Source organism: Marmota monax, unplaced genomic scaffold (genome assembly GCF_021218885.2).
Source record: "Marmota monax isolate L192 unplaced genomic scaffold, Marmota_monax_Labrador192_F-V1.1 WCK01_AAM20220418_F8-fsc00310, whole genome shotgun sequence".
NCBI classification, from domain to species: Eukaryota; Metazoa; Chordata; class Mammalia; order Rodentia; family Sciuridae; genus Marmota; species Marmota monax.
This window is the reverse complement of record NW_026692085.1, coordinates 822,618-965,821: the sequence shown is the minus strand read 5'-3', so window position 1 is coordinate 965,821 and position 143,204 is coordinate 822,618. Positions and strand designations below refer to the sequence as shown.

General features: G+C 46.4%; 2 protein-coding genes and 1 pseudogene across 5 annotated transcripts; 1 reads left to right on the top strand and 2 right to left on the bottom strand.

Moving 5' to 3' along the window:
* Window positions 1-15,096: 15,096 nt before the first annotated feature.
* On the top strand, window positions 15,097-36,497 carry Xkr5 (XK related 5). Its single transcript, XM_058584856.1, has 7 exons — window positions 15,097-15,154; window positions 17,295-17,478; window positions 22,885-23,069; window positions 23,959-24,168; window positions 25,626-25,795; window positions 28,834-28,945; window positions 32,103-36,497. Exons 1-7 carry the CDS (start codon window positions 15,097-15,099, stop codon window positions 33,248-33,250), a joined length of 2,067 nt encoding a protein of 688 aa, XP_058440839.1. The 3' UTR covers window positions 33,251-36,497.
* Window positions 36,498-77,963: 41,466 nt separating this feature from the next.
* On the bottom strand, window positions 77,964-142,879 carry Agpat5 (1-acylglycerol-3-phosphate O-acyltransferase 5). 4 transcript variants are annotated; one of them, XM_058584854.1, is made up of 9 exons: window positions 142,564-142,872; window positions 125,095-125,164; window positions 120,097-120,212; window positions 118,898-118,987; window positions 100,845-100,935; window positions 96,094-96,174; window positions 84,704-84,862; window positions 82,301-82,424; window positions 77,964-80,490 (listed from the first exon to the last, which is right to left on the bottom strand). In XM_058584854.1, exons 1-9 carry the CDS (start codon window positions 142,780-142,782, stop codon window positions 80,265-80,267), a joined length of 1,176 nt encoding a protein of 391 aa, XP_058440837.1. In that variant the 5' UTR covers window positions 142,783-142,872; the 3' UTR covers window positions 77,964-80,264. The 4 variants fall into 4 exon arrangements, with proteins under 4 accessions (XP_058440837.1, XP_046316504.1, XP_046316509.1 ...); XM_046460548.2 differs by lacking the exon at window positions 96,094-96,174 and having other exon boundaries at window positions 142,564-142,870; XM_046460553.2 differs by lacking the exons at window positions 84,704-84,862; window positions 96,094-96,174 and having other exon boundaries at window positions 142,564-142,867.
* LOC124103885 (cardiolipin synthase (CMP-forming)-like) lies at window positions 84,869-96,160 on the bottom strand (annotated as a pseudogene).
* Window positions 142,880-143,204: the final 325 nt, after the last annotated feature.

Here is a 143,204-nt window from a genome sequence, read left to right as displayed (position 1 = left end):
AGTCCCTACCCCACCACCCACCTGTGGGGCTTGTTGGACAAGAGCTTACAACTCTCAGCCCTTTGTTTTCCTCTCTTAAAGTCATGGCGAACACAATCATTAAACCAAGTATCTCTGAGGCTTCCCTCAGCAAACTGGTATAACTGATTTGACTGAAGCAATTCATTAGGTAACAAACAGGAGCCTGTTTCTTCTTCTGAAAACTGGTCATGGCATCTCAATCCAATTCTCTAGTTTTCTAGTAACTCTCAGTTGTTAAAGCGCCCCCTCCTGGTGCTCCAGCGGTAGGACTGTTGATTTATAAACTGCATTCTAGCTCCACATTCAAAGCCCTCCCCGTTCCCCTGGGTAGGCTAGGCTAAGTCACGGGATGTCAGTGCCTACCTTATTCCTCCTTCTGCCTCAAACTAGTCCTTTGGGATGGGGTATTCCTAAAATCTTATGGGTCCCATCCACCAGGCTAGCATAGCGGAGGCTCGGCTGGGCTGCTGACACCGAGGGCCCACCCTGGTGTCTCCAGCTCCCCATGAACTGCATTGCTGATCCTTCAGAGGGCCACACAGAATCTCCCCATCTCCCTTACTAACAGGGGACATTGGCTCAGCCTTAGCCTCTCTCCCCATCACCCCCATCAGAGGCAAAACACCCAACTAGAGAGCAGAGATGGGGTGGGGGGGGTGCAGGCACCACTCCAGACCCAGCATTATAAACTGATCCCACAAAGGAGCTACCTGGCTCCTGTTCTGGTGGGGGTACCCCACTCACCATTCTCAAAAGCCTGTGCAGGTGACCCTGGTAGCAAACCCCTGGCTTTGGTACACTGTTTGCAAGACAATGCAGATGGGCAGTCCCAGGGCCCAGACCCCACACTGCCTCTCCTGCACTTTTGCTGAGCTCTTGCTTTTCACTTCCCTAACACAGAAACTACTAGTTCGGGGCCCAACACTTTAAAGCAAGGCCAGAGGAGGAAGACCTGCTTCCTGCAAGGTCCAGGTCTTTGCTTTCTTGGGTCCCCACCTGGCCAATAAGCCATCATGGGTTCTACCTGCCAATGCCATCATCCTGGGTCTGGGTGTTTCCTCAATCACTCATAGACAGATCTCTGAATAACCGATTTCCCATTACCTGATTTCCCAAAGCCAATTCACTGAACATGTTTCCCAGTGACCAACTGTCCCATGACTTTAAACTGTGTCTGGGACAATTCAACACAGCTTTTAATCCCCAGGCAAAGGCGAGCTCCAGGGTGTGGTGACAGGGTCAGACAGTGACTCTCAGTTGTTAAACGCCCCCTCCTGGAGCTGCAGCTATAGGACTGTCCATTTATAAATGTGTCTAACTTGGGGTGGGGCCATGGTGGACCAGGGGACATGGTCAGGTTCTAGGAAGACCAGAGACAGGGACTGTTCCGGGGAGGACAAGCCTGAGCCTGCAGTAAAACACTTTCAGCTACAGAACTGAGCATTTTCAAAGTGCCTGCACATAAAAACAGACATTTGTGACAGATTGCAGCAGCAAAATCAACATAAGGACTCAGCACAACTGAAAGTGTCTAAAATCCCTGTGTTCAGATGATTGGTCATCTGAGGTGACCACTATAGGAAATGCACCATTTCGCCCAAGATCTGCTCTCAGCGAGGGGTTGGGGGAGCTGACTGCTTCCTGACACTCTGGCTTCAAGACTCACCAGTCTCACAGCAGCAATCACAGGAACCCACTCACTAAAGCCACTTCACAGGACTTCTTAGCACCGAGCACTCATAAAGTGAGTGCAAATCATGTGACACTCTCTCTCTCTCTCTCTCTCTCTCTCTCTCACTCTCTCTCTCTCTCTCTCTCTCTCTCTCTCCCTCTCTCTCTCAGTTATAGATCCTTTTGTAGATTTTTTTTATTGTCGTGTGAATGCTAGCATCTGTGGACTACATGTTTGAGAATATTTTCCCCTCCATTTTGAACTGACTTTCACCTTCATTGTGATGTTTTTTGGATAAAAGAAAATTCTTAACATTAACTTAGTAGAACTTATTAGCCTTTTTCTCTATGATTTATACTCATACCTTAAGAAAAACCCTTCCCTACCTTGAGATAATCAAATTATACCTTGCTTTATTCAAATGAACCTAAAGTTGTGTCTTGACTTATACATCCTTAATCCATTTAGACTTGATTTTCTCTGTCACTTGAACTTCGTTTTCATATGTTCCTAATTTGTCCACAATTAAAAATGGATTGTTATTGTAATTGACAATGAACAAATTCAGACAGGTTAATCATCCCACAATACACATGCCTCCCTCGTAGTTAGGCAAAATAATGTAAAGTTGTTTTAAAGGTTTTGAATTCTAGTTGAGGTTTGAAAAGGTGAGAAGTGCATCTTTGGTCATCTTCCTGTTAGGAAGGTAAGACCTCACTGGCTCTCCACAAACACTGGGGGTCTAGTGGGTCCCAGGAACTGAGCTGCACTAAGTGTCAAGTGTCAAGGAGTAAACAATTTTAAAAAATGAAATTTGCTTTTCTTGGAAAATTCACCTGATGTGAGATACTGAGTAGGAAATGTACTTTCAGGTTGTCACACGGAAGGCAGATGGATGGGGACATGGCCAGGGTTTTCTGCAAACAGTGGGAGTGGTTTGCTGCAGACCAAGAAGACGTGGGGGTTGGAGAAAGCCTCAGGAGCAAGGCAGACAGAGGGGGGATCTGGGGACCAGCCACAGCTCGGGGCAACGGGAACATCAGAACAGTCTGCCCTGGCTGCACGGAGTGTCTGTAGGAGGGTCCACGGCTGAGTCACGCTCCACTGGAATGGTTCACCAGCGATTCGGCACCTTTCTCAAAAGGCCGGCACATGTCAGATGCTCTGACCAATGTCCTCCTCCTGCAAAGGAGGGCAGCAAGAGCCCAGCTGCTGGCACCCCACAGAGGGAAGCAAACCCACACAGGAAAGCCAGGACCGTCTCTTGATGTCTGTGAACATGTCTCCTTCCCACCCTGTGCCGTCCTCCTGCGTGTCATGACTACTTTTTATGAATCTGGGAGAAGAGGTGACACCCTGGGGAGACAGTTTCAATAGCTCCAGCAGACAGATTGGATGCTTTGGTGGGAAGAGGGCCAGAGAGGTGACAAGGCCTGGAAGGATTTCAATCAGAGAGGTGACACGCTCGGGTGCGAATCTCACAGGGGTTATGACATAGGATGAACTGTGCTCCTCAAAAGAGACATGTTCTAGTCCCAACTCCAGTTTCTCATGTGAAGACAGTCTTCACAGAGTCCACTTAAAATGAGGTCATTTGGGCACTCCCTGAGGCAATATGACAGATGCCCTTATAGGAAGGGGAAATTTGGACACAGAGACAGACACAGGCAGAGGCAAGAAGACGGGAAGACTTGCAGGGCCACGTGGTTGGAGAAGTGTACCTACAAGCCCAGGAAGACCAAGATGGTGGCAAAGACCTGAAGCTGGAAGAGGACCCTCTCCCAGAGCTCAGAGAGCGCATGGCCTTGATCACACCTTCATTTCAGACATCTGGCCTCTGGAACAGTAAGACCACACGTTTCTGTCATTTTAGGTCACCTAAGTTGGGGTCGGCGTTACCGGTGGTGTTACCCTAACCCTAGGATACAAATCCCAGGGCCAGGCAGAAAGCAGGAGATTCCAGAGTGGCAAAGGCAGGTGGGGGCCAGTTTGGGGGAGCAAATGACAGGTTAATCATCCACCAGGGATACGAACGGAGAGGTGGAAACTATGAGGAAAAGTAAAAGGAGGGCCTTGGTGAGTTGTGCAGTGGAGGAAAGGAAGGCGGAAAGCTGAAGATCTGCAGGCCTCCTGGGGCAGGAGGAGCCCAATCAGCTCCCGGACCTGCTCATGCGTCTCAGACTCCAGGTCTCTGTGCTGGTCACCTTTTGCTGTGACAACAAACACCCCGAAATCTCTGGGTCTCGGAACAACAGACAATCGTTCCTCACCTGGAGGTGTGCACGTTGGCTGTGTCACCTCTGCTCCAGGCACTGAGCAGGGTGCAGGACTGGTGCAGGACACGTGCTTGGGGACAGCGGCCGCCCCTGGTGTGTTCTTCTCGTGGACACTGAGGGCTGCAGGGCCGAGCTGACCCTCATAACGTCCCCCCTGGGACAGGCCCAGTGCTTCCTCCTGCTGATCAACACCCTAAGCAAGCAGGTCAGTCACACTTCACCCAGGAGAGTCCCTGCAGGGAAGGGGAGTCAGAGGAATGATATTTTCTGTATTCCCCTGCTTGGACCTCTGGGCCCTCTCTGACCCTCTCTGATCCTGCAGGGACTGCTTCTCACAGGATTCGCCAGTAGACTCACCAGGAGCACACTTTTCAAATGCAAACCAGCCAGTGGGAGTCCTTACCTCAACCACCCCTACCAGCCCGATTCACGATTCACGCCAGGGCAGGTACCCAACAAGTAGGGGCAACCCCTGCTCCTGAGTGCAATGGAATCATTCAGACCAGCCAGTCCTGAGCCTGCTCACCCTGGCTCACCTGTCCACCCCACAGAACCAGACTCAGGCCCACAGTTCCTCTCTCCCTTTGCCTCCTGACTGACTGATCCAGTGGCCCCCATGTATGGTGCACCCCCTCTTCCTGGAAATTCTTAGTAACAAACTCTTTCCAATGGCAATTGTCTCCTGATCTGTTGGACTTGCCCGTCTGCTGTGTCTATAGTGCACTGTACTTTAAATAAGAAAACTAAGTCTACAATGGCATCCCCAGAATCTCAGTCTTTGGACACACTGGATGACTTTTGGTCATCTAGGGATGGCCAAAGCTTCGTCTGGAACTGAAAATTGAGCAGAAGAAGCTTCAGCTAGTGCTGCCCCTGGGAAGAGCGTGGGGCTGTTCTGAAGGCAGCTGTCCTGCTGGGTTAGAGGAGACCAAGATCAGAGATCAGATAACCCCTAGGAAACACAGCATTTCCCTTAGGCTGGCCGTGCCCAAGAACCTGGCAGGGGATGAGAGTGGGAAAGTGGGGCAGTCATGGGGAAGCAGAAAACACCCACAGATATAAGAGAGTCACACCTGGAGCTCCAGTGGCGCAATCGGTTAGCGCGCGGTACTTATAAGAGAGTCACACCTGCTGCTGGTGCAGCCAGAAGCCACCGTGCTGCCCTGGGACAGCAGTGAGTCTTGGCCCCTGCAGGCCACTCTGTCCCACCACAAATCTTCATGGGTTCTGGGAAGAACAGAGTCACATGCCAAGTGGTTAATATTTAACAGCTATAAATCAAACTGTTAAACCACTAAATTAAATACGTTCTATCCTCCTACCTTGAGCAAATATACTTCCAAAACAACTTGGGAGGCCAGGTAAAATTTAGGATCCTTGGACTCCTGAAAGCATCTTGTCAGAATAAGCCAGTAAGCGGGGCGGGGGGGCGGGGGTTGGCCTTGGCCTGCTCCCCTCTCTCTTTCTACCCCCAAGGCTGTCCCCACTGCCCAGGGTCTCACGTGCTCCCACAGGAGACAGGTAGCTTGCACCTCTACACTCCACCCACCCTCCCACGGGCAGCACCCGTGGCCCTAGGACACACACCCTGGCAGCAGGCCTCTCCTTGGGGATCAGACCCAGGAGAGACACTTCTGAAGGCCCAGGAAGAGGGAAGAAATTCTGAAGTCACAGGAACCCAGAGAAGAACCTAGAAGGGGAGAAGCGACAGGGTGTGGCCGGAGGGGAGGCCTCTCTAAGCCAGGCCCTAGCAGGACCCCTCTAGCCCAGTCTGCAGCTGCTACGAAAACTGCAACGCCCAAAGGAGTTTCCAGCCAGCCCCAAAAGGTGAACCCAGAACACTCCCAGGTTAAGAGAAGAAGTCCAGGAAGTGGATTAAGCCTAACCCAGTTAGGGTGAAATCAGATCCCTGTAAGAAGTGCCGAGATGCCCACCACAGCCCTCCCACTTGTTATCAAGACTGTGAACTCGGGGATGGGGATATAGCTCAGTTAGTAGAGTACTTGTCTTGCATGCACAAGGCCCTGGGTTCAATCCCCAGCACCACAAAAAAAAAAAAAAAAAATTGTGAACTCGGGGTGTGTGTGGGTGTGCATGGCTGTATTTGTAGGCATGTGCATACACTCATTGTATACACACATACATACATACATGTGTGTGAGCATGCATCAATGTGTAGATATGTGCACACACATATGAATGTATGTGCATGAATATGCATGTGTGTAGATACACGTGTGCACACACTAGCATGTATGATTGTGTGTGAACATGGGTGAGAGTGGGTGTGTGTGCGAGTGTGTGCACATGTACCTGTGTGGGTATGGAGTATGTATCTACTGTGCAGTAGGTCAGGGTGCCATTTCCCTTCCAGGAACTTGCCTGGTCCCGTGGTCCCAGCTGCCCCTTGCTGAGCTGTCTGTCAGCAGTTGTCTTTAAAGCTGAGCTTTGTGGTTCGGTGGGTGCTCTGCTGACTGCCCCTGGGCTATGATGGACGCCACTACAAATGCTTCACACTCGAGATGGACCAACATTTCCCATCAGTCTTCAGCCCCTGCTGTGTGTGTTCTCTGCAGCAAGCTGAAAGCTGGCTAGACTGGAGCCAAGGTCCAGCCTCAGGCTTGCCCTCTAAGCTGTCCCTGGCCCTGGTCTGTGCTGACCTGCTGCACCACGGGACACACACTGCCCTCTTTAACTTCCTCTCCCCTTTCCCGCCCAGGTGTGTGTTTTCCTAAGACACTTCTTGCTAGGCGGTGCCGCTGCTGACATACTCTGAAGTTTCAACCCTAATTTCTGAGATTTCACTAAGGACGATTCTGGCTAGACATATGATCTCATTTTTCCGATTTGGGGAAAAATGGTATACTTTATGTATAATCAATTCGATTCTATGTAGGGCTAACTCAAGGTCACTAATCTTCTATAAAACTCGCTGTTTCCCTATTCACTGCTCACAACGACAGTGGTGGAGACGCATGGCAGAGACCTCTGACCATGCTGGCACTCTAGTTGGTCCTCCTGTGTTTCTGGGTTTGTGGTCACTGTATTTTGTCACCGTGGTCCTTACCACTTCAGGCCAGCTTGGAGTCCACCCCCGCGCCCTGCCAGCTAGCACACTCACAACTGCAAACACTCAAAAACTCAGTTCACCCAAGATAAAAAAAAAAAAATGGGGGGGGGGGGCAGCTCCAGGACACTCATCAGAAAGGTCATCTGCAGGCTCTGGGGACCCAGGATGGACGCAGTCCCAAGAATCCAGGGAGTTATTGCCAGTGTCTCACTTACTTTCAAACCCGCTCCTTTACATGGTGAGATGCCTGCTAAAATCAAGGGATGTGTTGTTTTTTGATACTTTTACAAAGAAAAAGAACATCTCTTTCTGCAATAATTGCACAGACACGCAGAGCTTTCCATCAGTGGGAGCCGCCTCGTGCTTGGCACCCATTTTGGCCAAGGGAATGTCCTATCTCATCTGTTTGGGACTAGGTTATGGGTCCCTTCTTGTACAATCTGTGGCCAGGTGTGTGGACCATGCATCCATCCCCGGAAGTGCATAGGAGGCAGTTCCCACCTAGAAGGTGCAGCAGACACCACTGGCAGAGGGGTGGGATGGAGCTGTATCAGAACAGGCAATCCTACCTGTAGAGCAAGTGGCCAGAGCCATACAGATAGAGGGGCCTCCAGCCAGCCCCAGTGGGTCTCAGTCACAAGCCACTCCTCCGGTCCTGGCCGGATCCATCTGGCCCTGCGCCTTGAGGACTCTCTAGTGTCTGCTCCTGGCCATCTTCATTCTTTATGCTCCCATTGCCGCAGGTAAGACCTGAAGCCCAGAACCCAGTGGGGTACGGGCATCTCATGCCCAGGGAATGGTGACTGAGCTGTGTTTTGGCAGGGGCTCAGTATCCAGAAATTAATAATAAATCTGAGCATCCAGCAGAACACCAAAGAATGTCACAGAAATTCTTACCTTTTTCTAACTTACTGATCCCTCTCCCCAGAAACTCCTTTGGCTAAGAAGGAAGGGTATTTCCCTGAGCTTGGAGCAGAGGTGGGCAGCATGGATGTGCCAGTGTTCAGGAAAGCAGGTGTGTCCAGCGAGAACGTCAGGAGGGCAGGCCTGCTGGGGTCACTTCCCATGGGGTTTCTTTGCCTGGGCAGAGCACAGGATATAGAAGAGGGCTGGGTTTGGGAATCAGAGCACTCGGATGTCACTGTCAGGCCGTCACTTGCCATGTGTCTCTGTACAAGTGGCTGAGTTGTCCTAACGCTCCCTCCTGTCTTCTGTAAAACGGCATCAGAAGCTAGAGGGGCACCGAGGGTCTCCCAGACAGCCAGTGAGGCTGTGCTGGGGGAGGGCCTCCTGACGCTGCAGAGACAGGGAAGGCTCCCAGGTCCTTGTCCTGCCGATTTTGAGTCTTCTCTGGCTTCTCTCCTTGGGGCCATGGGCTCCCACCCAGCTCCCCTCCCAGCTCCAGGCTGTGGAGCCAGCTCAGTGGCCTCCAAGACCACTGTCTGCTCTTTCTGCCCAGTCTCCCCTGCTCTTTTCTGTCCAGGGCGGTTTTTACCAGACTTATTTATGGTGCAGAAGTCCAGTCATGACCCCACCCCTCCCAGCCTCTTCAGCGGGGATGGGATGATGGGGAGCCAGGAGCCAGTGTCTGGGCAGACACGACAGCACCCAACATGTCCAGAGTGGAGGACTCCTGCAGCCAAGAAGGGGACACGGGAACATTATTAGAGGCAAAGTTCTACAGACGGAGTGCCACTGTATGGCCTGCAACTCACAGCAAATACTATTCTCAACCAAGTACCCAAATGAATTTTCTTCTTCACGGGTTATAGCTACTCTCTTCTGCAAAATGGGAGTCAACATAAGTTTTTCTGAACAATCCACCAGAGAACCGTCAACCGTCAATTGACGTCAACCGTCAATTGGGAGAAATGCTGCAATGGTTTGAAGGACCAGGACAAGGAACCTGGAGAATGAGATCAAATGCTTAACTTTCAATCTAAAAACGCCACTGTATTATATCTCCTGAAAAATAAATGAACAGGTGCTCAATTTAGGAGTGACAATTACTTTGTGTAAAAACGTTTGGGAGAGATGTGTGTCTAGAGGCTGAGAGGGAGTAACAGGTGTGCATGACCAGGCGTACATGTGCAGAGGCTGGGTGTGCCCGAAACGTGAGATGCCTGTGCACAGAAATGCTGGGGTCTTGGTTACAAACAGGACCATGTGCATGAGAAGAGGAGCTTCCACATGCACAACTGTGGGGGAAGGTAGTTTCGTGTTTTACCTACATAGGCGCCTGTGTATGGGGGGGTGGGAAGAGAGGCATGTTAGATTATGAATTCACCTTACTTCGTTTTCTACATAGCGCTGAACTATTTTCTGGACCCTTCAAAAGTTTGTCATTTGGCTAGGTCAGAAGCCACTTCCAATTCTTAGCTTAAAACATCACAGCCTCTTTGGTGGGTGATCCATAGCTTGGCAGGTTGAGCTGGGCTCAGATGAATGGTTCCTCTGGTCTCATCTGGTGCGTGAACCTGTTAGGGCTGCCGTGGCAAAGCCTCTCAGGCTGGGCAGCTTAAACAGCACAAATTCATTTGTTCTCCGTCCTAGAAGCTGGAAGTCTGACACTGGGGCATCAGCAGGGTCAATTTGGCCTATAGATGGCGGTCTTTTCCCTGTGTCTTCATACGGTGGTCTCTCCTCTGTGTGTGTGTGCGTGTGTCCAAACCTCCTTTTCATTTAGGGACAACAGCCATATTGGACCAGGGCCCACTTTAAAGACTGCCTTTTACCTTAACTGCCACTGTAAAGACTATGCAAACGTGGGTACACTCTAAGGCACTGGGGTTAGGACTTCAGCATACACATTTAGGGCACGATTCAGCCCACAACACAGGCTTGCCCCTGCATCTGTAGCAGCCTGACCGCAGCTGGGTGCTGGCCCGTACCCAAGGCAACGTGAATTGTGGAGTCACGGGCCTCTGTCATTGTGGGCTTTCCCAGGATTGTTCTCACAGTAGCATCCAGAGTCCCAATAGAACAGGCAGTAGCACGCACTGTGTCTCCAGGTCCAGGTTGGCAATGTCACCTTCGTTGCCTTTATTGATCAAAGCAAGTCCGCAGGCCAACTTAGACTCCAGAATGGGAGAAACGGAGGCCACCTGTGGATGGGGACACTGCAAGGTCACACTACAGAAAACCCACTCCAGGAAGGGGTGTATGGTGGTACACTGTGTGGGTCCTCTTTGTGGCCCATCTTGCAAATGACCACAAAGAGCACCCAGGGTCCTTCTGCCCTGGGCATGGCTTGTGTTGTGTGAGGACCTTAACTTAGCTCAATGTGCCTCTGAAGACCCCAAACCTGCCTTAGAGGCAGAGGGTTCTCTGGAAAAAGAAAAAAAAACCCATTCTAGTCAAGGCTGCTCTCTTTGTTGAAAAATAAAATGCACAATGAATCATCAAGGGCAAGATCAGAATTTCCTGGACTACTTTATACTTTGCCATTTATATTGTATTGGCTATTACTTAGAGAGGAGGAGATCTAAAGCATTTTCTCTGCAAAAGACCCCTGAAGGTCCCAAAGCAGACCTTGCCCCTTGCTATTGACCTGGGTACTGCTCCAGGTGCCATGTCTCCATGCAGAGGGTGGCAAGACCAAGGAGGAGGGAGGGAGGGCCCTGCACACCCCCATGATCTCCTCCCCATGGCCACCCAAATAAGAATGAGATTACACTAGAAAAACAGTTAGCAGAACAAGGACACCTTCAAAACCATCCCCCAATGCCTTCCGACCTCACCACCCTGTCTGTCTAAATGCTTCCTCCAGGAACATTTTAGAATCACCGGCCTTTACCCACGCCTCTGATCTGAATCTCGCCTAAAAGGGCTACCAGATTTTCCTCTGCATCTTCCACCTGCTTCTGCCTCCCCTTCACCCTCCCCCCATGCCTTAACCCCGCTGACCAGGAAGGGTCATCCCCACTCCCTCACTTGACTTCAAGCGAGCCCCTTTCTCCTAATGAGGGCTTTCTCTGGGCTCCTGGAATATTCATTGCAACAGGGTCATTCCGTCCTAACAGGTAGAGGCCAGGAGAGGGAGAATGCTGTCTCACGGCTATTGCCCAGGGGACAGGATTTCTGCACTAACCATCCCACATCCATGAGCCACCGCTGCCTTCACCCCACAAAGATGCACTCAGTGCTTCCTCTGGGCCAGGGGTGAATGAATCAAATGAAGTCCCTCCTCTCAGATGCTTGCTGGTTAGTGGAGGAAGACTGATTATGAAAACAAATAAACAAATTAGATGATACAAAGCCATGAAGAAAGAGAGGGCAGGCTGAGGGCAGGCCGAAGGTACAGGAGGTGGGTGTGGGCTGCCCACAGAGCCCCCAGGTCAGGATCAGAACGTCCCAGGCTGTGTCTTCCTGGAGTCCTCTCCCTACTCCATGCACACCACCTGCAGGACCTGGGGAAAGCCGCTCAGATGCTGAACACAGCATGCAAGGCAGACAAAGGGGGGTCCCGCTTATTAATGACACCATCCCCAAAGAAAGTGCCCTTCTGTTCTGCTGGTGTCTGCCCAGCCCCAGGAGGAGGTAGGGGAAGCAAGGAAAATGATTCCTGCCACTGCTGTCAAGTGCAGCTCTTCTAACGTCTAAAGACTTTCTTTATCACCCCACGACACCACCGGGAAGCACCTGCTGTGAAACGCCACAGTTTTCTGGAGATGCCTGGCTGCACACCGGGCTCTGCTTCTGCTGGCAGAGCAAACGTCTCTCTGAATCTCAGTGAGCAAGTAAGGTCCAGCCCACTCCAGGGCTTGCAGGCAGGGCCTGTTGAGATCATGTTTCCTAAGCATTTGTAAGTTACCCAAGATTTTCAAGTACAAAGGATTATTTTAATAAAATTAAAATTCATTTACCTGGACATGGTGACACTCACCTATAATCCCAACTACTGTAATCCCAACAGAGGCTGAGGCAGAAGGATCACAAATTCAAGGCCAGCCTGGGCAACTTGGCAAGACCGTCTCAAAGTAAAATAAAAGGGCTGAGGACATAGTTCAGTGATGGAGTGCCCCCAGAGTTTCATCCCCAGTACCAAAAAATAAAACGCAGTTCTTCCCACACTGATTTGTTTTCCAAATATGTTTATAAACAGGTTTTTCCACTTCTCCCTTTAGACGGCCTCAGACGGATTGGAACACATGGTGCAATGGCGCCACCTACCGGACATCTGCCTGCACTGCGTGGCTTTCGTGTTTTGGAGACACCCATCGTGCAGTGCGAATGCGCCTGTATCCTGTCTACACACTCCGCCTGCCCTTGCAAACTGACCACGGTTCTGGTGTGGAGGAGGTTGGACGAGACAAAGGGAGGATTTCTTCCAATAGCTTGGAGTGGGGATGAGAAGAGTCCTGGCAGATAGCACAGGCTCCCTCCCCTGGCACCCGCGGAGATTCTCTGGAAGCCTCGGCCCAGAATGTTTCCCTCACGGGTCATCCGAGGGTCAGCAGCAGCAGTATGAGAAACAACTGCCCTCTCGTCCAAGTCCAGGCCCTCAAGGATTGCTACAAACTACCAAGGGCTACAGGATTCTTTGCACTCTTGGTAAGGAGCATAAAGTCTAATAACCTACACCTGGAAATTTATCTTTTAAAACATATTCCAACAGAAAAGGGAGGGGAGGACTACGTCCAAAAAAAATGGTTATTGTAGCAGTATTGGCATTACAAAAAAAAAAAAGAAACAAACGAACAAACAAGTACATGTTCAACTATAGGGTAAAGAATCAGGGCACGTTGGGCTCGGGGTGCAGCTCAGTAGTAGAGCGCTAGCGACGAGGGTTCCATTCCCAACACAGTGCTCACAAAAAAATCACTGCACCTCAACACAGGAGAATACAAAGCCTAGGCCAATAAGAATCAGATCAAACTATGTGACTGTGAGCCTGATTCACTGAGTTGAAAAAGCAGAATATTAACCTCAAGGCACATTTTTATTCCAATAATGTAAAAAGAAAAGCATGATCAAAGACTCCAAGGCGTGTATCTGAAGTTAAAATGACAACTACCCTAACTGTGGAGCACCGCGTCTGGCTTTGAAGCAGACCATTCGACTTTTCCTCAGGATGGCTCTACACTCCCACCCAGCACGGGGGCCACCTCGTGCTCTAGACGAACCCTGGAGTATCATCCAAGTTCATGATTTTAATCTAACTAAAGCAATAATGTGATTACATTGCGCTTTGCATTTCTCAAAATATTAATGATTTGAGCATTATTTCAATTCTCTTTGGTTTTGGATTATGTTTTCTTTAGTAAATTGGGCCTTTTCAGGTTTTTCTTTTCTATGAATTACCTCTTCCCATTTCTCCAATAAATTGCTTATTGCAATTTTTATCAGGATTAGTACCACATTGTACTGGTCAAAGCAAATCCAAGACCAGCCAGATTCAAGAATTAAGAAGCAGCTCCACTCCTTGGCTGGGAGGTGCACAGAAAGAGGGGAGAAGCAGAGGGGTGGACAGGGGTGGGGACTTACACCCTAGAAACATCCATTTCTCTAGCTTCCAAGAGATTTCCACAAGACACCACCACCTTCTCTCCCTGCCCACTTGCTTAACCTCACGGCTGTGATTTGGGATGGGAGTCACTGTAACCAGAATCCTCGGCTGAAAGCCCTGGCCCCAGGGGTCCCAATAGACCAGCTCAGCCACCAGCCCCAACATGCCAAGGAGACAGCAATGATGAGGAACAGGATCAGTGACCAAAGATCTATCTTCAAGGGGCTGGAGGTATTGCAGAAAAGGGGAACAAAGGCCCGGACTGGGGGCTTGCCTGGCTGCAGGGCTCCCACAGCCTGTGGAGTGGGTGGTCCTGGCCAGGGACTGGTCAGGCTGATCCTTGTCTGGGGACTGGCTCATGAAGCTCTGGGCAGGTCACAGTGGCTTGAGGGGGACATGGTTCCCATGTGAGAAGGCAGGTTTGGGGGGCAGGAAGCAGCCTCGGTGTCCTCGTGGGGTAACTGCTCCCACTTAGGGAGCCACTGCTTGGAAGTAATTTTGGCTCCTGGACCAGGCCTATTGTTCCTGTAATCCAAGGTGACTGCAGAAGAAAGTGGCTCAGGGAAAAAAGCTGAGTCAAGGGCAGTCACAGAGGGAAGTTGGAGGTGGTTAGGTAGCAACTCAGCCCTTTCTCTGTGACTCTTTTTTCTGCTTCTCTTTCCAAAACCCTTCCATTTGCTTCAAGGCCAAAGACAATGATCTTAGCTCTCACTCAAACTGCTGCTGTCCCAAGGCAAAGCCTCACCATCCAGCTTTTAAATCATTAGATTTCTTAACATAGGAAATGTAGGACACATGTGTGTTCCTCCAGTAATACCTAGGATTTGGAGAGAAATTTTTTCTAAAATTGAAATGCTGACAGAGGTACAGAACATCACGCGGATCTCTCACCAACCAAGAAGAGCCTTTATTCCTCATCCTAATTTCTGTACGTGATTTCAACTTTATATTCATATTCTAGTGCATGACAGTACTGCTTCCACGTGCATGCGGCCACATAGTCCCTTTGAGAGGAAAACTGGAAAGGGGTTGAGAGTGAATATAAGGTGGGAGGTAGGCAAGAGCGAACAGGGCAATGAGGTTTTTGAGAGAAGAGAAACTGAAGGACGGAAGGGGAGAGCTTCTGTGAGCAGAGGCTGGGAAGGACTTGGAGGTGAGATGCCACGGAACGCGCCCTGCGTTTTTCTGGCCACATAATTGTAAGATTTCAAAGATCCAATTAACGATTCTAATTCAGTTCCTTCCCGCCCCTCTCCCGGACTTGCTTTCAGCAGCACCCCAGGGCCAGGACCCACGAAAAGGGCACTTCTCCTTACGTCCAGATCAAGGGGCCAGACCTAAACGGGACTTCCCCACTGGGAATCTGTCCTTCCTCCCTCCTTCCCTCCCTCCCCTGCTAGCAACTTGGCATAAACCAGAACCAGCCCCCGTGCGCCCAACTGCTCTGGCCGAAATGCCTCCCGCAGTCGGGCCTCAGGCCGGAAACCTCCCCGACTAGGGGCGTCTGACAGGGGAAGGGGCGGGCGCAGGCGGCGGGGCAGGCTGGAGGATGCACGCGGGGCTCCTGGGGCTCTCCGCCCTGCTGCAGGCGGCGGAGCAGAGCGCGCGTGAGTGCAGCGCAGCCCGCGGCTGGCGCCGGCGGGTGCTCCCTCCACCACCCTCACCCCACCCCCGCGCCGGCGGGGGCGCAGACCCCACTCTGCCCGCTGGGGCAGCCTGCAGAGCGCTGCGCGCGGGTGCTTGCATGCTGGCTCTCCTCCCAGCTTGCGGAGCACGCCCGCCAATCCTTAGTGGGCGCTCAGGGTTGCAAGAGCCCTCGCGGATGCCTAACCCCCCGCCGGTGCTCGAGAGCGCTCAGGAATGCACGGTCCCCCGGCGGTTGCATGAATTTCCACCCCTCCCCCCACCCATGCATGACCCCTTCCGCGGATCCAGGGGTCGCCCACGGATGGGGGATTCCCCCGCCGGAAAAGGCGGACTGGCATCCCGCCCTCCCTCCAGAATTCTTAGTCCACGCGCTTGGCAAAGTGCTGTGGTGCGAGATGCGCCCCGCCTCTCCCCATCGCCCCGGCCGGCCTGAAGCGAGGAGGCCGCTCGGGAGCCGAGGGCTTGGGGGACCCAGGGCCTGAAGGACAGTGGTTCCCACTGGGGTTTGGGGTGGGGCAGACGAGACTGCCGGGGAACCCAACCGCCGAGTGAAGGCAAAGCAAAACGGCCATACTTTTCGCGCCCTTCCCGTTTGAACGTGTAACTCTTTCGGTGCCGGAGAGGAGTGTCTCCGCCCACTTCCGCCACGCCTCCGGTTCTCAGACTTCCGAGCCCGCCTCTGGGGAGCGGGTCGGTGGCCTTAGGGAGGCTCCAGGATCAAGAAGGTTCCGCGCCCGCTACCATCACGCACGCCTTCGGGACCCGCCGGGCGCTGACTCGAAATTTTCTCTCTGATCTGCGCCGCGGTTCCTCGCAGGTCCCCGGGCGCACCCGCAGCGCTTTCTCCAAGTGGCGCTGGAGGAGCCGGGGTGGGGTCCTACCCAAGCACTCCCAATTCCTGCCCTGCGGCAGGGGAGGGCTAAAACCGGACGGGCAGGCCCGGGTTGGCGGTGTGTGGCGGGACGCGCAGGCGGTTAGACCGCTGGACAGAGCCCAGGGCCCAGACGCCTCTGCTGGGGCTGCACGACTCCCAGCTGTTCCTCCGGGCAGTGCATTTGCCACCGAAATTCATGGCTTGTGCTCATAGACCCACTTAAACTTTAATACTGTAAAATCCAAGTAACAGTGATTTAAAAGAGTTACTGGGCATCCCCGTGTCCACCAGCGCTGCTGCCTCCATTACCAGCCTCATAGGATCCTCAGCCGCGGTGGGGAGGTGCTGACGTTTGCACAGGTGGAGGAGGCTGCCTCACCGAATTAGCTGGGAGGATAAAGGCCAGCAGGTGGGCAGCAGTGCAGGGTGACTGAGGACCCTGTGAGGAGGGGAGTGCTGGTCCTCTGCACCATGTCCCAGAGAGGAGGCGGCACACTTAGAGCACATCCTAGCTGCCAGGTACTTGGTACACGTAGCTCCTTGTAACAGGGAGGTGCCCCAGAGAGGCCTGTCACCTTTCTGCCTGCCCCGGTTGCCAGCCAGCTCTGCCAGCTCCCAGGCAGGGTTCTAGTAGAGTCTTGCTGGCGGTGGGGACACCGTGTTGATTGGTTAGGTTGCTTGGTTTTGTCTTTTAATGAGATGGAGTGTCGAGTGTATAGACAAGAGGCTGAGGAAAGCAAGTTCATTGTCCTCACAGGTGCCAGAGGGAGGAGGCTACAGAGGGCCCCTGAGGAAGTACAGTGGTCAGGCGGCAGAAGACAGCAGCCACGGTAGAAAGGCCAGGTTGGGGCCTCCTAGACAAGGACCAAGCACAGCGGGGACAGTCTAGGACAGGCTAACATGGATGATTTGTGTGTGTGTTGGGCTCTTTTGACCCCTGGACGCCTGACTCCTGGCACTGAGATGACTAAGGCAGAGCAGTACTGTCTCCTGGGGTGGGGGCCAGACAGAGGAGGGTGGCTCTGGGTTGGGCAGTCTGCATGTCACAGGCATGCTCTTGGAGGTGCCCTGTGCTACCTCTAAGAGAAGTAGTCTCTTCCCACCCAAGAGACTTTGTAAGATTTCAGAGCATTGTAACATCCAGAAAACTTGAAAATACTTACAGCCCAGTTACCCAGTCCAGCCCTATCCTTCCATAACCCCTCTGGTTTTTCTCGTCCCTCCAGGCCTCTGTACTGTGGTTTACTACTTCACCACAGGACAGCTTCTCTGGGGATGGCTGGCGTTTTCTGTCCTCCTGCCTGGCTTCCTGGTCCAGGGCCTGAGCTATCTGTGGTTCCGAGAAGATGGGCATCTGGGACGTAGCCTGTTGGTGATGCTGCACCTCCTGCAGCTGGGCGTCTGGAAGCGGTAAGAACAGCCAGCCTCCTTCCACCTCCAGAGCCTGACCAGGTGCAAGAAGGGACTCCTCTGACCTCTGTCCATATGTTCTGTCCTTAAGGTCCTGGAAGTTCAGGATCACACCTCTGCTTGAGACTGACATCCCCTCATCCAGCATCTCTAACACCAGGGCCCCCTCCTAGATGCATCTGTAACCTTTAGAAAGCTTTTTCTTCTCTTCAGCCAAATTCTGTCTTCATGTTGTGTCCATCCTTTGGTCAACCTTTGGAGCCACGTAAAGCTGCTCATGGCAGCTCTGTTTGAACACCTATTATCTTAGTCCAGGAAGGTGACATAGTTGAGTTAGCCACAGGCTAGACAGTGAACACCCCCATACCCTCACACCCCACAGCAGCATCTGTTCAAGCTTTTGTGAAAGGAAGAAGTCATCTGGGAGCCAGAACCAGGGTTTTTGCCACAGAAAAGCTGCCAGAGATGTATCTAGTGCTGTGGGCTTACCTGTGGTCCACAGGCCACCTCTGAGGCAAGGTGTGGCTTCTCCCAGGAGCACCTGGAAACAGGGAGTTGTCAGAGAGATGTGGCAGTGAGTTTGCACAAATGTGCACTTCAGCTCTCAGCAGCCTCAATGATCCCATAGGGCTGAAGGGACTTTTTGTAAAGGAGAAGAATTCAGGGATCAGATTGGTGAAGCCTGTAGTTCAGTGTTTATCAAGGCCATGAGAGTTCAAGAGTTCCAAGTGTATTGAAGGAGCCCTTGCCAAGTGTTGCTCTCTGTTCTGAGGGTTTGTGCTGTCACAGTCACTGTCCCTAGGACTTTCTCACAAGGCCCTGAAACAAGTATGTGGCAGGTTCACAGGTGGGAGCCCCATGTCCAGAGAGAACATGGGCATGGCATGCTGCCTGCCCCACCCCGAGGACCTTCAGGCCAGAGTGGAAGGTGCTCCTGAGAAAGACATGGGGCAGCCACCACAACGTCACAGGCCGCAGTCGGCCGTCTGTGTCAGCAGGCACCACAAACACACCCACAGCCACCTCAGAGTCTCCCCAGCTGGGCCTGCATGTGCCAGAGTGCCGGGGAGGACTGGACACCGAGGACTGGGAGGCAGCAGAGAATCTTTTGCCTGAACTTGGGGCCTGCAGCCTCTTCTGAGCACTGCCTAGCATCTCCTACCCTCCCTAATCAGCCTGGCCTCAAAATGAGAGCAGGAGGGCCGCGGGCCTCTTCCTGACCTCAGCCATCATAGTCATCAAGAATGAGACCTCAGGGGCAAGTGACCTATCGAGAAACTGAGCCAGGCTTTCCTAAGCAAATGTTTGATAGCCTGAGAAGTTGACTTGTCCTGTAGTTGCTAAGGAGAAGCCTTCCGAGTAATTGTCAGGTGGATGTGCCTTCTGAGACTCTGGGCAGCCTCAGGCCCACCTCATCTAGAGCCTTCTTCAGAGGTGGGGATGCAAGAGGCCCAGGGCATGTCCAGATTCTTGGTACTGGTATTTGACAGTGGACTCCATCCTCTTTTCTTCCCCTGGGCTCTCAGAACCTCCATAAGCACACTGATATTCTGGTATATACTGAAAATTAGCATGGGTAAGTGAAGAGAGATGCAAAAATTAGGAGCTAGGAAAGACAACTAGTCACGTGTATCTGATCATTATAAAGAAGTGAAGGTAACCAAAGAAATTTACACATAATTTAAAAGAACACAAAAAAATTTTAAAAGGGGGGGTTGAGCGAATAAAAAGAAACAATAAAAGCCAGAAAAGGGGGCAAAATATTAGAACATGATCAAGCCAGAGTGGGCACTTTGTATAACAAGCCAGAAATTTGGTTCTAACTTCATGACAGTATAAGCATAAGAAACTACCCAGCTTACAAGTTTTCTGAGATTACAAATTAGCCAAAACACAGAAATCTACTTCCTTAGTAGGGAGATTTGAAAATAGAAATAAGAATCTTTTCCTTATTCTGAAGCTAGCACTTTCAGCTCTCACAAAGAAAACATGGTAAAAGTAGTCTTTTAAAGCAAATCGTTTTTTTAAAATCACAGTTTGGTAAGTCACCTGTAGGGGGAGCCAAAACAGTGGTATTTTGCACAATCCTGAGTTGGATCCCAGTGGCCCACAGGAAGTGATTCCATAAGGAAATGCAGAGGAGCCTTCAAAAACAGAACAATCAATAAAACACAACCAACTTGAGGAAAGTTGCTTATAAAAATTCAGGGCTTTAAAACAAAATTGCTGAATTTTTTTAACACAAAATGATACAAACTATATTCATGTTAAATCTGACTGTTCAAACCTGACATTAGTAGCAGCTTGTTTAAACAAAGAGCTACTTTTTTTCTATTTGGGCTTTTTGTGTCCCTTCTACTACTATATGTCACCAAGATCTTTTTAACAATTTTTAAAGCCTGTCAATTCAATTGAAACTCAGTGTAAGCTGGTAGAAGAGTCCCTAGCTAATTTCCTCAGCATGCATTCTGTGTTAGCACATTTAGAAGTTAAAAGTACTTTAAAAGAAAGAGGCAAATTTTAAGGGCGTGTAAGATAAGCTCAGTGTAGATGGGTGGAGACTGAATACTTAAAAAGTACGTAAAACACAGCTCTAGTCAAAACCTTGAGCTGCAGGCTGACAGGGCCAATATCCCCAGGAATGTTACATTGGAGAAAAAAATCACTTATTCTCCATGTCTTGGGCCCAAGATAGACTACTCTAGTTGTAGTGGACACATTTTCATGCTTACTTGTTAGTTAGGAAAGACTAGATTGCTGAGAAACTGAATTCTAAAGACAAGTTAGGCTGATGGGTTGTGTTTCCAAGCCTCTGTGTGGAGCCTGTGTTCCTAATGCGACCAGGACCCTGGACCGTCATCCACAGGGCTCGGCACGCTTGGTGGGTGACTGTTCATGGTTAGTGACTTGTGTGAGTGCAGTCTCTGAGGCTGAGTTCGGAACAGAGCTGAGAGAAGGATGTCGGCAGAGCCCCAAGAGTCAGACTTGCCCTCCACACAGAAGGCAGAGCACTGTCCCTACACCCGCTGAGGTCCGGTCCTGGCGCCTCTGCAGGTTCTCACATCGTGGGAGGGGAGGCGGCTCTGACCCAGGAAGCCGCCAGTGTTGCTGCAAAGGCACGGCAGCTGCCAGAAACTTCTGTCTGGGGAGTAGACGTCTGTAGTCAGTATAAGAGGGTGTTCTCTAGAGCAGGGAAAGTACCAGGGTAGAGGGACCTTGGTCGTAGCCTAAGGAGCTTGCAGTTGGAAGCCCTGGGAGAACTGAGACCACCGTGGCAGGCTGTGCCTGGAAGAGCTGCCCTAGCAACAGTCGGCCGAGGCTCTCAGAACCCAGGCCAGAGCAGGTGGGGGCCTGGGTGTGCTGTGGCCGGGACAGATAGGTTGAATCTCAGGACCAGGTAGCCAGATCTCTGCACCTTCCATATCACCCCAGCTTTCCCCAGGGCCCCCAGTGACCTACTGTCACAAAACCTGGGTGGCTGCCCTCCCTCAGGCCGTCCGCATCCTGGAGGGAAGCAGCCTCAGCACACCCGGGAACCTTTCACCATCTGCCCCACCCTCTGTTCCACCAGACTCTTGACAGTTCCCAGACACGGACCCTTCCCACTGCCCCCACATACTCCTTTAGGTTCCCTCCCACCTCAGCTGCCCAACCAGGCCTTGCCATCCTCCCCGCAGAGAGCCCTCCTAGACCTCCTGACCCCCTACCCAGGACTCGGACTCCACCTCCACCCTCACTGCTCATTTTGATGGTTTCTTCCTCAATCCTTTCACGTGTGTTTTCTTTCCAAAACTGAATCATAAGCTTCTAGTGAACATGGTTCATTTTTCTGGTTATATTTTTTGGGGTTTCATATGTTTTTTCTTAACATTAAGTTTGTGTCAGAATCGGAGCTTCAAAGACTCAGTAAGAAATCAGTTCACTCCAGGATTCCAAATCATGAAAAAGGAAAACTGTTTTCCCTAAGCATCTTCCCTAGGCCCTCAGCACTGCAAGTAAAACCCTTTCAAAGGGGACCCCCTACCTTCTGCTTGGACATAGCAGAGCTGGCCAAAGATCAGAGTCTGCCTGTCTGGCAGAGTCTAGGGAGATGCTTGGGAAGCCTTCCCCCGTGGACTTCCAGGGACATTGGCTCTGGCCCAGGGGTTGCTCAACTGTGTCTCTGAACTTGGACAAGACAAGGAGGTTCTGCTCCTAAATGGAGCTGTAGGCACCACTGCCCACACAGCAGGCAAGTGGTCACCTCCCTTGTTGCTGCTATGCATAGAAACCTCATCACCAATGGAAACTCCAAGTCCACTGAACCTCCAAGTGTGACCAGGGAGTGGCATGGTTGTTATATATTCCGTGGGGCCCTTTGGGCAGTTTAGCAGGTGCCCCACACCACATTATAGACAGCTTTCAGAAGATGAGAATATGAGGAAGAGGCTTCTGGGATGGATTTATGGGAAACAGAATGAGAAAAGAGCATTCTAAGTCCTTTCACTGGTGTTTGACCCCCTTCCAGACCCTAGGAAGGTTACCCAGGTGGGCTGAGCTGAAGTGTCCTTGGGGTCCTGCGCAGCCCGGTGCGACAGACATGTGAGGGGGCTCATCCCTTCTGCTGTTTTCTGTGTCCCCCAGGCTGCTAGCAGCTGTCCAGCTGCCTCCAGCTGCCTCTGGTTCCCCATTTGCCTCAGCCTGGTTTCCACGCTCCACCTGACAGCCTGACTCTCCTCCATCCACGTGTGTGTGTGTGTGTGTGTGTGTGTGTGCAAGCACGTGAGCATGTGTGCATGTGGGCGGCTTCTCCTTCTCATCCTGGCCCCTAAGCATGAACAGCCCCCCAGCTTCTTGGGTGTCTTAATTTTAGGGCACAAGGTTCTTGTGTGTCACAGTTTTAGGGCACACAAAGCTTTGCACTCCATGAGTGTGAGGATGAGGGTTTTCTCATCTCTCTGGGCTCTAAAGAGATGAGCACACACAGCACCTTGGAGCAGGCAGCTGCTGAAGGAATTGATTCCCATCCCAAGAGGCTCTGGGGCAGGGGAGTCAGTTGGAGTTGCCTTCAAACCTTGCCAGCCTATCCGTCTGGGTTTCCTTGCCCTGTGGCAGCTCTGCTCAGAGAGACCCTCCTGCACTGGGTCCTGGCTCCTCACCTGCCTTCCCCCTCCCCTCCCAGATGTGGGGAGTCTGTGGCACATAGGCTGGGCCTGGCTGAGCACCAGAACTCAGGGCACACCCATTGGAACTGACATCTCCAGCTTGGAGTCAGCCCAGTGACAGCCTAACTGATGACTTTGGGTGACATTGAGGAGTACCTAGGGTATTTCCCAGAATGCTACCTGTCTCTGAATGAAAGAGGTTGTCCTATTGAGTCCTGCCACAGCCTGGCTCCATGTGACCATGCCCCTTGCTCTTCTTTAGGCACTGGGACACTACATCAATTGCTCTGTCAAAGGCAGAGGAGGCTCCCCACTGGGGACAGCTGTGGCTGCAGGAGGCTGACCTGTCAGCGCTCCGGCTCCTGGAGGCCCTGCTGCAGACGGGGCCCCACCTGCTGCTCCAGACATATGTTTTTCTAGCCTCAGACTTCACAGATGTTGTGCCAGGTGAGTACCTCTTGCTGCAGAGCTCAGACTGTCAACTTCCCAAGGGGGACATGAACATGTGACTGGTTGGCAAAACCCTCCCATCTGAGACTTCCCCTGCCTGGGAGAATGAGGGCATCCTGTGCTCACTAGCCCGTAGGGGACTACATTTGGCTTTGCTTGGGGCAATGCATTCTCAGTGAGCTGGCTCTCCTCGGGGGTTAGGCTGTAAGATCAGACCAGAAGATAGAAATTGTGCACTTAAGATGACCCTGAAAATACCCCAGGAAGAACTGGTTCTCAGCGAGATGAATGCTCCGTCTTCCCTGTGTCCTTAGTCACTAGAATAACTCCTAATGCAGCCAGAGCTGACTCCAGAGCCTCATGGAAACCACAACTCAGATCCCAGCCGATGCACATTTCCATCTCCTGCTTCCACAATCTCTCCTTCCCTCCCTCCCTCCCTTTCTCCTTCCTTCCCTCCTTCCCTCACCCACCTCCTCCCTCCCCCTCCTGTCCATAAACCAAATGCTCAGAAGACAGGACTGTATCATTCTTCCATGCATCTTCATCGAAGGGCCTGATGCCATTTATGTTCTGATTATAGTTTTTTTATTAAATCTCCTTCACATGATCCAGTGATTGAGCAGCAAAACACCTGGGAAGGAACCACATTCATCATCTTCCAGGATCTGCTTTGTTCTAAACAGAACTTAGACCAGAGGATTTGGACCTGGGGCTGGGAAGTCTTTATGTTGTTATGTTTCCACCTTCAAGGGGCTTGGTCAGTGGTGTCCCCTGTAGAGCTGGGTTTTAATGAGAGGTTATATGTCCCATTAAAGCAATGAACCTTCAACAGTGGCTGTTTGGAGCCTGTGGGGAATGTTCTGTCTGTTTGCTTCCCTTTCAGGAGTCAGCGCCCTGCTCTCCTGGTCCTCACTGTCCTGGGCCCTGGTGTCCTACACCCACTTCCTGGGTGTCCTGAAGCCAGGCCACCGCGTCATGCCATGGGCTGCCCTCTTCTGCCAGCAGCTCTGGCGGATGGGCATGCTGGGGACCCGCGTCCTGAGTCTGGCTCTGTTCTGCAGAGCTTACCGCGTTTGGGTCCTGGTGGTTGGAGGTAAGCAGATCTCACGCTCTGGTCATCTACTGCTGTGTAACACCACACCACAGAGCAGTATGTCTTAGAAATACTGTTGATGATCATGAGCCCCAGGTCTGGGGCTGGCTTGGCTGGGCCGGTGGCTCCTGCTTAGAGGTCGCCTGTGGTTGCAGCAGGAGAGCAGGCATCTGGGTTCACAGGGAGGCTGGAGCGGGCTGCGTGCACACATGGCCTTGCTCTTCCACAAAGTAGCCTGGACTCACCCTTGGCAGCTGAGAATTCCAAGACAGGAAGTAGGACCTGCCAGTCCTCTTAAAAGCTAGGCCTAGAACTGGCTCAGTATTGCTTCCGCTGGGCTCTGCTGGTCCGAGCAGCCACAGGCAGCCCAGATCCCCCTGTGTGGAGACGCAGACCCCAGCTCCCAGAGGGCCGTGGAGTGGGAAGGAGGGCATGCAGCTCGCTCTGGAGAGACCTCGCCATAGCTTACATATCCCAGCCTCGAAAGTCCTAGGGACCCCCAGGGCATAGACACCATTCTACATCAGAGACTAAAATCTTTCCCTAGAAAAACTGCCATTCAAACAGGAGGGAGGTCTGGGGTCCCATTGCCCTGACCCAGTTCAAAAATATACAAGTTATGAGAAGCTGCTTATAGTCTCTGAAAGTGCTCTGACATTGTCTCTGTCTGAAACGAGACAGCTCTTCAGAACCCCAGCCCTCTGTCCAGGGCACACAGAGATGCACAGTGATGACAGGGAGTCTCTCTGGCCTTGCACACTCCTGAATGGGGTCTGTGTGTCTCTGCCAAGGACAGCAGTCTCCTCTGGTCATCAGTGAATACACTCTGCAAGAAAGAACAGTGTACTCTTGTTTTAAGGGAACTGGAGACATTGAGAGATATTTGGCTCTTGGGCCCAGAACAAACATTTGATACAGTTATTGGGGGGGGGGGGGACTTGCTCCAAAAGAGAAATTAACGATGTTTTTATTCATCCTTTTAAAAACTCGGCTTTAACTCTAGAAGGATATTACTCATCTTAAAATATAGGCATAAAAACTATAGCTGGACCACATAGAATCCTTCCCTGTGGGTATGGAGGGTTTTGGCTCATGTAGTAACAATTTTAAAATAGTAGAGTCGATTTTGTAACTGCCTCCTTAAAAACTTTCTGGAACCCAAAAGGCAGGGGTACGTAACATCTGACATGTGCCATTGAGGGCAGCAGCTCGTCTTTGTTCCCGAGTCTCCAGACTAGGCCAGTGCCCTTTGGGAGGCTCGAGAGGTGATAGGTGCAGAGCTGGACTGGCCGGTTTGCCACTCCTCCACTCTCTTCTGGATTCTGGTGTCTGTTCTTGGATGCTGGGGCAAGTGCAGCCCAAGCAGAGAGGGAGGTTTCCAGGCCGTGCTTCTGTGTTCTTGCCCCCTCCCCCACCTCCCCCCAGGACCCTGACCACCACCGCTCACCTCTCCCCAGGTGCCCACTGGCTGGTGATGACGTTCTGGCTCGTAGCCCAGCAGAGTGACATCATCGACAGCACCTGCCACTGGCGACTCTTCAACCTGCTGGCGGGGGCCGTGTACATCCTCTGCTACCTCGACTTCTGGGACAGCCCTTCCAGAAGGAGGATGGCCACCTTCTACTCGGCAAGTGCAATGGGGGCACTCTTTCATCCCGGCTCTCCCAGAATGTGTGTGGCCTGTAGTGTGTGTGTGTGTCTGTGTGCACAGGAGCGTGAGTGTGCACACAGCTATGAAAGAAGGACTGGCATGGTTTACAGGAAAATTCTAAAAGGAATTAGTCTTGAATGGAGACGACGGGCTGTGAAAATACTGAGCCGACGTCCAGGTGCCACCAGAGCATCACTGTGGCAAAGGCGTGTTTGGTGTGTTCTCTGCTGTCTGCTGAGGGTCCCTGCAGGTCCTCGTCCCACAAAACAGCCTTGGTCATCACCTCAGTCTTTACCAGGTGTTTATCACCGAGTTCCAGATGCGGTCCTACCTAGGGTGACAATCTCAAAGGTGGCCTGATGTCAGTCTTCAGGTTGCTTCTATTCCAGAAGAAATTTCTACCCATTTTTTAAAAAAATTCATATTGGTAAGTTCACATGATAGTGAGGCAGAATGTGGGCAAGGCAGGAGAGAAAAACCTGGAGGACCTAGCAGCACGGCTTCCCATTGGTGGCCAGAAGGTGAAGGTTGAGCTGCACTGTGAAGAGCAGAGACAATATGGCCCAGGGGGCAGGCCCCAGGTTTCGAAGGCTAACGAGTGACTGAACCCCAGCCCTGCTGGTCACGACCCAGAACTCAGATCCTCGCAGCCTTTTCCACCTGTCCCTCAGTGTTCCTGTGACAAGCAAGACCCATCTACTTTCCAAGGGCCTTATGAAGAGCAAACAACAGGTAGCATAAGTAGCTTGGCACAAAGTAACCGATAAATGGAGGCGAGACACGTGACAGACGTCACAAGCCTTAGCAGGCAAACTCCAGGGGGGTACACATTCGAAAGGAAATACGGTTAAAAAAGATGGTGAGACACCAACAGAGACGGTAACAACTATAAGAAAAATACAGATGATGACCACCCAGCTTCCCAAGGGGGCCTCAGACCTCCAGGAGCCTGAGCCAACTGGGTCCTGGTGAGGGAGTTGGGGCCCTCCCAGAAACTGAGGCAGCACCAAGACCCCCTCTTCAAACCCCAGTTCTTGCAGTTGAGTCAGAAAGATTGCAGACATGTCACCCAGAGTAACAAGAATGTTTAATGAAGGAATAGGAAAGCAGAAGGGGACACTCTCAAGGGAGAGGGTGGGTCCTCTCAGGGAAGACAGGGACTGTGTGCCTCTCCTGAACTCCAGTTTTATTGGGGATCCCAGAGACGTTTCCAGAGAGTCCTGCCCAGGTCCACCTCTTGACTTTCGACTGACAGCAGGACGGTATCAGACTTTCAGGCCTTCCCTGTCATGGCAACTCTAGGTCACCTTGGCTCATGCTGACCAGCTCTAGTTGAATTCTTAACCACACACAGATCGATTTTCTGGTTAGGAAGAACTTTCCTTATCTCCCAGAGTTCTGGGATCTGGTCACAAAAATCTCCCGGGTTCCTCCCATCAGTATTCTCCTGGGCCTGCATTTCCCCTGCAGTGAACAACAGGTAGTCTGCTGAGGAAGGTGACGTATCCTGTCCACTGAGGAAAAGAATGCATATGGGCGTCAGCACGGAGGGGGAGTGGTTACAGAATTACTCTTACCTTGTGATCCCCCATCCTCATCTGTCCCCTAACAGCCGTGAGGCCCCAGGGGCCATATCCACAGGGCCTTTGAGCCTCTGCACTCCACTGTCCCCCTATTCATTTACTTCTCAGGTGTCCCTCAGGCAAGGATGGTGACGGCTCCACTCCTGGAAGCCCATGTCCCATCCCTAAGCCCCTGGAGAGGGAGGCCCAGGTCAGGCCCAGATATCGTAAGGGCCACAGGCAGAGGATCACAGCACTGAGGTGGAAGGCGCCCAGAGGACCAGTCTGCCTTCCACCAGACTTGTGGACCAACCAGACATCTGTCAGGAGTCAGAGTGAAAGACTGCAGGTTTTCACAGGGGCTGCTGAGACCCCGCCCACAACAGCTCCTAAGAGTTTTTAACCCTCGACTTATTTGAGTTTCCTGGATTAAGATGAAGCCAGTGAATCACCAGGGCAAATCTTTGGAAGACTTTCTGAGCATGTCAGTGCTATAACTCAGTTTCCTATGTCTTACGGTCAGCAGTGAAGTGTACAGATGGTCCCAACTTCTATTATTTGATTTGCAGTGCAGCAGAGCTGCACCCATGCTGACATTCTGTCACTTTTAATGCACTATTAAGTTACGTGAGACAGTCCACTCTTCCCTATAAGCGGGCTTGGCGCTACCTGACTTTGCCCAAGTGGGGAAGGTAAGTATTCTAGGCACACTTGGCAGTCTGGGCTGTACTAGGGTATTTGGGAGGTGAGGTACCTCAGACTTATTTCCAACTTAGCAACATTCGATTTACAGTGGGTTTATTGGGTGGTAACCCCATGGTAAATCAAGGACCATCTGTATAATCTTGAATTATGTGCTGTTAATTTACATATTTCAATAAAAATTTACTTTTTATATTTAAAAATTAGAAACAAGTTGATAGGCCAGGCCAGCCTGGAGGCAGGTGCCTTTGGGAGAGCCCACCAGCCACCGGTTTCCAGCCAGGGAGATCCCCTCCCCCACTGCCACTGCGTGGTGCAAAACAAATTAACCCTTAAAGGTGCTCCTGTTTACAGGAAATCTCTAGACTTGTTATGAAAGTCTGTGACTCTAGCTTACTGGAGCTCGGTGACACCCTGAGCTCTGCACATGGCTTTCATTATCGTGTTACGATATGAGTCCCTGCCTACACCCAGCCTGGGCGGGAGACAGAGGTGGGAATAAGAGCAGCCCAGCCTGACTGCCCTAGGGAGCCCCCACAGCCGCTCCAGTGTTTGTGACTCTGACATTTTAATGAGCAATGCTAGGAGGCTCTCCCTTGCAGAGAGGTTTCCCTTGAGGATGAGGGTTCTGCTTCTAGGGGCCATTCGGCCTGGGCACCCTGGAGACAGCAAGGAAGAGCTGCAGATCCAGGAAGGGCGCAGTGGCTCTGCCTTGTTCTGACAGGTGGTGGCTCTGCCTTGGTCCCACAGGTAATGCTGCTGGAAGACATCATTCTTTTGGTGCTGGCCACTGACTTCCTCCAGGGGGCCTCATGGAGCAGCCTGTGGACCATAGCTGGGGTCTTGTCTGGATTTCTGATAGGTAAGACCCACCGTGGCTGCCTTCTCAACTTGGTTGTCTTGTTTTTACGTCGGACTCAGAGGACAGGAAACTGAGTTCAGAGGTGGTGGGCTAGGGACTGAGGACAGAGCCACTGTGCTGTGGCTGGAGGCCATGCTCCAGGGCCAGAGAAACTGAGATCAGGCCTGTTGTCCTGTCTTCACTGCTGGGAACTCAGGTGAGGCTGGGCCCAGCCCCTTGTAGCCAAAATGCCTCCTGTGCCAGCCCCTCTCCAGGCTCCCATGGGGTTCGGGCGATTTCCCTCTCCTCCCTGTCCTGGCCTGGCCACACCATCCACAGCAGAACAGGGAGCTCCTGCTGGCCACACAGGCACTCTGGTGTCTGTCACATGTGCCGCTGGTTGGAGAGAGTTTGCACAGAGGTCTCTAGGAGACTCCACGAGACCAGCAGTTGCTAAGTGGTCTAGCTGCGTCCACCCCAGCTCCATCATGGGCATCAGCACCATGCTTGGGGGCTTCAGGTATCAGTCAGGCTTAGTGAATGGACAACCTGATGTCACTGCTGTGTCCACGTGTTGACCTTGCCTCCCTGATAGGGGTGAGCTCAGCAGGGGCTTCATCCCTGTACTTGAAGGATGATGCCAGCCTGCCCCCCACCGCCGCCCTGCCAGCCGCTCTTGAGCCTGTGGTGGATTGTCCAGGATGGCCACCACACGTGGCAGTGGCCCCTGCCCAGGATCCCCCACTGTTCACTACAAGCCTTGGTCCTGAGGTCCTGCCACGCCCCATCCCTTCCTCTGCCCACTTGTACTCTGAAGGAGGCACATGGAGGCAACAAGACCACCTGACACCTGGGCCCTCCCCAGAGAGGTGGGCAGCAGGGACCTAGGGCCTTTTTCTTGCTCACAGCTCTGGGGGTGGGCTGGCCTACGAGAGCAGCCATGACGGGGAAAGAGCAACCTTGACACAAAGCCTTTGAGGTGAGAGACCATTCACAGCACAGAGGAGATTCCCAGTACGTGAGCCCCAACCACCTGGGCCTTAAGTCTGCCTCCTCTTCCTCAGAGTCCCGAGTCCTGGCTTGGCAGAGTGGGCGGCTGAGCCAATGCTTCTTCTTCAGATGAACTTTTATTTTCAGATAGTTGTAGTTTTAATCATGCAGAGAGTTCCTGTACCCATCACCCAGTTTCTACCCTGCAAGACTATATCACAGTCTCACAACCAGGACAGAATGTGACATAGCCCAGACAGGAAGACCCTCCCACACCAAAGACCCCCACAGTGCCTACTTCCTCTCACCCCACCACACCCCCAGCTCCTGGCCAGCAACCCACCCTCCTCTTCTGCACATGTACCACTTCAAGGATGTTACGTAAATGCCCTTGTGGTACCAGTTCTGGGTGGTCCTCTTCCCTCACCGGCCCTTTGATGGCTGAGCAGCCTTCCACAGCATGGCAGGACCACAGGTGAACCACCTGCCCACTGAAGGGCATCCGTGTAGTCCTTCATAACGCAGCTTAGCTAACGGCACTTTCATTTCTAAGCTGCCCGTGTGCGTAGAATGGCCCATCTCAAGAACAGCAGGCTGCCCAGGCAGGTGAGAACCTGCGGCTCCCAGAGGCTCCCGGCCCTGCCAAGCAATCCCTGGGGGGTGGGGCCACGTGGAAGGTGGGATCACGGGGGAGCCAGCCGTGAGGACTGACCTCTTTGGCTCAGGGGAAGCACAGCGGAGTCCTATAAGCTCGGGGTGGGAAGACACAGGCAGGGCTCAGCCAGAGTGGGCCTGCCCGTCCCTCTCCGCTGAAGGCAGAGCGCGAGCAGGCCTGGCTCACGGGGGGCCTCAGGAATCCTCAGCAGGAAGAGATACAAAAACATGAAAAGGAAAGGAATTTTGTGAGCCAGTTGTTAAATGCAGGCATTATTGAGAATTAACTATATCATGTCTATACTTACAATCAAATACACTATATCAAAACTGATATCACTAAATATGAAACGAAATGGAAAGGAAGAAGGTAGGAAAGGAGGGAGGGAGATTTATAGACCAAAGAGCTAGAGCTCAGGCTGAAAGTAGACAGTCCCAGCTCACGTTTAGCCCCCACCACCTTTCCTTCTTTATTGAGCACCTCCTGCCTGCCAGCCTGGGACTACAACCCAAAACCAGCAAATGGCATGGCCCTTGAAGAGACTTTTCACTGGATCTGTGTGCTAAGGACTTCTGCGACCCCACAGCTTGGTTCGTCTTGGGTCATTCATTGTAAAAGGTGACACTGGGTCCCTCCCAGCAATGTGAGAGTCTGAAGCAGTGTGCAGAAGTTGTGATCAGGGCCTGCTGCAGAGGCCACACCGACCATGTAGGGATTCTGCCCTTTTTGTCCCTGGTTCGAGCCCTGAGCAGTGGCCCTTGGCCTGAGAGACAGAGGGTCTGGGGCAGAGTCCTGGGGCCCCTTGCAGCTGTCACGCTGGCGTGTCCTGGCGCCCTCAGACTCTTCTCCCGAGCACTTCCTCCCGTTTCCTGCGGTTGATAAGGAGCGCCCTGCCCAGTGCTCCTCCAGTGCCGCAGGAAGCTGGGCGCTGTGTGGGAGGCTTACTGGAACGCTCTGTTAAAGAGATTACCCAGCAGTCAACACTCCTGATCAAAATGTACGAAAAAGGCAACAGTGTGACCAAGATGTTTGCACACAGAGGAAGCCCGGCTGCTGCTCCTGGAAATTCCTTGATGTGTCTATTCAGGAGCAGGATGGGCCTGGGCTGCAGCCCTCCGCCAGCACCAGAGCCCTGTGGCCCCTCCACCCAGGGTGTTGACTAAGAGCTCTTCTAGGCATGTTGCACACTCACACACGTGTGCCCACTCCCACATGCTACACATCCCCGTGCTACACACCCGCTATACACATGTACACACATATTCTCACACACAACCCGAGCACTCAGTGGGAGTGTGCTTGAGAAGGAAGACCCAGAATCGGCAGGAGTCAAGCTCTCTTGTTCCAGTTGAAGATGAGCTGCAAATTCTAGAAGCTGCAAACTCCCCCAGAACATGCATTTCTCAGGCTCCAAATAGTCTCACTTTGGATCCCACTGATATTGCTCTACTCAAAATGGCTGGAACCGCAAACCACGAGGCGGCTGCAGGACTTCCAAGAACTTGACCTGGTACTCTCTTTCTGTCTTTTCAGGCAGTGTGTCGCTGGTTATTTATTACAGCCTGCTACACCCCAAATCCACAGACATCTGGCCAGGCTTCGTGAGGACGTGCCGAGGCCCTGCTGGCAGGGACAGCGCAGAGCAGGAGGCCCCACCCCAGACCACGGCTCCAGCAGCCGGAAGGCCTGAGAGCGCAGAGTCCTGCCACAGAGAAAGCTGGGTGCCTGCCAGTGTGGAGAAGGCCCCCAGCCCAGAGCAGGGCCCTCCAGGGGCAGAGACGGGGGACCCAGGCTCCAGGGAAGGGTCCCTCCTGAGCCGCCACCACTGGCTGCTGGTGAAACTTGCCCTAAAAACAGGAAATGTGCCCAAGATCAACGCAGCCCTGGGAGAGGACAGTCCTGGCTGCCCTTGTCCCCCCACATGGGGGTCCAGTCAACACTGCAGTCTGCAGGGGCAGACCCTATGTACCCAGAAAGCCCACCTGTCATCCCCCCATGATGCTTCAACCCTAGAGAAAGGCTCCAAGTTTGAAGGGACCCCAAAAGCAGAGGTGGACGCCTTGGAAACCTCGAGTTACATCTCTTTTGCCAGTGATCATCAGGACAGTGTGCCCACCCAGAAGCCATCAGCCACACGCGGGGAGGACAACCCAAAGGAGAGAGCCAGGGCTGCCCCCAGGGAGCAGGGGAGGACTGCAGGGGGGCAGCTGAGAGGAAGCGAGGGACAGGAGAGCACAACACTGTACTTCAGTGCCACCACGGAAGTGGCCATGTCCTCACCCCAAGAGGGCAGCCCCATGACCCTGCTGATGGCCCGCTCCAGGAGGATGCCGGGAGAGAGCAGCCCTGCCCAGCCTCCCTTGCCCCAGCCCGGTGCCAAGTCCTTCCCCCTCACTGTGGCCAACATCAGCCCCATCCTAGGCGCAGGCCCGTGCAGACACTTCCGCCCCAGCCCAGGCCTCCCTGGACCAGCCCCGGGTGGCTCCGAGGGTGGGGAGTGGCAGGAGCCGGCAGAGGCCCTGAGCCATCCTGCTGTAGTTGGCACCCCGAGGCTGTGGCCACAGATGAGCCTGAGATCCGCTGAAGAGCCCCGCCTCACATCCACCCCCAAGTCCGAGCCCATCCAGAGGGACTGCAGCTGCCCGGACAGGATGAAGCACGAGGCAAGCTTTTACATCTGACCACAGTCACAGTGAGACAACAGGTCACAAATGGGGCCAGCCACTGGGTGCCATGATGAGAGAAACCACCTCCAACGTCTTCGTCCTTGGACGGGCTTTTCCTCCTCTGGCTCGCCATCTGCCCACCTGAAAAATGAGGGAGCAGGACTGGATGCCCCCTGTACCTCCCGCAAGAACGTCTCCCGTGGCACCTGCACAGGGGACATCCTAGCACAGTGTACCCAGGTGAAGAGGCTCCCAGACTGCTCACCTCCTCCAGTGAGCTGAATGGTCCCCATTTCCCATCTTGGTGGCACTAGGAAACAAAGGTAAAACTCAGTTCTGTTTTACCCTGGGTTCTTTTGTAACTAACTTTTCCTGACACTGAGTGCTTATTAATTTTTTTATTAAATGTATTCCAACTGCATTATTTCTTGGAGTCACACAGCTAGACAATGCAAACTCTGGAAGCAGACAAGAACTACAGTGCCTGGAGTCAACAGAACTGAACCCGCAAACGCCGTTCTGAGATTTCCTCCGCTCTTTGGCAGAGTCTGGATGGTATTTTTCAGTGAAATCCCAGCTCTCCTTCCCGCAGGCCAGCCGGCCAGCAGTTCTTTGTCTGCTTTTGATAACTGCCATCCTGACTGGCGTGAGATGAAACCTGAGAGTAGGGTTTTCCTTGATCTCCAAACACTGCTTCCTCCTCCATTCCACGTGAGACTCAAGTGCATCCAGCGAGGGCCGCCAGCCCTCACTCCTCTCTACAGGCTGTCCCTGTGGGTAGGAATTTCCATCGTTTCTCTGCGCCTTCCTTCACCGCTGGCTAAGGAAATCCAATCATAAACCCTCTAGAGAAAGGACATGGGGAGGGCTGTGTGCTGTTAGGGTGGGGAGTTTCTCCTCTCCAAGTGTCTCTGGGTCCAGGGACAGCATCGGAGCCCCAAAGAGGACAAGAAGCCAGCCTCGCTCAGGCCAAGACCACACAAACATCAGCAGTGAGCTCACAGGCATCCTCGTCACCAGCCATGGAAGCCAATCAGACACTTCAATGCCACAGTAAACATTAACTATGGGGAGTTTTAAAAGAATGAGTAAGTCATAGTGACAGTCACTGTGCCTCACATCATCCATTTTTTTTCCTCCTCTGCCTAGGTTCTCACCAGCTGAGTGAGAAGAACATGGGCCCCTCAATTCCTCCCATTCATCCTCTGATTCTCAATTCCAGCACGCCTTTAATTTTTTTGAGTTCTAATTAGTTATACATGATAGTAGAAAGCTCTTCAATTCTTTGTACACAAATGGAGAATTTTTCACTTCTCTGGTCATACATGGAGTAACATCATTCGTGTAGTCATGCATGTACCTAGAGAATGATGTTCGTCTCATTCCACCATCTTTCCTACCCCTTGCCCCCTCCCCAACCAGGAAGGCGGTCACCGTAATAGGAGTTGGCTTGTTCAACTTTTCTTCTCTAATGTAGCTCCCAAGTCAGAGACGGCGATGCGGTAATTATAGCCTTGCCATAACAAGTGTATCAGTGTGGACTTTTCCATGGTATTTTTCCATGGGAGGTTTCCTCCTGTGAGATGTTAACTTAAGATCTGGATTATAGCTTTCACTTCAGAGCAGGCGATGCTGCAGCCTGAAGTCGGTGATGACGCTGGCTCTGGTAGCGTGGATCACAAGGGGGACACTGGTCACATTGATTCTGGAGACACTGATGGTGAGGACTGGTGGTTGCTCAGTGCAGGAGCTGACCCCAGCAAACTGCATCATCTCCCACGTTTTTAACCAGCTCCCCAGAGGTGATGTCAAACCCGCACACTCTGGATGGGGTGTCGCTCTTCTCTGCCTCACAGCTCCTGTGGGGAGGCACTCCTCCTGCCTGCCACATGGTCATCGCTCCTCCCGACAGTGGGCCCCTCACTACCGCCTGCTCCTTTTCCTTACCAGGTGAGCTGCTGGGGGGAAAGGTCCACCTGGTGCTGAGGCCTCTGCTGGACTCATCCTCCACCCCCACCTCTGGTCCCCGCTGGCTTCTCCTTCCCTTACAGCCGCCATGCTGACTGTCCACTGCCCCCCAGTGCCCCTCAACACGGCTCTGCTGCACCTTTGCCCAGACTCCGTGCTGTGGCCACCCATCTGCTTAGACCTGGAGGAGGGCAGAGTCGCTCCTGGGCACCGGAACCTGGCTCGCTGCTCTAATGGGCTGCTGCCTCAGGAGGGGGTCGTCACCCAGGTCTCTGACATGGGGTTTGCTCCCAGGGCACTTATCTGCGGCTACAACCACCTGGGGAGCTGGACGGGCTCTCGTGACCTCGGCTTCTAAGAAGGGTCATGGCCGGCTCTTACTCTCAGGTGTTGCACTTACCTGTGGACCAGGGCAGCCTGTCCACCTCAGATCAGCTCCCACCCTGGGACAGGACTAGCAAACGTTCAGGCTCAGGTGCAGACAGAGAAGGCCTGCTGCTGGCTCTTTGGGGGGCCTGTGGCTTGGGCTGTGATCTGGGACGGGAGAGGGAGCCTGAGGAGACAGAAGAGGCCTCGCCGACATTCTGAGGGACAGCACAGTGCCATCTCCAGTGGCCGGTCTGAGGCCCACTTTCCCTGTGCCACAATGCCTTTTACCACGGGTAGCAGAGCTGCAAGCCCTGACTAAAGTCTCCCCATTTTGCTAATTTTTCCTGGAATGTCACAGGCTCTGTGCTGGCTTTGAAGACCCAGAGCTCCAAGTGGGGATGGGTGTCCAGCCTGGGAGAGGTCAGTGGAGGGCAGAGGACAGGAGGCAGCCAGGGAGAGGTGAGGTGGAGGAGGCCAGCAGGACAAAGTTCCTCCACTTATCTCATGCACACCCCCCCCCATTATGGATTAGCATCCACTTATTGGAGAAAACATTCAGCCTTTAGTTTTTTTGGGATTGGCTTATTTCACTTAGCATGATGTTCTCCAGCTCCATCCATTTACCTGCAAATTCCATGATTTTATTCTTTTAATGCTGAGTAATATTCCCTGCAGGTCCTGGGGGCTGGGTTTCCCTGCCTGAGTAGGAATGGCGGAGAGGAAAACGCATGAAAGCTATGGCCTGCAGCTTGTGGACGGCCAGGTGTCCCCTCTGGGAGAAGAAGTTAGGTTGTTACGGTTTGGATGGGAGGTGTCCCCCGAGAGGTCAAGAGTGAGACAATCAAGAAGGTTTCCAGGTGGAATGATTGGGTAATGAGAGCCTTAACCCAATCAGTGAGTTAGTCCCTGGTGGGATTAACTGGGTGCTGACTGGAGGTAGGTGGGGTGTGGCTGGAGGGGGTGGGGCATTAGGGGCGTGGCCTTGGGGTATATATTTGTATCTGGGGGCACAGAGTCTCTGCTTCCCGATCATTACCGCTTCCCTCTGCCACACTGTTTTGCCACGATGTCCTGCCTCGCCTTGAGCCCCGAGAATGGAGCTGGCTGTCTATGGACTGAGAGCTCTGAACCCTGAGCCCCCAAGTAAGCTTTTCCTCCTCTAAATCGCTCTTTTCGGGTCTCTTAGTCACAGAGGCACAAAAACTGACTAAACAGAGATAGGCTCAAAAAAATAAAGAGGCTCTCTAAAGGCGGGCTGGATTTGTTTATAAGAAGCGTCTGTTCAGTTCCTTGGCCCATGTACTGATTGGGTTGTTTATTTTTTTGGTGTTAAGTTTTTTGAGTTCTTTTTATATCCTGGAGATTAATACTCTACCTGACATGCATGTGGCAAAAATTTGCCTCTCTCTTCACCTCATTGGTTGCTTTTTTTTTCCCTGAGAACAGCGAGCAGTGTCCCCGTCTTGCAGTAACGGGCCAGACACTCAGAAAGATGAAGTCGTTATCTGCAACCTCAGATTTTGCTAGAAGAAGACCCATCTCTCCCACTCGGCTCTTCCCAGTACTGCTCTGCCCGAGGCACAGAGAGCCCAGAGCTCGTTTCTCCAGTGGTAGGCCACGCTTCAGGGATGAGGGGGAAAGGGTAATCCTGGTTCTTTCATTTAATACTTCATTTTAAAAAGAAAACTAAGGACAAAGTGTCATTTCAAACCCCAAATCCAGGAGTGGAGTCGGGTGATATTCTTCATCAGCCTGGTCGGTTGCTTTTTGTGTTCTTCTAGTCTCAGTGGAAAGGACGCCCTAGGAACAGGAATCCCTACTGTTTATTCTGTTCCTAGCCTCATCTTCCCCCTCTTTCCTTTCCCCATCCCCAGCCTTGCCAATGTGTAAACAATTTGGAAAAATCCCCAATGAGCTGAAAACCTGTCCGTGTTACTCCAGCTGGAAAGAATTGTGCTCCACCAAGATTCAGGCCCCACGTAGAATGGAAACCCTGGGGAGGCCAGGACAGCCAGTCATCTGAAGTAGAAATAAGCATATGTAGAAATATGTATATATAAAATACAGTTTAATATATAGGAATAGAATACATATAATGTAGAACTAGGATCAAATTCAACACAGAAAACCAATACTCTCTTAAAGAGAGAAACTAGACTGAGTTTCAAAGGAAAATCCTTTCATGGTGCTTAAAAACCCTAGTGTAGTCAACATGTAGCTGGAGATCACATCCATGAAAAGACTCAGAAGGAACCGTCAGGCCTCGTGCTCAACGTGACAGAATATACGTGGAAAACAGGCGAACGTGTCTGCCTGCGCCTGGGGGGGAGCGGGTCTGCTCCCTCTCCTGAGGCAAAAGCAGAGGAGTCACTGGGGGTGGTGGCGGGGTCCCCTGCTCCACGCCTCCCCCCAGCAGGACCGAGCTTCTTTCTCTATGATGAAAGAGGCAACGGAGGAAAGCTAGGTGGTGCTTTCCTCAAGGGCCCTGCTTTCTGGATTATTCCCCCCCCCCCAGATCTCTGAGCATCCTGTTTGCCTTTCTAGGTTTTGTGGAATTGAAGGCACTTCCCCTACTCTGCAGAGCAGCAAGAGAAAATGTATGTCAGACCTCTTGTTGACACTTGAAAGCAGAACTTTTGGGATATGAGTGTTAAACCTATTTTTTGATTTAGAAATGCTGAACTTGTAGGATATGCATAGAATCCATTTCTGGATTCAGAGCCCTTGGCAGCGGAGCATTAATCCTTTGGGCTGCTATAACTGGAGCACTGTGAACTCCAGGATCACATGATGGACAGACAGGGTTCCGGGGGAGTGAAGGTGCTGCCTGTTCTGCCCACCTCTGCGGAGAGGGTCATCCCCAGCAGGGAACCTGGGCTGGTGGGTCCTACGCCTGTGTGTCCACCCACCCGTCAGGCAATTTCCAACCTTCCTCTCTAGAAGAATGAAGGGCCTGGCCACTGCCCCGTAGCCTGGGGTGTGAGTGGATGGAACCTGGACCACAGCCGAGGAGGGGTCCCTTAGATCCCACAGACCCAACCTGAGTGGTGTGCAGTGCTGGTCCATGTCACTGAGATTTTGTGCTGTTTGTGATGCTGTTTTGTGCTGTTTGTCCTTAAAGGAGGAGGGTGAGCAGTGAGGGGCCACGGCTGTCTTTGCTGGGCCATTCCTGTGTTACCGAGAGCCAGAGAGGTCCTCAAATGTCTCCCTCCAGGATTTCTTCTGTCGTGTAGGAGTCGGCAGAAGGTGCAGAATCTCCCTTCTGCTTTTCCTAATAAAGTCTAAATGAGTAATGTGGACGAGCCCGTGAAGGCTCTGCAGCCACAGGCCAGAGCCCACAGAGTGCAGACAGCAGGCACCAGGGAGAGGACCACCATGTGAAGTGGACACACACAGAGGCCACGGCATGGGGGCCGTTTGGGCATCTGGAGGGCATGTCCCGTGGCAACCCTCAGGGATTTTCAGTCTCCCCTCTGCCCGGTCTGCCCATTCTGGGCCATGGGAGCTGTGTGGGAGGCTCCAAGTCCTCCGGCTTCCGGTGAGCGCTGGCCCACGATGGCGTCTGAGAAGAGAGGGCCCGGGACTTTCATTTCCTTCACTGGTCCCTGTGGGTTGGCTGCTGCCCTCACCAACAGCACGGTTCAGATGGGGCCCAGTGGCAGCCAGAGCCTTGTCCTTCAGGTGGGTGGCAGCAAACTGGGTGCTCCCGGCCTCCTTGGCTTTGGAAACTCCCCTCCCCTGCTGAGAGCAGCCCCTTCCAGTGTGAGAGGGGGGCAGTTGTGTTCTAAGGTATCGGAGCCCCCACTACAAAGGTGGGGGGTTGTCTGCTGAGACCCGTATCCGGAATGGCCCTTCAGAAGCTTTGCTCCTAGTCCTTGAGAAAGTCCTTGCTGAATTCCAGAAAAGAGGCGTTTGCTGGATGCCTGCCACGCCTCTCACAAGGGGCACCTGCAGGGAATTCGATGGTTCCCGTAATCTTCTGTTCCTTGGGGAAGGCTGTTTGGTCCAGAATCAGTGTGACCAGTGTCCCCCTTGTGATCCACGCTACCAGAGCCAGCGTCATCACCGACTTCAGGCTGCAGCATCGCCTGCTCTGAAGTGAAAGCTATAATCCAGATCTTAAGTTAACATCTCACAGGAGGAAACCTCCCATGGAAAAATACCATGGAAAAGTCCACACTGATACACTCATTATGGCAAGGCTATAATTACCGCATCGCCGTCAGGGTTTCCATTCTACGTGGGGCCTGAATCTTGGTGGAGCACAATTCTTTCCAGCTGGAGTAACACGGACAGGTTTTCAGCTCATTGGGGATTTTTCCAAATTGTTTACACATTGGCAAGGCTGGGGATGGGGAAAGGAAAGAGGGGGAAGATGAGGCTAGGAACAGAATAAACAGTAGGGATTCCTGTTCCTAGGGCGTCCTTTCCACTGAGACTAGAAGAACACAAAAAGCAACCGACCAGGCTGATGAAGAATATCACCCGACTCCACTCCTGGATTTGGGGTTTGAAATGACACTTTGTCCTTAGTTTTCTTTTTAAAATGAAGTATTAAATGAAAGAACCAGGATTACCCTTTCCCCCTCATCCCTGAAGCGTGGCCTACCACTGGAGAAACGAGCTCTGGGCTCTCTGTGCCTCGGGGAGAGCAGTACTGGGAAGAGCCGAGTGGGAGAGATGGGTCTTCTTCTAGCAAAATCTGAGGTTGCAGACAACGACTTCATCTTTCTGAGTGTCTGGCCCGTTACTGCAAGACGGGGACACTGCTCGCTGGCCTGGCTTGGTAGTAGATTTCTTAAGCATGTCCACAAGGCCACAGGTGTGAACTGTCTTACCAAGTGATGGGATCCTTCTGTTTGTTCTTTCAAGCTGATCCCCTGCTGCCCTCCAGACACAGTGAAGTCAGGGGCCTCCTGCTGGTCCCCGGAGGCCAGGGAAGAAGGGGTACCTACACCCCACTCTGCCTCGCTGGACACTGCCTCTCCCAGTGCAATGCACCCGCAGGCTCTCCAGCTTACTTCTCTAAAGGTTTTACAGTCGTTGCTCTAGCACCAAAAAAATCTCTGAAGGACATCTCACCCTCATCTGGTGACCTTGTACAGCACCAGAGGAGAAGCCTCCTCCGTGGAGTCTTTGGGGACAAAGACACAGACCTTTCTCAAGGCACACAGAGACCAACAGAATGACCAATACAGCTCCTCAAACAGCAGGAGGCCAGAGATGTTGGTCCCTGCCTTACCCTGCCCCGGGCCTGGGGACAGGGCTGAGGGCATCTGTTCTAGCTGTTGTTAGACTTCAGTCACAGCCATGGCAGAGTGTTACTTGGATATTCAGACCCAACTTTCCATTCTCAAACATGTTAAGAATTTGGAGGTCAGTGTGTATCTTTTTCTGCCGCAGCCAGGAAGTAGCATGATTAATCTAGTGAATGAGGTGGACAAAGGTCGAAGCTGAATTGCAAGGTCGTGAAAACACTCAGGATTGCTAGCCATTTATTTTCAGAAACTGTCAACTAAAAGGTTCCTCTGGGGAGGCTGTGTCTTGGGCTGGCGATGAAGGGCCAGCTGCCTTCCTATTTCGCACAGAGCTGGAAAGCAGCAAACGGCCCATCCATGTGGTGATGGAGTGCGGAGCTCCACACTCTTGTTGACACAATGAGACACTCTGCCGTGAAGTAGCGCAGCGTGTTCCCACTCGTTTTGCTCTAGGGGCGAAAGCTGTGCTGGTCTCCAGTTCCCAGCCCTAGCCCATCCCTGGGCCAGCCGCGCACTGGGCTCCCCGGAGCCCGCGCCGCTAGGGGGCGCTCCAAGCCCTCGGTCGCTAGGGGCGCTGCCTGGGCAGGGGTTAGCTAAGGCCCGGCTGCTTGTCCTTTGAAGTGCAAGTTTGGTGGGTCAATCCGCGGCTTTCAGTCACACACCGAAGCGCAGGCGCACCACAGAGCTTGTTGAAAGCTTAGCACACGCAGGACATTTTGCATTCCCAGCAAGTTGCCGACCTGCCCTAGTTGGAGCTTGTGTTTAAGGTTGTATGAAGATAATTAGGTATTCAAATGCAGCTATCCATTTTCCAATGAAAGGAGTACAAGGGAGTTCCGTTTCCAACAGTGAGCGCCCTTACATTTGAAGTTAGTGTTGAGGAGACATCAAGCGGGTTTCTCCTCCAGGAAGCCAAGCTTGCTTCTGGGGGACTGGCCTTGCACACTGCCCCAGGCAAGGGCAACGCGTCCAACAAGCCGAGAATTCCTAAGGCTCCTAGGGGTTTGGTCCTGGTGTTGATGACACTTAAGAAAAAGGAAATAATGTACATCTCTTCAGGGACAGAGAATTCCAAAATGGGCCTCCCGTGATAAGGGCCCTCAGTCTCCCGAGAGCAGGAGAGACTTTTCATTTTCACGAGGTGAGAACTGTCCCTTCTCAGACAATGGGATACTGTGGGTGCCAAAAAGGAAAAGAGCCACAGGCCGTGAAAGACCTGGAGAAACCTAAAAGCAGGTCCCCGGGAAGAAGCCCGTCCATATGCTGCACATCCCAGCTAGCTGACATTCTGAAAAGCCAAACAGAGCTCGGGGGATGGCTGGCTAAGGGTCAGTGGGAGGAGGCCCCAGCAGGCGGAGGGCTTTTAGGCAGAGAAGCCACGCTCCATGCCCTGTGACAGTGGGCACACATGGTATGCACTGGTCCAATCTCACAGACGTGACACCAAGAGTGGACCCCAAGGACCCCTGTGACTCTGGGGGACAATGACACGTCCCCATGGGCGTGTGTACTGTAACACACACATTGCTCGGCGGGGATGTGTGAGGGGCAGTAGGGAATGTTCCACAGGTCTCTCCCCTTCTGCTCAGCTCAATTTTGCTGTGAAACTAAAACCAGACCTACAGTTTTTTAAATCATGCTTCGTCAGTCATGAGCCAAAACCTGTTCTCATCTGTCGATGTGTTTGAGAGTTGGGCCATCACCTGGGCCGGCGCCAGAGATGCGAGGCTACTCTGGATCCCCAGTGCCCAGAGGCCAAGGCTCCTCCCTACAGGCTTGCAGCGAGAGTCACTGCACCCCGAATCTGACTGACACCGACTCCGCTCACAGCCCGTCTCAGGTGCATGCTCATGATGGCTCTGCCCCTGTGGGTTTGTGTGCAGAGGACCCTGGATGAGCTGGGCACAGTCAAGAGAGGCCTGGTTTTCACGCATCCACCCCTCAAGTCTAGTCTTGTGGTCAAGACACTGGCCTTGGAGTAAGTGCCTTGGTTTGCATTTCCTGCTCTGTCACTAAAGTGTGACTTCAGCAAGAGACCTAGCTTTTCCCCTCCCTCTCAAAGAGGCGGTAGTGACAGCCCAGCAGTGTCTGAGGACTATGGGGCAGGACTGAAGGAGATGAGGCCCATAAAGCTCTTCGACATGCATCTGGCCCGACTGAGAACACAGAGTGAGTGGCCATTGCTTTTCCAGGTGGTCGGCACGTGGGGGGAGGCGGTCAAGCCGTGGACCCACTACGTGCAGGACTACTATGGACTCAAGCTTATCTCCGAGATGTCAGAAATCCCTCAAGAGCACCTGCAGCACCCAGTCAACAGGCTTTTCTACCCTCTGCTCCCTGTGACGGGGCAAGAACACCACCACGCTCCCCTCCGCCTCTCACAGGGCTCCCAGGCACCCACTGTGGCAAGAGTGCGTCACCTCCGCGGGGCAAACACAAAGATCCCCGGGTCACCTTGGGTTGGAGGTGACTGAAAGAGCATAGATGTTTCTTTAGTTTAAAAAAAAAATGGTTCCGTTTTCTCTGGTTGGGAGAGTTCCTGACGTGCTTTTTCTTGTTTTCCTTCGTACTTGGGGACAGCAGGAGTGATGCATGGCCTCGCCACAATCACAGGGCACTATCCAGCGGACGATGATCTATTTACTGAGAAATTTTTAATAAATAAACCGCAGCCTTGAACCCATGTGCCCTTATAAACCAGCCGGTTCTCATGGGGAGAGTTCCGGAGTTTTTATGGAGCAATCCTATGTTCTCATGAGAATTTTATTAGAAATCAGAGACTTGAAATGCATCGAGCAGGAAATTTATGAGGTTACACGGGAACCATCTTTTCATTTTGTCATTCTGGGTTAATTTACTTCTTCATATTATGTTGATTTACTTTGTACAATTTAGTCATGAACAGTATTCTGAATTTCTCAGCAAATTTAAGCCAGCTGATTGATCTCTTGAACTTTTCACTTTCCATTTTTATCCTTAAAGTCAGATAGATCATTATTGATTGTCTATAAAAGAAAAGTCCCTGACTCTATGGGAAACACAGATGGCTACTCAAAAATGAGGCCGAGCAGGTCTTGCCGAACTCAAGGAATAAACAAGAAGCTTAGTGGGAAACATTTTTATAACCACACACAATTCTTTACATCTCTGACTTTTCCACTTAAGAGTTTCTTCAATTATGTTTTTGAAATTGTGTTTTGTGAAGTACCCAGTTAAGATTTCACTCACCCCCCCCCCAAAAAAAAATACCCTGTTGTTTATCATCGTGGAACCCAACTTGGAAAACGGCCCAAACCCAGAATAGATGTTTGCGCGGTTGAAGTGTGGAGGAAGTGCTCCGGACACGTTTTCTCCCTGGGCCGGGTCCAGCGTTTCATTAGTCGCCTGTGTTAATGGTGTGAGGACGACGCCAAGCCAGAGCGGCCTTGGCTAGAGAGGAGAGAGTGGGGGTGACCCAGGAACCAGCCTTCTGTCAACTAGCTGACCCCTGCCCCTCTTTGAGCTGGATTCCAGGGTCAAGTCCCCAAATTAGGTATTTTTTCATACTCTCTGAATGTAATTCTCCAGTTGAAACTGTACTTTTCCATATTCCGGCTCTGGGGGGCTGCCTCCAGACCCAGCTGGTAAGCTCTAACTTTCTAGCCACCCTCCCAAGCTTCTAGGCAACTATGTTATTTAAATATATATATATATATTCTTGATAAAATTATGCAATAAGGCATAGTCACTGGCGGGCCTCATGGTTTTTGATCCCAGAGAATCAGCTGCCCCGCCCTGGCTCCACTGGTCTTTGTACTGATGAAATTCAGTCCTTCTGTCACAATGCAAACCGGAGGGGTTGGGGATTTAGCTCAGTGGCAGAGCCCTTACCTTGTCCTCAGCCCTGGGCCGAACAGGGGCGGGGGTGGGGTGGGGGTGGGATGCAAACTGAGTGCTCATTGTCACCGTCAACGCACCTTCCCCCCCCCCCCCCCCGTGCTGGCTCTGTGCTGCTGTGTCTACTTTAGCATATTCACTACCGCAAACAACCCTGTAAAGCAGGTGCAGCTGTTCTCCCCATCACAGATGAGAAGCTTGAGGCTCAGAGGGGCCTGATCAGGGGCTGAGCCAACCAGCAGTCGCACCTACTTGCCCCATTGCACCCAGACAGAAGCTCCGCCCTCAGGCAGCCTGCTCCTTGACGTCAGTTTCTTAGCAACAAGAACTCAGATCCAGTGATTGTCCAGAGGAGCGCTGGCGGGCCTGGGAAGGAAGATGCCTGGGATGACAAGACTCACTGAAAAGGGCTCCCGGCACAGATCATCTGGGAGGCGCAAAGTGAAACCACACGAGATGCCACTGGACCCCGGCTGCTTGGCCAAGCCTGGTGCACCGTGAGGATGCAGAGCAACAGGACACTGACTCACTGCTGGAGGGAATGCAAGATAGCTACGCAGACTGGGGGAAGGCCTGTAGCAGTTCTTACAACACCAAGCACACTCTCACCTTCGATCCCTCTGTCATGCTCTTTGGAATTTACCCAAAGGAACTGAAAACTTATGTGCAACAAAACATGCGTGTACATGTTTGTAGGAGTTGTGTGTGTGACCGCCAAAGCTCAGAAGCAGCCAAGTTGTCTCCTAGTTGATGAACGGATAAACAAACCGGTACATCCAGACGATGGGATGTGATCTAGTGTAAAATGAAATGAGCTCTTAAAGCATGGAGCGATGCCGGTGGGGCTGACGATGTGGCTCAGCATGCGCAGAGCCCTGGGTTCCATTCCCAGCAGGAAAAAAGGAAGGGAGGGAGCGAGAGGGAGAGAGAAAGGGGAGACCTGGAGAAGTCTAACAGCAGTTTACCAGTGGAAGGAGCCAGGGTGAAGGGGCTGCTGCTGTGTGTCGCAGCTACATGACATTCTCCAAAAGGCCAAGCCAAGGAGACAGGAGAGACCAGCGCTTGCCAAGGCTCGGGGGAAGGAGGGTGAACAGAGGAACACAGGGAATTTTAGGACGGTGAGCTACCGGATGGTGGACACGCATCGTGATGTATTTGTCCAAACCCATACAATGTGCGACACCAAGAGTGAGCCATGGCATAAGCTGTGGATTCAGGGTGACTACGATGTGTCAATGAAGATCCGTGGATGGTGATAAGTGTACCATTCTGGGTTGAGGGTGTTGATAGTGGGGAGGCCGTGGAGGGGGAACAGAGAATATAGGGGAAACGACTGTATTTTCTGCTCAATTTTGCTGTGAGCCTAAAACTGCTTTTTTATTTTTATTTTTTTAAGTCTTTAAGTAATAAAAAAACCTAGAACAGTGACAACCAAAAAGTTGACTTGGATTTAGGAGACACTCACCCCAGCTGCTCTGGAGCAGAGAGACCTTTGTAACAGGACTGCACCCATCTTAACAAGCATAATGCAAATCCAAACAAGTCCTGCCACCTGCCCCACCCTGCGCCTCAGGGAGAAGGTGCTGGAACAAGATGGAGGGCAGCGAGGGAGCTTCCTGGTGAGACCGGCTTTGTGGCAGGATGTGAAGGGAATGACGGTGTGAATGTGGCTCTGGCAGGACAAGGAGTTAGACTCAGGTCTTTGCCCTGGAATTGTGCCTGTAGATTCTTCCCCCCCCCCCCCCCCCCCCCGCTGGCCTCTTGTTCCTGAGAACGTTAACAAATTGGTTTTCTTCCACCTCCGTGGTTTGGGGGCAGGCCAAGGGAAATACCCGCTGCATACAAACCAGTCTCCTAGAACATGCCCAGGAGCACAGAGCAAACTGTCCCAGCGAGCGCCCCCAGAAGCCTCCCCGCGCCCTCCTGGGAGGCCTGCCGCCCACCTTGCCAGTTGTGCGGCCTCTTGGAAAGGACCGACAAGTCTGGCAGGGCCTGCTCCAGCCCCCAGCTCAGACACTGCCAGCCACACACAGTCCTCCAGGCTTGGGAAAAACCGTGGTCCCCTCCCCTGGGAAGAGCTCCAGAGGGGCACCATCCACAGCAGAGGCAGGAAGGCGTGGGCAGCCCCAGAACAGGGTGCCACAGGGCCAACCCAAGCCCGGGCCACTCTGGCTCCACTCAGGGTTCTGCTGGCATCCAAAACCCAGAAGGGTCTTCCTGCGGGAGACCAGGAAACTCACCCATCCAACATGAGATTCCAAACAGGCGCCTCCTGGACCCACTGCCCACCAGTCCCCAAGGCCTCTGTCACAACCCAGGCTGGGAAGGTGACTTCTGAGCCCAGTGGCCCTGACTCACTTTCCACCATGCGATGGTTAAAGTTTGTGTCCCCCAAATCTGCCTATTGAAATCCTAATTCCCATTGTGCTGATATGGAAGGGGGGTGGTTAGGGCATGAGGGTGGAGCCCTCAGAATGGGATTAATGCCCTTAGTGCTCATTAAGGAGGCCCCAGAGAGCTGCTTCACCTCCACCATGTGATGACACCACGAAAAGATGCCACCAAAGAACCAAGAAATGGGACCTCAGCAGACAGTGACTCTGCCAGTGCCTTGGACTTGACTGCCGGCTTCCAGAACAGTGAGAAGTAAACTTCTATTGTTTACAATCCACCTGGTCTATTGCCCTTTGTTATAGTACCACCAACAGACTAAGACACACTCTCCTGCTTTACCCAATCTCCCTACTGGGGCTGCCTGTGTTGAATGCCTCTCAGGATGCATCCTTTTATTTTCATGGAGATGGGGCTCTGAAACATTTCTAGAGGCTCTGACTAAGGCAGAAGCAAGGGGATACAAAGGGATAAGCAATTGCCTACTCTCTTTGAGGAAATTGATGACCCAGGCTGAGCTGCCTTTGTCCTTGGATGACAAGGATGTTAAAAACTGCATGAATCCCTCCCATCTCTGCCACAGTCTGAGAAGATCATACAGACTTTATACAGACTGTGGACATGCAGGTCAAAGTCATCAGGCCTGGAATCCTGAGCCTGATGAAAATAGAAAACAGCTTCATGTTTGAGTAAAAGCAGAAAAGTTGGCATAGGTCCATCTAGATGACCAAGTTCTCCATACTGAAAATCAACCTATCACTGAAAATATGTTCCTGATCCAAACAGAACTAGCGTTTGACCACTTGCAGCAGGGGTTGAAGAGTCTGCTGAAACCCGAGCTCCTGGGAATCAGGACCCACCTGCCATGGCCCCTCTGGATCCCCCATCTCAGTCCATTTGTGCTGCTAGAACAGAACCCCACAGCCTGGGTAATTCACAGAGCAGACATTTGTTTGGCGTGGTTCTGGAGGCTGGGAGATTCAAGGTCAAGGTGCCAGCTGGTTCGGTGTGGGAGGAGGGCTGCCTCCTCAGGTGGGGAGGAGCACTGTGCCTTCGCGTAGCAGAGGGTGGAAGGACCTGCTGACCAACCGCTAGAGGCAGCCTCTTTCCCAAGGGCCTCGGCCCTCTGGGAGGAGCAGCCCTCAGGCCTGATCACCCCTTCAAGGCCCCACTTCTCATCACTGCCAAGCTGGGAATACCTAAGTTTTGGAGGAGACACATTCAGGATGATGCCCCAGACTTAGAACAGTGCCTGGAGTCTGGTGAAGTTGGATTTGTTGAATAAAGCAGGGTTTCCAAGCCTTTGTCTCTGCAGCGAAGCAAAAACGCTCCTCAACTCATAATGGGGCCACATGCCAAGAAACCCACTGCAACCTGAAACCCATCTAAGTTGAAAATGCACTCAGTACAGCTGAGCTGCTGCCGTCACAGCGTGGCCCCGTCTGGCTTGCTCAGAACACAGTAGCCCACATTGGGCAGAACCATCTAACACTGGCCTATCTTAGAACAACGAGTTGCCTGTCTGGTGTGACTTATTGAATTCCGTATTGAAAATGAAAACCAGAGGCTGGAAGGACACCACCCTGTGGCTTCCCTTTCATACCTTTATAAAGAAGAAAACTCACCAGAGGGACCATCTTATTGGAGACCATCTATGGTGACAAGACCTCAGCGATTTCTCTTCAGTCTCGGTGAGCCCAAAGTGAGGGACGTAAGGATCCAGTCCAGGAAGGTGAAGCCACTGAAGGTCCCCGGATGGCTACTCCAGGCCCAGGGTTAGATGGGCCCACCCCATGGCTGGAGGACAGGGCGCTGGCTGCCGACAGGACCAGAGCCTCTCCCCCCTGTGCAGAGACCACAGTAGGCCAATCGTGACCCTGATGGGAGATGCGAAGGCAACTCCCAACTCCCACTGGAGCAAGACGACCATGTTCTAGGTCCCGGAGGAAACCAGCAGACCAGCTTCACCGTGGCTGCACCCTCTTTGCCCCAAGTGGGGCTCCCTGTACATTGTGCAAGGCCTTAGCCCCTGGTTTCCCACAGGAGTCACCCCAAACACTGCCCTCTGTGCTTCAGTGGAAACCTCTGCTGTGCCTGGAAGGCGGGCCTCATCTGAGTGGAGCCCCTGAGCCTCCCAGGCCTCTCATCACAGGGGCATGAGTTTCCACTCGTCTCGGCCTCCTGCTCCTTCCTTATCAAGCCTCCCCCCTGCCCTGGGCTTCATCCCTCCTGCCTCCTCCTTGCCTTCCCCATGAGGGGTCCCCTCCCCCTCCAGAGCCTCCTCTGAGACCCCAATCCCCCATCCACAAAGGCCGACGGCTGCCCGCACCTGCCGGTCCTGCAGCTACGCTCGTTGCCAGCTCAGCTCACCCCTGCCCCAGCCTCCACCACCCTCCAGGCCCTGCCACCAGTCAGCACCTCGGGTCGACCTGGGGACACATCAATCTGGAAAAGCCTCAGAGGCCTCTCCTCTGGTCCTCCCCGTCAAGACCAAGGAAGGTGACAACCTGAGCAAGGTCCCCAGAACTAAGGTGGGCTCAGGACACGCATCCTGGTCCCCTTAACCACCTAGTGGTCTCTGGGCCCCACGTCCTCCCCCACCCCTGGACCCCCAACGAGGGAGCATCTTTGAGGGTGCCCCCCAACACCACCCCAGGCTCTCTGCACGTTAAGGCAGAGCCATCCTTCCCCCCGAGTCCACTCGGTCCTCCTGCTTGGCTTACTGCCCCTGCCCATCCCCAAGATGATGCCCTGTCACACCTCCCCACGACCGCTAGCCCTCTCTCCCTCACCCATGCACCCAGCCCACATCTCCCTCTGTCTTGGAACTCAAGGCACAAATCCGCTGGTGTTCTTCTCCTGCTCTGGCTCTGGATATGAAAAGCCAGGCTGGAGCAGTGGGGCCGTCCTATCCCGTCGGCTTTTGCAACGGTCACAAATGTATCAGAAAGGCCCGCCGTTCCTCAACAGTGAGGAAGAGGGTCAAGGCAGAGGGCATCTGGAAACCACCTAGTGTCCAGTTGTCGATGTGTTGCACATGAACACTTTTGTAATTTCCTTTAAACAGTTTCAGTCCTATTTCTGGGAGGCAGATTCGGTGATCCTCTTCAAATTCTTGACATCCTTCTGTAGTCCTGCATTAAGGTCCCCGTGAGGTCTGGACCTGTAGAAGACAGATAGGACACAGCATAATCAACTTGACAATGCAGGTCAGTATTCTAGTGTCCATCTGGTTGGTGGCACCTTTTCTTTTTAAAGCAAACTCTCTTTTCATGAGGCCTACTTTGCCCTGCGAGGACTTGGGTCTGCCTGTGGAGACCCTTCTCTTTCTTTCTTTTTTCTTTTCTTTTTTAACCACAAATTCCCATGTCAGTTCTTCTGCAGAAAAGAAAAATAACTTTAGGGCCTGGTTTCTGCATCCCAACAGATGACAATAACATTTCAAACAACCACATGAAATGGCGTTGTTAAAATCCCATCTTTGTGATACTTAGCCATTGTCATGGTACTTCCTCTTCATGCTTTTGCATTTCACAAGAAGATACTAATTCCATTTGAAAAGTAGATGGATACTGATGAGTGCAGGATGGAAAATAAAAATGCATCAGCTGGCCTCTGCTCGCTTACCTGCCCCTGGTTAGGTTCCTCTGGCTCAGTGTGTTCACCAGGCAACCAGTCTGAGATCATCGCCTGGGAGCAGTTTTCTGATTACCTAAGTTCCTACCACTGCTTTGGCATATTGGACTCAATGAACATTACTTTCAAAATAACAAAACTGAGTTGAACCATGACAGCAGCAAACGTCTCACTCAGTGCCAATTTCTTTGTCCTCTAGATTGCTGTCTCCTCCGGGACAAGCCTATTCACTGATAGGCATGTCCCCAGCACTTGGGGCAGGACAGATGTTCTGTTCCAGCCACCACTAGCCCCCAGGCCCCTGCCTGTAAGTCAGGAAAAGTTTCCTGTCGGGTGGATCATAGCCCCTCTCCCCTCTGCAAGACGCTGGCTGCCAAGCTCAGCCCTCACAGGCACTGAGACCCCTGACTCTCAGGACTGCACCCAGCTCACAAGAAGACCGATGTCCTCCATCCCTGCCTGGGCCTGTACAGTTGGTTCTCAATCAGCTGGCCACGCTCTCTGCAGTCAGTGGTCACCAGCAGGGCTTAACTTGCCTCCACGTCCCTGATTTTAAAGGCCTCCCCAGGGACTTAGACTTGTAAGCAGGGACCATGGTGGATGGTAGGAAGCATGGCATCAGCCGAGACTCCGAGTCAGGCGGCAGTGCAGGGGAGGGAAGGATCGCTCTGACCGCGCCTCACCAGCAGCCGCATCTCCAGTGGGTGTGAAGGCCGCCCTTCTCCGCCGCGCTGCACCGAGCATCCTGTCTCTGTCCCTGGACGGAGCCTGCAGTGTAACCGCGGGTGGCCACTGTCTCTGTGAGGCGCTTTGGAAGTTCTGTTAGTACCTCTCGGCCTGGAGAGCGGAAAACCGGAGCAGAGAAGACACCACTGGCCTGTTTTATGCCTGGGCACAGCGTTCAGGAGAACCCTCCAAGGTCAGGACGGGGCTGCTGTTGGCGTGGAGCCAAGAGGAGAGTCCACTGGTTCCCCTGGGGGAGGGCAGGAGGCCATTGGAGCAGTCGAGGCGTCTCTCCTTTGTGGTTTTGTGGGGAAGGAGACTAAATTATCCAGGTGGCTATGACTGTCTAGACTCAAATCACGGCTCTTCTCCACTCAGAGTCAAACTGGCGGCTGTTGTTGATTGAGCCGGGCTCTGTGCTGGGACGGGACGTGCCCGTTGATCGTAGCATCTTTGTTTTAAAGATAACAAACGCTCCTGAGAGAACTGAAGAAGGCCCCCAAGCTGGCAGCTGGAAGAACGAGGAATGGAACCCAGATCAGTCGGACGTCAGTTCCTACTGGACCCCAGCGTCTCCCCAGGGTCCCCTGCACTCACTCCCTATCACCTGGATACTTCTCCAAAGGCCCCAGCACCCGCCAGGTCCCCACCTCCATTCTCTTCTCCCAAGTCTCTGGCCCCTCCTCTTGCTGATTCTTTAAAACTCCCTTCGGAGTCCCCGCAGCCCAGGTTGAAGTACCTGGTGGCCACAAATGCACAGCTCATCTTCCCATGACGTGGGAAGAGCACAGATCCCACAGAGCATGTTACGGGACCCTGTCTCTAACAAGGACTGCAGGCAGGATGCCGAGTGTCAGCCGAGGGCCGCGGCTCCTCCACCTAGCAGATCTCGGCTTGTGCCTTCAGACGGGAGCAGAGGCCCCGGGTGCCGGGACACAGAGCAGGCTCCCACTCTGCCCACAGCTATTCATTCTGCCATGTGCCAAGCTTGCTGTTAGTTCAGCTCTGGGGTAGGAGTCGGAGGTGCAAGACAACCCAGACAGCCCCTACCCACGAGGACCGTAGAGTCTAAGGGGACAACAAATGAATAAACAAATACTTGCAATATAATTAGCCTTCACACAGAGGGCACGTGATGGAGACATTCAGCCTTTGCCAGACCAAGACCGCGTGAAGGCAGCCCGGTGCATTCCTACCCTCCTTCACACGTACCCAGAAAGAGGTCAATGAAGGCAGGTTCCTACATACCTATCCTAAATGCCCACCCTCTCTACAGCACACGGTTTCATTGTGAGACCCCAGTGGGTGTGGAAGGTGGCATTGGAATGTCCAGCGGTGTCCGCAGAGGTACAACACTGGAATTCACTGGCCCCCGTGGTGTGTAGGCTAGGTCATCACGAAGGAATCTGGGGAGAAGAGGAGAAGCCATCCATAAACCAGAAGGAGCCCCTGGACGGTGGGAAGCCAGGTGTGAGTGGGTCCCTGCAGTCCCACAAAGGTTTCCAGGAGGGGTACAATCAACCGTGTCCAAGGCCGAGGATGAGCCAAGGCCCAGGAGAACTGAGAAAGACCCTGATCCAGCCACACAGGGGCCTTGCTGACCTCAACAGCAGCAGTTTGAGAGATGGTTAGAGTCGGCCAACTTTGCACAGGAACCAGAGGGTGACTGGGGCCCCAAGCGGAGACACCCCCGAGGCGTTTGGTGTGGAAGAAGGGAGCAGCGGAGCCCCAGCTGGAGGGAAGGGGGCTGCGGAGCACAGGCCTGGTGCCGTGGACAGGGAATGGCAGAATGCATGCACCTGAGGGGGGCCCAGGAGGGAGGGGAACCAGAGGTGCAGGAGAGGGGAGACTGCTGGGCCTTGAGAGGTGATGGAACCCGCGTGTGCGAGCTTTGGTCAGCCAAGAGCATGGGCTGGTCGTCCACAGACACAGGCGAAGAGGGACAGAGGACATGTGAGCAGGAGGAGGTTGTGGAAGTTCACCTGGGATTACCATCGGTCAGTTTTATGTGTCACTTGACTGGGTAAAGACTGAGCAGAGACCTGTCTTCACCAATGAGGCTCCCAAACCACCCAGGACAGGAAGAGAGCCCAGAGGGCAGGAAGGGCAAGTACTCTCTCTGCCTGAGCTGCGACATCCATCCACGCCAGCCCCCATCAGAGCTGCTGACGCCCAGGCCTGCGGACGTGGACTGAGTTATACACCAGCTCCCTGGGCTTCTGGCTTGTGGGCTGCAAATCGCAAGGCTGCTCGGCCTCCATGATCACACAAATTCCCATAATAAATATGACGCATGTGAGTGCGTGGAGTTGCGTGAATGTGTGAGTGGTGTTGTGTGTGTTGATATGTGAATGTGTGTTTGAGTACGTACAAGTAAGTTTAGTGTCTGTGTCCGTGTGTATGCTCCAGTGTGTTAGCGTATGTGTGAAGACGTTCGGGTGAGTTGTGTGTTTGAATATGACAGTGGTTGGAGTGTGCTAGGAGTGTGTGTTTGTGCATGTGCAAATGTGTGTGTGTGTGTCAGTGTGAGTGTTGAGACAGCCCAGAGACACCAAGTGTGGGTGAACTAGAGGGGCTGGGTGGTGGAGTCCAGGGCTTTACCAGGAATTCCTGGAGCCCAAGGACAGGGGCTTGTTCAGTGCACGTGTGCACGCGTGCACACACACACACACAGACACACACACAACAGCAGGAAGGCGGCGGCGGGCCTGGCACAGGAGGCTCAAGGGGGAGTAAGGGACGGTCATTAAGGACAGGGGAAAAGGCTCAGGAGGCTATTAAGGAAGGGAAGTGGAGGGAGCTTCCTGAGAGCAGGGGCCTGCGTGGGCGCCGGTGCTCTGCAACAGATCAGGGCCACCGGCCACTTCCCAGGGAGGGAGCCAGGCCTCCAGAGTCCCTGCGGGCCTGTGGAGTGGCCACCAGTGAGCCTGAGGCCCCTTGCCAGGGCCAAGGCCGGGAGATGGCCCCGGGGGGTTCTCAACCGCCTTTGCCTGCACCTGCTGTGTCCCAGCCAAGGCTCAGCCCCCCTCGAGAAACAGGCAGCAAGCAGGAGAGGCGCCCCGGGCCTGCCCAGCACGCCTCAGCCAGAGCAGGGCGGCCTTCGCCTCTTGCTGGGTGGAAAGCCAGGGTCGGTTCCTGAGACTGCCCTGGGTGAAGGTGGCCACGGAGGCTGGTATTGGGACTTCTGTGCTCCCCTCCTCACCATCTGAAGGCTGCAAGACTGAGGTCCACTGGTGCCTTGCTGACGTGTGAAAGAAGGCTGGTGAAGAGCTGGTTCATCAGCACCCACCGGTACCCTCCACCCACCTCACCACCTCCCAAGAGACCCAAGGGCACATGCTCTGGCCTTTGGCCTCTTTTGAGTTCCATGAGCTAAAGTGATTTTTAGGGGAAAAAGTGTTCTTTCTAAACAGCCACTTTAGACCAAGGACACTTTGCCCTAGAGCACCCGGGCCTGGAGGTTAGTGTCTAACGGAGACTCACAGTAGTTCCCATGTCCAGCAGGCTAGGCAGTGTCCATCATGGGGTCAGCAGAGGAGGTCTGTCTACACAATGCAATGCCCTTGGCCTGGAAAGGAACAGAAAGGCTGGCCTGGGCTACACCATGGATGGACCTTTTGCTGTGTGCAACGAGCCAGCCGTAAAGGGACAGATGCAGGTGACTCCACCAGGTGAGGAGCTGGGGCCCGGTCAAGATCATAGCGGCCGAAACGGAGAGGTTGTTACCAGGGCTGGGGGAGGGGAGGAGCCGGTGTGAATGGGTGCAGTTTCAGCTGCGGGAAAACGGGAAGTTGTGCAGAGGGCTGTGGTGGGAGTCGCAGGGCAAACGTGGATTAAGTACATTAAGTGCCACAGAACTGAATGTTGAATCATGGTTAAAATGGTAAGCTTTAAGCTGTGTACGTTTCAGCGGTTTTTAAAAAGTGAAAAAGAAAGGTACATTGTTCCCAGAGCAGCCGCCAGGAAGCAGGCCCATGGGCCCACAGTGAAGCCAGGTGCCCGCGGCTCGGCAGGTAGGGGGCTGCCTGGTTCCGGGCTGCACAGTCCTGTGTGGTCCCCTCATCCCAATGCTGTCCTCTTGAAAGCCAAAGTTCCCTCCCTGCCCCGGGCCACTTAACAAAGAGGAGAGCCCTGGAAACTTGGAGTCTGTTTGTACTTATCACAATAGAAGCCGCGGCCCTGGAGACCCACTCTCTGTCCGCTGCTTCATATGTATTTTTAGTGTTCAAAACAAGCCTGTAAAGTAGGTATTCTTAGCTCTCGTGTCTGGAGAATGCTGTGGGGAGGACTGTGGTGCCTGTGTGGGAGCTCCAGCCTGGTAACGTGGCCTCATTCGGACAGTCTCTGCAGAGGTAAAGTTAAAAGGACATAGTTAGTGTGGACCCTAATGCAATAAGGGTCCTGTCTTATGCAAGGGAAATTTGGACTCCAAGCCAGACGCGCATGGGGGAAGATGGTGACCAAAGGCACAGGGAAAGGATGGAGCTCTACAAGTCCCAGAGAGAGGCATGGACCGGAGCCTCCCCCTAAGCCCTCAGCCCTTCCAAACTCTACAGATTCCCCCCCAGAGCTGAGGCAGTCTCTGCTGTGCGAGCCGCCCCATCTGAACAGTTGGTTATGGCGGCCCAGGCAAAGGGACACAGCGGAGTTGAGGCTTGGCGGGGTGAGGGAGGGGCCAGGGGCCCTGAGCCAGCCGGCCGCAGGGCAGAGCTTCACGCCCGGATCCAGGGGGTGTTATCAATATCCAGCAGCTATTTCCTGGGCAGCGGCTGGGGACCCCGGTAGGTAGCTTTTGGCGATCATTGTGGTGTAGACATTCACTGACTCAGGGACCCAGAAGATGTGTGCAGAGTCGACACCGGCTCTCGGGAGGACACGAACCACCTCCAGAGTGATGCTGCCTGGGGTGGGCAGGTTGGGTGTCCGGGTCCTTCCCCCCACACTACTGACCCTGTTCTTATAGACATGGCTGTGTAAGCTCTCGGAAACCACTAAGACATGGCGACCATGTCATCTTATAGAGGGTCTGATCTCTGCCAGTTTCTTTGATGTCCTTTATTTAATTAAGACAATAAGGTAGGGGGAGGGGGAACAGAAGCCATTAATAAGATAATTAAGGGGGATAGCCTATGCCACTTGTTGTGGGGGCAGTCGATAAATGAGCCATCTAATAGCTTCTGGGGTAAAAGTCCCCTACCCTTTGCACACTAGGTTGTAACATAATGAAACATGTGTCTTTTGAGTCAAAACAGGATGGAAAGGCATCTTACAATGCCGTCATCAAAACAGTGTGCCCATGGGGCTCAGGAGACCTCAGGGTGCAGCTTTACTCCATCTGCTAAGGCTGGGAAGGGAACGTTCCTAGGAATAGGCGGTGTCTCTGGACCCACGCATGTCTTCCCTCCTTTACCACGGCCTGTTGGTCCACTGCCACCCGGTTCCCTCTGGGGACCCTTCCTGCCAGCCTCTCTGTGGTGCCATCTTTCCCATGCCCACCACCTTTACTTTAACAGCCACAACTCCTCCGAGCTGGCCTCTAGTGAAGCTGAGGCCTGAGGTGCTCCCACGGCAGACGTGAATGTTCTGGGGGCAGCATGCCAAGTCTTGACCAACGTGTGGACAGCTGTCTGGCAATTGGGGGATGGGAGGCAGCAAGGTGCTCCACTTCTCTTTGGACAGGATTTTCCGAGGTGGTGAATGAAACTGTCTTCATTGAAGTTGGCCATGCCCAGTGTGAGCAAATGAAGGGCACAGGACAGACCACTCTTTCCTGTGGGTGCTCAGCAAGGACTTCACTGGACCCGGAGGTGTGTGGAGGAGGAGAGCTCCACCATATTGGATCCAACAGAGAAGTCTTTGAGAAATGCTGGGCAAGTGGACGCTTGCAAAGGGAGGTCAAGGCCCCAAAGAAACAAGTCCTCCTGTGTGGCTCGTGAAGAACAATGCATCATTCTGGGAGGCCGTGCCGGATCCAGCCTCCAAAGCTCCATGTGGCCCAAGAGCACAGGAGCTTCACCAGGCTGGGGGGCACGGTGCTCAGCAGCGTCTAGCCAATGATGCGTCTGGCTGCTGTGTATCTCAGAGGGCATGGAGCACCCCCAGGAGTGCCCCCTACCTGCAGGCATTTGTGTCTATCCTAAATGTGGACAGTGGCTGAACACAGAGGGGATGAAGGACAGGAGCACTGGCCAAGGTCCTCACATCCTTATCAACTTCCCAAGAGCCCTTTCCCCATAACCCTCCTGTTATGGGGAATCATCCCCGGACATACCCAGAACAGAGAGAGCCCACACATGACTGCATTTTCTTCTACTTTGACTGAACAGGGATGGCTCAGTCCCTCAGCTTGCCTTCAGGTTGAAGAGATGCTAATCCATCTCTGTGGCTTCTGTTTTCTGATGTGGGATGACTTCAGGGCCTGCACTGGGGGTGCTTGTGATCCTCGGGACGTTTCTGTGGATTTTCCTGTATGCTGCATGTTGGTGAATTATGATCTACTAAAAGATTCTATTTTTATAGAAAAGGCCACACTTAAGAAATAAGATATTTATATCCGCAATTCATAGGAAAAAATTCAGTATGAACAGTAGAACTTTACCAGGATGTTGCCTGTCTTAATGTAATTTCTTCTCAGTGTATATCAAATGTTTTAAAACTTTAGAAAGTTTTATGTTTATTGGTACTCATAATAACTGGAATTTGACCAATAATAATTTTCCTGAGATGAGAACTTAGAGAATTTAACAGGCCAATAAACAGATACATAAAATATCAGAGTTAACGTGTAGATCAAATTTTTTTCTGTCTCTCTCTTCTCTAAATGAGGGCAGAGGAAACACTCAACAGGTACATTTGTGTAAGTGAACTATTATTTGTAACAAAGGAATCTGTAATTCATTAGCAGAGGAGTTATTTAAAAGCATCATATGTGTTTTTTTAAATGAATGGCTAATATTTAGAAAGTAAACAACAATTTTCTAATTTATCTGTTTCAGATCATCTAGAAAACTGCACGTGTGAATCCTGTCACTAAATTGATTTTGGTCTCCAGGGCAGCTTTCAATTACTTTAACTGTTTTTCTTTGATCCAGCAAATTGGCTACACATAGGGATAGTTAACTGGACCTAGGAGGATCTCAACTTCTTCGCTTAATTCTATTTTCAAGAGTTAGAATTCTTTATTAAATCAGTTTATTCTTACCAAAATTTGTACTCATTTCCTAGGTCTGCCAGAACAAAGTTCCACAACTGGGTGGCTTCAGACAACAGAAGCTTGTCACTGTTCTAAAGACTAGAAGTCCAAACTCACGGTGCAGGAGCACGTAGCAGGGACCCCTCCTGGCTCCTCCTGGCTCCTGGCGGTTTCTGACAAGCCAGGCTTGTGGATGCGCCACTCCAAGCATGGTGCTCATGTGGCTCTGCCGCTGTCACATCAGCTAGCCCGTGCCTGCGTTCATCTGGATGCACATGGCACACACGTAGGAGTTGGAGTGTTTAAACATAAATGCTTAGGCAAACAGGAGCCTCGGACAACCTTCAATGACCCCGTGATGGGAGTCACTGTTCACATCTAGCCACCTTCCTCCCACAGATTTGACTCAGACTCCCTCTCAAAGGTGAGGCTTCTCGACCTTTCTGCAGTTTAGAAGCTGGGTCTTTCAGAAGTCTCACGGGCTGTTGCCTCAGGCCTCAGACCCACACTTCTCAGGACCCTGGCTCTGCCTGGTGAAGCAGAAGCCACAGAAATGGTGTCCAGGGACCCCATCCAGGTGGGTCTCACCCTGACAGGCACAGCGCAGACTTCCGCGTGCGTCCAGGCTCTCCTTCCTCAAAACCCTGCCTCCTTCCTATTCAAGACATGGGGTTTGACATTTTAAAATTGGTTCTTTCTGTACCAAATTATGACCTTCTAGAGTGACTAGAACAAAAATGTGTTGAGCTGCGCCTTAAAGGGTCTTGCATTTGGGGTCTCACAGCTACTGAGACCAGGGCCGTTGGCCAGATGCATGTGGGGCCGGGCAGAGGATCCACACAACCTGGTACAGTCTAACTCAAGAGCATCTGCCTCTCAGGGACCCCACTTTTCACACCTCCCCAGTGGGAGGAGTCGCTGAGTCAGGCAGTAACACACCACGCCCACTGGAACTCACTGGGCCTCCTCCACCTGTGTCTGGCTGGGCTAGCCTAACACTGTGCAGGGGAAGGAGCTTACTGAGCTCCCTATTCTTAAAAATCAATCGACATCAAAAGTTTCAGAGAATTTATTGGAAGTCTCTACCTTGTACCCTTACAAACAATGTTGCCAGTACTGACCCACCTGATGGAATAAATAGGATATGTTTGACATGTATGTACAAGTGGCTCTCAAGGTTGATTCTTCTGGTTTCCACAATTCCTTTGTAATCTCACTGTCACCCACATGCCAACCTTTTCCCTTCCACCTATTAAGATGCAGTTTGTATGTACAGTGCACTCTTCCTCACAACGATTAAGAGACTGAAAAGAACAACTTCCCCAAGATCACAGTTAGAAAACAAGTAGGAAACCAGGTCCTCTGGTCTGAATCTGGTGCTCCTAGAGTCACGCTGTCTGTGCAAAGCCCCTTTCCCACAGCTCCCCGGTCAATTGCTCTGACCATGATATTAGCTGTCCTAGCAACCACACCAGCAGGACCACTGAGCCAGCTCCACTCATCCCAGGTCTTCCAGGTGAGTCAAACGGCTGGGGTGGGAAATTCTAGCTGTATCAGATTGGTTTTGTGGTTTTATTACGGCAAATTCCTTGCTCAAACTTTGAGGAAATACACCAAGAAACGTGCCTGACAGTCATGAGTTGCAAAGGATCCCACTGCTGTGATTTCCCCACTCACTGGGGTTTTTCCATGTCACCTAAACCCAGGTTTCAGGTTGGTCAGAGGCCAGTGGGGACTGTCCTCAGAGCCCTGCAGACATCACAGATGGAAAATCTGCCTGCAGGGTTCCGCCCAGTCCCGGAAGGGCGATCTCCAACAATTCCACGTGGCACCCGACCACCCCGCCCCGTCCCAAGAGAGGCCTTACCGTTTAACGACTCCCCACAGTGGTAAATTTCCCTTTCATTCATTTGCTTATTACATTTGGGAAAAGTTTTCAAAAATAATCTTTAACGAAAATCTGAACTAAAAATTCAAAAAATAAAATAGTTCTTGCAGCTTCCCATTCATGGAAAACCCTGTGTTCTTAAAATCAAAGTGATTTCCTTGGGCTTCTTTGAACAAGGAATACTGTCTTCGGATACTCTGGTGGGAAGGAACACACTTCAAGAGCAACCTGAAGAGTTGTGCCCTGTGGCATGCAGGTCACACATGGGTCACACACTGTCTACTGACATGGGATACTGCCCACGTGTTACCCAAGTGCTCCCTCCTGCACGTCTCTCCAAGCCTTCTTCAGGCCTTGCTGCTCGCATTAGGGACATTATCTTGCCCCCCATGGAAGCCAAAGTGGTGATCAGAAGGTGGATTTCAAGGGAAGCATCCTCCATGTCTGTTGGTTCCAAAATCCCCAGATGCCACAGGCCAGAGGCCAGTGTCTCTGTGGCCTTCCCTCTGCACAGCTCAAGGAAGTTGTCTTCTAGCTTTATGTCTGTGGCAAATGTCTTTCCTCTGGTCCCCAATGGAGAATAGGAATATCTAGTGTTGCATGGAGTGAAAATGGATCCCTGCACCTCCTGTCAGCCCATTACGGCTGGGATACCCTTGACAGAGAAGATGTCCCAAGACATCAAACTTGGTCATATCTTAATTGGAAGAGCTGGCCTCCCTCAAGGTCCTGGTGTGAGGTCACAGACATGCATGCATGACTCTGGCCGAGTGTGGGTTGGCCGTACACATTACCCCACATCCACGGGCACCATCTAATCTCTTTCCCCTCCAGTAGGGCCTCATTCTTACCTCCAACCCCCACCTCTGACAGGGCCACCAGGCAGGGGGTTAAAACAGCAAGTTTCCAGGCTCCCCAGACCACTGACGCAGTCTCTGGAGAGTGGAGCAGGGAGACGTGACCACCTGACCATCAGGGGCCGTCAGGGGCCATCAGGGACCAGCCTCTGGCTGTCCTCCCCCTCGCACAGCAGAGGCATCTGAGGTGGTGCCACAAGACAAGGCCAATAGAAAACCCAGGAAAGGAACCGGGTGGGGAGACTGGAATGGCACAAGTGGCCCCCAAGGCGAACCAGGAACATGACCCAGGGAGTCTCTTTAAAAGCAGGGCCTGGCCCTAATCTCCATCATGTGGGATGAGGCCCCAACTTCCTTAATAAGACTCCTATAGCACAAGAATAAGAACCAAGAATCAATAAATGGGATGGATTCAAACTAAAAAGTTTCTTCTCAGCAAAAGAAACAATCTGTCAGGTGAATAGAGAGCCTACATCCTGGGAGCAAATTTTTACCCCTCACACATCAGATAGAGCACTAATCTCTAGTGTATGTAAAGAACTCAAAAAGCTAAGCACCGAAAAAACAAATAACCCAATCAATAAATGGGCCAAGGACCTGAACAGACACTTTTCAGAAGAGGATCTATAATCAATCAACAAATATATGAAAAATGCTCATCATCTCTAGCAATCAGAGAAATGCAAATCAAAACTTACTCTAAGATATCATCTCACGCCAGTCAGAATGGCAGCTATTATGAAGACAAACAACAATAAGTGCTGGTGAGGATGTGGGGGAAAAGGCACACTCACACATGCTGGTGGGACTGCAAATTGGTGCAGCCAATATGGAAAGCAGTATGGAGATTCCTTGGAACCTGGGAATGGAACCACCATTTGACCCAGCTGTCCCTCTCCTTGGACTATACCCAAAGGACTTAAAAACAGCATATTACAGGGACCCAGCCACATCACTGTTTATAGCAGCACAATTCACAATAGCTAAACTGCGGAGCCAAACTAGATGCCCTTCAGTGGATGAATGGATAAAAAAAAATGTGGCATATATGCACAATGGAATTTTACCCAGCAATAAGAGAGAATAAAATCCTGGCATTTGCAAGTAAATGGATGGAGTTGGAGAAGATAATGCTGAGTGAAGTTAGCCAATCCCTAAAAAACAAATACTGCATGTTTTCTCTGATATAAGGAGGCTGACTCATAATGGGGTAGGGAGGGGGAGCATGGGAGGAATAGATGAATTCTAGATAGGGCAGAGGGGTGGGAGGGAGAGGGAGCAGGCAGGGGATTAGCAAGGATGGTGGAATGTGATGGACATCATTATCCAAAGTACATGTATGAAGTCACGAATTGGGTGTCAACATACTTTATATAGAGAGATATGAAAAATTGTGGTCTATATGTGTAATAAGAATTGTCATGCAAAAAAAGTACATGTATAAAGACATGAATCGGTGTGAACATACCTTATATACAAAGATCTGAAAAATCATGCTCTATATGTGTAATAAAAATTGTAATGCATTCCGCTGTCGTGTATTTAAAAAAAATCAAAATCAATTAAATAAAAAAAAAAGAATTTTAAAAAGTGTGAAAAAAAAAGAAGAAGAAGAAGAAGAAAAAGAAGAAGAAGAAGAAGAAGCAGCAGGGCCTGGGGTAGACTGCAGACCTCAGCTCCCGCCCGACTGGCGACGTCGCAGTGCCTTCTCCACAGCTGGGCAGGCAAAGCCAGGGGCAATCCTGTAACCTGATGGGGAGTAACCACGGTCTGCCGTCTCTGCAGCTCTGTGTTGTTCTTTCCATTTGTGTTTAAACTCACTCCTTGGGCTGCGTGTGGCTTGGTGGCAGAGCTCTTAAGAGCCTAGCATGTGTGAAACCCTGGGCTCAAGGTCCAGCACAGAAAACAAAACCTTGTCTTTTAACAACTTTGACCTGCTCAACATCAGAACTGGCAGCTTCTCACTGGCCACTAGGTGGTGCCAAGTCCCCGGTCTGTGAAGGGGTCCCTGTGCCCCTTGAGCTGGAGACACCTTAGAGGGCAGAAGCTAGGAGTCAAATCTAGAGAGAATTTCAAAAGGAACAAGAGAAAGGGGCCAGAAACTGAGGAAATCTGGAAGCCAGTCTAGCGGGGTCACGGCCTCCCTGAGATGCACCCCCAGTGGAAGCCCTTCACCTGAGCCGCCGGAGGGCCCCAGGGATGCCCCCCACTGCCTGGCTCCCTCTTTCACACTTGGCCACTTGCTGTCCAGGGGCCCAGGTGGGAAGCGGGCTGCTCTCTGTTTTTCCACCAGGGTGGCTTTTCGGGCTGCTCCTTCCCCCGCAGGAAGCTGGGGCTGTTTACGGCCTCTGCATCCACAAAGGCCTTTTCCCACCGGACAGGCCTGGAGACAGCGGCCCCGGTTGGCGCGGGCGCAGTGTTTACGAGGCCGGTCATAAATCCCTCAGCACCGCTGGCGGGCTCAGCGGACGGGCCACCTCCTTTAACCTCGTTCCCCGTCCTGTGGAAGCTGATTTTCCGGGCATGTTGCTGTGACTTTTGACTTGGGGCATCCCAGGCTGAGGGGCTGGCCCGGGGCTGTTGCAGGAGCTGGCCAGGAGCTGGCCAGGAGCAGGCCTGTGACTGACATCCTCAGGATGCTGGTGGTCCCGGGACAAACAGGAAGACCTGGGAATAAGAATGAAGACAGCAAGCCCCGCTTCCCTCAAACTCAAGTGTCTCAACTTGGAGGAACTATCATCTTCTTGTCAAACACGGGGTGGACGCTTGCGTCACCCCCTAAAACACAGGCTGAGGGCTCACCTGGCCTTTCACCTGCCTCTGAAGGAAAATGAGCTGAAACATAAGAGCCAGGTTCAGGTGGCTACTGCAGGGGCAGTAGGCGTGAGGGACTCTCACCGGCATGAAGGTCAAGGCCAACCTTCCTGTAACAGAAGACAGGTCCCACGAGGAAACCAGGACAGTTACTTAATCAAAGGTTTTCTTGACACGGGAGACTTCAGAAATGGAGATCCAAAGGCCCAGGGAAAGTGGTCCGTTTTGATGATGAAGGTGCCTGGACGTGGAGTCTGGCTGGTGGAATGCATGGGGGACCCACAGGCCTGTCTGTCTGAGTCTTGGTGGCCACCGGCTCAGCCTTCCTTGCACCTGACCTCACCAGCCAAGGCAGGACCCTGTTGCACGGGGCTTTGAGGGAGAAGGGGGAGTGACCTTCCTAGTTTCTCTACTCACCTTGGGGAAAGGAATTCTGGCTTCCCTGACTCCCTTTGGGAGGAGAGTGGAACAGAGATGGGAAAGGGGACATCAGAAAGACCTCTCTTCTGGGCCTCCCAGTCTCCTTCGTGGAGAGCATTCGGAGGCCAAGGCAACACAGCCTCGAGCCTTCAAGCTCCTCCAGCCCTCGCACTGGGTCCCAAGCCTCCCAGCGGCTCCTCTGCCCAACCTGTGCCAGGGGAAACCCTCCTGGGAGCCACGCTCCAGCCAGCCGCTACATGCAGACAGAAGCCTCCTTCCTCCAGGAGCTCCGTGGGGGAAGCACATCGCCAGCGACCCAGTCACCCTGGATGGCGCTCATAAAGTGCTGCGGACCAGGCAGCTGCAACTGTGGTGAGCCGCTTCTGCCGTTTCTGCAGATTATGGTCGCCATTACAAGATGACGCTGGCTCCGCTGTGGTCTGTGACAAACAACTCCTTATCTGGGAGAGTTGGCACATGATTTTTCACCACCCTGTACATCACCCTGTGAGAAAGCTCCACGCGGCAGCTTTGCATTGGGGCTTGGGATGCTTTATTAAGGCTGGGAGGGGCATCCGAGAGAGGGAGAAGAAGAAATATCAAGGGCCTGAATAAACTGCTGAAAGAAGATTCCTGAGTTGCGTCTTCCTTGCGGGCAAGGGGTCGCGACATGCAACAACAGAGATGTGTCTCTCATAGCTCTGGATGTCCACAAGTGGCCCCATCCCTGCATGCAGGGCAGGACACAGAAAGCTCTGGAGTCCCTTCCTCTTCTCAGAAGGGCACTCATCCCACTGTGAGAGCCCCGCCTTTGTGACCTCACCGAGCACCACCTCCGTGTACCATTGAACTGGGGTGAGGCCTTCAACCCCCCAAAGTCGGGGGACACAACACTCAGTCCTAAGACTCCCATTACTGAGGTTTACAAGGACTGATCATTTTAAGGAAGGGACTGTTCAACCAGCTTTAGGGACAAGGAAACCTTCAGAAGAGATACCCTAGAGGTGGGTTTTGAGAGATGAGTAGGATTTTGCCAAGGAGATGTGCATTACAGTTAAAGGGATGCTGCCCAAGAGTTTAGGTAGTATCCATCTTTCTTAATCGTCAGACAAACGTACCCAATAAATCAATCATTCAAGATAGCACTTAACTCAGCCCTTCTCAGCATCCCTCTGAGGACAGCCGAATCTGCAGAGTGACTGTCTGCTGGAATAGATTTTAGGGTTTCTCTAGACAGACGAATACTGAACTGCATTTAGAATGTCAGGGGAGAGACACATATAGATTCTGGCAGTGCTAAGGGGCAAGAGAGTTAAAAGTGTCCAGGCTGCCTCCCTTCAAGTCTGCCTGGCACAGACTCAGTCTATAGTTGGCCTGTGGAAAGGGATCCTGAGCTGGGCCTAAACCCAGGCATGGAGGGGGCACAGAGGGCAGAAACACGAGGGCTCTTGCCAGGGCCCAGCAGGGCCCAGCGGCAGGACAGGCAGTGGGGACAGCCCCGCACTGCGATGGAAGTCCTCACACCCAGTGTGGGGTTTCTTCAGCTGCCCACAGGCACAAACCAGGGCTCAGACAACAGAAACCTGTTTTTCAAGGTTCTCGGGGTGGAGTCTGGATCAAGGTGTCAGCAGGGCTGCTTCCTCCTGAGCCTCTCTCCTTGGCTTGTGGGTGTCCACCTGCTTGTGCCCTCAAATGGACATCTCTGTGCATGTCTGAGTCCGGAGTCCTTCTTCTCATAAGGACCCCAGGCTGCTGGATCAGGCCACCCTAGGCCCTGATTCCGCCTGATCTCCTCCATAAACCCTCGTCTCTGTGTGCAGTCACATTCTGAGACACTGAAGTCTAGGCATTTGGGGGAAGGGTGGAGGGTGGGGCTCAGGGGTAGGGCACTTGCTCAGCCTGCTCTGGGTTCAATTCCCAGCACCAGAAAAATTCATAACTAAAATTAAAAAATAGATAAACATGGGGAGATGCAGCCCATCCCTCAATCTCCACGATTTCAAAACCAAGTACGAGCACCCGGACAACAGGTGTGGTTTGTTTATTTCGGCTCTCCCAGCTTCAGGCCTGGGAAAGAGGGTGACCTTGTTGACAGACAGTTTGGGGGCAGGAGGATCAGTGAAAGGCTAGGCTGGGCTGGGCCAGGATGGGAGCAGGGTTTCAGTGTTATGTGGGGCCAGAGCCCTGGGCTTCTGCAAACCGCTCCTCTTGGGCAAGGCTTGGCACCCCCTGCAGCCGCTCTTAGACCTTCTCCCCTGCTTCATTCCTCCAACAAGCCAGGCCCCCTGCTACCCCCCGGAGGGAATCCGGATCTCCTCGCAGTTCCCCAGTCCTGAAGTCACCTTGCAGACAAGGACAGAGCCAGGTTTCCCTGTGTCCTGGGGCCTGCCCCAGCGGGTTCTCCTAGTGGAAGGAAAGCTCAGCTGAGAAACGCTGAGATCATGTGATCCGTACGACTGGGCCTTTCCGTGAGGTGACGAGGATCTCATGTTTGTCCCCTCACTTTTCCCTGGAGGAAGATTCTTGGTAATCAAGGAGGAAGAGAGCCACGTGTGGCATGGAGGAGACCTGGTCCTTTGTCAGGGCTGCCCTGGGTCCTGCCGCAGCCTGCCGTGATGGGGGGGCATCCCTGCTTCTCCACCTGCCGCCGATGGTTAGTGTCCAGGCCCCGCTGCGCGGCACCCAGGGAGCAGTGCCTCCCACACGTGGGACGGCATCGGGTCAGGACGGTGGTATTAACTACCTGCTTGCTGATGGTGAGGGCCACAGGCCCAGTGCAGCGAGGCCCTTGCCAGGAGGAGCAGAGGTCAGGGCCAGTCCACACCCAGCGGTGGCTTTCAGTGCCTGGCCTGGAAGCTGCATGGTGGGCATCAGCAGGTCGGTTTGCACCTGGCTTGGCCCCTTCTTCTCTCAGTGACTTTGGATGAATTGTTAAATCTGTGAGTTTCGTGTCCCTCAGCTGTCAACTAGGACAGATTTCTACCACTCAGGTCTCATAAGGACTGATAGGACGATGGGACCATGTCCACCAAGCACGGCACCCGCAGCAGGTGAAGGCCGGGCACTGAGCCCCTTCCCTCTGCTTTCTGTCCCCGTTCTCCCGGCGGCCTTCGCACCCTGCCTGGATTCTCACCACCTCCCACAGCACCTCCTCCTACCTCAAGCCCCTGTCCACCCACTGCCGCCAGTTGAGAAATGCCTAGGCCCACGCTGTGGCTCTTCTCCTGCTCAGAGGTCCCCGGACACGTCTTCACCTGCCTGAGACTTGGTTTTCTTGTCTATAAGGTGGGAAGGGCGATGCCTTCTTTACACAGTCAGGAGGTGACGCAGCTCATGGGCACCAGCCTAGCTCAAGGCTAGACTGGGAACTGCTCAAGGCTAGGTGGACGCCCCTCTTCCCCCAGCAGCCCACTTCTCCCCAGAAACCTGAATCCGTAACCCCCAGTGCGACTCTGGAGGTCTCTGGTCATTTCCTGGGCTGGTCACACAGCAGGCCTGAGAGCTGAAGGCTGAATTGATGCTCCCACTGAGTGGGGGCAGAGTCAGTGCCAGGGCCTGGGCCCTGGCTCTGGGAAGGCAGGAGGCTGTTCCTGTCCCAGCCTGCAGGACTAATTGTGCCCTGTACTCAGGCCCCAGCAGCTGCAGGACAACCTCAGAAGCACTGTTTCCCTGTTATTCAGGGAGATGCCCAACACCTGCCAATTCCTCGTCCCTCATGAGAATCAAGGAGAGGCTGGGAGCTGGGGGTGGAGAATTCAGCACCATGGTCACAGGTCACTTTGCTTTCTCTGAACACCCTTGAGAGGAAAAAGAAACTGAAGAAGGGAATCAGGATGGGAGGGGGCTTCTGTGGCACACATGCACTGTATTGACCAGTGTCCCTGCGCCCTGATGGCACAGCCCTCCCGGAGAGTCCCTGCCAGCTCTCAAAGCCTGGCATTTGGCCACACACACACCTCTCGCCTCTCACCTCCAAGTGTGGGCACCAAGCATCGCCAGCCGGGTGGGGTGGAGGAGGAGAGCTCTGTGGCCGGAGAAGGGCCCTTAGCGGTCACCCCACATGAGGTTCTTCTCTGAACCTCAGTCTTCCCCCCATAGAGATGAGGACGCTGACGTGGGAACCCTGGCTGGCCTTGGAGCAGTCTCCTGCTGACGTGGATTGGTCCTGTGGAGCACAGGGGCTTAGGTGTGCACAGGCTGCTCAGGGCACTCTGGTGGGGCTCTGGACGGCAGGTGGAGGCAGAGGCTGTGGAAGTCCCTCCTTAGGGAGGCACTTCTCCGTCCTTGAATGGCCACCAGGGGGTGGCAAACCACCACTGGCCCAGGGGCTAACACACAGGCTTCCAGCTCACTCTCCTTTTCCGACTCCCCAGGGACCCCACCTTACCTCCAAGGTGGACTGCCCACCAGCCACGTGGAGTCTTGGGAAAGCCCGAGGTGGTCTTGGACCCCAGTGACCAGGGCTTTCTTCTCTTGAGTGTTGTCTCTGGAGTAAACACCAGCAGCTTCCTTATCTGTAGGCCTCTGGGCAGCTCTTGGAACTGAGCCGTCAGAGCTGGTGCTGCACTGGACGTGACCTCAAGAGTCCTGGGCAACAGCAGCAGCAGGGGAAGCGTGGGCTCTGGGGTCAGATGGGCATCGAGGCCTCAGTCCCCTCCTGACCCATGGAGTGAGCTGCCTCTCCAGAGCAGAGGGAGGCCGCACAGCCCCGTGGCCAAGCTGCCCTGAGGCCGGCAGGGCTGATGGCCCAGCCTCCCTGGATGGGAGCCCCAAGTGACCAACCCTGCCCCTGACACCAAACCACCTCCAGCCCCCAGGCCTCAAGAGGGAAACCCAAGGAAGGTCTAGGCCAGGTCTGCTTTCTCTCCCAAGGCTGGAGGGGGTGCGTCTCTGTTTCTTTTAATGCCCCCGCATCAGCCATTGCCTTTCCTAGAAGCCCACACTCACCTCTCCGGTGCTGCAGGCAGGGGTTCCTAGGAGATCTCATGGGAGAAGGAAGCACCCCTCACCTCCTCACCTCCTCACCTCTCAGGGCAGGCAGGCCACTGCTGACCACCCACTTGTCACCTGTTTCACCGACCTCCACCTAGCTGGTCATTTGCTGGTGTGTCAAACAGCTCAGTTCCACCCCAGCCTCTCTGCAAAGCAGCTCCACAGGCTCACGCACTGAACCCCCAATTCCCATATCCTCAGACCCTCAGCCGTGGGCAGGGCTGCCTTGGGTCATGAAGCTGGTGATAAGAAGGACACCTGGTGGGAGGACCTGGCATCTGTCCACCGGCACAGCCTCCCTGTGTTTCTTCAACTCTGTTTCTTCAACACTCCACCCTGTCCCCACCTGAGAAGACGGGGAGCCAGGCCTCCTGCTCCAGTGCCGCCGGCTCTTGGGAGCAGTGGCAGGTGGCACTTTCAGATGATGAGATTTCAGAAGTAATAAACATTCATCGTCAGATGTTTGGGGACTCATCTACTTCAGAGTCATTGTGAAAACTTGTATGCTACCTTAGATAGTAAATACTCAATAAATGACAGTGATTCTGAATCCCGGAGCGCTTACTTGAATTTGGGTATGGCTGAGCCTTTGAGAACTTTATCAACTGAAAAAACTATTAATCCAAGGTCAGGTAATGACTCAGAACTGCCTAGTCCATCAGAGACGGACACACCTGGCATGAGCATGCCTGTTAACGTAACAGGTCGCTCTTTTCTTTTGTGGTGCTAGGATTGCTCACACTAAGCAAGTGCTCTACCACAGAGTTGCATCCAGTTCAGACGATGTATGTTTTTATAAGAACAAATTTCTGTTAAGAGAGATGGTAACTGGGCATAAACTAATACCAAGGACCATACAGAATGTGCCAATATTATCAAAATCAGCAGTCTTCAAATTAACTGAGGCTTCAGGAGGCTGGTTGAGACCTTGCTGGGCCGATGGGTGGAGGGGGAGGTCAGCGCCCACTAATTCATGGAGGGCCTTTTAAGGAAGGGTGGCCTGATGGCTGCCCTCCACATCAAATATGGAGAGAGGGGATTCAGCAGACCCTGTGCTGTAGAACACATGCATCATGAAATTTCATGTCTATGAAACTGGAGTATATGCTGTGTGTGTGTGTGTGTGTGTGTAAATCAAAGACTCCTTACAATAAAGTCAGTATTTGGTTACAGCTGTTCATACTGGCAGACACCTGGTCATCCTTCTGTCTCTCGGCACCCACCAGCTCACCTTGGGGAGAGCTTGGTGCAGCCTCCTGCTGACTTGGATTGGTTCTTGGTTCTTCCTCTCAATGTCCTTCCAGCCCTCTGTTCACAATTTTACCTCTTCATTGAACCATTTAGAAATGTATTTTCTAGGTAGGTATCACGCTTAACCTAAAGGGCCAAATTATTTACTAGATTACGAGAGTGTTTTTAACGACAACTGGGGGAGTCGTCTTTTCTTAGGTCCTTGTAAATTCCAGCTGCAACCAGGTCAGGCACCCCATTGTCTCACTGCCAGCACCCTGCACCCTGTCAGCAACCACCCTCAGTGGTTCTGAGGCCAGAGCAATCCATCCCAAGGGATTTCCTTTGAGAAAAATGAAAGGAGAAGAAAGAATTAACAAGATTTTAGTTCCTTATTATAAACATGCAAGAGCAACAGTTTCAATGATCACTATTTGGAACCAGTGGCATGTAACATTAACTAATTACATTCACTGAGATACAGTGCAGAAGAAGGGTTTTCAATTCCTTGAAGATTTTACTGACTCCACTCATACCTGGAAAAGAGAGCAAGGGAAAACAGCAATATACTTAACTAGCAATCGTAGCACAGTATGGAATCACCTTTGGCTATTTCTAAATGAAATCACTTGACATTTTTTAATTTGGAAAATACAACCCCCACCCCTAGTAGCCACTGAATACACAATCCACAGGGAATGAATTTCAGTGTTCTCCTGTTCATGTCGGATTTTATTTCTTGGTTGTGCGTTATCTTAAACACCAATTCCTGGAAGACCATTCCATTGTAACTTTTTGAAACTTACTAAAATGTTTCTTGATTGTGCCACTTTAAAAATAATTTACTGACTATGGACTATATAAAAACCATTACATGATATTTAATCTGACATAACTCTGATTAAGCTAAATGTGAACTGTCCTGTCCCAAATTTATATTTATTATCTATTTGTAGACTTGAGTATCCATTTGTAAAATCTGTATCTATTAAACACTGTTTAAGTGTTCAATATGTGCTGAGAATTGCCAGTTTGGGGAATTAAAAATTGGGACTAAAGTCCCTGCCCCTAAGTTATCTTGTATACTGTGTCTGTCCAACAGAAATACAATGCCAAGCACATAGCCAATATTAAATTCTCTACTAATTACAACTTTGAAAAAGTAAAATAGGTAAAAATAATTTTAATGTATTTTATTGAACACAATATTTCCAAAAAAGTATCATTGTACCTACTGAATATAAAGATTAATAGAGTATTTAACATTGATCGTACTTATTTTTCAAAATCTGGCATGCATTTTGCATAGGCAGCACCTGTCCCCTTCCCAGGGTTCTACAGCCCTGGGGGACTGTGGCTACCACACTGGAAAGCTGGCTAAGGCGGGTGCGGTGGCTCATGCCCGAGGGCAGCAGGGGGAGCTAGCTGTATGTGGCACTCGCCCACTTAGTGGAAGGGGACTGTGGGGGGTGGTGAAGACAAAGAGGAAGTGATGGGGACAGGAAGAAACCACCAGGTGGACTGGCTAAGGCAACAGGGTGGCAGAAGACAGCCCCAGGCATGAGGCCCAGGGCGGGGGACGATGTGTGGGAACGAGACTGTGGGAGCTGCACATCTCAGAAGCTCAGGGGTCCAGAGATGAGTGACATGTCACATGTGGGACTAGCCACAGCTCCAGATGTCCTAGCCCCCAGCAGGGCCTTTCTGTACCCGATGCCTTAAGGCTGCGTGTAGTTCAAGCTCCACTGCCAATTTCATGCAGACCACAGCTGACAGTTGTCAAATACACCAAGAAACAAAGTGACACAATAAAGTTAGAAACCACCAGTCACCTAGAAAGAGAGGGTGCAGGGATAGGGTCAGTAGGGAGACACAGTCAGGACTGCCCATCCAATGACATCAGGAACACGTGCCCGGCATTTGTTCTGATCTCACACCCTTTATTTATTTCAACTGCTAGAAACAGACGAGGGGACGAGATCCAAACACAAAAAGAATAATGATATTAGCACACATTAGGACACATTGTTTAGAGATGTAGCAGATTTCACAATGTCTGCTTTGTGTCACATGCTCATTAGACCACCATACCAAAAACCTAAAGCAAAGCATCCTGAGCTCTAGGGTAAGGTGGAACCCACTTATGGGCACATACGAGCTAAGTGAAGGATCTGCAGCAGAAGGGACAACCATGATACAGTTTTGGACAGCTCAGCACCCAGCTTCCCACTGGACTTCTGGGATTGCCACTGTCACAGCACAGAATGGCTGGGGTCATCAGGGTGGCTCAGAACAGGCTTTATGTAGGCCATACCATCTCATCCTCGCGACACTTCTGTGAGGTTGGTACCAGCACATTACCTCCTTTCTACAACCAGGGGAAACAAAGCCCAGGAACTGGGGCACTCACCCAGGTAGGTCCTCCTGTGGCGGGCTGGCAACAGAACAAGGATTCCAGCCCAGTGGCCAGGCTCCGGAACCCTGCTGCACCCCGTCCCTCCCTGCACCCAACCAATCCTCCCTGTGGCTCCTTCACAAATGAGGTCAACAGAAGAATTATAAAGAGCCTTGTCTGACCATCTGAACAACAAAAAAGCCACTATTTAAGCTGCAGTGTCATGGGCAATGCGACCCTGCTGTGCTAATACCTCAGGCTCACCTCAGTGGTCCCAGAGGCTGGGTCCACCCCCACCCCCACCACATCTGGGTTGAGCTAGTAGGCCCCCAAACAAAGAGCAAATTGGCAGCAGAGGAAGAGCAACCCTCGCCCAGGTCCCTTGTGCACCATGCCTACTCTGCAGAAGTCTGAATAAGCGGTGGCCGAGGCCACAAAGTCAGCCTGGGTGCAGCAACCAGTCCCTGTAGGAAGGTACCAAAGGCTTTCTTTGACTCCCTAACACCTTTGGCTTTGCTAGAGACTTTGCCTGGTTTTCTTTGCACCACAAATAGGAACCTCTGGCAATGGCTGTCCTGGTTTAGCGCCTAACAGGGAGCCAACATTCAGTGGGCACCTGGGAAGCGAATGCAGACTTCTGGGGGCACTGGTAGAACCATAACTTACCACTACTCCAAGACCTTTGAAGGTCACCGTGGTTGTGCTGTAATTTTGGCCTGACTTCCTACTAAATCAACCTTCAGCTATTGTCATGTTCCTCATGACTAAAACACTCAGGGTCACTCCAGGGGAACTGGACTGCACAAAATAATCAGACAAGACACAGAGAGACCTTTTTCTTTAGGGTCCTGTGATGGCTCCTCTGACCTTAAGGGTCAGCAGAAAGAGAGCATGTGCGGAGCCCTTTGATTGAGGAGAAGCCATTCAAATGAGGCAAGGGATCAGGTTTTGGGGGTTGAGTCTAGCTTCATGTTTTCTGCTGTCAGCAGGTTGACTGCCATCTAGGAAGGCCACACCCAAAGGCAGACAAGAGAAGGGGACACACAAAGAGAGTTTCCATGGAACATTCTATCCCAAACAGGGAAAAGGGGTAGTATTCAAAGGAATAGGTGAGTGTAGCTCAACCCCATGGTGACATGCCTACACCTGAAGACACACCCTCAACCTCCTGGACCAGGACGTCGTCCAGATCACTACAAAATGTAGTGACCAGTGACCAGTCAAAGCCTTTCGCTTCAGGATGGAAGGCGCGAATCATTCGGAGTGGCACCCTACAAACTATCACAATTCCATAGTGAAAATTATTGAGGATAAAACCTAATCAACCAAAGCAAGCAGACAACAAAATTATAATAGAACTCCTAAAATATTTACATCTTACAGATGCACTCCAGGATTCGGGGACACATACTTTATCTTCTGCTGATATTTGCTAATTAGTAGCTTGAGACAAAAAATTTCCTATAATTATAGTAATCTTTCATTGGTATTTAATTTGAAAGTGCTCTTTAAGAAAGTAAAAATGTCAGTTCTTCAAGGTAAATCAGGTTCTTTGCTGTTTCCATTGTACAGACAGATGACTCAATATTCACTGGTATTTTGCATTCTAGCCAGGGATGAGTTGCTGAGGTGGAGCTGGTTGGAGAAAGGATCTTCTCTGCCATATTCCCTGTAATAGATGGAAAAAACCTATAAAGGATGGGTGCCAGTAATAAAGAATGAAAGGGGTCCTGGACAAGAGGTTGATTGTTCGTAAAATCACCAAAAACTGACCTTTGACCCAGATACAAAGTAACCCAGGCATGGATAGAACCCAATGGAAACATGGTCCTGGACGGCTAGAAAATGTGTGATATTCCTAACAATCATATGCTTAATTTCCAAAATACATTAGGCCACAACGGACAATAACCTACTCACAAACTTTAGACAGTAGGTAAAGTTGATACCGCTGGTCACTGGTGACGAGTCCTGCTCCCCACATGTTGAAGTAGAACATTAGAGAAGCACACCCAGGCAAGTAGGTGAAGCAGGTTTATTTTAAAAGGGGTAACATAGACTGCTCCCCGTGAGGGAGAAGGGGCCATAGCTGGCATCCTGATCCCAAGAAGCATAAGTGTTCTGCCCTTTTTATATGACCTAGACTTCCTTTGTTCTCCGGCCTTTTCCCCCTTATCTTTCTCCTTCCTGCCCAAGTGACTAGGCCCAGGAGTGCTTGGTGGGATGGCCCAAAGGTGGCAAACAGTGGGCTGAAGGGGAAGGGCAGGACAGTCCGGCACAGGACACATTAACAAACAACTTTATAGCTCCCTGTAGGGAGGGGTAACTCCTGGGACAGGTGACCTTAGCAACAGGTGGGAGCAGGGGCAGGTTCTTGATAAGGGTGGAGGAAGGCTCTGAGGAATGAACATTTCCATCCCTCAGGGACAGTCTCCAATTTGCCCCATTCCATCTGACCTGACTCATCTATCAGTCAATACAGACTGGCTGCCTAATTCTGGCTTCAAACTGATCTAAGGACCCCTCACCTCTATGCCGAGCACCGTGTGAGTCCATCTTCATTCACCTAGGTAGAGGCTCCTTCCTCTCTGGCCTGCAGGAGAAGGTAAGGATTCCGTCCAGTTTGTCAAGGGAGGCTCCAGCGGGTAATCCCTAAGGCTGTACCCAGAACACACTGTTTCACAGCCAGGAGTGACCCCAGGGTTGCACCCCCCAAGGGAGGACTTGATGCCCCTCCGGGAAAGGCCTGTGAACCCCCATGGTGCTCCCTGAGGAAAGCCAGTCTGCAGCCCCAGGCTCCGAGCAGCCTCTCCTGGAGAGGCCATGGGACTTCCTTAAAAGCTGAAGGCATCTTCCTTTTGTGACTCTACACTGTTGAATTTATATTTTAAGCAGAGCCTATCATAGATCATAGTCAAAATCAACCACTTTTAAAGGCTCTTAACGGGTTTGAAACACTGCCTTACATCTTTGTTCAACAGGAAGAATGAGAGCACAGCAGAGTGTGTCACTCAGTATTCTATTTGGTTAAGTCCATTGTCAGAATTTATTCTGAAAATGTCCTAAGGAAACAAGATGAAGTTAGTTATGTATTTCCTATCAGACAGAGAATATCAGTGGTAACTTCATTTTTTAAAGATATGAATATTTATAAAATTGAAGAACACATATATTCACAAGTAAAATTATGAACCAATAATAATTTGGGTGCAAAATCTGACCCATCTCATCATCAAAAAACATTTGACAATTTACTCCAATATCCGGTTTTCTTTAATAAATTATAGTTCTTGAGCTTTCTATTTGGAATGGCTTTCTTCAAAATAACTTCTGCTCAGGATAGTAACCAGATGTTATTAAATTACACACTCACATCGGGTGATCACCTCTCTGACCCCCAGGACAGCTACCTTTTGTATGACTCTAGCTGCTAACATAATGGACTTACCTCTACACATGAAGTGAACAGGAAGTCAAATTAAATCCTGATGGTCATGTCTGAGTCATGACCACTCCAAACTGAAATCAGTGATTGTACATGAAAGTAGTCCATAATGATGAATAAGAAGTTTTAAGTTAACATGGGTATTTTCCCTATATAACATAACATATCTGGATATTCCAAATATTGGTTTGACCAAAGTACTGACTTTCATTCTAATGCATGGGTGTTACATCTGTACATAATGCCAGTTACACCAGATGGTAACATTTCATGTAGGTCAGTCTTAAATCTAAAAAGCATGTGTTACTCATAATAAAAACTGGCCTGAAAGGGAGAAACTAACACTGTTTATGAAGAAAGATATAACTTTGTACAAGTTGGTATCTGGAGTATCTGCCAAGAAAATCTTGAATCTGAATACGTCAAAAACAAGCCGGGTGTGTCGGCACATGCCAGTAATCCCAGCGACCCAGGAAGCTGAGGAGCAGGACTGCAGCCTGAGCCAGCCTCAGCAATTTATTGAGGTCCTAAGCAACTCAGTGAGAACCTATCTCAAAATAAAAAGTAAAAAGGGCGGGGGATGTAGCTCAGTGGTAAAGCAACCCTGGGTTCAATCCCCAGTATCATTAGAAATAAATAAATAAATACTACTTTAACAATAAGTATTAGTAAGGTTAAAATTCATTTTTACTACAGACTTGCAATTGAGCAGATGAAATATTTTGATAAGAATTTCTGTCTTCACAAATGTGGGTCTGGTATACATGTAGGAGTTACTTTGGCAAATTTCTATTTCTACTTTCATTAATAGTCAATTTAAGTATGAACCATGTAATATTATATGTATAAAGGAAAATTGGTACTATTACTAATTAAAAAAAAAACACACAGAATTGAAACATGTGAAATAAATCATTAGTACATAAAACAATTAACCAGACTGGCCCACCTGCTCAACAGCTCTGCTAATTTTAAGCACTCGACATGTTTGGCTGAGATCACCTAATGATTACAGCACTGCCAAGTATTGATTAGTATTGATCATACATGTTAGTAATAACATAAATGAGTTTTTAACAAACTATTATATTCCTTTGCAATTTTTAATTTTTCAACTTAGTTTTTAAAAACTTTTCTCAGTACTTAGGAAAAATATTGTAGTTTTATAAATGCAGAAAGCAAGCCCAATCACTAAGTCACTCTTATGTAATAGAAAACTGTTGGTGATATTTGGGTCGCAAAATGTTAAACAGTGAAGACATTAGAGACAGTGAAAGGTTTTATTTTATTTTTTACTTTCATCCAAACACACCCTTTGCTGAAAAACATAAAAGCATGCACAATGATGAAATTCTTATAAAGAAAAACCAAGTCATAAGTAAGCTGTAAATCAACAATAATACAACGAAAGCTTAAAATGATAATGTGAAACGATTTACAGGTAGGCATATAGCTTTTAATTTTAGAAAACAGTTAATTCAAGTCAACATCAACATGTGTTAAGTTTCTGACTTCTCAAATGTTTTGATACAAAAATGTTTCCAACTCCCATGTTTTATTGACCTTTTGTGATAAGAAAGTTAAATACAGTCCTAAGAAACACCTTATTCAAAAGTGACCTCATGAAGGTCACCTTTCTTGTTAAAATCATTTGTAATCCACATAATTCCAATAATATTTTCTCTTAAAATTTAAATAGAAGCATATCCATGATATTCCAAGTTCCACAACTTAAATTCATTTTGATTTGTCAGAAACAAGCTCTAAAATTAGGACTTAAAAAAAAAAGTATTTAACAGAGACATGGAATTGATCTAAATTTCACTTTACATGTAAAAGAAAACGGCAATTCAGCATGAGGACACTTTTCATGAGTCTGATCCAAGCCTCCACTCATAGTCAGGCTGACCGTATTCTGCGGGAAGATAGGTATATGAATGTTGTACACATACACATACTAACGGACAGAGACTGATTCACACCACACTACTCTTCAAAGGTATTGTTTGAAATGGCTTATTCTCTGGTTTTGGAAAAGTAACGGAAGATAGTCAGAGAAAATTTCCCTCGATTTTTTTCCCTCCATTTTGCTTTTTATAATTCAATTGGTGTGTTTCATCTGGGTCACAAAATGATTTTGCAACAAAAACTGACCAACAGAAAGCAGAATTGTTATCTTAAAACACCAGAAAGCAGTTGTATTTAAATTATAACATAAAAACAGAGCATAAAAACAGACCTTTAAAAAGGTCTTCTTCCATGACTGAAAGCTGTGATTTGGTTCCTGGAACGTAGTAGCTCTTATTCTCACTTTGTAGCTCCATTTAAACCAATGGAAAGAACCAAATCTACTCAGTCCTGATGAATGATGTGAGGAAGGTGAATTTCTTGACACTGAACAAGTGCGAGATGCCTCTGCAGAAGTCTGGGAAGCTTGCTCGGAGTGCCTGGTGAGTTCCACTCCAAGCCAGGCCCGCTGGCCGGCCACTCTTCACTGCTGGTCTACTGTGCAAGCTAGGAGCAGCACCACTGGAGGAAGGGGTCCGGGAGGAAGGAAGGGCCCAGTGCAGCTACCATGATAGCAGAAAGATGGTTTCTGAATCAAACAGTTGGCTAGATCAAAGAGAAAAGAGGCCAAAGGCACATGCTAGCAATGGAGTCGTGATGTTTGTGGGCTCCGACCACCTCAAAGACCTGGGGACTCCAGATCCAGACAAAGGTTCACAGTAATTACTCTGATATAAAAAATAACAGGAAACAATTTTGTTTTCAAGCACTTATGGCACAGATGTTGGGAAGTACTAATAGCGTAGCTTAAATCTTCAAAAGCTGGGCAAATTCAAGTTCTGTTGTAATGAATCAGTTGCAAATTTAACTTAAAGTTCATTCTGACATTTGATACACTATTCTCTTGTGCAGAGTATAGGGTATGCAAATTAAGTGTTTTGAATAAATATTAGAAATGTTAATTATTTTTCAAATACAAAGTAAAATCAGCTAATATCGCAATACAAAAAAAAAACACTGAACAGAATTTCTTTCCCCATGAACATTTCTTGCCCTTTTCCTTGAACGTATTCATACTTAAATTCAGTTTCTTTCATGGGCTTGCACAAAGTAAGAAAAAGCCAAATATTGCTAGCTTCAAGATACTAAACAGTGATGAGTTTGGAGTTGTCAGGTTGTAAAAAAAAACTGAAAATAACAAATAGAGTGAAATATGCTGCAAATTAATGTTAAAAAATACAGCCCTCTAAATTACAAAACGACATCAAATTATACAATGCTAATAATCTTCGGAAGCTGACGTTAGCTCGTGGGAGGTGTAAAGAATAGCATAAGCTCCACTTGGCTTTTACCTTTCCAGCAGCTCCTGCAATAACGTTGAAAAACCACCTTATGTTTGCCCAAGATCATCTGCTTATCGGCTTTAGTCACAAACTCTATCTTATCCAATGTTCAATCAACAAGGCTTTATTTACACTTCTTACTAAACTCAGGAAACAAGTTGACGTACTAGGCAGCCACAACGGCGAGAGGCAAGGCAGCACATTTGTGGCTGGGGTGCCCCCTGCTCATGCTCTGATGGTGACCCACAGGCAGCCCAGCAGGGTCCCGTAGAGCCACGTGTTCACATACAGTTTCCTTCCCGCCTCCGTGGTCAGCATGCCAGCAGTCAGTCCACTGAGGATCAACAGTGATGGCAAGGTCTTCTTGAGACTTAGTTTGGAATGAACACATTTCCCAGGAAATTTGTTTCTTCTTTCTGGATCCGGTGAATCAAAGAATTCTATGAGCAACCTATGGTCATAATGAAAACCAATACAATTGAAAGTTTCAGTTTAAAGACATTTCAGAAGGTCTTGGAAATTCAGGGGAGATTGAGATTTCTAGCCTTTCACACTCTATATAATTCATATGAACTGTATTTCATGTCTGACTTCAAACATCTCTCAAGGATGTCTTTGAACCTTGACCTTCAGTTTTGCAGCAACCTGACTCACAGGGAGTGGCTTGTTGCAGCTTCTCTCCCTCCTCCCACAGCCCCTATCACACTACACAGCCAAAAAAAGACCAGCAGTGCTTACGGTACACATGGAGAGGCCCAGCAAAGCCCTAGTTCCCATGGAACTATAAACACAAGTAAAAGAAGGAAAACAACAAGCATCTTCCCAACTTAAAATGTGTAGAATTCCAATAGCAGTACATGATTCGATAATCTCAAACAAAATCAGAAAGGAAAAATGCTTCTATTGCCTTATAAACTGCACTAGACATAACCACTGTTTTAAAATGTCTAGCCTCGTCCTAAATACATATAAGTATCTATACCATAAAATAAATGAGATATTAAACATTGTTAGGTCTTTTTTTCTAAAAATAGATTTCCATATCAATACACAGATATTATTTATTAAAGTTCTCCCATAACCAAAATGGCCCTGAATCACTAGTTTAATAAATTCCATCATGTATAACTGCATTGATGAAACATAGAAATTCAACAAAGTTTCATTTTCTACCTGCCACACTTATAATACTTTTCTTAGGTTAACCCAGAAGGGCTAATTATGAGATATTTCACCATAATTCAAGGAAAAGAAGAACAACTAAGTCTCCTGAGAAGAAACATCCTAATGTGTGTGTGTGTGTGTGTGTGTGTGTGTGTGTGTGGTGTTGGAATTAAACCCAAAACCTCACCCATGTCAAGCACTCTACTACTGAGCTCAATCCCAAATCCTCAAACAACACTTTTTAATATGGACTTAGTAAATGGACCCACTGGGAAAAACAAAAAAAACAAAAAAAGTCTAAATGTTTAAAATACATCTTAAAAAATAGGATATGCTTCAGAAAGTATAAAATTTTCATTTATAAAATCAAAACAAGCAGTAAATATCCTGAAGTGTTCAACTGAAAAAATACTTTCTTGTAACAATAAATATCACATCTGAATTTAAGACTCACCTTTCACCTTTGAAAAGAAAATCCTAAAACTTCTCATATGAAATCAGAGACAGTGATGTTGCCTGCTGCAGCTCAGTGTGGCCCTGGGCTGTGCCTCACCTGAGAGGTATCCAGATATACCTGTAATTCACTTACAGGTAACCCTCAGCAAGGTTCAACTCTGTGCTATTATCGTGGACAAAAACATGGCCAAGGCCAGAAACTACTTAGGCCCCAACATACTAACAACATAGAGACACCTTCACCATAAAAATGTCAACTGCCCCTTCCTCTTCCAACACACACACCTGCACTATGCCCACCAGCATGGGAGGCCCTGCCCTCTGCACCCCAGGATGGCGGCTGCTCCTTGTACAAAAGGAACACACCTTTATCTGACCTGGGGAGGCAGACTCAAGCATCTTACACTGGGAAACTTCTCCTTTTTCCTTAAACTTTATATCTTACCACATAGTTCAGGAAACACTGACAGGTAGACAGCTCTTTTACACTGACTTGTAAAAGCAACGTATGAACAGATATGCAGGGAATAAGATACTACTTGAGTTTATAAAAAGTATTCTTGAGATAATAAAACTCTTTAAATTGGTTTCAAGTTATTCACTATAGTAAAATTTAAGTTTCTCGAATTGTTGTTACTCACTTATCTTTTATCTCAAAACGCTCATGAAGCCATCTTCTCATATACTCTTGTTCTTCTGGGACATCTTTCTTGTCTATACGAGCTATGTGAATATGAATTGTTGGACATTCTTTGCAGAGAAATTCTAATAAAGAACAAAAATATTTCACTTTTTGCTATTTTAGAACTCATGGTTATATAAAAGTGAACTGTAATGCATTCCGCTGTCATATATAAATTAAAAAAAAAATTAATTCCCAAGTACTTACACCTGATCCTCTTCCAGTGCTATACTGGTGTCCCTACTTTTTCATGAGAACACTTTTTTCCTTCTTTCTTTCTAGCTTTCAACATATGAGAGAAAACATAAAACCCTTGACTTTCTGGGTTTGGCTTATTTCACTTAATATTTTACTATTCAGGTTACTGCAAATGACATGATTTCATTCATCTTTATGACTGAATAAAATTCCACTGTATATACACACAATATTTTTATTCATTCATTGTATTCTATACTTTGTTATTCTAATTTGTACTGCCATAAACATGGATATACATACATTTCTATTTAAAAAAAAAAAAGAAAGAAAATAAGGCAAAAAAAAGTATTGATTATAAACTGGTAGTTTGAAGTTTCCAGAGGCAATGATGTGGTAATTTCCAAGTCTACTATAATTATGCAAGTCATTATTAAATAAACAGCACCATATGTTGTTTTCATACAACTTGTAATTCTCTAAGCATCCCAGGCATAGGAAGCTGGACCCTTACTAAAAGTCCACCTCATCCCTCTGAAGGGATGCCAGGATACTGATCACCATCAGACTCATCTCCAGTACCAACCCCTATCTAGCACAGCACCTGTTATGCATGGTTACTGCCACTTCCCCTAAAAGACTGGAGGCTTCTGGGGCAGAGGAGTCCATCTGGTTCACTACCACCTAGACCTCCCAGCCTGGTGAAGAGCTGGGCGGAAAGAGCCCTTCAGAGCTTTACTTCTGGTTGTAGGCAGACAGTTTCTTGTCATTGACTGCTCCACAGCCCGGAGAGATCTGGAGGAGCAGCTGCCTTTCCTCTCTCTTCTTGGCCACTGGCTATCCTTGATTTCCTGATCCTTGCCACATTTTAACAGATGACAATTGGTCTGGGAACCCAGATTCTTACTATGAAATAGCTACAAGCCCGTAAGTGACTGTTACTTTGAAGGCTTGCTAATATAGTAAAGGAGATGCTCTTTTTCTGCCTGGGCTGCCCAGGGATGAGGTGAGTGTTTACTGCAAGCCCCAGCCCTACTCCTAGCCCAGAGACCCCCTTGCAGACGGCTCTGTGGAAAGGAGAGCTCTCAACACACTGAAGTTCCTCAGGGAACAAGGAAATCATCCTCTGAAGTTTAAGAGTATGTTTCCCTGGTAGGTGTGAAGCAGGACGCTGGGGCCTTTCTTCTCAGCATTGCCCAGTCTGAGGGGGCCTTCAAGCTTCTCCTTAAGCAGCCTTTACGCTCTTGGACTCTGCGGGTGCTCTTTACTTCTGCGTCAGGCCTTAGCGACATGTTGCACTTAGGTCATCAGAAACACCTGAGGAGGAGCAAGCAGCTTGGATGGCAAGGAGCCAAGCACTAAGCCAGGGAAGATGTCACTTGTTCAGTGTTTCTGTCTTCATTTTCCTCCAGGTCTATTTCATCTACATAATCCAAGAACTGCTTACAAACTGCTCTTTGAAGCAGAAGTGCGACTGGTCAAGAGCACAGGCAGTGGGAAGCGGGAGCTGGCCTCGATCCCTCACGACCCTAAGCAAATCTCCTAGGCTCTCTGTGCCCATGCACCCACGTCTGAACAGAGGATGACAGTCACAGCAGCTCCCACACTCCCTAGTCTGCCTATTCCTCATTCTCAGTTCTCTAAAGTTAAGAGTGTCTGCTTACATTTACCCAAACTATTCTGCTCACTCAGAACTCTTTTTCTTCTTATGTATGACACAGATAATAGATCTAAGTCCTTAAAGCCCAGCATGTTTGAAAAAGAAATGTCATAATTTCTTCTTGTCAGACAGTGATACTAAGTTTCATAAGTATTCTATGAAAAACACATTCAAAGATGAGCACTGGCCGTCAGTGCACACCTTGATATCACTCAGGACCACTTACCCTACCTTTGATTTACAGAGCTGTCCGTTTCTATGTATGAGCTTCAGGTAGAAAGAGGCTGGGATAAGGACTTCCAAAAGAATAATGCGCAGCCAAGAAGTACCAAACTTGGCAGGGCAGATGAAATTTCAACTGGAGCCAATTAATAGCATCTTGAAAAAGACACCAAGTAAATGGAATGCCTATTTTTGAAGAATGGTGATACTCTTAATAGACACCAGCCACTGACATGTGCTGTATTAGCACTGAGTCTCTAGCACACGAAAACCTAGACTTACCCGTCATGGACGGTGACTCTTCTCGCTCTCCTTTATTGTCTTTCCCTTGGTAAACCACTGTAACATCATAAATCGCATCTAAGTAGTTCTTCATAGAATCAAAAGCAACATAAGTTGCCTTTATTCTTGGTGTCAGCACATACTTTAATACTGGAAGGCCTAGAAAAGAAGTCAATTCAGTGTGCCACAAATTAGGAGTATTCTAAGTTTTCAATTGTTTTAACTTTCCACAAGTAGACAAGACAGACAAGTATTAATGCCATAGCCTCATACCTATGGGCTTTAGCTTTGAAAGCACACCTCTCACAAGCCTTCTTCTATTTATGTCCACATTCCTTAATACAAACTAAACACTTACAGGCACAAGATACTGCATGGAGAGCTGCCAGAAAACAGGTCCTCGGAAACCCTTGGCTTCAGTATGCCCAGCCAAGGGCAGACGCTGGGATCCTCACTTCTGGCAACTGCCTCAGGCCACAGCATCCTGCCCATGACCACTCAAGATGTCTGAGCAGCACAATTCATAATTTATGACCCCTAGTCCATGACTCCTTTAATTCTACTTCTGCTCAAACTAAGACAGGGAGAGAGGAATCATGTAGATGACCTCCACTGTGTACAACATCTAATAAGAGCTCACACATTCCATATACTGCAAAATACTGACCTGATGTTTTAGGATAAACTGAAGAATACCACATCTTAGTGTAGTATTTTTTAATGAAGTATACAATCTAGTGGCTGAGTCTATTCAGAACTGCCAGTCATCATCACTAAGGCTAGACTATCCCCACTGCCCCACAGACACCCCATAGCACATATGTGGACTCTGCACACGCCACTCACTTGTGACGACCACTGCTCTGCCCGCTGTCTCCTGCTTACTCTGAACATTCCACATAAATGAGCTCTGACACTATGTGACCTTGTGTGACTGGTGGCTTCCTTACTTAGCAGAATGATTCCAAGGTTCACTTGCTCTTGCATGCATCAGTTTATCCATTCCTTTTTATGGCTAAATACTATCCCACTGCATGGATGGAGCACATTTTTTACCTGTTCATCATTTGATGGCATGTGAGTTGTTTCCACTCTTTGGCTCTTAGGAATCATGCAGCTATGCACATTCACATAAACTCCATATGAATTCTGCCCACTGAATAAGTTATTGTATCAACGTATGATCTTAATTCTCTCAGGTATTTCTTATACTTTTTAAAACTTCTTGGATGAGAAAACATTGCAATTATAGACAACTAACAGAATGTCACCAGTGTCTCTACTTGTGTGAAGGATTTGCAGTTCCCCTTCTATTTTCTGCTGCCTCCCCCTGCCTGGATTAGCACACTGACCAGCTTAAGGGAAAACCGCACATCTCTAGACATGCCTTGAACACAGACCACGGAGAACCTGACTTGGATCCTCTGCCTCCTCTTGCTGAGTCTTGCTCTGGCCCTCATGACTATTGGCCAAGAAAGGCCCATGGCTCTCACTGGTCCTCTGCCTTCACCCCTATTCTGAAGCTCCCTCAAGAAAGTGCTGTCCCGGTGTTTCTCCCCTACCTGGACTTGTGCTCAGGCCCCTCGGGGCTGACGCACACCCCCCTCAGGAGCCCTGCCCACTGGCATCCTGCACAGCCCAGCTTCAGTGCTTCTTCCCATAAAATCTCCCCAAACCACACCTAGAAGTGGTTCAGCCTCTGTGGACTTACTCTTTTCTGTGTTCTGGTTTTATGAAACTATGTAAAAACCTAAACAAGACTGAGGCAGGTGGCCTCTAAAACAGCTCCAGTAACCCCTGCTCCTGGTTCATGCCCGAGTGGGGTTGGACCTGGTAGCTGGCTTCTAAACAACAGAATACAGCAAAAGTGACGGACGCCACTTCCAACATCAGCTTGCAGGGCTGGGCCTCCTGTCTTGCCCATTCTTGCTCCAAACTCTTTATTTTTTTTAATCCTAAATTATAGTTTTATTTACATTTAAAAATACATTGGAAATTCTGAATATGCCCATGATCAAGCTTATTTTCAATGTACATTACTTCAGTTTTGATGTCATGGTTTGTTCTGACAAGTCCTTTTACAGACTCAACACCAAAATGGGGAAACCCCTATAGATTTTTGCTGGCATTGCTGCTGATGATGTACACTGCTCCCTTGCTAACAGTGATGAGTGACTCTAATCGGCTCCTTGTCACCTCAACGTTTTCTGGCCATAAGGACGATAACTGTGAGCTGATGAGCTGTGGTGCATCTACCAAAGCACCTGAAGGTCAATGCCATCAGCATGATTGAAAACTGTAGCTGCCAAAGAAGCCACCACGTTTAACTGAACTGCTGTGTTTGCCTTGCTGATGAGCGTTAGTTTTAACACAGCAACAGTTCAGCAAGGATTGAAATACTTAGTGTTTGTGGTGGTGGAAAAGTTCAATATCTGAAATAAAAAACAGCAGCAATTACTACATCTCTTGAAATTATCCCATTAGTAAGTGGAACTGGAATAAGACCTTCATAGGTCAAGCTAACATGGAAGATACTGATAAGGACTTTATCAGCAAGTGGATCAAGAGCACTTCCCAAAGATGATTTTTGATTGGCCCAGTTTCCAGCAATAAATCATCCAACAAATCAGTTAGCCCAGCTAAAGCAAAAACTCCTAATGCAACATTAAAATCTTCAATAATCAAACATCCCCAAGCCGGGGCCATGCCAAGGTACTCACTGACACCCTCTCTGGAACTGTCCATGAATGTTCATGGGGACTGGCAGTGCTCGCTGAGACCCACTCACCTTTGGGACCTCCTTTATGGGCCGGCTGCCGCAGGGCAAGTGCTATGGGTGCAGCAACCAAGCTTGGCCTGGCAGCTCAGGCAGGCGGGCACAAGTGGGCAACTTAGAGAAGTTCCCCTACAGAACTCAAATGTTCTGAAACCCTAACATTTGTCCCACTGAAAATCCAAAAATCTTATTTAATGATGAGATTGCTATTTTTTTCCCTAAAACCTATAAAATTATGAAATACAATCAGACTCTACTGTGGAACTTTTCTGAGATTAATGTTAACATGAACTGAAACTCTCTAAGGGAAGTACATAAAATACAACATTATCTAAACCCACCTGTACATGAAACTCTCTTCTTAACACTGCATGGACTTCATCACAGAATCAAGACTGTAAAGCCTTAAATAAAACTCAGTGACTTCATTAGGAAGACTGCTGTCAGCAGAGGGGCAAAAGGAGGCACAGTGGAAAAGACAGGAGCAAGTACTCAGGGAGTAACTTTTTTAAATTATTTTTTTATTTGTTTTAATCAGTCATATATGACAGTAGAATGCAGTTATGCACTTTAATATACCATCCATAGGTGGGGTATGATTTCTCATTTTTCAGAGTGTACAGGGTGCAGAATCACATTGGTCATGCAGTCACACAGACACATACAGTGATAATGTCTGCTTCCTTCTACTGTCTTTCCTATCCCCACATCCCCTCCCGCCGTCCCTCCCATCACTGCCCTCTACCTAATCTAAGGTAATGCTATTCTTCCCTAGTGTCCCCCACTTATTGTGAATTAGCATCCGCATATTAGAGAAAACATCTGGCCTTTGTTTTTTGGGATTGGCTTAATTTTCTTAGCATGATATTCTCCAAGTCCATCCATTTACTAGCAAATGCCATAATTTCACTCTTCTTTAAAGTGGAGTGATATTCCATTGAGTATATATGCCACATTTTCTTTATCCATTCATCTACTGAAGGACACGTAGGCTGGTTCCTAGTCTAGCTATTGTGAATTGAGGTGCTATAAACATTGATGTGGCTGCATCACTACAGTCACTGATTTTAAGGCCTTTGGGTATAAAGGAGTGGGACAGCTGGGTCAAGTGGTGGTTCCATTCCCAGCTTTCTGAGGAATCTCCATACTGCTTTCCATAGTGGTTGCACCAATTTGCAGTCCCACCAGCAATATAGGAGTGTACCTTTTTCACCATATCCTCACCAATATTTATTGTTGCCTGTATTCTTGATGACTGCCATTCTAACAGGAGTGAGATGAAATCTTAGAGTAGTTTTGATTTGCACTTCTCTAATTGCTAGAGATGTTGAACACTTTCTCATATGTTTGTTGACTGATTGTGTATCTTTTTCTGTAAAGTGTCTGTTCAATTCCTTAGCCCATTTATTGAGTTATTTGTTTTCTGAGTGTTAAAGTTTTTGAGTTCTTTATATGTCCTACAGATTAATGTTTTATCAGAGGTTCATGTGGTGAAGATTTTCTCCCAGTCTGCAGGCTCTCTCCTCACGTTATTGATTGCTTCCTTTGCTAAGAAAAAGCTTTTTATTTTGAATCCATCCCATTTATTGATTCTTTATTTTACTTCTTGCACTTTAGGAGTCTTGTTAAGGAAGTCAGATCCTAGGCCAACATGGTGAAGATTTGGGCCTATTTTTTCTTCTATTAGGCTCAGGGTCTCTAATCTAGTTCCTAAGTCTTTGGTCCACTTTGAGTTGACTTTTGTGCAGGGTGAGAGATAGAGGTTTAACTTCATTTTGCTACATAAGGATTTCCACTTTTGCCAGCGCCATTTGTTAAATAGGCCATCTTCTCTCCAGGGAATGCTTTTGATACCTTTGTCTAATATGAGATAACCATATTTATGTGGGGTTGTCTCTGTGTCCTCTATTCTGTACCATTGTTCTACAAGTCTATTTTGGTGCCAATACCATGCGGTTTTTGTTAACTATAGCTCTGTAGTATAGTTTAAGGTCTGGTATTGTGATGCCTCCTGCTCCACTTTTCTTGCTAAGGACTGCTCTAGCTATTCTGAGTCTCTTGTTTTTCCAAATAAATTTCATGATTGCCTTTTCTATTTTTATGAAGAATGTCACTGGGATTTTAATAGAAAATGCATTAAATTTGTATAACGCTTTTGGTAATATGGCCAGTTAGACAATATTAATTCTGCCTATCCACAAGCATGGTAGATCTTTCCATTTTCTGAGGTTTTCTTCAATTTCTTTCTTTAGTGTTCTGTAGTTTTGATTGTAGAGGTCTTTCACCTCTTTTGTTAGATTGATTCCCAGGTATTATATATTTTTTGAGGCTACTGTGAATGGGGTAGTTTTCCTAATTTCTCTTATGGATTTACTGCTGATGTCTAGGAATGTGTTTGATTTATAGGTGTTGGTTTTATATCCTGCTACTTTGCTGAATTCATTTATTAGTTCTAGAAGTTTTCTGGTAAAATTTTTGGAACTTCTAGATATAGAATCATGTCATCAGCAAATAGTGATAGTTTGAGCTCTTCTTTACCTATTTGTATCCCTTTAATTTCTTTCTTTTGTCTAATTGCTCTAGTTAGAGTTTCAAAGATGATGCTGAATAGAAGTGGTCAAAGAGGACATCTTTGTCTCATTCTAATTTAGCGGGAATGCTTTCAATTTTTCTCCAATTAGGAGGATGCTGGCCTTGGGTTTAGCATATATAGTTTTTACAATGTTGAGGTATGTTCCTACTATCCGTAGTTTTTCTATTATTTTGAACATTAAGCAGTCCTGTATTTTGTCAAATGCTTTTTCTGCATCTATCAAGATGATCTTATGATTCTTATCTTCAAATCTATTGATGTGATGGATTACATTTACTGATTTCCGTATGCTGAACCAACCCTGCATCCTTAGGATGAATCCCACTTGACCGTGGTGTACTAAAATTTTAATGTGTTTTTGTATGTGATTTGCTAGAATTTTATTGAGAATTTTTGCATCTATGTTCATCAGCAATATTGATCTGAAGTTTTCTTTCCTTGGTGTCTGGATTTGGTATCAGGGTGAGATTTGCCTCGTTGAATGAGTTTGCTTTTATATTTCATGAAATACTTTGAGGAGTATTGGTGTTAATTCTTCTTTGAAAGTCTTGTAGAACCTGGCTTAGAATCCATCTGGTCCTGGGCTTTTCTTGGTTGGTAGGCTTTTGATGGCATTTTTTATTTCATTACTTGAAACTGAAATGTTTAAATCATGTATGACCTATTCATTCAGTTTGGATAGGCCATATGTCTCTACAAATCTGTTGATGTCTTCAATATTTTCTATTTTATTGGAATATAAATTTTCAAAATAGTTTCTAATTATCTTCTGTATTTCATACATGTCCATTGTGATATCTGCTTCTTCATCTTGTATTTTAGTATTTTTCTCCTTTTTCTCTTTGTTAGCATGGCCAGCGGTTTCTCTATTTTATTTATTTTTTCATAGAACCAACTTTTTGTTTTGTCAACTTTTTCAATTTTCATTGATTTCAGCTCTGATTTTAATTATTTCTTGTCTTCTACTGCTTTCGGTATTGATTTCTTCTTTTTTTCCCTAGGGCTTTGAGATGTAGTGTTACATCATTTATTTGTTGACTTTTTATTCTTTTGATGAATGAGCTCAATGCAATAAACTTTCCTCTTAGTACTGCCTTCATAGTGTCCTAGAGAATATCAGTGTTCTCATTTACCTCTAAGAAATTTTTTATTTCATTCTTGATTTCTTCTACTATCCATTCATCATTCAATAGTGTATTATTTAGTCTCCATTTGTTATAGTAGCTTGTATTTTTTAATTTTTTCATTGAGTTCTAATTTCATTCCATTATGGTCTAATAGAAGGCAGGGTATTATCTCTGTTAATTTGTATTTATTAAGAGTTGCTCTGTGGCTTAAGATATGGTTTATTTTAGAGTCAGAGCATGTGCTGCTGAGAAGAAAGTATAATTTTTGCTTGTTGATGGTGAAATATTCTATATATGTCTGTAAGTCTAAATTATTGATTGAATTATTTAGTTCTATAGTTTCCTTATTTAGTTTTTATTTGGAAGATATGTCCAGTAGTGAGAAAGGTGTATTAAAGTCATCCAGTATTACTGTATTGTGGTCTATTTGACTCTTAAAATTGAGAAGGGTTTGTTCAATTTACATAGATGCTCCACTGTATGGGAGTATGTCCTGCTTATATATACTTCCCTTAAGAAGTATGAAGTGTCCTTCTTTGTGTCTTCTGAATAACCTTGGTTTGACCTCTACTTCCTCTGAGAATGAAAACCCCTGCTTGTTTACACAATCCATGAGTGATAAGTCTTATCCCATCCTTTAACCTTCAGCCTGTGGATGTCTTTGCCCATGAGGTGAGTCTCTTGAAGACAGATATTATTGGGCCTTGCTTTTTAACCCAATCTGCCAGTCTATGGCTTTTGATTGATGATTTTAGCCTATTGACATTCAAAGTTATTACTGAGATATGATTTGTATTCCCTGTCATTTTGATTTATTTCTGGTTTTTGATTTGTCTGGGTTTCTCATTTGGTTGAATGTCCCTTTAGTGTAGATGCTCCCTCTGCTGGTTTTCACTTCATCCTCATGGAATATTATGTTGGGATGGTCTGTCTGTAGTGTAACTTTCTAGTGTGAATTATTATTTTTTTTAAAGAAAGAGTGAGAAAGAATTTTAATATTTATTTTTTAGTTATCGGCGGACACAAGGTCTTTGTATGTGGTGCAGAGGATCGAACCCGGGCTGCACGCATGCCAGGCAAGCGCGCTACCGCTTGAGCCACATCCCAGCCCAAGTGTGAATTATTTTAATTTCATCTTCAAATCTGAAACTTAATTTTGCTTGGTATAAAATTCTTGGTTGGCATCCATTTTCTTCAGAGCTTGAAATACATTATTCCAGGACCTCCTAGCTTTGAGAGTTTGGGCTGAGAAATCAGTTGAGATCTGAATTGGTTTCTCCCTATATATACTTTGATTTTTTTTCTCTCACAGGTAAGATTTTATCTTTATTCTGTGTGTTAGTCATTCTCATTGTAATGTGTCTTGGTGGGGGTCTGCTGTAATTTTGTACATTTAGTGTCCTATAAGCCTCTTGTATTTGATTTTCCATTCCATTCTTTAGATTTGGGAAATTTTCTGCTATTATACATTGAAAGGATTGTGCATTCCTTTGGTTTGTATCTCTGCTCCTTCATCTATTCCAATTAAGCTTAAATTTGGTCTTTTCATGTTACCCATAATTCTTGGATGTTCTTCATAGTTTCTTACCATCTTCTCTGCATGGTCAACTCTACTTTCAAGATTATATATTTCATCTTCATTGTCTGAGGTTCTGTTCCAAGGGGTCTAGTCTGTGGGTGATGCTTTCTATTGAATTTATTTATTTTTATTTTTTTAGAATCTATTTATTTATTCATTTAAGTTTTCGGCGGACACAACATCTTTGTTTATATGTGGTGGTGAGGATCGAACCCGGGCTGCACGCCTGCCAGGCGAGCGCGCTACCACTTGAGCCACATCCCCAGCCCCTTTCTATTGAATTTATAATTCGGTTTACTGATTCCTTCATTTTGAGGATTTCTGCTTGTTTTTATTTCCATGATCTCTAACTCTTTTTGAAGTGAACTTTCACTTCCTGTATTTTTTCTTTGATTTCACTCCTTATACTATACTTCACAGATCAATTTAACCATATACAATCTGAACTCCTTCCTGACCATTTCTTCTACTGTGTTATCAGTGGCTTCTGTTGTTGAAGCATCTTGGTTTGTTTGGGGTGCTTTATTCCCTTGTTTTTTCATGTTGTTAGTGTGTTTTCCCATCTAGAAGTATGGATCTAAGGCAGGATAAATTCTACCCTGTAGACCTACAGGGTCCCTGAAGGTTTCTAACACTTCACCTTTACTGGTAAGACCAATATCAACAGCACCCAGTGTACACAATATATAGACTTAAACCTAATAGCTCCCACCAAGGCGTCTGCTGCTTTCTTGTAGATGATGAGTTCAATAACTATCTATAGTACAAACAGAAAATTGGTTAAAACAGTTTACAGTTTCAAATGGTAGATGAGAGAACAGGGGTAGTATGCGATACTAGTGAGGGAGGAAGAGAAGCTAGAAGTAAAACTTCACAGGAAGAGTGGAAGAGGAGCCGACAGAGATTGGCTGTTGGTTGGAGAAAGGTTGGAAAGAAAACAGACAAAAGAGAGGAAGAATATGAACAAAGAGAAAAATATTAAAGACATAAGAATAAAACAAAAATGCAAAACACCAATCATATATTATTGTCCTCCACACACTGATGCATAAAAAAATCCTGTTCCAAATATGGTAGAGATATTAGCAAATCAAAAAATAAAATAGAGTAAATCTTGCTGGGAAGTCGAACTGTCTCTGTCAGTGTTCAACAGTTTCTCAGCTCTGTCTCTGAGAAACTTGATCACCAAACCCAGATCAGCCCCTGCAAACCCAGTCACTATCCCACTGATCTGGTCTTCAGATACCTCAGGTTCAGCAAGCTGCAGTCCCAAGATCTCAGTCCTGCTCCTACTTGCAGAGAGATCACTGGGGATCCACTCATGCAAAGGAGCAACCCCGAGATGCAGCAGCAAGACAAGGGCCACCAGCACTCTCAGCAGGAAGACCCCAGGCTCCTCAAACCCACAGGCACCCCCCACACTGGACCTGCAGGTCCCAGCTGGAGTCCTCAGACAGAGGCTCTTGTGGTAGTAAACCTGCTAGTACCCAGGCCTCAGGGCCTGGCAATCAAATCCGGAGTCTCCCCCGCAGCGGTGCTCTAAGCCGTGGTAGTGGTGGTGGTTGTCGGCAGCAGGCAGTGGGTCAGTAGCAGTGGCAGCTGCAGGGTGAGCAGCAATTGAAGCTGTGGGGGCAGCGTCACCAGGCAATTTCCAGGGATCAGCAGCAGTTTGGGCTTCAGCTGCATCCGGGCGGCTGTGTCTTCTGGGACAGCAGCAGGTGGTTGCAGCTGCAAAGGGAGCAGCATCCAGAAAGAAGACCTCCAAGCGACCTCAGGCTGGCAGCAGCAGAATCAGAGGCAGCAGCCAAGCAGGTAGCGGTGCAGGCTAGGAGTGACGTTTTGATGTGAGCCACTGATGGGGTCTCTTCTGACTGGACTGAGGGATACTTTAATTCACTGGGAACAAGCATCCATGTGGATATTTCAGCAGTAGAAATCTGGGTCATGAACACTCTTGGAAACATGCTCGGTGGATTCTGTCTCTTCATCTCATTTTAAACGGAACATTAAGGAATGCATTATTTTAGCTGTAACTATGCCAATGTATCTATCTAGAGGCCTCTTGCCATTTCTATCTTCAGTGAACTTTTTGTCCCCAAGAAAGGATTATAAATTTTGACTAATAGATTGAGATGGTATTGTGTATTTTTGGTTATCCAAAACACTCATGTAGCTTTAGGATTCTGAACTGGTGAACAAGCATGGTACACAAGACCTGAGGAGTATGCCAACTACGCTGCTTGTGACGCAATGGCTTTGTTCTTTGCTTGTGTTTGTTTCTTGTCTTGCACAAATGAACTTTTAAAAAATAAAAGCTACTTTGGAAATAAAAAGAAAGAAAGAAAACTACTGCTAATGACTTGCCTTCACCCACAGAAGGAGAGCCAAATACCAAGCCCACGTTCAATGACCTCCATCACTGCACCCGGCCCAATTGAACACTCCATTGCCACAGCTCTTCTTCATTGGCTTTTTGCATGAAGCCACTGAAACTCCTTGCTCACCACACATGTCCCTCACCACTCATGCCATTAGCTTGGTTTCTCACACCCAGAGCTCCCTCTTCAAGTCACCAGGTGCCCTGCAGGCTGGCCAACTGGCTCTGGCCTGACTTACCCACTGCAGTGCGGAGGCTCCTCAAGTTGCACACCTGACACACCATGCACTCTCCTGAGCAGGATTCGTGCCTGTGCCATGTCAAGTCTCTTAAACAAACGCAGCTACACGCAGCTACACAAAAGCCTTGTTTGCCTGCTATTACATGGCACAAGATGACCGACTTGAGTTATTCTGTACAGTTTTATTAATCCTTTTTTTTTTAAATAATCGAATCTCTTTTTTAATGTGTTCTCCTTGGTTTTACATGAGAGTACAGTATATTATGACATATTTGTATAAACAAGGGTACATCTTATTCAAATTAGGGATGCTAGTCTTGTGGTTGTACATGATGCGGAGATTCTTTGTAGTGAATTTATAGTGTACAAAGGAAAGTTAAGTCACATTCATTCCACTGTTTTTCTTATTCCTGACCCTCCTCACTTCCCTTCAATCCCCTTTGTCTAATCTACTGAACTTCTATTCTTCCTCCCCAACGCTTACTGTATGTGAGCATCCATAGACAGAATATTCAACCTTTGGTTTTTCAGGGATTAGCTTATTTCACTTATCATAATAGTGTCCAGATCCATCTATTTCTCAGCAAATGTCATAAAGTCATCCTTTTTTATGGCTGGTTAATATTTCATTGTGTATACATCATATTCTCTTTATCCATTAACCTGCTGAAGGGACCTAGGTTGGTTCATAGCTTACCTATTGTGAATTGAGCTGCTATAAACATTGATGTGGCTGTGTCACTGTAGTATGCTGATTTTAAGTCCTTTGGATATATACCTTAGAGTAAGAGAATTGGGTCAAATGGTGGTTCCATTATAAGGGTTGTTTTGGGGTGCAGAGTGGGAGCACATTCCAGCAATAGAACTCCAGGGCACTTGACCACTGAGCCACATCCCCCGTCCTATTTTGTATTTTATTTAGAGACAGGATCTCACTGAGTTGCTTAGCACCTCACTTTTCCTGAGGCTGGCTTTGAACTCATGATCTTCCTGCCTTAGCCTCCTGAGCCACTGGGATTACAGGTGTGTGCCATCACGCCCAGCCCCATAACAAGTTTTCTTGAGGAATTTCCATACTGTTTTCCAGAGTGATTGCACCAATTTGCAGTTCTACCAGCAATGTATTATGTACCCTTTTCCCCACATCCTCACAAACATTTATTGTTACTTGTATTCTTGATTGTTCCATTCTAATTGGAATGAGATGAAATCTCAGTGTAGTTTTAATTTGCATTTCTCTAATTGCTAGAGATGTTGAATATTTTTTCAAATATTTGTTGACCATTTGTATTCACTTCTGTGAAGTATCTGTTTAGTTCCTTTGCTCATTTATTGATTGGGTTATCTGTCTTTTGGTATTAAGTTTTAGAGTTCTTTATATATCCTAGAGATTAATGCTCTATCTGAGGTGCAGGCAGCAAAGATTTTCTCCCATTCTGTAGGCTCTCTCTTCACAATGTACAGTGAACCCCAGGCCAACATCATTTAAATGGAGAAAAAATGAAAGCATTCCCTCTAAAAACAGGAACAAGACAGGGATGCCCTCTTCCACGACTTCTATTCAACGCAGTCCTTGAAACACTAGCCAGGAGCAATTAGGCCAAAGAAAGAAGTTAAAGGGATACAAATAGTTCATATAAGAGCTCAAACTATCCCTATTTGCTGTGACATGATCCTATATTCAGAAGACTCAAAAAACTTCACCAGACAACTTCTAGAACTCGTAAATGAATTCAGCAAAGTAGCAGGATATAAAACTAACACCCATAATTCAACTGTGTTCCTATACATCAAAGATGAATCAGCTGAAAGAGAAATTAGGAAAACTATCCCATTCACAATAGGCTCAAAAATAAAAAAAACATGGGAATCAATCTAACAAAAGAGGTGAAAGACCTCTACAATGAAAAATATGTAACACTAAAGAAAAAAAATTGAAGACCTTAGAAGATGGAAAGATCTCCCATGATCTTGGATAGGCAGAATTAATATCATCATAAAGGCCATACTACCAAAAGTGCTCTACAGATTTAATGCAATTCCTATTAAAACTCCAATGACATGGGGCTACAGTTGTAGCTCAGTGGCAGAGCACTTGCCTAGCATGTGTGAGGCACAGGGTTCGATCCACAGCACCACAAAAAAAACAGAAACAAAAACAAAGCTTTTTTAAAAAAAATTCCAACAGCATTCTTCATAGAACTAGAAAAGCAATCATGAAATACATTTGGAAAAATAAGAAGCCCAGAATAGCCAAAGAAATCCTCAGTGAGAAAAGTAAAGCAAGAGGCATCACAATACCAGGCCTTAGATCACACTACAGAGCTGCAAAAACAAAAACAGCAGGCACTGGCACCAGAGCAGACATGGAGAGCAACGCAGCAGAACAGAGACACAGAGACCAACCCACGTGAACACAGTTAGTGCACTCTAGACAAAGGCGCCATTAACATGCACTGGAGAAAAGATGGCCTCTTCAACAAGTGGTGCTGGGAAAACTGGAAATCCATACGTAGCAGAATGAAATTGTGAGTCCTTCTGTTTTGTCCCTCAGGACCAGCTACCAGTGTTTGGTATCACAGATAGATTTACCTGTACTGCTCCCTTCTCTCCATCTTCTAAAGTTAGCAGCGACGACTTTACTTATCACACATGAGTCTTTGTATAAATACTGTCTCACTCACAAAAGCCATATTACTACTACTGCTGCTTTACGAGTAAAGAAAGAAACTGAAAGAAATAAACTTGTCCAAGGATATGTGACTAATATGTGCTTAGGAAAAGCCCAAAGCTAGTGCTGATGTTCATCTAGGCACAAATACTAGCAAAAGAGTGAAACTTGATAAATACCATGAAGAAAAGATGAAAATTGAAGAAAGAGGCCCAGTTACTCCTGGCCAATACAGACATAACAAGTATGATATAAGACAGGCTGGCAAAGTCATCTTGGGCTTTCCACCCATTTTCTGAAGTGAAATAAGAGACCACAGCTGACTCCGTGGATAGAGACGAGCTGACCTTGCCGAGCCTTGCACAAGGCACAGATTATGAGCAATAAACAGGTGTTACTGTTTGGAGTTACTAAGCTCTTGGATGGTTTGTCACCCAACAACAGATATCTGAAAGAGATTTTAAAGTACAGCGTAATTATGGGCATAGAGAGAAACTAGACTTTGCTGATCTATTAGATGTTTGCTTGGAGAACGGGAAGCGTCGAGGATGAGTCTGGTTTTGCACTGAGTGGCTGAGTCACGAGGGTAGGAAACGTGAGTGTGTGTGTGAGGGGTAACACACCTTCAGCATACTGACTGTGAGACGCAGCTCTGGACCCGTCAAGTGAAGCTCTCTAATGGGCAACTGTACATACAGGACTAGAATTAGAGAGAAATAAAAAGGAGAAAGCTTTTTGTGAATCATCAGCACTAAACAAATGATGGCTGAGGTCATGAATTTAGACAATTATGAGAAAAATAAAAAGTGAAAAGAGGGGGATAGTAGAGGATAGGAAAGGCAGCAGAATGCAACAGACACTAGTATGACAATATGTAAAAAAGTGGATGTGGAACCGATGTGAATCTGCAATATGTATACGGGGCAAAAATGGGAGTTCATAATCTGCTTGAATCAAATGTATGAAATATGATATGTCAAGAGCTTTGTAATGGTTTGAACAACTAATAATAAAAAAAGAGAAAAAATAAAAATAAAAAAAGTGAAAAGAATGAAAGGTCCAATTCAGACGGTGGAAACAGTGTATGAGACAGGAGAGAATGAAGACGAGTGGGACAGAAGGAGATGAACACATGCAGGAACACAAAGGACACCGACAGGAGCGCAGGGAATGGGAATCAGAAAGTACCATGAATGTCGTAAACCATCCCCGGGGGCTGAGAGGTGAGTGAGAAGGTGGGAAGAAGGACTCAGAGGCCCGGGCTTTAAGGAAAGGAGAAGAAGGCGCCAGAAGGAGGAGAACGTGAGCAGAGGGAGGAGGTTTTTATTTTACTTTTTCAATGTGAAAAAGTCAACAGAGACGATGGTATTGCAAGAGAACAAGTGAAAAGACAGCCCATGGTGTCCAGACTAGCCAGAGAAGGCAGTAAAAGCCAAGCCTTCACAGGACTCTCCTGTTCCTGACCCACTGCTTGGGAACGGGGTGTGTAAACCAGGGTGTGTAAAATACACTAGCATTTTAAAAATGCATCGTTATAAGAGATTTCACATATACATGCATATTCATACATACTGAATGAATGAAAGTTCCATTCTTAGGAAAAGAGGTTTCTCTTAATTTGTTTGCATATTATATCTGCCAGAGATTAAATTCAAGTGCTGTGGATCTAGTAAAAATCTAAAGTTTTTTGCATCCCACAAACCTGTGCTATCATAGATCTTCCACTAGCAACATGTGTCTGCTTAAATGTAAATTAAACAAAATTTAGAATGTCAATTAAAGTAAAATCAAATAAAATGAAGACTTCCTTTCCTCTGATGCACTGGCCACATGCAGAAACCACATGCAGGCTGCGGAAGTACACTGGACAGAGCAGACAGAGTGTGTCACCGTCGTTGCAGAAAGCTCTCTTCTATGGCACTGTCATGTTCCTGGAGTGACATGACCAGCAGATGCTCAGTCATGCCTCGCTGGCCACACAGGAGAGCTCACACTGATTCAACCTTCAAAGACACTTCTGAGAACACAGCAGAACTACTGTTGTCTGCAGAATTCCCAATTTGGTTAAACTGTGTAGCTTACTGGTGTATTAGTTATCCAATTTTCTAAAATGGACTTTAATCCTTGATATCCCATCATGCTATATACAGGACACCGACAAAAACTTAACTGAGCACTTTTATAGGTGTCCTACACAACGGTGTGCATTTTTATAGGTGTCCTATAGGCAGGATGATGGACACAATGAGTTAAGAAGAACATTCCTGTTGTTGGGGAACATTACAGCTTCTAAGAGCTATGAACCAACTTTCAGAAATACTCTCCAAGGGAAACTTCATACATATTCTAATCTGATTCCTACACAAATGTGGGGCTTACACAAATATATCTATGTATTTTAGAAATAAGAAACTGGTGTTTGGTAACATTAGGCAACATGTACTCACATAGCTAATCAAAGTCAGAGTGTGGCTTCTGCCTCTCATCTGTAAACCTACAAGACAGAAGTTATTTCCATGACCCATAACCCACTCAGTAGGAAAAAAATTACACTTACTTGCCCATGTACTTAGATTTTTAACTAAATCCAAAGTACCTGAATATAATATCTTAGACATATGAAATAACATGCCAATGAATTTAGGAGAAACCTCATTTCCTCAGAGATGATACATTACTTCATTCAATCATAAAACGTACCTTCTCCAGGAAGAAAAACTAAAAGGATCTTTCTCTTTAAAAAGTTATTTTTCAAACACAGTTAACCTTTTACTTACCTTGTTGAACAGCAAATGTCTGGCTAGCCGAAAGGAGCTTTGTCTGTCCTGGATTATACCTTGTTCCCTCTGGAAAAATCACAAGATACATCTGTGGGACATAAAGGAAATTCAGTTTGCTTTTTTTGTTCCAGCTTTGTTGTTGTTACTGTTAATTTACCCATGTTAATCCTATTATTACAGGATTTACATACAACATTTTTTCAGGTAGAGCAATCAAACTGCACACACTCACTTGAGTCTGAACACAGCATGGACTACATGTAAAATGCAATCCTCACGGTGGGCCAGCCACTGAGGATCTAAAACGGTTCTAATAACATGCTAGCATTCACAAATCGAAAATCTGGCCACACCATACTGACTTGTAATGAAATCACCTTTCCGCTCTAAGAATCTATACCATTTTATTTCATTTGTCCATTGACTTAATAACATTGCAGCTGCACATTTATACTGGTATTCAGTGTATTTCTATACATGTATACAGTATGCACTGACCCTGCCCCAACCATCCTGTTTTCACCCTTTCCCCCTAAAAACCCAACATGACATTTAAAAGGGTGCAAATTTTAGAAATTAATGTTAAGTATCAAGACAAAAGTACATCTCAAGTACTAAATGTACTAAAAGTACATTTCCATTTTAGGAAAACTATATATATACATTGAATATTCCATAATATAAAAGGTAATATCTGCATTTTGAAAGCTTTGTACAATAATCCTATTTTATAGAACTTCTCTAATGCATTTGCAGCTTCATATTAGTTACATAAGTTGAAGTAATATAGTACCTATAAATAAAACGAGAGTATCAAGTATCTACTAAGCAATCAATTAGTCTAAGCTTTTTATAAATACCTACCTGGGAAGGTAAAAACAAAAACATTAAATCATACAATAACAAACTCTCAGTTTGAGAAGTGAGTTACAAAAACTACACTGATATTTTTAATTGACAGCCAAAAGAAAAGACAAAAGTAAAACATTCACCTTTTCAAATAAACACGTAGAGTAGGGACTTTGGATTTGACTGAGAGGCACTCTACCTCTGAGCCACATCCCTATTCCTTTTTATTTTATTTTTAAAATTCTAATGTTTTTTATTTTTTTTATAATAAGGTTAGAAATCAATAATAAGTTAAAAAACAGAAACCACTCTAACACCTGGACACTAAATAATAATACACTTTTGAATGATGAATGGATGGCAGAAGAAATCAAGGGAGAGATATTGGAGGAAGATGGCGGCGAGGGGAGTGCATTGCCCCCGTGTGCTGCTTCACTGTGTGGGAGTATGACAAGTCAGGACGGCTAAAGGATATCTTGTTAGGAATTTCCAGCAATAGTGGGGTGCTCCGGAACCTGGAGGAAGGATTTCCATCGCACGAGGATCGGCTATGGGGACTCAAATGCGAGAGGTTTGTCGCACGGAGGGTAACACTGCTTATTCAGCAAATCACCCCGCGGCTAGAGTCTGCAGCGCGCGCTGGGATAGAGACGCAGGGTTACAGCGCTGCAGTTTCTGCCAGCCGCTCAAGCACCGTACTCAGGGCTGAATTCTGGGTTCGAGACGGGGGAAGGAAGCGGTCCATCTCGGTTCTCCACACCGGTCAGACCACAGAGGAGGCCAGCAGCCACCATGTTGGTATACTGACCTCACCTTCCCTGTTTTCGACTGACCGCAGCTCATTCAGCCATAGAACAGGTAATTTCAGGCTGCAATTCGCCTGCGGCTTGCAGACAGATTGCTAGGGTTCAGCGCATGGGTGCTTCTTAGAATCTGATCTTATCGGAGCGAACACCGAGCGCGGGGCGGCCGAGTTCCGGCTCCCGGAACCGTCCTGGAACCGCCCTGGCCCAGGGCTGCGGAGCCTGCGAAGGCTGCTTCTTGGACCCTGCTACTATCAGAGCATACACCAAGCACTAAGCAGCCGAATTCCGGCTCCCGGAACTGAGCCCGCGGGGACTGCTTCTTGGAGCTTACACTTATAGGAGCTTACACCGAGCACGGAGCGGCCGAGTTCCGGCTCCCGGAACTTCCCTGGACCGGGGCTAGGAGCCCGCGGAAACTGCGTCTCGGTCCGGGTCCTGCTGAGGGCCGGTCAGGACTCACCCGTTGCTTTGGTTGCCCGGCAAGGGGAACGAAATGCTGCCATTCGCATAGGATACCAACATGGCAGAGATCTGATGTCATCAGAAAGTGACGGAGGAGAGAACTTCATCAATACCAGCGGTGACATAAGCAGTTGGTCTCCTGGTAGGGGGGGGTGAGGCACAGTCACCCGTATCCTCAATTTGTCCTCGAGCCAGAGGGGAGGAGCCGGGCCGCCGCCAGCGCCCGGAGCAGGCCCAGCGGCTCGCCAGCGTGGTGACCGCGTGACCCCAATTGGAGAGGGGGCGGAGCGGAGCCGCCACCCGCACCCGCAAGGTGGGCAGACCCGCGACCCAGTGGTACATGGGCGTGGTAGGAGGGGCAGGGCAGAGCCGCCCTTCACGCTTGCAAGGTAAACAGACCTGTGACAGCCTGGCGGGTCAGGCCCAGTGGCCTGCCAGTGTGGTACACACGTCACCCCAACTGGAGTAGGGGCAGAGCAGATCCTTCTCCCACGCCCGGATCAGGCCCTGCCGGTGTGGTGGTCACGTGACCCCAATTGGAGTGGGGGCGGAGCGGAACCGCCACCCGTGCCCGCAGGGTGAGCAGACCAGTGATCAACCTGCAGATCAGGCCCAGGGGTCCGCAGGCATGGTAGGAGGGGCAGGACAGATCCGCCGCCCGCGCCTCCAAGGTAGGCAGACCTACAACAGACCGGCGGATCAGGCCCAGGAGCCTGCCAGCGTGGTACAAACACCACCCTAATTGGAGTAGTGACAGAGCAGAGTCGCCGCCCGTGCCAGGAACAGGCCCAGCGTCCTGCAGGCGGGGTAGTCACGACACCCCAATTGGAGTAGGGGCAGAGCACAGCCTCCACCCGTGCCCGAAAGGTGGGCAGATCTGCAACCGACCAGCGGGACAGGCCCAGTGGCCTGCCGGTACGACAGACACGTCACCCCATTTGGAGTAGGGGCAGAGTAGAGCCGCCGCCCGCGCCTGCAGGGTAGGCAAACCTGCAACCGACCAGCGGATCAGGCCCGGTGGCCTGCCGGCATGATACACTCGTCACCCCAATTGGAGTAGGGGCAGAACAGAGCCGCCGCCAGCTCCCAGAACAGGCCCAGTGACCTGCCGGCGTGGTAGCCACGACACCCCAATTGGAATAAGGAGAGAGCAGAGCCGCCGCCCGCACCTGCAGGAAAGATACGCAAGCAGTATGAAAAGACAAGGAAAGAAAGGACCACAAGCAATGCAGGTCAACGCAACTTTAGAAGAGGTAACAGCTGCAGCAGATAGAATGTCAGATAAAGAATTCAGGATATACATGCTTCAGATGATCTGGAGTATCAAGGAAGACATTAAACAGCAAAATCAGACAATGAAAGATCACTTCGACAACGAATTACGCAAACAAATCCAGGAAGCAAAGGATCAACTATACAGGGAGATAGAGGTTATAAAAAACAAGCAATCAGAAATCCTAGAAATGCAGGAAGCAATAAACCAACTTAAAAACTCAATGGAGAATACTACCAGCAGAGTAGAACACTTAGAAGATAGAACATCAGACAATGAAGACAAAGTATTTCAACTGGAAAAGAACATAGACAGCTCAGCAAGACTGTTAAGAAACCATGAGCAGAACATCCAAGAAATATGGGATAACATTAAGAGACCAAACTTAAGAGTCATTGGGATACAGGAAGGTACAGAGCTCCAAACCAAAGGAATGAGCAGTCTATTCAATGAAATAATACAAGAAAACTTCCCAGACTTGAAGAATGAGACAGAATCCCAAATCCTAGAAGCCTACAGGACGCCGAATGTGCAAAATCATAAGAGATCCACACCTAGACACATTATAATGAAGATGCCCAACATACAGAATAAGGAGAAAATTTTAAAAGCTACAAGAGAAAGGAAGCAGATCACATTTAGGGGTAAGCCAATCAGGATAACAGCTGATCTTTCAACACAGACTCTGAAAGCTAGAAGATCCTGGAATAACATATTTCAAACACTGAAAGAAAATGGGTTCCAACCAAGAATTGTGTATCCAGCAAAATTAAGCTTCAGGATGGAGGATGAAATTAAAACCTTCCACGATAAACAAAAGTTTAAAGAATTCGCAGCTAGAAAACCATCTCTTCAAAACATCCTCGCCAAAGCATTACAGGAAGAGGAAATGGAAAATAACAATGAAAACCAACAGTGGGAGGTAGGACAGTAAAGGGGGGGGGGATAATCAAAGAGGAAAACAAACCATGTTTAGTAACAGAAATAAACAAATATGGCTGGAAGAACAACCCATATCTCAATAATAACCCTAAATGTTAATGGCTTAAACTCACCAATTAAGAGACACAGGCTAGTAGAATGGATCACAAAACAAGACCCAACAATATGCTGCCTACAGGAGACGCATTTGATAGGAAAAGACATACATAGGCTGAAGGTGAAAGGTTGGGAAAAATCATATCACTCATATGGACTTCGGAAACAAGCAGGCGTGTCCATACTCATATCAAATAAAATAGATTTCAAGCCAAAGTTAATCAAAAGAGATAAAGAGGGACACTACATACTGCTTAAGGGAACCATACACCAACAAGACATAACAATCATAAATATATATGCCCCAAACAATGGTGCAGCTATGTTCATCAAACAAACTCTTCTCAAGTTCAAGAGTCTAATAGACCACCACACCATAATCATGGGAGACTTCAACACACCTCTCTCGCCACTGGACAGATCTTCCAAACAAAAGTTGAATAAGCAAACTATAGAACTCAATAACACTATTAATAACCTAGACCTAATTGACATATATAGAGTATACCACCCAACATCAAGCAGTTACACTTTTTTCTCAGCAGCACATGGATCCTTCTCAAAAATAGATCATATATTATGTCACAGGGAAACTCTTAGACAATATAAAGGAGTAGAGATAATACCATGCATCTTATCTGATCATAATGGAATGAAACTGAAAATCAATGATAAAAGAAGGAAGGAAAAAGCATACATCACTTGGAGAATGAACAATAGGTTACTGAATGATCAATGGGTTATAGAAGACATCAAGAAGCAAATTAAAAAATTCTTAGAGATAAATGAAAACACAGACACAACATATCGGAATCTATGGGACACATTGAAAGCAGTTCTAAGAGGAAAATTCATTGCTTGGAGTTCATTCCTTAAAAAAAGAAAAAACCAACAAATAAATGATCTCATACTTCATCTCAAAATCCTTGAAAAAGAAGAGCAAAACAACAGCAAAAGAAGTAGAACGCAAGAAATAATTAAAATCAGAGCTGAAATTAATGAAATCGAAACAAAAGAAACAATTGAAAAAATTGACAAAACTAAAAGTTGGTTCTTTGAAAAAACAAACAAAATCGACAGACCCTTAGCCATGCTAGCGAAGAGAAGAAGAGAGAGAACTCAAATTACTAGCATACGGGATGAAAAAGGCAATATCACAACAGACACTTCAGAAATACAGAAGATAATCAAAAACTATTTTGAATCCTTATACTCCAATAAATTAGAAGATAGTGAAGGCATAGATAAATTTCTTAAGTCATATGATCTGCCCAGATTGAGTCAGGAGGATATAGAAAACCTAAACAGACCAATATCAATTGAGGAAATAGAAGAAACCATAAAAAGACTACCAACTAAGAAAAGCCCAGGTCCGGATGGGTATACAGCAGAATTTTACAAAACCTTTAAAGAAGAACTAATACCAATACTTTTCAAGCTACTTCAGGAAATAGAAAAGGAGGGAGAACTTCCAAATTCATTCTATGAGGCCAACATCACCCTGATACCTAAACCAGACAAAGACACTTCAAAGAAAGAAAACTACAGACCAATATCTCTAATGAACCTAGATGCAAAAATCCTCAATAAAATTCTGGCGAATCGGATACAAAAACATATCAAAAAAATTGTACACCATGATCAAGTAGGATTCATCCCTGGGATGCAAGGCTGGTTCAATATACAGAAATCAATAAATGTTATTCACCACATCAATAGACTTAAAAATAAGAGCCATATGATCATCTCGATAAATGCGGAAAAAGCATTCGACAAAGTACAGCATCCCTTTATGTTCAAAACTCTAGAAAAACTAGGGATAACAGGAACATACCTCAATATTGTAAAAGCAATCTATGCTAAGCCTCAGGCTAGCATCATTCTGAATGGAGAAAAACTGAAGGCATTCCCTCTAAAATCTGGAACAAGACAGGGATGCCCTCTCTCTCCACTTCTCTTCAACATAGTTCTCGAAACACTGGCCAGAGCAATTAGACAGACGAAAGAAATTAAAGGCATCAAAATAGGAAAAGAAGAACTTAAATTATCACTATTTGCAGATGATATGATTCTATACCTAGCAGACCCAAAAGGCTCTACAAAGAAACTATTAGAGCTAATAAATGAATTCAGCAAAGTGGCAGGATATAAAATCAACACGCATAAATCAAAGGCATTCCTGTATATCAGCGACAAATCCTCTGAAATGGAAATGAGGACAACCACTCCATTCAAAATATCTTCAAAAAAAATAAAATACTTGGGAATCAACCTAACAAAAGAGGTGAAAGACTTATACAATGAAAACTACAGAACCCTAAAGAGAGAAATAGAAGAAGATCTTAGAAGATGGAAAAATATACCCTGTTCTTGGATAGGCAGAACTAACATCATCAAAATGGCGATATTACCAAAAGTTCTCTATAGGTTTAATGCAATGCCAATCAAAATCCCAACGGCATTTCTTGTAGAAATCGAGAAAGCAATCATGAAATTCATATGGAAAAATAAAAGACCCAGAATAGCAAAAACAATGCTAAGCAAGAAGTGTGAATCAGGCGGTATAGCGATACCAGACTTCAAACTATACTACAGAGCAATAGTAACAAAAACAGCATGGTACTGGTACCAAAACAGGCGGGTGGACCAATGGTACAGAATAGAGGACACAGAAACCAATCCACAAAACTACAACTACCTTATATTTGATAAAGGGGCTAAAAGCATGCAATGGAGGAAGGATAGCATCTTCAACAAATGGTGCTGGGAAAACTGGAAATCCATATGCAACAAAATGAAACTGAATCCCTTTCTCTCGCCATGCAGAAAAGTGAATTCAAAATGGATCAAGGAGCTTGATATCAAATCAGAGACGCGCTGTCTGATAGAAGAAAAAGTTGGCTACGATCTACATTCAGTGGGGTCGGGCTCCAAATTCCTCAATAGGACACCCATAGCACAAAAGTTAATAACTAGAATCAACAAATGGGACTTACTCAAACTAAAAAGTTTTTTCTCAGCAAAAGAAACAATAAGAGAGGTAAATAGGGAGCCTACACCCTGGGAACAAATCTTTACTCCTCACACTTCAGATAGAGCCCTAATATCCAGAGTATACAAAGAACTCAAAAAATTAGACAATAAGAGAACAAACAACCCAATCAACAAATGGGCCAAGGACCTGAACAGACACTTCTCAGAGGAGGACATACAGTCAATCAACAAGTACATGAAAAAATGCTCAACATCTCTAGCTGTCAGAGAAATGCAAATCAAAACCACCCTAAGATACCATCTCACTCCAGTAAGATTGGCAGCCATTAGGAAGTCAAACAACAACAAGTGCTGGCGAGGATGTGGGGAAAAGGGTACACTTGTACATTGCTGGTGGGACTGCAGATTGGTGCAGCCAATTTGGAAAGCAGTATGGAGATTTCTTGGAAAGCTGGGAATGGAGCCACCATTTGACCCAGCTATTCCCCTTCTTGGTCTATTCCCTAAAGACCTAAAAAGAGCATGCTACAGGGACACTGCTACATCGATGTTCATAGCAGCACAGTTCACAATAGCAAGACTGTGGAACCAACCTAGATGCCCTTCAATAGACGAATGGATAAAAAAAATGTGGCATTTATACACAATGGAGTATTACTCTGCATTAAAAAATGACAAAATCATAGAATTTACAGGGAAATGGATGGCATTAGAGCAGATTATGCTAAGTGAAGCTAGCCAATCCCTAAAAAACAAATGCCAAATGTCTTCTTTGATATAAAGAGAGTAACTAAGATCAGAGTAGGGACGAAGAGCAGGAGAAGAAGATTAACATTTAACAGGGATGAGAGGTGGGAGGGAAAGGGAGAGAGAAGGGGAATTGCATGGAAATGGAAGGAGACCCTAAGGTTATACAGTGGAGGGGGTAGAGAGAGAGGAGGGGAGGGGAGGGGAGAGGTGGGGAGGGGGGAGGGGGGAGGGGGGAGGATGGGAAAGGCAGCGGAGCACGACAGACACTAGTATGGCAATATGTAAATCAATGGATGTGTAACTGATGTGATTCTGCAATCTGTGTATGGGGTGAAGGTGGGAGTTCATAACCCACTTGAATCAAAGTGTGGAATATGATATGTCAAGAAATTTGTAATGTTTTGAACAACCAACAATAAAAAATTTTAAAAAAAAATACAAAAAAAAAAAAATTAAAAAGAAAAAAAAAAACAAGACCAAGGGAATAGAAGACACAGAGATAAACCCACATAAATACAACTATCTGATACTAGATAAAGGTACCAAAAACATTTCTTGGGAGAAAAGATGGCATTTTAGACAAATGGTGTTAGGAAAAATGAAAATCCCTATGTAGAAAAATGAAACTTGACTCCTATCTCTCACCCTGCACGAAAGTCAAGTGGATTAAAGACCCAGGAACTAGAACACAAATTCTGCAACTGCTAGATAAAAATGTAGGCTCAACAGTCCAACATGCTGGCACAGGAACCGACTTCCTTAACAGGACCTCTAAAGTACAAGAAATAAAACCAAAAACCAATAAGTGGATGGCATCAAATTAAAAAGCTTCTGCACAGCAAAAGAAACGAATAAGAGCATAAAAAGAAAGCCCACAGAATGGAAGAAGATCTTTGCCACGTGTTCCTCTCATAGGACATTTATATCCAGAATATATAAAGAACTCAAAATATTTGACACTATGAAATCAAATAACCCAATTAATAAACGGGCAAAAGAACTAAACAGACACTTCTCAAAAGAAGAAATGCAATTAGCCAACAAATATATGAAAAATTGATCAACATCTTCAGCAGTCAGGGAAATGTAAATCAAAACCACATTGAGATTTCACCTCACTCCAGTCAGAATGGCAATCAATTACAAATAATAAATGTTGTCGAGGATGTGGGGTAAAAGGTACATTCATACATTGTTGGTGGGCTGCAAATTAGTGTAACCACGCAGGAAAGCTGTATGGAGATTTCTCAAAAAAACAGAAATGGAGTCACATATGACCCAGCTATCCCACTCCTGAGTATATATCCAAAAGATTTAAAAATCTGTATACTATAGGGATATAGCCACATTGATGTTTATAGCAGCACAATTCACAATAGCCAAGTTATGGAACAAACTAAAGTGTCCTTTAACAAATGAATGGATAAAGAAAATGTGGTATATATACCCAAAGGAGTATTACTCAGCCATAAAGAATGAAATTACGGCATTTGCTGGTAAATGAATGAAACTGGAAACTATCATGCTAAGTGAAATAAGCCAGACTCAGAAAGCCAAAGGTGAACATTTTCTCTGATTTGCAAAAGCTAGTCCCAAATAAGCAGGGGGAAAGAGAGAGAAAAAGAAGTGGGGTGGATTCCATTAGAATAAAAGAAAGGACTGGATGAAGGGGAGTGCAGGGGAGGGAGACGAGCTAGGAGAGGGAACAACAACAGAAGGAATCTGCCCACCTTCCCTGTGTACATGCAGGAAGATGCCACAGAGAATCTCACTGTCATGTACACCCACAGGACACTGACTTTAAGGGGTGGGGGTGAGGGCTGAAAGTGAACAGCAGAAATATCAGTAGAGGGAAGAAAACAGGAGGAAGGAGAAGGACAGGGAGAGGGGAAATAGCGGGGACTGAAATACAGCAAATCATAGTCCATGCTTTTATGCCAAAATCAACCCTAGCGTTGTGTGTAGCTAAAAAGAGCAAATTTTTTAAATGTTTTTGGTACAGGGAATCAAACCCAGGGTGTTTTAGCATTCCCAGGCCTTTTAAATTTTTTATTTTAAGACAAGAGTCTCACTAAGTTGCCCAGGTTGGCCTAGAGCTTAAGATCCTCCTGCCTCAACTTCCTGAGTTACTGGGATCAATAACAGGAAGATAGAGAAGCGCACAGGAGTTCAGGGAGAAAACTCTGCTCAAATAGCACCTAAGTACACCTCTGATGTAAGACACAGTCCCTTATCTGAGTGACCTGTGACTATAAGACTCCTACTTAACACATCCATATGAGAATCTGAGTTTGCTTATGAAACAAACTCATAAACAAATTCACCCAGAGTTTATCTGAAAAAGGGATAATGGAGAATGCTATTGTGGCAGTTTTGCATTTTCAGCTCCCACACAAATAATAAGCTTTTTGTTCATTTACATAAAAAGCTTTGGAATCCATTTTCTTTGCCTAAGTTAGGAAGTAATAGATTGTGTTATGGACCTTTATATTTGATAATGTAGATTGACCAGATTTGTTATGAAAATGTAAAAAAAAAAAAAAAAAAAAACTGGTAAAACTGACAAAAAAATAAAAATTCATTATTTTCAGGAAGAAAAATATAAATATTAGTTCCCCAAACCATAAATTCATGTTCATGAGAACATGTTCTTAAAGTCTACATCCAGATCTACGAGAGCAATCACTGCTGGCGATCAGCCTTAGGCTCAACCACGAGAGACAGAATGGTTTTCCCCTGGCTAACCACTCTTGTAGCATGCTCTCCTGCTCTTGGGTGTTTACCTTAAAAGAAGACTGACAATCAGAGAAGGCAAGGTCCCCAGAGAGCTATTTCTTGCACTCTCCTTATGTGCCAGGTCCTACACACCAGACGCAGAACAGACACAGCCTCCCCTCCAGTCTTTACGTACAAGTGAGGAAAATACACAAGATAAACAAATAAAACTGTGCAACTACACATCGTGACATACTGTGAGAAAGGAACACAAGGCTGTGAAGGACAAGTTACACAGGGGACTCTGAACGGGGCATGGGATTAGGCACCAAGAAGGGCAGGAGAAGGAGTGTCTCCTCCAAGGCTGAGAAAGGCTGCTGCTCTCTTAGTTCTAATTGAGAATGTCCTGAAGGGTCTGGCCAGAAAATCTGGCAAGAAAAATAAAAGACATCAGATTTTAAAAGAAGCAAAACTGTCACTCAGATAATACAAATGACATTATTGTCTATATAGAAAACCCTAAGGAATAATCTAAAAGAAGTTAAAGTTATTATTACTTCTAATAAGTAAGCTTAGCAATGTTATGGGATTAAAAAGTCAATATACAAAAAACAACTGTATATTTAGATGCTATCAACAACAGAATGTACTTTTTAAATGTGAATTTTTAATAGCATTGAAAATGTGAACTTCTTAAGGTAGTAAAAATTTGGCTGAAAATATAGAAACCATACCCTAAAAACTACAGAACACTAATAAGAGAAATTAAAGATGACTTAGATAAAGAAATGTAAGCTATTTATAGAGCCAAAGATTCAATTCTGTTATATCAGTTCTTCCCACACTGAGTTATAGAATCAATAAAATCCAAAACAATTTTGAAAACAAAGTGAAAATTTAAAACTCAATATACCAGATTTCAAAACTGATTATAAAGCAAGCGTAATCATGAAAGAAAGGTACTGGTATAAAGACACACATACAAATCTACAGAAAAGAACACAGAATCCACTATGTATCAATAACAGACCTACACACAGTACATTTATTTCAAACAATGGGGAAAAGATATCCTTTTCAATCAAAGGCGATATATATCTATATAAAAAAATAAACTCCTACCTTATGTACAAAAATGAACTTGAATGAATCACAGACCCAAATGTAAAAAATAAACTTTTATGTTTCTAGGAGAAAAATCTCAGCAACTCTGAGTTTAGTAAAGATTTCTTAATAGGACACCAAAAGCAGAAATTATATATGAAAGGAAAAAACTAAGAAAGTGAAAATTATAACGATACCTACGCTTCCTGACGATATTATAAAAATAAAAGGTTACCATCTTTTAATATGCACATCTACTTAATACAGTGCGTAACATAAAACAGCACTACAACTCGCTGCTTTTCAATTACAACATGGATCTGCTTTGAAAGTCTGAGCTGACTCACTCGGTGGAGGACTGGAGAGGGGGCGAGGGGACGCCAGACCCCGTTCCCTAACCCCGGCCATCCCTGTGGTCACCTTCGCACGCGGCATCCTCAGGAACCACCACCCAGGGCAAGGAAACTGAAGCAGTGTTCTCTTTCTCCCTCCCGACAACCAGACAACCACGTGGGGCAGAAGGCACACTTGGAGAGGCAAGGTTTTCCACAGAACGTTTTTTCTCCTTCAGGTGCTTTCATCTGATAACTTTTTTGCTACTGGTTTCAAAATGCCGATAAAAAGGGCAGCCATCCTTTTTTTTTTTTTTTTTTTTTTTTGTAAAGAGAGAGAGAGAATTTTTCAATATTTATTTTTTAGTTTTTGGCGGACACAACATCTTTGTTTGTATGTGGTGCTGAGGCTCGAACCGGGGCCGCACGCATGCCAGGGGAGCGCGCTACTGCTTGAGCCACATCCCCAGCCCAGCAGCCATCCTCTTTATTCCCGGGGTAAGGAGAAGGTGGCCCTGGAGGGAGGACAAGGAGCAAGCCAGAGCACTGGGGCAAGAAAAGGGCACCCTGCAGGGTAGCCTGGGCGTCGGGAACCTCATCGCAAGAAGCATGATGTAAAAGAAACTGCTGTCCCCCGACAAGGAGGAATGGGAGCTACAAGAAAAAAACGACAAACTACTAGTAGTTAAACTATGGAGAGGATCTCTACTGCTACCCATGTAAGTCTGATCTGCTAAGTTTTCACTGAAAGAACCTGAGATTCTGTTCTCCCCTGTGATGACCTTCAATATCTTAAAAAAATATATTTTCAAGATATGATACACCATTTGGAACATGAGATGTTTCACCCTCTGATGGAAAATTAACAACCTATTTACACTAAAAACCTAGTCAAAAATAAAACAACTCTAATCAGAGTTTTAAACTATAACCAACCACTGAACTGGACTTTTTCCATGCACTGGATAAGTTAATTATTAGAGGGATGTCATGAAAATATTAAGCACTAAGTGGCAGGCTCTTATGAATGTTTCCTTCACCCTCTGATTTTTAGAAATTCTAGTTTACTAAATAGTTTTCAAAGCACATTTATATAGGAACAATATTATAGAACTTAAAAACCCTGAATTGATTAGCTATATACTTTGAATACTGCCTTTTCTTTCATCTCTGCCTTCTGTCCCCCAAGCTAATCTAATCTAGCAAACCATTTTAAAGTTTTTTACAATTACAATCAGAAACACTCAAGTCATTCAAAAGTCCATCATCCGGTTAAGAGGAAAACCTGCCAAATGTGGCAGGATACAGAATAGTTTCTTTCCTCGCTGAGCTCATTATTTATTTCACTCTGAAAGTGCTATATGCATGGTCAGAAAACATGGTCAGGTCCCATAAACACATATGTGAGTGTGGTGGGCAGGATAACGCCTTCCCTCCCTGGGAGGTCCACATCCTAACCCTGGAGCCCTCAACGTACTGTGTGACAAGGCCAGAGGGAGTTATGAGGATTACTTATGGACCTAAAGACAACAAGTTATCTTCAACTAACCAGAAGGCTTAATATAATCATGAGAGTCCTTGAACAGGAAAGGGGGAAAGTCCTGGAACAGGAAAGGGGCTCAAAAGTCAGAACCAGAGGGCTGGGGTTGTGGCTCAGTGGTAGAGTGCTTGCCTAGCACACGGGAGGCACTGGGTTCAAACGTCAGCACCACATAAAAGTGAAATAGATACTGTGCCCACCTATAACAAAAAAATAAATATATATATATTTTAAAAGTCAGAACCAGAGAAATGGTCCATAAGGACAGACCAGGCCAGCCAGCGCTCACTGTGGAGACGGATGGAGCCACGAGGTAGGGAAGCAGGCCATTTTAAAAGCAGGGGAAGGCAGGAGCATGGATTTTCCCTAGAGTCTCTAGAAAGGACCACAGCCCACCAACACTTTGATTTCAGTCCAGTGAGACCTATTTTGGGCTGATTTTTAGAAAAGTTAAGATAATAAATCTGTGTTATTTTAAGCCGGTGAGTATGTATTATTTGTTAAAGTAGTAATAGGAAACTAAGACAATTTGTGTAGTTTGCAAATATGCTATTTAAGACTAGCTAACAAATTAATAGTTATTAATAGATTTAATGAAAATGGAAATCAAAGCTTAGAAAGTGACTTATGTAAAATAATAAAGTCTAAACAGCAGACCTAGGACTTAAAGCCAAATCTGATGCCAAAGGAGTACTCTCATCTAATAGGCTGCCTCCCACTCCAAAAGAAACTTGGAAGAAAAAGCATATAAATTTACTACCTCGAATTCTAACTTCATGACTTTTATAAATTATGTAGTTATTTTTATCATAAATGTTTCATTTGCATCCAGAACCAATAAGTACCTTATGAAAATATTGTCCCAGCAACAATTATGGAAATTATTTCTTAATAATTTGTAATACAGATACACTTTTTTAAAATAAAATTTTGTAATCCCTTAAATAACAATATTGAGGACTAACTCATGTAGTCATAGATTCCTAAGAGATATATTAAGCCATATGAAAGCTAACTTGATAAATACATTCTACCATGTCAGTTACTTAACTTTCACAAATAAGAGTATAATCTCTGCTTTCATCTAGATTCTAAGAAATTGGACCTCAGATACAGGGTGATTCCAACATGAGCATGCCAGTCATTATGTGCTAGGAACATAAAAAGTGAGACTCTTGCCCTTGAAAAGCAATAAGGTTCTTTTGGTAAGTCACAATGAAAAAGTAGACTATCTGAATGAACCTTCCTATAAAAACAATTTGAAAAACTAGATATAACATAATTTTCAAAGTATCAAACAGATGACAAAGCCAGGTGTGGTGGTGCATGTCTGTAATCCCAGCAATTTAGGAGGCTGAGGCAGGAGGATTCCAAGTTCAAGGCCAGCTTCAGCAACTTAAGCAACTGTCTCAGAATTACGAATTAATTTAGCATGCAGAACACTGAAGAAGGTTGCTCCTAACCCTACACCAGCACAACAACACTGGCAGCGTGTAAATTCACAACTTCAAAGAGCTGACAGGCTGCAAGGCAACCCCCACCAAACACTGAGGAAGGGGCTCAAAGGGGACAAGAGATGTCAGCACTTGCTTACGTAGGAAATGCCGGGGGCCACTAAAAAAAATTTAGTTAAAAAATTGTTACCGATTTTCAAAAGCCAAATGTGAACCAGTAAAACAGAAGCACCCCCGATGGCCCCAGGCACTACAACCTGAAGGAGGGAAGGAAGTGAGGAGGAAGGGAAAACCACGGAAAGACAAAGGGGGAAATGCTGGAGTCGGGAGAACAACACAGCCCTGGAGAGAGAAGCAGCCCTGGACGGCCGCCCAGCCCACACAGGCCCTTCCCTCCTCTCTCCTGTGCAGTTGCTGGTAAAAGAGCAAGAAAATTCTGCTACACTTCAGATGTGGATGGAAAACTAAGGATGCAAGGGGAAGAGAAGGAAGAAAGAAGCCTCAGAGGAGGGAGGGCAGGGATTCATCCAGGCACAGACAGAGGGGCAAAGGCAGGGTCAGAGAAGGCTGCCCTCCATACCCTCCCTAAGTCTGAATCAAAACAAAAATACTCCTTCCTTCCCGCTACCAAATCAGCAGAGCTCAGCAACACGTTCCAGAGTACTATGGAGAGAGGGAGCCTGAGTAAAAGCTGGGCATGGAACAGACACTTAGGGAAAACTCTCCGATAGGACACCCTCCATCCTGAGCACAAAGTAATGAAAGCTACTGGAATCTGAAGCCCCAAAGACAAAACACGACATAGCAAAGCTCAAACCTAACACAACTGCTGGCTGGCAGACTCCACTCCCAACACAGGGAAAAAGAAAGGTGCGACCATTTCCAAGTGTCGGGACGATCTGCCTCAGTGCCTTCTAGTCTACCCAAGATACCAACTTTCAAACTCTTAGGAGGTGTGAAAAGGCAGGTGAAAGCAGGGTCTGGACACAGAACCACCAGAAGCACTGGTCTCAGGCAGATGCTGGAAAACAGCCAGCAAGGGTGAGAGGCACAATCAAGGTTCTCAAGTGGAGACGTGCAGTACAAGAGGAAATCATGAGAGAGAGTCAAAGAGAAATGTTGAGAGGAAGGACCAGGTACAGACGAAGAATGCCTTTAACTGGCTCAAGTACAGACTGAGCACAGCCACAAGAAGAACTAGTGAACTTGATGGCAATCAGCAGAAGCTACCCAAACTGTAAGACAGAAATAAAAATGAGAATGGGGAGGGCAATTTGTGGGACAGGGTAAAGCATCCAAGAGCTGTGGGACAGCATCAAATGATCCAACACACCAGTAACCAGAGAAGAGAGAGAGGACAGGATAGCAATAATATTCAAAGAAATACAGGTTGAGCACTCCCAATTCAAAAATCACAAATCCAAAATGCTCCAAAATCCAAAATTTTGAATACTGACATTCCTCAAAAAGTTTCAGATTTTGGAGCATTTTAGATTTTGATTAGAGATGTTCAACAGGTAAAGCCTATGGAAAATTCCAAAATCTAAAAAATTCGAAATTGAAACACTTCTGGTTCTCAAGGATACTCAACCTGTAATAAACAGAAATTTTCCAAAATTAATGATAGACACCAAACTGTAGAGCCAATAACGAGAAAAGAAAAATGGACATTTTAACACATTAATCCATGTCTTTAAATTTAAAACTTTTAAAAGTGGATATAAATATTTCCAATCTAGTCTGTCTTTTGGAGATCTACAAAATGACCCCCACTGTATCAAAAACCCACCACACTGTATAAAACTGAGTAGTCCCTTCTCGACTCAATGCCTGTCCTCCAGAGTGCGCTATGACAGGACACAGGGCCGCTCTTCCCCTCATCTCATTCCATTGCCATCTGCCCAGACTGCACGCCACCTCCTACTGCAAAAACACCCAGAGAACATTTATGAGAAAATGCTCACACTGGGTACCTCACCAGCTGACTCGCAGAATCCCTTCAACGGGAGCCCAGGCTGCTGCCCACAAGCCCTGGCAAGTGGAGAGGAGGAGAGAGGGGATAAGAAGAAAAAGAAAAGAAGTTGAGCCCCTGAGCAAAGTTTCAGAGCACTTGGAATGCACTGAAAGACAGATCCCAAGCCGTCATGGCGATCCTGTTGCTGATCCAGGGGGAATCATGGGAAAAGTCATTTGGCAGCAACTGGCATTCTTCAAATAGAAGATCGAGATTCTTGGGTTGTTTTTTTTTTTTAAGCATAGTTTTGGAAAATAATATTCACATTGAATGTAAATATTAATACTCCTGGTTTTTCAAACAATTCAGTGTATAAGAAAAATCCAAATTTATACTGACAGAAAACAGTGGCTGCTTCTAGTATCAAATCTGATCTAAAGAAGACAGAAGTTCGATGAGCTCCGAGGAACTCAAGTGTAGGGTTACCAGCACATTGCCGTTTTCTATTTATAGACTCCAAAAGTATGAAATGTTCTTTTTATTCCTCTTTAAGGTCGACACTGACAACCACCAGGAAAGGACTTAATTGTCTGCAGCAACCTTTCTGATGGCTAAAAAGAATCACTGACTTTTATTCAGAGAATTTTTGTTGCCTCACAAAACTCTGAATTATTTAGTACCTATATGGTTGTGTACTTTCAAACCAAATCTTAAATGTCACCTTGACCCTAGATTAGTAATCAGGAGCTGCTAAGGAAAAACACAAACAGCACTCTTACTGGGGTCCCCGCGTCCACGTAACTCCGCAGCTTCCTCCTCATGTCTCTTTCGTTAAATTTGGCACTTCGCTTCACATAGATCCCTCCATGCTGCACATGAAAAAATGGGGAGGAAAATCATTTACTTTTAAATTAACCAACTGCCACAGTCATCAGAGAGGCAACTCTGCTCCTGAAGAGTAAAGAACAAAACCACATTTCACAATTTAAGGTATATTTAATACATTCAAATATTAGCACCTAAATAACTTAGATAAACATTATTCCAATAAAATTGCATGCTATCCTATGAAAATATATGAACGTTTAGTTTGTTGGTAGTTAAAATCCTTTCTTTCTTAAAAATATATCCTTTAAACCAAAAACTCTATTTATCAGATGGATCTTAACTCCCAATTTTCCACTGATTCATTACAGAATCACTAAAAAATATCCTTAAATGTCAGCACTAACAACCTTTAGGGATTTGAAAAACCGACCCAGCTACAGCTATTTACGTGGCACTGGTAAGGACTACATTTGTTTCCCCAAAACCCAGGTGTTGAGGCTCCAACTTCCATGGTGACTGTGTGGAGACAGGGGTAATCATGATAAATACATCAAGGTCCTGGGGTGGGGGGCTGAGCCAGAGTGACTGCATCCTTCTGAGGAAAACAAACAACAGGAATGCAGTGCACAGAACAAGATCACGTAAGACACAGGGAGGGTGCTGTCATCTGCCAGCCAGGGAGAAAGGCTAGGCAGAAACCCGCTCTCTCACACCTGGATCCTGCACTTTAGGACCTTAGAAAATAAATGCCCTCATGCTAAGAACTTTACACATTATCTCATTATTTTGCTTAATCTCTGAGAGATCATAATTAATTTTACCATTGGTTTCTTAAAGTAACTGACTACTGAATTCTGTGTCTTTAGTTTCCTATCTGACTTTTGTACTTTTGCTATTTCATTTAACTATGTGGACAATCAGACACGTATATACATATACAACATCAAAAATACCAAAGAAAAATTCTGGGGATATAGTTCAGTGGTACAGCGACTACTCAGCATGCATGAAGACATGCATTCAATCCCCAACACTACAAAACAGAACCAAAAAATCCACATATATTTATATTAAGTGTATGTTAAACTTTAAAATATATTTTTTTAACTGACCCATATGTAAAGGAAAAAGTAGAGGAAAGAAAAGTTACCTGAGAAAAGTAACACCCATATAATGGAAGCCACTTGAGCCTATCCTTCAGCACGTAGCGCACGTGTCCGAGAGCATTCTGCCGGATGGCCAGAATATCAGCAACAACCCAGTCAACTGCAAAGACAGACTCTGTCAGTACGTCCAGCGCCCCTCCCCAGAGACCACAGAAACAGCCTCTTCACAGCACTGTGTTAGGAATATGCTATGAGAATAATCAGAATGCTTAAAATTACTTTACATAAACCCCAGATAGTTAAATAACTTAAATTGTGGGGGATTTTTTTCTCTTTTACATTATCCTCCAATTCTTGAAAGGCTTTTTATTTCAAGGACAAAAGAAAAAAAAATCACAAAGTACCAAGTAATTCAACAGAAGTATTTTACAAAGAATAAGCTGAGTTTTTAAAATTAAGACATATTTTTCTTTTTTTCATAAAAAGGGGGAAATTATAAGCAGAAAATGCTAAAGAAACTATCAAGGATGACTAAATATTCTGGACACACATGCTCAATAAAAGGCCAGGGCCCTTTAAGAATGAGCCTCTGGACACAGTACTAGGTCACACTGGCATTCAGAAGGTCTCAGATGCCTTACAACGAGGCTAGGGAGATGTGTGCTCCTTACCAACCAAGGGACGAGGTCCCCGATAACCCATTACCCCGCTATGCTATTATCAAAGAGTCGCGAAACCAAGAGCAAAGCGTAAGCGAGCCGACAGGAGTGGCAACTGAAGCCTTCCAAGAAGTTGTGCACTGGGCTTCAAACAGAAGAAACGCTGACCCGCAGGAGTGGGCTTGCCAAAGCAAAGAAACAGGACCAGCAAACAGGGTGCAGAAGACGGTAACAGAGGAGGTGCTTTGAACAGATGAGAGGAAAGGAAATGACAGGGACAAATAATAATAATGTCTTGAGAGCCAGAGAAACCAGACTTGAAAGTCAGTGGCTGTCAACGGCCTCTCCTGGTGAGAAGGGCAGGGTAAAGTGAAACGTGAAGGAAACTCTAGCATTAGCAGATGAACTCAAGGTGTGAGACTTAAAAATACATTTGTTAAGAACCTGTGAAAAGAATATAGTTCTAGCATCACAAGCATATTCAAGGCCACGGAAATGAGAAATGGAGTAAATTAAAGGAAAAAAATGTTTTAAAGCCTAGGAAATAAGTCTGGAATTTAAAGAAATCACAATAAAATTTTAACAAAAGGAGACAGTTTTCCACAGACTACAAGATGACTAACTCTTGGTCACGTGAAATCCTTTTGACAACGCACATACTATCTAGACTGTCCTGAAGTTATAGCGATTTAAACACTAAAAATTAACCTTCTAGAAAAAGTCTTACCAATTATTATAAATTTCTCTTTTTAATTAGGGATTATCACTCACAGATTACCTGGTTTTTGATGCCTTTAAGACTTACAATTATATATTATAATTTTGTTATGGATCCTTATATACTGATGCCTAAAGATCTCTGTCTATGTTAGACAGTCAATGGCAGCTGTGTCTATCACACAAACTGTAATGCTATCAACTATGGCTTTTTCTAAGGTACACATCTTTCTTTAGAAGCCCTCTCCTTAGTCCCTTCTAACTTAGATCACATAAACCATCACTGAGACACGGTTCTTCGAAATCATCTTAAAAACACATAACCAAGCCTGTTAAAACTGTTCCAAATTTAGAAGTAGATTCAATATTAAGAACTAATTTGATATGACTCTATATGGTTCCCAGGTTAAAGTACATCATGGTATATATTCAGGGAGTATGAAGCTAAAAAACAGATTTGGCATCTTTTCCTACAACAATTATTTTTGAAAGTTTAGGGAATAATAAATGTATTTTTTGAAACAAGCATGGTTATGTTGTGGACTTGGATGCATATTCCAAGAACGTTGTAAGAAGGTATAAGATTTACAAAATATGTCATGATCCAAATAACCTACCCTGAGCTATGCCCTTAAACTTGAAATTTTTTTGTGGAAAAGTTTAACAACTAACTAAAGCAGTCAAAAGACATAAGCTTTTTAATTGTCTCGCTGTTTATTCTCAGCTAGGTTTCAGATAGGTAATACTAGATTACAACTGACACAATGACATATCACCTTTGGAGTAACTATTCATATTTCACATTCTGGCTAAGTCAGAATTCTTCAACAGTGAACCAAACAAAGCAGGGTCACGCTCCCTCATCGTGAGGAGAGAGTGGAGGGATGAGGAGGGGCAGCCACCTTTTATCTCCCTCAACCCTAATCATCTGTTGTAACACTAGTTCCTAACTCAAAGGTCTGCTGTACAGAGACACAGCACATGGAGCACTCAGCTACCGTGGGCACAGCACTGTGCTAAGGGTTAGCTCTCATCCTCATTACTGTTGTTGAACGCCACCCATAAGCCATATTCACCACTGGGATCACGAGATAACCTAAATGTAAACTGCCTAAAACCTCCATCAGTAGATATGACACCTAAACAACTAGCCTCCAAGAGGTTAAGTAATTTGCCCACAAACTCACATGAACCAGGGTCCCTGACTTCAAAGCCACATCTACTTATGACAGTTGACTCACCACACATGCTGTTAGTCAAGGAAATTGCCACCTAAACCCAGAAAAGGAGCATTTGTGAGATTAAAGATAAATAGTGTTCAAAGCAGATAGTTAAAGAAGAATGAGGGGAAGAAACAGACTTTTGTTTTTGGTAACACTGGTAAGAAATAAGTTAACAAAAACTAAGAATGTAGAGACGGCAAGGGCATGCCAAGTAAAAACAAGGGACGAGGGAGACTCATTTACATGTCAATTCTATTTGAAGGCCAGCCAGGAAACTCATTTATTCTGGCAGGCCTCGTGGAGGGTGAACTAGAAAGCCCAAACTGAGCAGCGGTCCTTGAAATGTTCTTTCTGCCAATTACATTTTCAGAGATATTTAATTGTGCCTTTTAATATCTCAAAAGGGTTTTTAAAAGGGCATCTACACACAAGAGGCCAAGGAACCTAGTCTATGGTTAGGCTTTGAGAACCTCTGGAATCAAAAAACTACATGCAGATTTTATGGGTCCGTTTTTCTGGGGGAAGATTCCAAACCTTCCATCACATACTAACCAAAGCCTGCAATTCTAAGGTAATTTAAACTCATTCTTCTGGTATGTCCCCAAGTTGTGCATTTTTAGAAAGCATTCCAAAAGTAGCCTTCCCAAATTCCAAAGGCTGCCTGGTATCAGGACCTGGTGCTAAAGCAATGCAAGAAAGCCACAGGGCTTGGGCAGGGAGTAGAAGGACGTGGTTCTCTACAGTGAGAAACGGAACCTCTCAGGTTAGGGTGGGCCCAGTGTGGAGTTCATGCCGCCACCTGCGACATTCCAATCCCAACACAGAAGGAGAACTGTTCCCATGTATCGTGTTTCCACAAATGCTCTCCCAGAAGTTCTCACTCTGGAGGGAGGCATGCAAAGGCCAACAGAGTAAGCATGGAAACGGCAGTGGGGGTTTTCCATTCTCATCACCACCACCACAGCCTCCGGGAGTAGTCCCAGGACGCGACGCGTTCTGCTTGTCAGTACTAGGACCACAGCTGTTAAGAGCAGTGTTTCCACTAAAACCCGGAAAAGGGGAAGCTGGCAGGAAACTGAATGAGGAATTTCAAGAGAATTCTGATAAAGAAAATTCTATGTTAAATTAGTGACTCAGTCAATAATAATTGAAAAACGTGGGGTACATAATGCTATCATAGGTCATTCCCTATGGTAGACCCATGAATGTCTTTTTTATTTGGATGCCTGGTAGAAATTCTTCCTCAGCACCAGGACAAGAATGGCAGGATTGTCCTACTGGTTAAAAAAAGGGCATCGTGTCTGGGCAAGCCAGCATCCCAAGAGGCTGTTATTTCTACTAAAGTCAAATGTAATTAGATCAAATAATCTGAGCCAGTCCCATTAATAAAGTTGGGGAAAATACACAGATATGTCATGATTCCTATCCACCCGTTTCTCCAGCCCTGATCCTATTCATCTGAATGTAGTCATTCATATGCTAAATTGAGAAAGATTCACTTCAACTGCTCTCACTTTCTGCACTTACCTAAGGTAATAAAAGCAACAAGATCATGAGGACAGCTGATAGGAAAAAACAAAGGAAAGCCACGGGCATACGTGATCTTCCATGAGAGCTCTACCATGGTTTTTAGCTTTGGGCATACTATATATCTAAAAGTAATTAAAATGGAATTTAGGAAGCATGTATCAAAAGTAGCTACAGGTTTAAAAAATATGGAGATTTGTTTGTTTGTTGACTAAATTATTTGAAGAAAAAAGTGCCTTAACCAGTGTCACTTTCCTGGTTTTGATACTGGCTACAGTTTTATAAAAATGTTATCATTGAGGGAGACTTGGTAAAGGGGTTATGGGACTAGATGCACTATTTTTACAAATTCCTGGTAATTATTTAAAAACGAACAGCTTTTGAAAAGCACCTTGGCCTAATTCAAAGTCTACTAGAGACAGTCTCCTGTGATTTCTCTGACAGAGACTAGCAAGCTGGAGCTAAAACAAAGGCATGTGAAGGGGCAAAAGGAGGTGGACCAGTGGGAACAGAAGGCCACAATCAGCAAGTGTGCAAGTGCATGCACACCAGCCCAACCGTGCAGGCCGCAGCTAGGAGTGCACAGGGTGCACCCACTTTGACCTACCACCTGCACCTGCAGACAGCTCACAAAGAGAAGAATGGACAGTCTCAACAGTTACTCTAAGGAATAGGGGAAAGCAAAGAAACAACTCATTTACAAAGAAGTACAGACAAATTCAGAACTTTCACATTACTGACTTTCCAAAAAGTAAAATCACAAAAATACAAGGACAGATAGAAAATCTGCATAAAAAATGCATGTTTTAATAACTATAAAAAGACCCCACTTCATTTAAATATATTAAAGTATTATTTTGAATGCCCATGAACCATTTGTAGAAAAACCTAAATCTCATGCAAATGAAATACAAACCTGTGCTTTGATGATTTGCTAAATATATTATATTTTCTTTATTTTTTGGCAAATCTCCATATAGCAATATCTAAAAGACAAAAAGAAACATTACTTTGATATTTTAAAACACATACTACTGTAATATACAAACTAAGACAATGTGAAAAATTTGACAAACGTGATGTTGTAAATATATCCATAATTAACGAAAATTAGATTTCTCTCAGAAGCCTCACAGATCATAAATAGCTCATGCTTATAAAGTAGACAAACGTAGGGCAGGTTAATGGTCATAGCATAAAACAGAATGATAAACATCCTCCAGAAAAAGGCTACAAGCATTAATTGATTGCTAGCAATATATAAAATTTTTCAAAAGATACCTCTTCCTTCAAATAGCTTGCAAGCTAGTGGAAGAGACAGATACGTACACAGCAACTGCAATGACAACATAACACACGTATAATCAAAGTACAGTATATTTTAAAGAACTAGAAGCTGCAAAGCTGTGCATTTCATAGGTGTGATTTCCAGGGACAAAAGGAAAATGTTCACAAACATAAGGTCAAATGAAGCAGCGGTGCTGGAGTCCTGCTGAAGCACACCAAGCAGTATTGCGGGGAAAGCCCAGAGACAGGAGCTGGTGAAATGGAGCAAGGAGGGCAGAAGGGGGACTGCACTGAATGTCAGGTCTTTTGAATACCAAGTAAAAGATTACCACTGTATTCTGTAAGTACCAGGGAAACATGGCCTGGGGATCAGAACTCTGTATCTCCATCAGGAATTGATGCCCTGAGAGCTTCCAGTCCACCTGTCAGCTGCATTTCTTAAATCAGGTGGTAGAGACATAGGGTTCCTTTTATTAGACCTTCTGAAGTTTTACATGTCTTAAGTAATCCATGATAAATAATTTAAAGAAGCTGGCAGTACACTTCTAAAGACTTCAAAGGAATGACTGTTAATGGTGGGTTTTGCTTTTTTTTTTTAATACCTTCATTTTATTTACTTATTTTTATGTGGTGCTGGGGATCAAACCCAGTGCCTTGTACATGCTAGGTGAGTACTCTACCACTGAGCCACAACCCCAGCCCTTGCTTTGTTTTTAATTCAGGGCTTTCTGTTTTTGTTCCTTGTCACCATGGAGTATGCAAGCTTATGAATTAGCTAAGGCTTTTTAGATCTAGCTCATCCACAGGGGACTTTCTTTATTCATTAGCATCTTAACAAAAAAGAAAGGACATTAATGCAATATCTTTGTAGAAAATGCAACTAGGTGACATAAAGTTCCAAAGGTCAGCGACTCAGACTGAAGTTTCTTCTATCTTTGACAACCACATAGTGCATGAATCTAATAGGTATAAATATATGCCCAAATTTTTAAAATAAGGTTTATCAATGGCATAAATAAATACAGTAAATACAAATAAAACCAAATGATTGATCTGTGCAGGGTTAAGACTGGAGGGACTCCAGATTGCGAGCCCATTCCCTTAACAACGAGCACAGGACCTCTTCAGGACCCTTGTGTACACACTCAATTTAAAAGTACTGCAGATATGTAGCAGTGTTTCAGGTTTCACTTCCTTGGGTAGAATATCCAAGGTTCTTCAGAGACATGCCTAGCCCCCAAGCTGAAGGCAACACTTGAACCATCCAAAGGCTCCTTTCTCACTTTCTTGCAGAGATCTACTAAGAAACTGCTAAGCTGCAGCCTTTGAAGATTGATGGCAAAAAAGCTATTAAAAAGCAGTTTTCAGGGCTGCGTTTGTGGCTCAGTGGCAGAGTGCTTGCCTGGCACATGTGAGGCACTGGGTTCGATTCTCAGCACCCTGTATCAATAAATAAAATAAAGGTCCATTGACAACTAAAAAAAAATTGTAAAAAATTTTTAAAAAAGCAGTTTTCACAAGATTACAGATTATAGTGCCATCCACAGGAAACATAGCACTTCAAATTTTTTAATAAACCTAAACACACCTCATTTTAAAATCAAACAAGCACATTGAGGGTAGAGAAGAAGCACAAAAACAAGCACAATCATCTAAGGTTTCTCAATGTATGCAGAGGACTGAAACTGTGTCCAGCCTTGGTTCTACACTCAAGCAAGCTGAGGTGTATAGAAACCAAGTTTCTTGTTCAAAAACCCCTGAGCAGTTAACCATACCACAGCTTAAAAATACTACATATCACCACTTTTGGGGCTCCAAGCCAGCTTTAAAATACTACAATTTTCTATTTTTGTTTAGGAATACACCATGAACCTAAAAGCTTTATATAAAAGGCCATCTTTTCCTAGTAGATATTTCTACTTTTGCCAATGAATTTCTCTACCCTTAAAAAAAATAAAAAGAGCACACAATAAATACATCAATGGAACAAATAAAGCATACAGACTACGTAAAAAAAATTTTTTTTAAAACTTCATATCTGTAGTCCCTACAAAACTAATGTTCCCACTTTGAAATGGCTTACAAATAACTGTTAACTTCAGTATTTTGGTTGATTAATTCAAAGTTAAATTTGCTCAATCTTTAAAAACCAACCTTTAATGGAAGCTAAAGAAAGTATAAACAATTAATTCAACTGGGTAAAATGAACAGGGAAATGCAGTTCAATTGTGACATTTACTAATAAAGATTTTTCTTCCATATACATATCATATTGAAAGAAATGATATTTCCAACTAAAATGCAAAAGATAAGCCTTTGACAAAATATAATTTGGAATCTCAAAGTAGGTATTTGGATGACAGCCTCTTCTCTAAGATTTTCTACTCATGGCTTTAACACAAACTGTTTGGAATTCAAGAAATAAGAAGTTACAAAATACAAGAAGATCCTGTCATAATTAAGACTTAAAAGCTCTGAGATAAAGCAAGTGAAATGATAAAGTAAATCTTAATGTAACAGATGTAAATCATTACTAAGTATTTAAATAGATGCTGATAAACCAAAAACAAGAATGTATAAGTTCAATGCTGCCTCACTGAATATACTCAATTTTTAAGATCCTACATTTCTGAGGGTCCAAGTGTAAACAAGCATTTCACGCTAAGAAATATAAAATTTCCTCCATTCACTTAAGTGGAAAGGTTATGTGTTTCAGTCTACTAATGTGGGGGGGTGGGAGTTTCATTTGAAGAATACATATTTTCAAAAATATTTAATAATCATTATCTTATTAAGAAGTATATGATTGGGGCTGGGGTTGTGGCTCAGAGGGAGAGTGCTTGCATAGCATGGGTGAGGCACTGAGGTCGATCCTCAGCATCTCATAAAATTAAAAAAAAAAAAGTATATGACTGAGGACAGTAGAATGAATCAGACATTATTATCCTATATACATATATAACTATACAGCCAGTGGTATTTACATCATGTACAACCAGAAGAATGAGAAATTATACTCCAACTATATATGATGTATAAAGTGCATTCTACTGTCATGCATAACTAATCAGAACAAATAAAAAGAAGTGTAAGACTGAGATAGCTATAATATTTTCAACATTTTAAAAAAGCTCTGAAGAACTTAAAAAAATATCTACACAAATTACGAGATCATTACATGATTGCCCCCAGCACACCTACACTCACTCCCTCCAGTGATCACCTGATCACCAAGTCAGCCCTCACCTTCTGCCAACCCAGGGAGGAGCAGCAGCTGGGGCCCTGTGACACACCCTGTTCACAGCCCGCTCACATCCCAGGGCAAGGGATGTGCTGGGCTGACAGTCACGTCCCTCACGGCCTAGGAGCTTCTCATTTTTCTACCCCCATAGTCCAGGATCCCAGATTCAACAGATGTTTACTGAATCACTGAGTCTGTACTTTTGTATTCCACAGGTACGGAAACCTATACCTCATTTTCAACATAAAATCAGTTTTTTAATAAATATAAATAAAGCAATCTAAATATACCAGTGAACTTTTAAAGGCCTAATTTTATGAATCTTCTAGCACTCTTATTTTAAATTACATTAGCAAAATTTCGTTGTTGTTTTGTTTCTCGGTACTAGGGACTGAACCCAGAGCCTGGAGCAGCTTGGCAAGGGCTCTACACTGAATTACATCCCCAGCCCATATTAGCCACTTTTATGAATACATCTTATAGATAATTCGTTCCTTCAAAACAAAGCACATGAACACCTAAGTGTTGTGAGGGGGCAAAACTGCCACGTTTGCAGTCGAGGGGAGAAATAAAGAACTTCTACGCGCTTCTGCCCCTTTCAATGCTTTATTCACTCAAATTACTCAACACAATTTCACTCTATAGGTTCTTAATCAAGAAAACAACAATCCTTAATGCTAGGCACAGCAATTGACATAATCCGTTCATAGCAAAAAATTCTAGATTAATCAATTCACAGCAAACAATTCTAGATTAATTCTAAGCACTGCAAACACATTTAATCATGACAGGCTAATGAAAGACATTCCCTCTGCGTGCTAAGTTCAAAAGTCTCAAGCCTTAGGCTTTATGTCCAGCAGATGCACACTCACTCAGACCATGGCCACCAGGTCTGGAGCCAAGGCAGGGTTTTCCTGGCATGGAGTGGACAACGGGTTGAGGAGAGGGTCATAGGGAGGAGTTGCTGCTCTCACCAAAGTCCAGGTGGTAGAGTTTGAGAGCGGTGAGGATCACCCAGAGGATCAGGAAACAAAGACAAGTGATGGGATGTCAGGTCCTCATCAGGCTCTCTAGCTCAAGTGCATCCTTGTTGTTTCGGCTGGCTGAATCCCTGTTCATTAGCTCTATTATTAGTACTAAATTTGGGGGCTTTGGAACTCCCCTTTCAATCCTTATCAGCTACCATGGGATTTCTCAGTGACATCATTTACCCTGGAGTCAGAAACATCTGTCTGATGGTCTCTATCCTGATCTTCTACTGATTGCAAGGACAGCCTGCCAGGGCTTTACACGGTTTAGGGGAAGTAACCTGTTTGAGGCCTTACTGGAGGGCTCTGTGGGTATGCCTAGTGCTTTTAAAATGGAGTTGCTTGGGCGCAGGCCTAAGGCCATTTCACACTAAGGCTCTTGTTTGTTGCTCTTTGGAATTTTATAATTCTTTAGGTAATTATAGATTGATCATAAGTATATCTTCACAACTGATTGTTTTAGGTTCATATCCATTTTTTAAAAAAACTCATTAAAAAAATCCCTTTAAAGAAAAAGAATAATTTTCTTTTCATTTAATTAATCCAGAGACAAAAAAAAATTGTTTTTTGAATAATAGCTTTCATGGCAAATGATACACTAGTTCTTATTCTGCTTTAGTCAAACAAGTTTACCTTCACAAACTGGCTTTCTTTCACAAGGACCGGATTAAATGTAGACTATTTTCACTTTACTTTGATCAGATTGTTAATTTGTTTTTAATTTTCTTCCACTTGAGGACTTTCTCTTTTGTCTTATAACAGGCAGTAAAATGAAATTAAAGTGTTTAATACCCAAGGCCTCCAACTATCACCCCCCAATTGGGGACATAAAAATATATAGCATTCTTGGTTGTTAAAAAAAAATGCATTAATTTATTTCAATGAAGTCCACTTTCCTCCAGCATGTAGAACCTGAGACATGATACAATTCCTTGTCTTTAAATACAATGATGTTGAAATGAAACATAATATGCCACCTCAAAACACTGCCACTGTGGCCTAATAATTTAACTAACATCGACTGAGAAACAGCAGGCACAGAAGAAGGCTCTGCCCCCAACCCGTCTGCCTGAAGGCAGGGCATACATCTCCCTGTGTAAGGTGACATGATGGCCCTTTATAAAACCCTTCCCTTCTTATCAGGAAGACCAGAAACTGCCATTCCGAGTGAGTCTACACAACAAACCGTACTAAGCCACCCATGTATGCCCTACATTTCCTGGTCAGTGTCCCCACAATGTACTATCCGCAGTAGCCAAACACCCTTTTTTTTTTGTTGAGTCACTTCTTCACTGAATCTGAGCCCACCACCTCACCATGAGAACTCGCCTAAAGTCTTGAACTTAACACACCTATCTGTAGAATGAATGCATGTAAACTGCTTCACAGAATGGAAAAACATGTAACCCCTCAAAAAAAGTGTCAGTCTGCTATTATTATCCAACACCAAAAACTGTTTCATTCAAAACTGTTCCGTGATTAATAGAAAAAAGAGACAGCTGCCTAGTCTATTTCCCTCTCCCCAAAAAGTCTCTGAATACTAGCAACACAGCTATAATTTTAATTTGAATGACTGTATATACTAGTTACACTATATGCTTTCAATCATTTGAAATGAATCATAAACAGAGTGAATGAGTTTTAAAATGGTTTTGTTGTTTGTTTTGTTTTATTTTTGGTACTGGGGATTTAACTGTGAGCTTTACCTCTGAGCTACCCCCCAGGCCTTTTTAAATATATATATATGTGTGTGTGTATATGTATACATATAAACATATATACAATATATTTTGGTTGTAGTTGGACATAATACCTTTATTTTATTTATTTATTTTTATGTAGTGATGAGGATCAAACCCAATTGCCAATGTCTGGCTGGGCACAAATGCCGCAGTCTGGCTGGGCACACAATCACGAGCCACCACACAGCTTGTAGATTCAAACAGCAACTCTTTATTCCCGAACTCTCACCAGCCGTCTACAATCACGTTCTGGGGAAATCCACGTTCTCTTCCCAAATCCACGTTCTCTGCCCAAATCCACCTCCACTGGGCTTCTATCTCCGAAATATATTGTCTAAATCCCGTGAGAACTCAAGGGGAACTCAGGCAGCAGGATACGCCCTATTCCCAGCAGGAATAATCTTAAACCTTAAACCTGGAACCTAAACCGGGAATGCCCTAAACACGATTATCTTAAAACCGGGAACACCCTAATCTGCCTTGGTCCTTGAGCAAGGTCACGTACATTCAATGTCACTGCAACATGGGGTACGCTGGCAAGGAAATTGTCATACCTACTTGGCTAATGGCTCCCAGCATCTCCCCCCTTCTGATTAATTAAACAACAAGCAATGTGGCTTAAGGACCGTGCCTGGTAGGTTGTCCAATTGAACATATGGTTCTTACCCGTCATCGGAAAACTGACCTTTAGGCGTCAGCCTCCTGTCTTAGGTTGATACCACTGCAATTGAATCATACCCGTCACTGACTACCGGTCCAGCATACAGCCATACTTGTGGATAGGTCTATGCACCAGTGGGGGTGTGAGGTTCTTTGCCTCACCTCTGTTGGCCCCCAAATTTGGCCTTGGTGCCAGTGGGGGAGTGAGGTTAATGTGGCTTATGGACCGTGCCTGGTAGGTTGTCCAATTCAACATATGGTTCTTACCCGTCATCGGAAAACTGACCTTTAGGCGTCAGCCTCCTGTCTTAGGTTGATACCACTGCAATTGGATCATACCCGTCACTGACTACCGGTCCAGCATAAGCCATTGGCCCCCAAATTTTAGACCATCACTAGCAGAAGGGAGGAGGATACAGAAATGCCACGACACCAAGCCAATTGACGGCTCCTTGGGAAAAATTGCATCACTGGTGACACCATCAGCAAAGATATGCCAGCATTACCACAATTCACTGCACCAAACGATAGTTACATAGTCCAGGCAAGTTCTGCAAGCAGTTCAAGGCAGAGGAATCTATCAATATGTCCATTTCCTCCCAAAATCCGTTTCCTCCCAAAGTAAGTTGACTCTTTGATTGAGCATTACTTGTTGAGTTCTTCACCGGCACTGGGATGGAGATAGGAATTCTGGCAATGATGCTAAAGAGACATTATCCTGAAAAGAATTATTAAATATAATGAAAAGGAAAGGTGAAAGTAAACAAACAGATCTGTTAACCTACTTTAAAAACAATCCTTAACAGCCTTTTACCTAATTTAAACTAGTAAACAAACAGATCTGTTAACCACCTTTAAAAACAATCCTTAACAGCTGTTTACCTAATTTAAATTAAACCATTTAAATCACGTGAATAAAAAAAATAATAATAATTCGGATCCATTTTTTCATGAGCGCTCCTCATATAAGAAATATGGACATACGCACATACAGACATACAACACAAAACACAAGAGTGTACACAAACGTACAACACATAAGAAAATAGTAAAGGCCTTGTAGCTTTACCTAGGTGAAATCTCCATTGCAATGTTTAAAAACTCCACAGTCAAAAAATAAAACTGATCAGAAAAGCATTAACCTAGGTTTGTATGAGCTCAAAAAATAAAAATAGAACCTTATGATGTGGAAAAATGCAATAATAAAATAGCTATTGAAAAAAGCATCCTGGTTAATCACTGTCGCAGATGTAAGAATGGCCAAGCTGGAGTTCTGGATATCAGCTGTTATGGATTTGAGTCAAATCATCTTCTTTTCGATCTGTAGAAACTGTTTTAGTTAATCTCTCTGGAATCCAAATCGGCTGTTCTCCCTGTGGAAACACACAAACAAAACCCGGACTCCAGACAATCACTGGGTCAGGACCTTTCCATTGTCCTGTTAGAATATCTTTCCAAAGTACCTTAGGCTTATGTACATTTTTTGGATACATATGTCTTTCCGCAGCACTAAGTCCTTATGAATCCAAATTTAAAAAGTTTAGTGTAAAAAGCGTTATTTTAAGTTTATCTTTGGGGGATATATACCCCCTTCCAATTCCCTCTTTTTGCTTTAATAAGTATGTCTGTATCTAATAGTTGTCTTAGCTTTTTGCATTTTCTATCTGTAATACCTTACTTGATATTTTCAACCATTTTTTATCTTATTTTTATCTTCACGTGCTAGGTGAGTGCTCTACTGCTGAGCCACAACCCCAGCCCTTTTTATATAAGAGTGGTCCAAAGATACACTGTTGAGAAGATTTTGCCAAAGAAAGAAGGACAAAGGGAGGAAGGAGGAGCTGGGCTAGAGTAAAACCAAGGAAAGGAGCCAGAACAGAATTTAGCCAGACTTGAATGCTGTGCTTAAAAGCCTTCACATTTGTTCTTCTATCAATAGAGAATTTCTTTTCCCTAAACACACCATGTTACTATGTTACTTGTATTCCAAGTAAAAATTCAAAGTAGTTCATGACAACTGATAACAGCATTCTTGAATAACCCCAGCAAACAGTTAAAAAGAGTTCCTTTATCTGTTTCACAAAGCTAATAAATGCAACACACCAACAATTTCAGATTATTCTCTATTGTTGTCCTTGCTTTTCCTAGCATGAATACTTTTGAGAACAGGGAACACATTTCAACCAATATAACCATAAAACCTGACAAAGCTTCTTCAGAACAAGGTGACCTTGAAGCTAGTCTGCCTTGGACTAAATAAATCCTTGCTTGAGGATTACAGGCAGGAACTACCTCTGCCTCAGTTTCCTAGCTGTAAAAAGGGAAGAACAGTGTCTACCTTGCAAGAATGAAAAGATCACATAACAGAACCTATACATGGTAGGATTCACTACATTTGCTAACGCTCCCTTGGTTTTTCTTTTCTTTTTCTCAATTCCAATCCAAGGCCATCTGGCTCCTTCTAAAACAGATCTGGAAATTCTTTCACACCTTGTGATGTCTATCTTTCTACCACTCAGCCACCACCTCTCACCTGGATTACCACAGTATCTTCCAAACCAGCCCTTTATCAGAGTCAACATGCAAAACATGTCACTTGCTCAGGGAAGTTTTTCCAAACCACTACCTCTTCCCACTAGGCTAAACAAACTCACACAGAACAGTAAATTGTAATTCTCTTGTTGTTGCTTACTTTCCCCACTAGAAGACAAGAACAAGGTCTCTATTTTTCTTCACCTTTTCATAACCAGCACAGTTCACCCAGAAAATTGTGCACACACAAATATTTATTGGATGGATGACTGATTTATTACTAGGTTCTAGAGCCACCTTATTGAAAAATTATTACTGAGTACTGAATTGTCGAGCTATTAATATCAACTTCTGTTTAAGAAACATAAAATAAGAAAATTAACTTACAGTACTACTGAAGAAACATCAACATCAAAATTAGACAAACATATGAAGGAGGAAACGCAAACTGAAGTCACACTGTCCTTTCTTTCCCTCATGATGGCACAGGAGAGCTATCCAGGGTCACTATGAAGTACTCCTGTGAAGTTCATTTAATGACAGTCTTCCCCTAGTTCAAATATTTACATAAATGCTCTTGGAAGACACCTAAAATTACACACCAGACCATTATACACCTGAGAAAGTGGAGGCAGGGGAGTAGGAGAAACTAACTTCCTCGAGATATTCTGTCAGTGTTTGAATGTGTTATTGCATCTGTGATTTAAAATTTAAAATCAAGAAGTTAAAAAACTTTACACAAATGCAAAGTTTTTAAATAAATAACTGGTTTATTTATAGAGGTTTACATCTGTAAAAAAGTGTAAAAACAAAGTTCTGTTGACATTTCTAAGATTTTCTTATCTCGCTAAGATTCCCTAGCAAGACCTATGTTGTAGACTGGAATTGTATTTGATTGGAATTGGTTGATTTCCTGTATCAAAGGTTGTACAGTTCTGCTTAAGCAAGCAAATGCAAAGGCACACCAAGCCCCCTAGTCTTCCTTGCCCAGCCAAGCCTAAGGGCAAAAGCCATTTAAGGTCTTCTGGTGGATGCTAAACAGAGGGAAAAACTGAAAATACAATCCATTCACATTCTGTTTTAAGACTGGGAATACTAGAGAAGATTTGGGGCAGAAGGTGGAAAGAATTCAGACATGTAATAAAGCAGGATTAGGATAGATGAGTTGTATGATGTCTCCTTCAATTCCAAATAAGCATGTTCAATTCCAAGAGTTTAGGTGCTTTTACAGCAAGACACAGAACACGCACTTATTAAGAGTTTAGGACTCAGCTGGGCGTGGTGGCTCAAACCTGTAATCCCAGCAGCTTGGGAGGCTAAGGTAGGAGAATCACGAGTTCAAAGCCAGCCTCAGGAATTTAGCGAGGCCCTAAGCAACTCAGCAAGACCCTGTCTCTAAAATAAAATATTTTAAAAAGGTGCAGATATGGCTCAGTGGTTAAGCGTCCCTGAGTTCAATTCCCCAGTACCAAAAAAAGAAAGGGGGGGAAAAAAAACAGTTTAGGACTCTTTTGATGAAGTAGTACTACAGAAAGATTATAAACAGTTTTTAAATAGGAAGTCTTATTATTGTCTTTGAGGATCTTGAAAAACATGTCAGTTAAAATATGAATCACTAAAGAAATTAGAAGTATTTGGAACACATCCTACAAACATCAAAATCTGACTTAAATTATTTATCTTGCTTCCTGTGTTTTTCAAACTATTTTACACTTACAGCAGTTCAGCTGAAAAGCTGCTTATTTTATATAAACTAAGGCTCTCACACTTTATTGTTACAATATGTTAATATTGACTAAGGAGGGGATTAGCAGTCAGAGCCATTCATGGAAAATACATTTTGAAGTAAATTCCAAATGTTACCAACCAATTGAAGCAGGAATAAAATGGTGACTAAAATACCCATTAGGTTTCAATGAAAAGGCATGGATCACATCACTAGACTATTGGCCTGCAAATATCAATAGTCTATTTTTAGTGTTTTTTACTGGAATAGAAAAAGAGAACAATTATAAAAAGAAAGTATTCTGACATTGAAACAAATTGTGGTCACTTTTTCAGTTTCACAATACAGGTTAAGATTTTCCACTATCTATCACCTCTACTCGTTATGTCTGTAAACTACCTCCACATTAGCATACACCTAGACTCCTGTGATGGAAGTGAATATAAATGCAGCTTCGCCTCAAGACTGCAGCAATGAAGTTGCCCTCACTCCTCTCAGGAGTCTAGCCACACCTTTTGCCATCCAGCTTCCCACAAGCTTGCCTTCAACTCTGGCTCAAGGACACAATCTGCGCAGATCATATGACTTAAGGAATTTACTGATGCCTTCACTGTCTTCTATGTAATACTATTAAGAGTATAAGGTTTCAAAATAATTTCTAATTATTTTCTGTATTTCTGTAGTGTCTGTTGTGATACTGCCTTTTTCATCGTGCATGCTGGTAATTTGAGTTCTCTCTCTCCTTCTCTTCATTAGCATGGCTAAGGGTCTATCAATTTTATTTATTTTTTCAAAAGAACCAACTTTTAGATTTGTCTATTTTTTCAATTGTTTCTTTTGTTTCTATTTCATTGATTTCAGCTCTGATTTTAATTATTTCTTGCCTTCTACTGCTTTTGCTGCTGATTGTTTCTTCTTTTTTGATCCATTTTGAGTTAAGTTTTGTGCATGGTGAGAGATAGGGGTTCAATTTCATTTGTTGCATATGGATTTCCAGTTTTCCCAGCACCATTTGTTGAAGATGCTATCTTTTCTCCAATGCATGTTTTTGGCACCTTTGTCTAATAAAATTGTAATTTTGTGGGTTAATCTCTGTCCTTTATTCTGTACCATTGGTCTACCAGCCTGTTTTGGTGCCAATACCATGCTGTTTTCATTACTATTGCTCGGTAGTATTTGAGGTATAGTGTGAGGTCATTTATTTGTTGACTTTTTCTTCTTTTAAGGAATGAACTCCATGCAATGAATTTTCCTCTTAGTTCTGCTTTCATAGTGTCCCACAGATTTCAATATGTTGTGTCTGTGTTCTCATTAACCGCTAAGAAAAAATTTTTTAATCTTCTCCTTGATGTCTTCTGTAACCCACTGTTCATTCAGTAGTATATTGTTCAGTCTCCATGTGATGCAGTATTTTTTATTTTGTTTTATCATTGATTTCCAATTTTATTCCATTATGATCTGATAAAATACATGGTAGTATCTCTACTCCTTTGTATTTGCTAAGAGTTGCCCTGAAGCATAGTATATGGTCTATTTTTGAGAAGGATCCATGTGCTGCTGAGAAGAAAGCATATCCACTTGATATTGGTTGATACATTCTATATATGTCAGTTAAGTCTAATTTATTAATTGTGTTATTGAGCTCTACAGTTTCTTTATTCAACTTTTGTATGGAAGATCTGTCCAGTGGTGAGAGAGGTATGTTAAAATCACCCAAGATTATTGTGTTGTGGTCATCTGACTCTTGAACTTAAGTTTGTTTGATGAACATAGCTGCACCATTGTTTGGGGCATATATATTTCTGATTGTTATGTCTTGTTGGTGTATAGTTCCCTTGAGCAGTATATAATGTCCATCTTTATCCCTTTTGGTTAACTTTGGCTTGAAGTCTACTTTATTTGATATGAATATGGAGCTTGCTTCCGCAGTCCATGTGAGTGGTATGATTTTTCCCAACCTTTCACCTTCAGTCTGTGATGTCTTTTCCTATCAAATGAGTCTCCTATAAGCAGCATATTGTTGGGTCTTTTTAATCCAATCTGCTAGCCTATGTCTTTTGATTGGTGAGTTTAAGCCATTAACATTTAGGGTTACTATTGAGACATGGTTTGTATTTCCAGCCATATTTGTTTATTTTTGTTATTTAACTTGTTGGTTTTCCTCTTTGATTAATTTTTCTTTTAGTGTACTACCTCCCTCTGCTGGTTTTCATTGTTGTTTTTCATTTCCTCTTCATGAAATATTTTGCCAAGGATGTTTAGTGCTGGTTTTCTAGCTGTAAATTCTTTTAACTTTTGTTTATCAAGGAAGGTTTTTATTTCATCTTCAAATTATGTATAATAATGTCTCGACCCAGAAGTTATATTATCTCTAATTTATCAGGTTTCCAGTTTTGTTTCATTTTGTGGGTTTTTTGGGACTTTGTGGGGTATACTATCAGAAAATGATAATTCCAGAATCAAGAATTAAAAGAATATTAAAACGTGAATAAGAAACTGCTACTGATTCTGAAAATAAGACAACTAATCAAATATTTATGGGATATGTGAAGGTAAATATATAATTAAGAAATGAAAATACTATGGAAAATGATTTTGAAAGTACCCTTAGCATAAACAAGGTTTATGTATGCTAAATAAAGTAAAAACCTAATTTTTTTTTTTGAAAAGTAAATAATTCAATAGGACATCCCTCTAGCAGGGTCAGAACAACAAAACACTGAACAGACAGAACCATGGCATTCACTACTGTCAGAGCTGAATGGTGGCCCTGGAAAGCACATCTATGTTTTAAGTCTGGGAGCTCATGAATGTTTCCTTATTTGGAAAACTGATCTTTGGAAATATTTATGTAAGAATTTTGACAGGAGCTGATCATCCTGGATTATGCGGGTAGATCCAAACCCAAGGACAAGTGTCCTTATAAGAGAAAGACAGAGGGAGCTGTGAATCAGAGCTGAAGGCAATTCACTGTACTGGACCATGAGAGAGCAACTAGAGGGATGTGGCCTCAAGTCAAAGAATGTTGTCAGCAACCAGAAGCTGAAAGAGACCAAGAACAGTTCTCCTCCCGGAGCATCTTCTTAGAGGGATTATTCCCTACTCTGCATTTAAATTTCAGACTTCTAGCCTCAAACCTGTAAGAATAAATGTGTTTAAGCACCTAAGTTTGAGGTGTTCTGTTATGGCAGTCGACAAGAAAATTATACACTTAAATCAATGCCTTTTTCTTTTTAATTTGATTTGGCAGTATTGGGGATGGAACACAGGGCCTGGTTCATGCTAGACAACTGTTCTACTACTGAACCACATCTCCAGGATCCCCCTCTTTTTTCTTTTCTTTTGGGACAGGGTCTCACAAATTTCCCAAGCTGAAGTGGAATTTGGGATCCTCTTGCCTCATGCACTACCATGCCTGGCTGAATCAATGTCTCTCACAATAGTAAAAAGACTCATGTTGATTTTCAATTAATCTAAAATTAAGTGGCATGCACAAAATTTTAAAAATTCATTTTATATATTCCAAAGGAATAAAGAGTAAAGGTATACTAGTACAGAGTTTCAGTACTAATGAGAGGCTATGGAAGAACCTAAAAGGATAAACAAGTTATAAATAATAATTTTAATAACATTGATTGAAATTTTTTCCTATCTCAAAGATACATATGAAAATAGGGAAGAACAGATGTCTACCTGACTCCAGTGGGATATCCAAGAAACTTGCTGGAAGCAGATCTTCCTGCCAAGAACAGGTGGTAAAATTCATGGACCTACTTCCCTTCAGCTTATAAAATTCTATGCAAAAAAAAAAAAAAAAAAAGATATTCCACAACAACTACTATGAAAAATTTCCTTTCAAACCTAAAATTAAAAGGCACAGAAGTGCCATTTTTAAAATAGTCTAATCTGGGCTGGGGTTGTAGTTCAGTGGTAGAGCACTCACCTAGCACGAGTGAGGCACTGGGTTCAAACATCAGCACCACATAATAAATAAAGGTCCATCAACAACTAAAAAAATCTTTTTAAATATTCTAATCTAAAAATGCTTCTTCAGTGTGTATAACCTGATGAGTTTTATTTAAAAACTTACATTCTCTTAAATTACTAAAATTTGCTTCTGAAATGAGTCAACAGTATTTTAGACAGAATAAGAGGATCACCAACAGCCTTGTAAATGAAGACTGACAATTCAAAGTTAGTCAAAAAAAAGAAAAGCTAAAATTTTAATCAAAACATCTCAGTCAATGGTGAAAAATAATAGGTTAAAAAATAAAAATAAGGTGAAAGAATGTACCTATAAATCTTTTTCCTTTTATATTTGAAGTTAGCTATTTATTCCTTTATTGATTTATTCTTAAAGAAAACCATCAATAAAATATTATAAGGTAGCCCTGCTTACACAGGACACCCAGATTTTAGAAAAAGACTAAAACATTCAAAATACCCTGCTTTGTCACTAAACAGCAAATAATGCCTTCAAAAAAAATTCTTCGGTCTACATTTTTAATAACTGTTCACAAACTGCCTCTGATGATCAGTGAGCAATTACACTTAGGATCCCTGACAAGCTTTATCAAGGGATACTCATTAAGTAAAATTTTGAGTTATACAGCAGACATCCTTTCATGAATACATGAAGATTATGAATGGATATTGGACCCTTTTACTACAAATAACGGGACAAAATCAGTAAGTTAAATGTTTTAAAACCATTTGCTAGACTGTCCCAAGAATGACACATTTTAGTCAGCAATACACAAGGTAAAGTGTGTAATTTCAGAAATACTGTGAAGTTTTACAATAGTTTAAATAAATACATTGCTAACACAAAAGACTCCAATGTCTTATTCTACATTACACTGTGTGGAACACACTATTTTTTAGACAAAAGTAAAACAACCCATCACAGGTAGAACAAATTTTCCAAAAGGTGACTGACGTGTTCTGAGTTGTCATTTGATGCAAAATTAAAAACTTAACCATGATAAAACCATACCTTTAAACTAACTGAGTGAAGTAAGAGCCTGGGGTGAACTGATCATCCTTAATTTGTGAAAATTTTATGTGAAGTCCATTTTAAAAGTCAATTTCCAAGAAACTATGATCTGGAACAGCAATTTTTCTTTCTTTCCCAGAAACGCTTAAAAGATACTGATTTAAATAGAGACCCTGGCCTCTCCTAGTTTCCTTCCCCACAAATAATCTCCAAGTGCAGCAAATTCAATAAGAAATCAATCGTTCAACTGCAAATCCAATGTAGCTGCCAGCTGACTACAGGATGAAGAAAAAGAAATGCAGAAAGACTGGAGATGAAAGTCTCCGGGCGTGCCCACCTGACCTCCAGGAGGGACGGCAGGGACCGCAGGAAGAGGCTAATAGGGCACTCAGAAGAACCAAGAATCAACCTCTTCTTTGAATCTGAGAAGTAAAAGGACAATTCACATGTTTAAGATACTTCACATATTTTAAGATAACTAATGTTGTTAAGACCTTCTACTTTTATTGTTTTGCAAGTTTAATCTACAAATCCTATCTGTATAGAGAAAAAAACTAACAGGGAGAAAGCAATCAGACCAAAGATCAGACCCACATTCAGACCTAGTCAAAGTTGGCAAGAGCAGCTGTATCTACAGTAAGGCTTCTACCGTAACAAATGTATTCATTTCCTAACCCAGCTCTCACTTGCTCTGGGGAAAAACGCAAAAAAGAGTTTTATTCATCCTCCAAATGGTAACATCAGTTGCAAGAGGTCCTTTTAAAACGCACTTCTGAGTGAAAACGGATCCTGTTCCAACACTATCACCTTCTTGGATGAAATGCCAAAAACACCAGCCAAGTGCTTGCCCTACTTAAAGTGTTCATCTCACCTACTGTGCCAGGCACCAAGACAGACAGAAACACCAGACCCGGGCAGGGGGCGGGGACGCGGGCGGCGGCGGAGGACCCCGGTGGCAGCCTCGGAACGACGTTACTACCGCCTCCGAGAGACCTCGGGGACCTGCAAGGAACCTCAGAGTGAAAACGAGAAACCTCCGCCCCCCCCCACCCGTGGGAGGATGGGTGCTAGCACGTGTTCTTGGGCTGGACCTGCCAAGAAGGCCAGAGTGATCCCAAACCCCGGGTGGGGGCTCAGGTGGACGCAGCGGCGCCGCGGGGCCAAGGGGCTCACCTGCACCCCGGTGTAGTTCTCGAAGAAGAAGAGCACCGTGCTCTGGTAGACCCAGTACAGCCGGTCGTCCACCGCCTGGTAGATGCGGGCTGGCAGGAGGGCGGACAGCAGCCGCCAGACCCCCCAGGCCAGCACGTAGGTGGGCGCAGAGCCCAGGAGCACGACGCTCGGCAGCAGGTAGCGCATGGAGTACATGTGGAGCACCAGGGACAGCAGCATCTTCCCGGCTCGGCGGCCGGGGCTCCGCCTGTCCTCCCCGCCCGGCGCCGGGCCTCAGCCGCGGCCGGCGCGCGGCCAATCACGGCGCGGGGCCGGGCGCGCCGCCGCCCCCTCACCTCCCAGGCCCCGGCCGCCGAGAAGCCGAGCCCGCCACCCGCTCCCGGCCTCCGTCCCCAGCCGCATGGGCCGCGCCGCCGCCGGGGCGCCGACTGGGAGTGCGGGCCGGCGCGCTGCTCGTGGCCGCCGCGCAAGGGGACGCGTGGCCCTGCGGAGCTCGCTGCTCAGGAGCGGTGACACCCCTTGACCCTCGCCCGTCACTAGGTCCCCTGCCGGGGAGGGGCTCCGCGGCAATAACGCTTCTTCCTATTGGCCACCCGTCACCGTCGTTCCCGCCAGGGGCGTGTCTCTGCCTGGAAAACCGC

Excerpts from the sequence above, each read along its gene's own strand:
- Xkr5 (XM_058584856.1), top strand. The coding sequence starts at position 15,097 with ATGCACGCGGGGCTCCTGGGGCTCTCCGCCCTGCTGCAGGCGGCGGAG. Across the intron at positions 17,479-22,884 it reads CAGCTGGGCGTCTGGAAGCG|GCACTGGGACACTACATCAA; the intron begins GTAAGAACAGCC and ends GCTCTTCTTTAG. Across the intron at positions 25,796-28,833 it reads GGATGGCCACCTTCTACTCG|GTAATGCTGCTGGAAGACAT; the intron begins GCAAGTGCAATG and ends TTGGTCCCACAG.
- Agpat5 (XM_058584854.1), bottom strand. The coding sequence starts at position 142,782 with ATGCTGCTGTCCCTGGTGCTCCACATGTACTCCATGCGCTACCTGCTG. Across the intron at positions 118,988-120,096 it reads ATGGGTGTTACTTTTCTCAG|CATGGAGGGATCTATGTGAA; the intron begins GTAACTTTTCTT and ends TTTCATGTGCAG. Across the intron at positions 82,425-84,703 it reads AGAGTCACCGTCCATGACGG|AATTTCTCTGCAAAGAATGT; the intron begins GTAAGTCTAGGT and ends GTTCTTTATTAG.